The following is a 109,246-nucleotide window of genomic DNA, read 5'->3' on the forward strand; positions in this document are numbered from 1 at the left end:
AAACAATGTCTTATAAATGATAAAGACCCTATTAGTAAAATAAGCGGTAACAGTAACCCACAATATTACCGAATAATACTCTCTAATACATTACTCAGCAAGCAGGTATACTTTAAATGTGAGCAAATTTCAGTAGTCGATTTTCCACCCTGCATGTCAGCTATTGCAATCATACGGTAACACGCAGGACATTTAATTATTCTACTATGCGAGACAGGGATTTCTCCGTGCGTTGACTAGAGTATCATGAAGAAGTATTAAGCTAATCAAATACTAGAAAGGGCAAAGGGCTTCATGGTCCAAATGTCCGAGGCACAGTTCCATTGGATGGAAATGACCTTTTCGAATCCAATGCGGACATAAAACCTTTAGAAAATAAAGGTTCCCTGAGAAGAACCCCCTGAAAGAAAATGAAATCCTGAAGAAAAAAACGCCTTGAAAAAGAGAAATCCTGAAGAAAATGAAATCTCTTTAAGTATTACGTGACATCCCACGTATACATCGCCAATATGTAGCGACCACGTGTGCGCTGCCATTTCAGGATATCTCACGCGTGCGCTGTCATTACGTAACATCAACGTATGCCTGCCATGATGTGACACTCTAGATATGCTCTGCCATTACTTAACATCCGATGAGTGCGCTTTCATTATATAAAACCCACGTGCACACCGTCATTACGTAACTTCTACTTGCGTGCCCTCCTCAGTTACTAGCAGGGACTTTTCCTGGCCCTGAGGTCTAGCAAGTCACGCAAGATTGCGTCATTCCCAATAAATTATCTAAGTCACGTAAGATTAAACCACCCCTAATAAACAACCGGGGCTTCCCAACAGGGCCCTGAAGAAACAAGTCGCGTTTGAATACGTCATCCTTAACACTGTTAAACATTACCTATTACATAAGAACTAAAGAAATCACGAAGAAAAACGTCTTGAAGAAAAATGTCTTAAAAAAGTCTTGAAATTTCTTGAAACGTCTTGAAAAACATATTGAAGAAAATTATCTTAAAAAACTTCCTGAAATGTCTTGAAACGACATGAAAAACTTTTGAAGAAAAATTTATTTACAAATATCTTGAAACGTCTTGAAACCTTTTGAAAAACGTCTTGAGGAAAAATGTCTTAAAAACATATTGGGATGCCTTGAAACATATTAGAAAACCTCTTGAAGACCCAAGCCTCTTGAAGACCAAGAACACCCAAACCCTACCCGATTATGTATCCCACAAGGAAATCTTGATTTAGTGGGCCCCCTGAAAGTCTTTTAAGGCGTCTCTATTACGTAGTATTCTTAGAAATCCTGATTTGAAAGGGGGTTTCGTAGGTTTTTTAAACACTCCCTATTATGTAATAGGGAATGTTTAACCAGTTTTAAGAATGACACATTCTAACGTTTCTTGTCTCTTCAGGGCCCCATGAATGCGGGTGTTACATAATAACGGTACTTGCGTGCCTTGCTAGGATTATTGGGGGTGATGTAATCTTACTTAACTTAGTAGATTTATTGGGAATGACGTAATCTCGCGTTAAATGCTAGATTTCAGGGCCCCATGGGGAAATCCCCGCTTGTAACTGAGGAGGGCATACAACTGGGTGTTAGGTAATGACGGTGCACTTGTGGGTGTTACGTAATGACAGTGCACACGTTGCAGTTACGAAATGGAAGCACACACGTGGGGTGTTACGTAATGGTGGCGCACACGTGAGATTTCGCGTAATGGCAGCGCACACGTGGGTAATACGTAATAACGATGTACACGTGGGAAGTTACATAATACTTGAATAGATTTCATTTTCTTCTGGATTTCTTTTTTCAAAAGTGTTTTATGCGTATGGATTTCATTGTCTTTGAAGGAGCTTTTCTCAGGGAACCTTTATATGCTAAACATTTTGTGTCCTTATTGGGATTCGAAAGGGCCATTTCCATCCAATGGAACTGAGCCTTGGACATCTGGACCATGAATTTTTTTTTATATTTTGATTCGGTTAATACCTTTTTTATGATAGCCTATTCAACGCCCAGAGAAATTCCTGTCTTGCATTATAAAATAATTAAATATATTGCGTGTTCCGATATGATTGCAATAACTGAGATACAGGATGGAAAATCGATTACTAGCATTTCCTCACATATGAAGTACACCTGCATGTTGAGTAATGCTTTAGAGGGTATTATCCGACAATACTGCGGATTGCTCTAAGCGCATTATTTACTAATAGAGTTTTTTTTTTATACATGACATTTTTCGGGCATTATTGCGCAAAAACATTTGTTTAGACAAGAATCGATTGTTTAAACTTAATGAAAAAATACCCATTAGCATATCGTTTGATGTCTCCTAGCAATTGAGGGCAGTGTGGCACAATGTACCATTCCTGATGACACCCTTTTACCCTCAAAATAAATTTATAAGCTAAAATATGACCATTGTTTTTCTTTGAACAGCCGAAACTTGAGTTTATTAGAATAATTAATGTTGTTATTTTTTGTTATGTTTTTGTCATTGGGAGGAACAAGATTGTCATATTGTTGTTATGTTTTATTTTGAGATTGTGACGAAGTGTTTGTTTTGCTTTTCAAGTGTGTATTTTAGTAGCAGTTGTATCTGGAGATTTCATACGTGGGATCGTTACAGGCAATGTTCGTGTGGCCTATTCATTTTTTTGTGTGTTTTTCTTTCCGATATGGAAAATATCATTGTAAATTTCTTTGTTCTGTCATGCTTTCTTCTTTTTTCATATTTTTTTTTTTCATTTTTGCTTCTTTTTTTTGTGGAGATGAGGCCGTATACCGATTCGCTAAAACTGACTGATTATGGTTAGTTGGATCGTGAAAACCCAGGCAACAGCCGTCTTAAGAATTTGGAAGCGGCTACTATTGCTTTTGGTAGTAGGCTATGTTTACAGAGCGGCTCCATCGGAATTATAATACCAGGATTGCTGATCAATCTGTTTCTTGTAATTTGAAGTTCCTATTTAAAGATGATATGAAGCCCGAGTATAATGTTGGTGATTCTGAAGACCTCAAAGTTTTTCACCTTAATTGTCAGGGGTTGAGTTCATCTTTCAATTTTATTAGTGAGATACGTGAACTTTCTATTTTTGAGGTTATTGGTCTCACGGAAACGTTGCTTAATGAGCAGAATTCGGCTCTCTTACAGATTCTAGGCTATACAATCTATAATAAGAGTCGTCAGATTAGACAACACGGAGGAATTGGAGCATATATACGGAGCAATATGGGGGTTTTGGTAAGAAGTGATCTACTGTTATATCAAGAGATGTTATATGAGCCACTTATACTTCAGCTTAGGCTTAATCCAGATGATGTTTATGTTGTATTACTATATATACCACCGTCTGGGGCCCTGCCTGCTTTCATAGATCTTTTGGAGAAACAATTGGAGAAATTACCTACCGGTTCACACCCTTTTTTCAGGCTCTGGGACTTTAACATTGACCTGCATGACATGAATTCGAATACTCCTATGGATCTTCTTCAGCTATGCATATAATAAGGTTTGTTCTTTACTATTAATGTTTGTACGGGCGTTACCGCATTAACGTCAAAACTCCTTGATAATATTTTTTCTAATTAAAATTTGTCAGATCCAGGAGTTGTTACAGATGTATCTAACCATTTTGGGATTTCGGCCAGTTTGAAACTTTGTGTCCCGCCAAAGGAAGGTTCCATATTTAAAATTAATCAATTTTAAATAAGATTATTCAACCAGAATTATCTCTAAAAGTTTAAACAAGAGATTCCAGATATTGATTAGAATAATTTTGTTAAAAACCCAAATGATATAAATATAAGCTTTCAAAGATTTTATGATAAACTGATTTCGGTTTTGATTAAAAATTGTATTGAGGATTGGACATGGTAAAGAAAAAAGGTACCCAAAAAGCCGTGATTGTCACCTAGTTTTCTCCGGTGTATCAATACGAAAGATAAGTTATATAAAAATTCAGTAAAGAATGAAAATGAGTCAGTTTATAAAGGAATTTATAAAACCTACAGAAAGGCTCTTAATGAACTCCTGAGAAGTGCTAAGAAAACATATTTTGAAAGTAAGTTTAAAGAAAATCGTGGTAACCCAGCTAAAAGACGGAAAATTATTAAAAATTTTACTTCTTCAAAAGATTCTGTTTTGCCCGATGAGGTCATTGCTGGCGATAGGTTAGTTTCGAGTGAGCCAGATGAAGTCTGTAATGCTATGTTGGAGCATTTTACAACTGTTGGGGCTCAACTTTCTCGCACTACAGCAGCTTCTGACGTTGATGTTCCCCTTGAGACTTTAATGGGGACTCCTATTGATGTATCAATGTATCTAAGACCTGTTAGACAAGATGAAATTCGTAAGATAATCTTCGAGATGAAAAGTACTTCGGCTGGTAGTGATTACATTAAGCTTCTTGTTTAAAAATAGCATTTCCAATAATTTCAACTATATTTACCTCCCTTATTAATGCTTGCCTGAAACAGGGTAAAGTTCCTAATTGTCTTAAAATTGCAAGAATAACCCCTGTTTTATATGTAGTAATAAGAGTGATTTGGGGAATTATCGACCAATTTGTTATTACCTGTTTTTTCAGTGTTCTAGAAAAATGTCTTAATTATAGGTAGGTATGCGTTTATTTCATCAAATAAAAATTACTAAAATTGCACTTACAATCAATAATATGCTGCTCAAAAATATGAGCATCTGAAATGACACAAACTTTTACATCTAAATCAATTTGGTTTCAGGAAAGGTAGAACCACAAAAATGGTGATTTCCTTTATTACTTCGGTAATTAATGAGGCTCTTGATAAGAAACTTAGGGTAGCTGGTGTGTTCTTCGATTTGGTTAGGGCCTTTGACATTGTTGACCATCGCATATTATTAAAAAGTGTGAATTTTACGGACTAAGGGATGCAACGCTAAGTTTGCTTCGTAATTATCTTCAAAATAGACAGCAGTATGTTCACTTACAAGGAATATCGTCTAATAAAAATAGTGTTAATTGTGGAGTTTCCCAAGGATCCGTATTGGGTCCTACTCTATTTTCAACTTTCATTAATTATTTTGTTCATGCCCTACCCAGAAGTACAGATCTAGTTGATAATGGTCCGAGTAAAACAAAGGTCACTGCACCCTTTTTTGTGGATGACACAACGCTGATAGTTGTTGCCCCTATGGAACAATTGCTTATGTCAGCATTAAATGCAGCAATGAGCAAGATATGCACATGACCAAAAATCAATTACCTTGACCTGAATATAGCTAAGTCAAATTGTGTTATTTTTTCACTATCTCCCAATTCTTATCCTCGGATCACTAAATGGATATCAGAGCGGGGAATTATCAAACGTACACGGTTCACCAAGAACCTCGGAATTAATGTTGACGAAACCCTATCATTTAAGGACCATGTGAATTTGATTTCTGAAATACTTTCACGTTACCTAGGCATGATGCGTGAATTAAAACATATTTTCCCCCAAATATTTCATGGTTGTTATTTTTTTTTCCCTCATTCACTCTTACATTTTGTATTGTTCATCGATTTGGCTTGGTACTTTCCCCTCGTTACTTCGTCCAATCCGTGTAATCCAGAATAACGCTGTCCGAGTTCTTTGTGGTGTGGGAAACCAGGAGTTCATGAGGTCAGTCTAGAGTGAAAGAAATATAATACCTGCACCCGAATTGCGTGATTTTTATACTTTGATTTTTATATATAAATATCATAATGAGGGCCTTCCAGATTGTTTTGCAGGTATATATTGTGAGAGGTTAGATGTTCACCAACACGAAACTCGGATGCGAGGAAATATTGAGGTTCCTCGATCTACTACTAGTAATTCTTCTTTTTCTCTTGTTATAGAGCTTCCAAGCTTTGGAACAAACTTAGTAAAGATATTAAGGATAACAGTAATTTCAACCAGTTTTAATCTGATTTACGTGTGGAGTTGCTCGGTAGGTATGGTTTTGAAACAGATTAAGTATATTTTCGATGGGTTATTTTTCTGTATTATTTGTGTGTTGTTTGGGGTTTATAACGTTGTGTTTTGTTGTTTATTTTTTATGATGGTCTCCGTAGATGGTCTCAGGCCCTATACTCTTTCTTTTTTTTCTTTTTTTATATTAGCACATCCTCGCATGCTCCGCTTTTGTTGTGCTATTATATAAAACATTATTATTTTCAATAAAGTTACTCTACTACTACTACATATGTAGCTGTCTATGAGATCGCACTGGGTGAGTTTTTCAAGGACAACCTGTAATAGAAAGAAGTTCATTTGAGGGCAGCAAAGGGAATTGAAGATGTCTGTTTAAATGAGAAGAAGTGTACAAAGACTAAGTTTTTGAAACAGGCAAATGTCATCCTAGCAGAGGCAATAACTGTATTAAGTGTCATAAAGGTTTTAAAGAACACAAAATAAAAAGATCCATTAATTTGATATTCAAGGCCGTGGTGAACTATTTACATGGGGTAGACGCATTTTTTTTCTTGTTACTGCTACTTGGAATGTTTCATGGAGAAAAATTACTTTACAGATTTCCAAAGAGAAAAATCAACAAGGAACAAGTTTAACGAACAAAAATCAGCACACAGTAAGTTCCATTGATAAATTCAGCACATATCAAATTCCATGAAAAACATCCGTGTCACGATGAAAAATTTAAAATTTTCACGAAGAGAAAAATGAATATGCAACAATATTCAATAAGAAAAAAAATCAGCTCGCAATAAGTTCTATGAATAAAAACAAGCACACAACAAGTTCAAATAAAAACAATGGCTAGCTTTAGTTTCTAAATTTATTTTTTATGGAAAGAGCTTGAAAAATGCTTGGGTGTGATACTATGCACCAGAAGGGTATCATCGGGGAGGAAGAAGAGCTGGTATATTGTGCCAAGCTGGCCTGAAATGCTAGGAGTCATCGAAAGAAACACTAATGCAGATTTAATTGCATTATGTTTAAATGATCGATTCTAGAACACTTTAAAAAAAAGAAATCCCGAAGAAAATTAAATCATTTCAAGTAAATGACGACGAAGATCACACTGCCTTTCCATCACAAACACCAAAAACAAGAAGAACAATAGGGAACTTCTCAAGACAGTGGGAAACAAATTAGAATGAATATTTCGGCTCTATGTCCAAAGGCCGTAATGACATATAATGACTACATGACGGCCTTGGACATAGGGCCGAAAAATTCATTCTAATTTGTTTCCCACTGTCTTAAATGTTCTTTTTGTTTTCCTATTGTTCTTGTTTTTGGTGTTTTTGATGGAAAGGCAGTGTGGTCTTTGTCATTATTTATGTCTCGCTTGTGGGGAGAATTTGACCAATGATATATTTTACTTCATTAGTTTAGGCAAAAAACACACTAATACTATTAACCAACAAAAATTCAAAATATTCTTGGAATCTTGCAAATTTGAAAATTTTATTCCCAAGTCTTTAAGATTCAGATTAAACTTAAATACCCGAAAAGAAGAGTGATTTGCTCATACACTACAATTAAAAACATTAACACACATTATTAAAGATAAAAAACGAAAAAGATGCATTTTATTTCTTCTGAGAGGAAATCTCTAGAAAAGTTTTTATTCGAAAACTTGTCTTCTGCTGATTTTAACCAAGTTGCAGGATTGGAAGGAAATTTATTTAGTCATGATTTCCGCTTATCAAGGGAACGACTTATTAAAATATTGGAAAACATACGAAATGAATCAATAAATAACCCTATTTATGCTCCAAGATTCACTCCTGGACCGGCTGTGGTTAATTTGTCCTCGTTGTGGTTAATTTGACATTTGACATTGTGGTTAATTTGAATCATTGGAAATTCAAACTCTCGAAAAAGGTCCTAAATTCTCTTTTCTTCCAAAACGAGTTCCTGTGGCGGATTTGATTTCCTCTCTAGAGTCTTCTCTGTACAAATTTTATTCATCTATTTCCAACCCAGCCGAAGTTAGGGCTTGTCTTATTGATACACTTTACAATAATAAAAAAAAAAGGCTAATCCTCCCGCCAATATAAAACCAGATAATTTGCGTGACTTAAGAATCCTATCCAACCTCCGTAAAGATCCGTCCATTATTATAACCAAAGCAGATAAAAGCAATTCTTTCGTTGTCATGGACACGAAAGAGACTCAAAAATTTATGCACATCTAAATGACAAAACTGCATATAAAACTATAACCCACGATCATACTGATCAGTTTGCTAACAAAATTATAGAAGAATTAAAAGATCTAAAACAAAATGGTAAAATTAATCTACAATTATATAATAAATTTTTCCCCCGATGCAGCTTCTGTCCAAAATTTTATGGTCTACCAAAATTACATAAGCAAGGCATTCCATTAAGGCCAATTGTAGCTTGCACGAAAGCCCCCGCTTCCAACATTGGAAAATGGTTATGTACAGCCTTCAAACCTTAGCTTTTTTCTCAAAAATCTTATATATATAATTCGGTTGATTTATTTGAAAAACTCAAAGACGTAAATATTTCAGAAAATATAATTATCAGTAGCTTTGACATTGTGTCTATGTATACAAATATTAATGTAGCAGAATCCGAGAAATTATTAGAAAATAAAATAAATGAAAATTATGACTTAATATATGTTTCAGCAACAGGATTAGATTGCGACGTTTTAATGACCTTGGTTAAACTTTGTAACAAGTATTCAATGTATTTCCAATTCTATAATTCTTTCTACCAACAAATAAAGGGCTTACCCATGGGTGCACCTCCCTCCGGGTTACTGGCGAATATTTATGGAGAGCATATTGAAAATTGGGCATTAAATTCGTATTTTTTTAAACATATCTTTCGGGGACGTTAAATAGATGACGTAATCTCATTTTGGAACTATGGGGAAAATGAACTTAGGGTTTTTTTAGATCACCTTAATACATATGATAGGAATTTACAGTTTACCTTAGAGATTGAAATTGCAAATAAATCATTCCTAGATGTTCTAATTATTCGTAACTTAGATGAACTCAATTTTACTATTTACAGAAAACCAACACAAAACAATAGATATTTACATTTTGAATCAACCCCCCCCCCACAAGTTAAAAGAGGTGGCATAATATCTCTCGTCGATCGTGCTATAAATATTTGTTCTGATTCCTACATCACAGCTGAACAAGACTTTATCAGGGACCTTTTTGGAAATGGGTACATTCTTTTATTTATTAATAATACAATTAACCGTAGAGTAAAAAGACACTCCCATAAAATCAACGACAATTTACCATGTGAGAATCCCCATAAGCTCCAAAACATAATTTACCTCCCATATATCCCAAAAATCACTAGAAATCTTAAAAAAGTATGTACATAAAATAATCTGTATGTTGTATTTACCAATAATTTGAAAATCATAAATCTCCTAAATTCTGGTAAAGATTAGACTCCAGTTACTCGCCAAAGAGGTGTCTATCAAATACCATGCGACTGTGGCAAATTCTATGTAGGGAGAACCCACCAGAATTTCTAGGAACGCCTACAATAACATAAAGATGATATCACCAAAGCTCTGAATTCTAATATTACTTCTGTTTCTTTTGATTCTGCTTTAAGCAGCCATGTTTTCAAAAATCCGAGCCACAAAACACTTTTTGAAGAATCCGCCATTATTAACTATGATCTAGGCATAAAGCAAGTAGATCGAGAAGCAATTTAAATCAGATTTAAGATTAATAATAATATTTCCTTAAATAGGGATTTAGGAGAATATTCACTGAATGCTCTATACACAAATTTTAATTAAACATGACCTTACGAAATATTATAAAAAACCAAGAGATATTAACACAGAACTTGTCACAAATACACCTATGAGATTAGCAGGGAAAAAGCTAGGCTGGCCCTAAAAACGTGTTTTTAAATCATTTTCTTTCATTTCAATGAATTGCCTTGTTTCATCATAATTTATTTATCAGTCCTGATTGAAATTCGCTGAGGCAAGGATGCTGGGACTGTTCTGAAAAACTGTTCATTTTAGTTTTATTGATTTTATCCTCTTGTAAGTTGTTTTTTCTTATTTGTTTTGCTGAGGAAGGTCCTTGGACATAGGGCCAAAATATTCATTCTAATTTGTTTCCCACTGTCTTGAGAAATTCCCTATTGTTCTTCTTGTTTTTGGTGTTTGTAATCTCTTCAAGTATTATGTAACTTCCCACCTTTACATCGTTATTACGTATAACCCACCTGTGCGCTGCCAGTGCGCGACATCTCACGTGTTCGCTACCATTGCGTAACACCCCACGTGTGTACAGCCATTACGTAACATCTAGCGTGTGCACTGTCATTACGTAACACCCACATGTGCACCGTCATAGTAATACCCAGTTGTGTACCCTCCTCAGTTACAAGCGGGGATTTCCCCATGGGGCCCTGAAGTCTAGCATTTAACCCGAGATTCCGTCATTCCCAATAAATCTACTAAGTTCAGTAAGATTATATCACCCCCAATAAGTCTAGCAAGGCACACAAGTACCGTTATTATGTAACACCCACATGTGTGCCTCTCTCAGTTACAACCGGGACTTCCTCATGGGGCCTTGAAGAAACATTTCACGTTAGAATGTGTCATTCTTAACACTGGTTAAACATTCCCTATTACAGAAGAGCTAAAGAAATCATGAAGAATAACGTCTTGAAGGAAAGTGTCTTTAGAAGATCTTGAAATGTTCTGAAATGTCTTGAAAAACTTCTTGAAGAAAAATGTCCTAAAAATGTCTTGAAATGTCTTGTGACCTCTTGAAAACCCTTTTGAAGAAATGTATCTTTGAAAAGGACTTGGAATGTCTTGAAACATCTTGACAACCATTTTGAAGAAAGATTTCCAAGTTAAACTCACCTGCTTGACTACTAGACTCCTCCAGTAGTCACATCCTATTATGTAGCATCTAAACCCTATTACAAAACATTCAAAGAAATCCTGGGGTATAGAGGCCCCTGAACGTTTTTCCTAAACCCTTAGATGTTTTAAGCATAACCGCCAAGGAAATCCTGATTTGGCATAGAATTTTTTAAAAAGAAACTATTAAGTAACATTTGAATCCTGAAGAAAACACTCTCTATTAGGTAACACCTAAACCCTATGGTGTATCACCCAAAGAAATCTTGATTTGACGGGCTCCCTGAAATTTTGCCACTGCACCCTTAGCTTGAGGGGTCGCTGTATCATTAAATGAAGAAAGGAGTAGTGGATGCGGGTGCGTTTAAAACAGTCCCAAGTTGGTAAAACCATTCCTTTCGCACGAAGTGGGGGAGGAGAAGTAAAAATCATGTCACTTTTCTATTCCCTTGTCTCTTCTCACCTAGGGGAGGAGGCTGACAATGCTTGCTATTTTCCTTCTAGAGTGGGTTCTCCTTAGCCCAAGGATTTATGGATCAGCAAAAAAGTTTTTTATGCCATGTTAGGGTGGGATCGCACTGATTCGAAGATCCAAACTGATCAGTAACAAAAGTTTTTGGCTTGTTCTTGGGCCTTCTAGCCCTTATCCCCTACCACAACGAAAGGTTTGATCCCTTTTAGAAAGATAACAGCCCTGAAACTTCCGGGCCAATCTTAAACCCAAAACCGGATAATCTATTTTTTTAATTGTGCAGCTTATGACAAAACAATTGGCATTTAGTATCATTTACGGCCCTATCCCCAAGGGCTGTGGGATCATGTGACCCTAAGAGGCCAATTAATTGTACCTTTTCTATTATTTGGAGCAAAACGACTATCTTAGAATTCGACTATCTCAAAATAACTTACAAAAAGTTGAATTTACCTATCCTCACTTGGTCCTCACCAATATATACTCAGCTCAGATTTTGAATTAACAAACTAACATAACAGCTATAAAGTATAGGCACAGAGAAACAAAGGATCTCCTTGCCAGGAAGCTTGCGGTAAAAAAAGAAAAAAACGTTGCATGCTTTTTACTAGGTTAGAATTTCACAGAGCAGAACCAATCAGGTAGAAAGCATCTTTTTTTTTAACATTTTACACAGTAGTTTCCAAAGTCGACTTACTTTAAAAAGATTATTTGTCTATCCAGAAATAAGAGACAATGTTACTGCTTACAAAAATATGCCAAAGGTGTGAAACAATGGAATTAAAATACGCTTTTTATCACAGAATTAAATGAAAAAAACAAATTTTTTAACCGAAATCGACATTAAAACTTAAAACGAACAGAAATCAATCCGTATATTAAAGGGGCTTTTCCCTCCTCGATGCCCCACTCTTTACGCTAAAGTTTGACCCTTTCTCTCAACTTTAATTTTAAAACAGTAAAAAACCTTAGCGCAAAGAGCGGGGCATTGAGGAGGGAAAAGCCCCTTTAATATACGGAGTAATTTCTGTTCGTTTAAGTTTTAACGTCGCTCCTTACTTTTAGTTAAAAAAACTCGTTTTTTCATTTAATTTCTGAACGTTTTTTAATCATTACATTTTTTGATTTAGGCTGTCCGCACATGAATAATTAAAACGAAATTTGCATATTAATTTTTTTGGCTAAATGGCTTTCTTATAGTTTTAATCGGAAGATTTTGAGAAAAAAGGGGTGGGGAGGAGGCCTAGTTGCCCTCAAATCTTTTGGTTACTTAAAAGGCAACTACAACTTTTAACATTATACGAACGTCTTCATTAATAGAAAATATACGCAACTTACGAAATAACTTACGTAACAAACTTCTATATTTGTATATTTGTATTACGTATATGAGGTGTTTTGCCCCTCGTTAATGCCTCACTCTTTGCATTAAAGCTTAAATTTTGTCCCAATTCTTTAAGAATGACCCCTGAATCACAATGGCCGTAGAATAAATGGTTGAAATTACTAAAAGTACTTTAGCGTAAAGAGCAAGGCATTTAGGAAGAGATGAATCCCACATATGATTAATAACTTCTGTTCGTTTTAAGTTTTGATGCTACTCCTTACTTTCAGTTGAAAAATCTTTTCCATATTTAGAATTTAATTGTTTTGCTTTTGTTTAAATAGTGGTAGGATATCCTGCGCCCCTTCATGGAAATTATATTCTCCCATGACAAATTCCTCCGTGGAAAGATCCTCCCGCGTAACCCCCTGTCCTCAACCCCCACCCGCGTCCCAAACAAAAAAGTTCCCCTGAAAACGTCTGTACACTTCCCAATAACCATTACTATACCTAAGCACTGGTCAAATTTTGTAACTTGGAGTCCCTCCCCTTGAAATGTGAGGGAGTAAGTGGTCCCTAAACGCATTGTTATTAGGTCTTTTTACTATATTGAACAAAATGGCTATCTAAAAATTTTGATCTGTTGACTTTGGGAAAAAAATGAGCGTGGGAGGTGGCCTAGGTGCCCTCCAATTTGTTCGGTCACTCAAAAAGGGCACTAGAACTTTTAATTTCCGTTAAAATGAGCCCTCTCGCAACATTCTAGCACCGCTGGGTCGACACGATCACCCCTGGGGAAAAAAAGAAAGCAAATAAACACGCACCAGTGATTGGTCTTCTGGCAAAAAATGCGAAATTCCACATTTTTGTAGATAGACGCTTGAAACTTCTACAATAGGGTCCTCTGATACGCTGAATGTAATGGTGTAATTTTCGTTAAGATTCTATGACTTTTAGGGGGTGTTTCCCCCTGTTCTCCAAAATATGGCAAATTTTCTCAGGCTCTTAACTTTTGATGGGTAAGACTGAATTTGATGAAACTTAAATATTTAAAATCATCATAAAAATATGATTCTTTTGATGTATCTATTAGTATCAAAATTCTGTTTTTCAGAGTTTCGTTTACTATTGAGCCGGGTTAATCCTTACTAAAGTTCGTTACCACGAACTGTTTGATTATAAATAGGTGTGTCTCTTTCTCTTTTTCGTGTTGCAAGATAAAAAAAAATTCCTAGCACCTGCTATTCAAATTTTTCGTTCCCATACTTATTTATCTAATGATGGCTCTCTGTGGGAACGTTGACAGTATAATTGCGTGCCTTTGATAAGTCGCCCTCAACAAGACTTTCCATTGGTCTATGTTACTTTATAAAAACCATGTGATGAAAAGGTCCAAGAACAAAATTGGATAGTCAAATTGACACAGTTATTAAGCAAAGAATGAACAATAAGAATAATTTGTCTTTGAAAGGTTGGAAAAGAGTTAAATGTAAAGTCGATGTTGTTCGAGAAGCAAAAAATGGAGTTAAAAAGGAGCCAGAGTTTTATTTCTGTAAGTTTATCTTCATAGAAGGGTTTATGGGTGGTACGAAAGCCTCACATTAAAGGTCAAACTAAGCAGCTATCCCTCCACCTGTAAAGCTAAAAGTAAATGAAAAGTACCAGCCTTTGCACTATTTTGATAGAACATGATATTTGGTATCAACCTAATCGCCTCGTCCTGGAAACAGTTAGTAGCCTTATCTGGCTCTAGAAAAAAAATCCAAGAAATGTAAAAAGGACTATAATTTTTCAATGTGGAACCATGGTTATTCATTATAGTTTCACTTAATCAGGCCTGTGTCTACTAAAAATAAAAAAAAAGCAAATGTTTTATTCTGTCTAAAGGAAAATTGTCATAAACAAAATTCTGACGTCTTTAATAGAAACCTCAAAATGTTTACAAGATTTTTTTAACTTACCCCCCGCTCTCGCTTATAAAAAGAAGTTTGTCGAAGAAAAGTAAAGAGAAATATTAGAACCTAAGAGGAGCAGAAAAGAAGTTCTATAATAATTCACACCAAAAATGAATAGAAATTGCTTTGCATAAATAAAGAGAAACCCAAAATGAACAAAAACTGAAATAGATAACCACACCAACCTAATCATAGCAAAGACTGCTATAGATGCATAAACGAATCCTAAAACAAATAGAAATTCGCATGAATAATCCAGTCAAAGTTGAAATGAAAATTACTGCAAACAGGAGTTTGGCTGCCGTCTCCTAAATGTTCTAAGAACCCAAACCTTTTAAACCTCCCTGAAAGTTTCCACTTGATATTCAAGTTCGTTTCCAAGACGTTATATTGTAAATACATCGTCTTGATTACCTGGAACGACATAGTGTCTTTGATATACCTTGTTAGTTGACTGTACAGAAATTACAAGTCTCGTCTGAGCTTGTGGTTCCAAAAATATTCTTTGAATCAGTGAAACAAATTGTCAACTCTCTTCTCTTCTTACAACGCAAAATTTCTTGCCCATCTTCACCCTTTCCTTCCTAAAGGTTTCAATTTCAGGCCGCAAGCTACTTTCAAAATATTGCAGATATGCATTTTGACTATCTGGATGCACACATTGTCTTTACATTTACCTCTGTCCGTACCCCGAGTCGAAATTTGATTTCTACTTAACCCTATCTTAAGAGTCCCTGAAAGATTCAATTTGATCCCCAACCGCTGATTAATACGTTTTGCACAAAGTGTCTTTTGATTAAGTGTAGAATAATCCCAAAAATTCCTTTGAATTTTAGACTTGATACTATTGCCTACTCTTGAGATACAGATACAACCTTTTGACAGCCCACGTCTTAGCCTTTTGATTTATTAAGTTTCAACTTAATATACATAGTTGTTCCTGGGATATGGTTGGTACACCATTTTGACAACCATAATGCACTTAGTGTCTTTGGATCTTAGTCAACATCCTTCTCATAATTCCCTGAACAATTAAGCATAGTACACTTGAAGTTTTTTTTTAATCTATCCGCAAATAATGTGTTTTGATTTACTTCTGTTCCTATTCCGTTCCTTAGATTTCGCATATGCACTCTTTTGATACCGTTTACACACAAACTGTGTTTAATTTAGTTCAGTTACTCTCTCAATGGGTCCTAACAATTTTAACATAATGTCCTTAACCGTTTCTGAGCTATTGTACCTCCCCGCCTTTCCATTAAAAAACATATGGGTAAATAGTTGCCAATTTACATAGTACACGGAGCTTGTCCCAGGCCAGAAAGGTGTTACAATCCATAGAGGCATGTCTGTTAAACCTTTCAACTATTTTGAAAAAAATTCTATCTCACATTTTTCACCGAATATCTTTGGAGTTTAGCAGAAAAGTGGAAGGATGGTGGACTGGTGCCCTAAATAAGGCGTTAGAACTTTTTATATCACAATCCCTTCCATATTAAGCGGCTTTTGGAGGGGGACTACAGTGAAGGCTAATTGCTCTATATAATAGGCAACGCTAGAGCGTTACCTTTGGTTGATACCTTTGAATAAGTCTTGAGGTTAACCATTGGAATCGTAATTTTTCTCTTCAGACTCGAAGTGTATTAGTTATAAATGATTAGTGATTATATTATTACGAATAATTATTTTAAAATTTTTTATTTAAGTTTAGAAAATCGTTACCAAAATGTTGGCTAATCCTTCAGTGTTATAGGCCTATCCTTAAAAAGTGCCAAGATTTAGGTTTTGGAACTCTAAGGGCCTTAAAAGTATAAAACAAATGCTTTAAAAATATAATTTCTTCTCTGTATAGATCATGGTAAAACAGTCTAAACATTTCATAAATATTGTTTACACATGGTTGCTTTTATCTTTTTTATTTTTCATAGCGCTTCCTGGCAGTGCATGCATATTTAGCAGTGATGTGAACCAATGGAGAAAACTTTTGTGGATCGCGTTAATCTTGTGTGCTGGTTTTTTGTCGACAGCTCAGGTATGTAATATGTCCCACTAAATCATGGCTTAATAGTTTTTTTTTTTTTTAATGCGGGATATTTCTCTCAGGAAATACCGTCTTCTCTGTCCTCAATGGGGGGGGTGATCAAGTCTCCATGAGGACAAGATCTTGGGTAGCGTGGTAGGTGGAGTTTGTATCTTTCCAGGATGCTACTAAAACTACTTTAATGAACAAATAAACAATATACAATACTAGTACACATTCGTGAACAGTCTTCTTGACGCTCCGAAGAAAATCCGAGCTATAGTCAATGTGCACCGGCTGGCCCAGTTGATTTGGAGGTGGCTGCTACACGCTCCAAGCTCGCTTTCTATAGTTGATTAGTGGGATTACTGGAACGCTCCGACGGCAGTTGATGTGGAGGTTGTTGTTAAGCCTTCTCAACTCACCGTATATGATAGAAAGGTGGATGTTACTCAAACTGTCCATAAGTTGTGTCTTTTGCCGCCTTTCTCTTACAGGTCCCAAGTATAGGCATTCCGGTTCCATGAACCACAAAGTAGCCTCTCATTGGCAGGCAGGTTTTGGTCATGGTCAATTTATACCTTGAAGAGAAAGGATGGTAGAAATAGGCACAAGAACGTTACATTTAATAAAGTAATAAAGCACTAAATACGAAAAATAGACTGATATCTAACTTGTATACACCTAGTAACAACCTTTACATTTGCAAATATCTTTATAGTTTCAATACAAATAGCAAAAACTTGCAATTAAAAATTAAAAATGGTAATTTCGTCAAAGTAGTGACCAAACTTAAGAAAGGCTACATCGTATTGGTCAATGCAAACGCTTGCATCCCTCTTGATGTTTTTGAGTTTTTTTCTACATTACGTAAATATCAAAGAATCCATTATCGTTTTTCTGAATGGAGAAATCATACATCCTAAGGAAATGGTTCAAAATTACCAGCTAGCTAAAACTGCATCTCAAGTCTTTATTGTATTTTATTCAGTAAAGTGGGGGATCCAGTATATTAAAAAAGAAACCTTTGTGCATTTGTGTCCCATTTAAGCTTCCGTTTAAATGTTTTTTTAATGTAAAACAAAGATATATCTGACTCTGCAGTCTAAAAATATCCAGTTTCTGGTGCAGGAGCCCTTTTTTGTGGGCATACATCTTTCAAGTACATTATTTTTAGCATGGTTTTCATAGACTAACTTGGCCGTTCCGGTCTAGACTTATTGTCCAGCCCCTGGGGAGGAGAGTTGTCTCCCTGTTCATTGTTTGCTAAATTCGTTACTGCTTTTATATTCCCCATTTCCTCCAGCTATATTAAGGTTTATTTTCTATAAATTCTCTCTCCCAGTCTTATTTTCTCTTTTTCTTTCCCACTCTCTACTCTCCTCTACCTCTCTTCCGTCTCTCTATTTCTTACTTTCTCCTTTCCACCTCATCTCTCTCTCTCTCTTCTCTCTCTCTCTCTCTCTCTCTCTCTCTCTCTCTCTCTCTCTCTCTCTCTCTCTCTCTCTCTCTCTCTTCTCTTCTCTCTCTCTCTCTCTCTCTCTCTCTCTCTCTCTCTCTCTCTCTCTCTCTCTCTCTCTCTCTCTCTCTCTCTCTCTCTCTCTCTCTCTCTCTCTCTCTCTCTCTCTCTCTCTCTCTCTCTCTCTCTCTCTCTCTCTCTCTCTCTCTCTCTCTCTCTCTCTGTCTTTCTCTATCTCTCTCTGTCTCTGTCTCTCTCCCACTACATACCTCAATCTATGTCTTTTTTTATTCTTAACATCTAGTTGTATTTTTCTGATCTAGTTTCAGTCTTCTTTTACCAACAAAACACCAAAAGGGCTGAAAAGACATTAGACCACAGACACCTCCTTATAGTCCTCATAGATCTGACCACCTCACAGTTATGTCTTGTCCAATATCATAATTTTAATTAGTCTTATAATTGCTTCTTTGATGTCTCAAGAAAACGTGTGGGACAAAGACACATGCAGATTGTATTTCTAGGGTGGGGGGACTGCATTTTGGGGAAGAGAAATTCATCAAAACAATAAGAAATAATCATATTTGTAAATATCTCTACTAATATATGTCATCACAGCTCCAAGCCAACTAAGCTAGACCCACTTGTCAACTACCCAAATCTGTTCAAAGCTTTGTTTTTATTTCCCCTCGCAAGGGTTTAGTTTGCTTTAATTCCTTTGTTATAATTCATCCTAATGCATTTGAAGACGATAGAGAGAGAGAGAGATTGTTTAACGCTAGATAGGTTGCCAAAAAGTATAATTCATCTGGAAAATCCATGAAACGAAATCATCCGTGAAACATGGTTTAACTAATTTAACCGTTCTGTTAGTAGTATCGTATCTAAAAATGTGACAAAAGCCCTATCTCGCCATTCCAACAAAAGCCTTATCCTGCCACTTTGACAATAGCCATATCCTGCCATTCTGACAACGGCCCTACCCTTGGATTCAAGCAGTGCAGGTCGTTGCAACGACAGCCAGCAGGTGCATGTTAAGTGTTAGGAAATGTTTACTTTTGCATATTACGGAATTGTAGTTGAGGGCGACATAATCTTGCGTGGCTTTGCTTCAGTATTATATTTGCACTAGAATGAAAGACATCTACATATTATTTTAAAAAAATGGAGATGAAATATTCCAAGAAGGTGTGTGTTCATAATAAAGTTGTAGTAGCAGTAGATGCTGAGAAAAAGTGCTAATGGTAACACTATTGGATATGAATGCGTGCATTGTTATGACAGTAAGTAGTTGAATTTCTTTGAAGTACTGAGAAAATTCAAGTAATATAGAGGTGGATATTTGAGAGTATAAACCTTTAGTATAAACGCTAAAACCTTTAGCTGATGAAGAAGATCAACTTCTTGCTGATGGTAAAACGTTACCCGTTGATAAATCTTATCACCATCTTCCTATTATTGCCATTCAAAGAAAGGTAAAAAGAAGGCAAACGTACCCGTGCAACGTCTTGCAACATATTCTGTCTAGATGCCGAACGTGTTATCTATGGTAAAAATAACGTGGTTATAGACAGAGAAATAAGTAAAACAAAAATAGCACTACCAGACATTATCTGCATGGAGATTAAAAGTGAATTGATAAAAAACAACCCCCATGCAAGCACCAATGATAGTATACCCATGGACACATTCGGTCAATGCTGGTATTACTGGAACAATTTTCTTGGGTCATTAAACTATTGTTGATAGATGCATTTTGACTTTTTGAACATTTTTTCTCTCTTGCAAAACCACCACAAAATCACCGTTATGCAGTTATTCCCGCCCAAATATTATTGTATTTATGCATATAGAATTGCAATCATTTCCGTTTTCGTTGATCGGAAATTTGAAATCGCTAGCGTTTTAAGACCGAAAATGCTCTGTGGCTTTTAGAGACAATTTTTTGTTAGGTTAGGTTGAGTTTGCGGTAATTTTGCAAAAAAAAAACTCAAAATGCATCTATTAGCAATAGTTTCATGACCCAAAAAAATTGTTCTGGTAATACCAACATTGACCACACATTCATTGAACCATGTTTCAATCTATACAAAAGGAGTATACATTGTTAGGCTATAATTGGTGGTGAGAGTGTTAGGATTGAAAATGAGTGGATTTGAGGAACAAGAAATCATACAGAGTCTAGTAAATTTGAAAAATGTTTGATTCTAAATGATGATTTCTAGAATATCTCTTTAAAGGGAAATATTTTCTCAAAAAAGGCTTAACGATTTAATGAGAAATGAGTCTCCAGCTTTGCGCTATTGCATTACGTCGCGGCCAAGATGCACTTACTCAATTTATTGATACATTAATTGAAATAATACAAAATAATATTGTGGTTTTGCACTTAACCACTAACTAGACGGCTATTTTTCAAAACAACAAGATATGACTCGAAAAATCCTGTCTAAGCATATTTCGTGACGTCACTCTTTTTCCTCCTAGAAGACTTTCATTTTCCCCATTCAGTCAGTTTCTTTTTGGAAGTAAGAGGGTCAACATCAAAAATTTCTTATACATGTTCATTTTGATAGGCAGCTGGTCATCCTGTGAAAATTGTAGCTTTGTTGATGACTATAATGAAAAGTGTAGATTATGCAATCCAAGTAAATTGCATAGAGGATACGCAGTGCAAATTAAAGAATGTAATTCCTGTCTTGAAGAGATTTGTGACTCTAAGATTATAGGTTTACTATGCTCCAATTGTCACTATTATAAACTTGATCAATGAGAAAATACTTGCCCTGGTATGATTGCATAAAAACCTCAAAGTATGAGAAGCCGGATGCTTAGTCTGGATAGATAACATTATCCTTGCCACTTAAATTTCTTGCTTTAATAATACGATCTTTAAAACTGAGAACCTCACGTGAATCCTCATTGGGGACAATAATTTCATTCTCAAATGGATTGGTAATGTAAATTCTCTTCTTTTCTCTTGAATAGCTGAAAGTGAAGCCATCCTTTTTTCCACTCACAATTTTCTGTTTTAAAACTCGACATAGCTCATATATATTGTCGTATTCCTCGTAGGGTATAGTAGCAAATGTGTAATCATCGGAGTCCAAATTTGCTACCAAACCATCGTCAGAGAGGTCAAAGGGTCTAACTTTAATTTTATATGTATGATCTTTTCTCAGGATATCAAATGCATTTGTAAGAATTCAATCAACAAGAGTAACTTCATACCTTCCCTCGAATTTAATGGTTGGGGAGAGTTTTGTCCAAAAATCACTTGTTTTAACCAAACCGTCATAGAGAGGGTCAGAGACATCGGTCATGAATGTCACATGAAATCCTTAGACATTGTGAATGTCTTCAGTGGTAATTCAAGAATCAAAATCAAAGTTTTAGCCTAGCAAACTAACAAGTAACTTACCCTTGCAAGTTCCGCTCTTTAATATCTTTTCAATTTGATACATTCCATTATTTTGAGTTTTTTGTAATTCGAAATCATAAAAACCTCCAAGAATTTCATCATTTTTCATGTCGCGTAGACGATACGTTATAGGTTTACTGTCAAAACTTATGTCACTTTAAAAATTCAGTGGACCATAAGTAATTCCCCTTTTCAAAATATTATTGGTTCGATTGATTCGCACTGTGTTACCAATATGAAATATTTTTTTTCTCAACCTTTTCACTGGAATATTGTTTAAGTAAACTAACAAGTGTATTGTTACTGTGATGAAGTTCCATAGGGTAGGAGTTGGACAAAGAGCTTTAGTTTTTCGATAATTATTACCACGAGTTCTATGTTTTCGATGAAGATTGTAGTTAGGTTAATTCTATACATACTCTTTGGCTAGTTTTGTTTTAACTCCAGCAAATTTAGAAAGAGTGGTGGGGAGACTAAACTTCCCCCAATTCACTAGAAAAATGGTTTCAAAACTTGAGCTATTTTGAATGCAAACGCGGTTTGAAGCGTCTGCTACTCTTTTGCATACTAAGTGTGGTGGAAAGACATTTTCTTTTAATACCTTTCAAAATATCACGCCAAGTCGGTGTGCTCTCCTAAAACGATATATCTTTTGATATTTCTCCAAATTCCATTAATCGTTCCAAAACATGTTTATTCCCCATAAGACGTATTGGAAAATGACTGTCGAATGATTCAAGTCCCCGACGATTTGCAGTCAAATCTGATGCCAAATCGGTAAAATGTAGGGCTTGCCGTGGATTATAACTTCCTTTTTTTGTCGTCAATTTTTGCATGTTCATTTTTACCGAGACAAGTTAAGAGTCTTTTACTTTGTTCACGATAAAAATAAGGCATTCAGTCTACAACACTTGATGTAAAATTAGACAAATCTTCTTCTTATTTTGGCGTTTTCAAAGCTTCAGAGCTTTCAGTAGTTTAATCTTGATCAATGAAATTTACTTTGAGCGGTCTTTCACGATAGGGTTTATACTTATCGACATGTCGAAGGCCATTTTGAGGCAAAATTAATTTTTCATCGACGGCAATTGTTTCATAAATTTATCAAGATTATATTCAAAATGCTCTTTTGGTGAAAGAGCCGGTTCAATAGGTTGTATCAATTTATAGGGTTTATCCACTTCAAGAGAATATTATAGAAATGTCTTGTGATCATCAGCAGTAACAATGAGAAGAAACTACCGTCAGCTTGAGAAAGCCATTTTCTTTTAAGAGATTTTCTTTTCTTTTTCCAAGCTAGAGAGCGTACAAGTGAACGACGTTGCTTTGTCTGTTGCCTAACAGCAGTAATATAGTTATTGTTGAGTGTGCCTCACCTTGACCATCCCATCAATTTACATCATTTTTTTAGACTTGTTTCAATTTACATTAATTTACATCAATTTACCACAAATTGCATATTTTAAACGTTTTCCATCCCTATATTCAAAATGAAAACAAGTCTTTGGAAATCCAATTTGGTTTCACTTTTATACTTTTCACAATTTGAAGACGGGTTCTAGAGCCCACCTAGATCTTCCCATCAATTTACGCCATTTTTAGTTGAGTTCACACCATTTTAAAGGAAAATTTTTAACATTTTTACAATTTCCCATTCTGAGCTTTCAGATAAAAACAATTACTGTGAAATAAGAGTTTATTTATATTTAATTTTTTTCTATACTCCGGATAAAGTGTAATAATTTAATATGATTTAATATTTAGTGGATAGTTTGATATCAATGTCAAAATATTTCATATTACCTTAATTTTTTCTTTCAGTAACCTATAAACAATAATAATAATAATAATTTATTTATAATCCCCTGCACAAAAAAAATGTGAGAACAGTGGAGTAAAAAGAGAGAAAACACAATAAACATCAAAAAAAGGAAATAACACAAGAAAAGAAAGCAACACATAAGTACAACAAAATCAACAAGGAAAAAGATAAACAGAACAAACGGATGAGCCCGTGATATGAGGTAAGCCGTCGATATGCTTTTGTCGATAACTTATCATGAAGCTCCTGTAGTTTTGCAGTTATTTCGGGAAGTTTTATTTTCTGATTTTCTCCAATTTCTATATGATAGAGGTAGATAAAGCAGGTTTTTACAGTATTTATAGTAACATCTATGTAGTTTACATAAGTCACTCTTTTTCAGTAGAATAAAGGTCCCAGAAAGATAAAGTACAGAGTGATCACAAAAAACTGGAAACAAAGAAACCAGATCCTTTCAATTATACTTAGACCGGTTTGACACAATCTTAGAGTATCAAATCTTACTTTTTTACAAGCTTCAGACATTGCAGAATGGCGGAAGGACAAAATATTTATAAAACCATACCATTATCTATTTTTTTTTAATTTCTTTTCCAGGTCAGCTGCTTTGGAATCAAAACGCTTAGGTGCAAATAAATCAACTATTTAACCTTTAAAACAGTAATGATAAAGATCTATATTCAGTTTTAGGCTATTTCATTCATGTAATCGTGTATTCAATTCAAATGTCTAAATCTTCTTAACTAATAGTTCGATTATATTTATTTTCCTTTTCAATTTCGCTTAAAAGCTTCTTCTTTTATTAGTAAATAATTTCATTAAACAAATTAGTTCCACTGTGAATTGACGATATGGGTTTTATTTTCATACCAAAACATATTAGTAGGAGCACTTCGACTATAGTCATCTGAAAATTCTAATAAATTTTTAACAGTAGTCGTTATACCTACATAATCAATTCTTTCAATATGTTTTCCATTGATAATATAGTTCATTATTTCTAAACAAATTACATCTATTATTTGTTAAAGTAGCTCCATCATTATTTCGCATAATTCTTCCATCCAATCATGTTATTCTCACTTTTGCATAAAGGTAAATATCACTTGGAAGAATCCAAGATTCCACATCTTTCAAAATAAAATTATGATTTAGTTTTTTCATTCACATTGTTTTTTCATTAATTTATGTATATTCATATTTGGTTGTAGAATGATCGAAAATTTTTCAAATATCTTTTCAAATATCTACCAATAAGGAGGAACAATTTGATTCACTGCAATTTATATACAGAAAAAATTGTTTTAATTCTTTTAAATACACTTTAAAAGATTTTCAAACAGTAGAGATGAAGCTTCGATTGTCACTGAGCGTGTCAGCAAGAGCAACACTGGTGATGTAGTTTAAGTCCCTTCACCAAAACCGTTGCATCTAATAAGCCTTTCTTCTGTTCATCAAGATGTTTTTTGAAATATCTCTTGTTATTTGAAACTATATTTTTTAGAAATCTCACATATTTTAATTCTCTTTGATTGTAATCTATCGAATCTTTTCCAGATTTAGACGCTCTATTTTTGAAATAATTTCAGCCGAGGTTGAATCATATGTTTATACATTGAACGAAATTCGACTTCTATGTTTTTTTTATGGACGTCTTGAATAATTGAGAATTGACGATATTTTTAATGAAAATACCAATCCCGCTACCATACTGTCTTGTATACAATAAATATTTCTTATTGATCAACATTTATTATAGACAAATTTTATTAAATAACCTAATTAAACTTTTTCAAATCGAAAACATATTCAATGTTCTCTCCATTCAGATCAATTAATCCACACAATTGATCAGTTATAGTAATTTTGAATGTGTTGATATATTCGTTTCGATTTATTGGAAGATATAAATAAATATATTCGCAAATTTGATGGCAGGCCGTTAAGCCTCTACAAAAAAAAATCTTAATTTGCATTTCTTCTAAATTTGCACAAGGAGAAAATGTCACTTGAATAACATTCATCAACTTCCTTCTTGAATGTCAGTAGGTTTGTGGAGCAGATTACTCTTTCTGGTAAGTTGTTCCAATGCTGAACCACTCGGTTGCCGAAAGTCCATCGGCCCATGTCCTTGTAAAAGCGTTCCGTACTCACTTTGTACTGATGTCCTCGGAGATGATTTTTATTGGACTGCACGATTCTCTGGACTGGTACATTATCATAGGCTCCATTGCAGAGCTTGTACATTTCAATAAGATCACCACGATGGAATCTATAGGCGAGGGTTGGGATTTCAAACTGTCTAAGCCGCTCTTCGTAGGGAAGGAAGCGTAACCTGGGAGAGAATTTAGTTATCCTCCTCTGAACATTTTCGAGAGCATCTATGTCCTTGTTGTAGTATGGTCTTCTAGAACAATGTCCATACTACTCAAGAATCGGGCGGACAAGGGACTTATAGAGTGTAGCAAGCATTTTGTCGTCCTCGCACGAGAAGTTTCTTCTGATCATACCAGCAATTTTGGAAGCCTTCTTGACCACAGCTTCATAGTGGCTACTGAAGTTCAGGTCAGAATCCACTAAGATGCCTAAGTCTCTTTCTTCTTTACTAAGAGTGAGCGCAGCAGAAACAAGAGAGTATGAGGACGAAAAGTTTGTGAACCCAGAGTGAGGATATGACTTTTCTGGGTATTGATTTCCATGATCCACTTCTTCATCCAGTCTTCGATTCGTTGAAGATCCACCTGCAGATAGTGAATGTCTTCACATGACGAGATGACACGATAGAGCTTTGTGTCGTCCGCGTAGAGAAGGATGTCAGATTCGATGCCCTCAACTAGGTCGTTGATCTAGAGATTAAACAGAAGGGGGCCGAGGATTGACCCCTGGGGTACTCCGCTAAGAACTTCCTCTTTGGTATTGCTCAGACGACCTTCTACGCACACAACTTGCTTTCTGCCAGTTAAGAAGTCCCTAATCCATTGAAGAAGACTGGATGAGGACCCGGATGAGGAGAGATCGTATTTCCTGAGCTTCTGGACGAGACGCTTATGGGGAACTTTGTCAAAGGCTTTCTTGAGATCCAAGTATATGAGATCAATCTGGAACCCCTTGTCGATGTTTTTCTTCCAATCATCTGTGGCACAAAGCAGTTGGATTTCTGCAGATCGTTCCTTAAGAAAACCAAACTGCTTTTCGGAAAGCATTTTTTCTCGTTTTAAGTGTTCTAGGGTGTGGTCTGCAATAAGAGACTCAAGTACTTTACACGTGATACAAGTGAAGCTTATCGGTCTGTAGTTTGATGGGTCTTCTCGTTTCCCACCTTTGGATATTGGGACGACAATAGATTTTTTCCAAATAGCAGGAAGCTTACCGAGTTCAAGAGACTTTCTGTAAATGTAGACTAGTGGTTCTGTTATTACCGTTGCAAGTTCTTTGAGTAGTTTTGGATGTAGATTGTCTGGGCCTGTGGACTTGCTTGGGTTGAGTTCTCTGAGTCTCTTTAGAACATCGCTATGGTTGATCTCTATCGGTCTTATCGAGTCGCTTAGACCCTAATTTGGGTCCTCGCGGCTAAAGTGGTCTTCGTTCTCGGGTTCCTGAGTAAAAACAGAAGAGAACTGGCTGTTGAGAGTATTTCCCTGGTCTGTGGGGTCGTGTACCAGCTTTTGTTTCACGGGATCGTAAAGAGATGAGACTCCACTTTTGTTTTTCCTTTTGCTGTTCATGTGTTTCCAGAAACTTTTTGGGTTTTCTTTCAAGGAGAAAGCTAATTTACGTTCTCTAAGCTTTCCTTCTCTTCTTGTTGTTTTCCGAAGCCTGTTGCGGAGCCTCTTGAATGTTTTCTCTCGGTCGTTACTTTGTCGATTGCTTTTGTATTCTCTCTATGCTTTTTGTTTTGCTTTAATCAGTACAATATGGGCCTTAGGTAATGCAACACGGATGTATTTCTTGTGCATAGGAATAAATTGTTCTTCCATTGAGGCTACAATCGTAGTGAACCTTGTGTAAATGGTGTCTAACGACTCCAACCCACTGAATTCTTCAATCCAGTTGACATCCAAAAGCTCTCTTCTCATAGCAAAGTAATCTCCCTTGTAGTAGTTACGTTTCGGTGCCACACGTGTCCTCAAAACCTCCGTTTCCAGGCAAAACACAATTACCGAGTGATCCGACTTACCGATTGGTGACAACGGCTTAATATCTGATACCAGGTCTCCATCGCTTACCAGTTGCAAATCAAGGATAGTTGGTGTATCAGATCCCCGCATCCTTGTTGGCTCAGATATCAGCTGCTCTAGAAAGTGTTCGTTAATAACGTCCAGGAATTTACTCGTCAAGCTTGCGGTAGATTCTGTGGTGTATTGCCTATTCCGGTCTATCTCAGGAGATTGAAATCTCCTATTATAGCAAGCTTTTGATTAGTATTCTTAGCGAATGCTGCTATTTGCGAGAACAGAGCTTCGTCGGATGTGTTAGTGTTGTTGGGGCTACGATAACAGATCCCAAGAACAGTGTCGCTGGTCATTTTAGACTTAATGAAGATCCACAGACTTTCTTTGGGCTCAATCGTGTCGGTTAACATCGATATTGGAATTCACGTTGATGCCTTTTCGACAATAGCAGACTATCCCTCCACCTTTATTCTCTTCCAGATTTCGTTCATACAGATAATAATCTTCGATACTGAGCTCTGCGACGGTAGGTAAGTGTCTGTAGTTTTTTGGTCTAACTTCTAATATTGTCACCATATCCGGATTTTCCAGTTTGATAGCCTGCTTTGCTTCCTCCATTTTGTTTAAGAGAGAGTCAGCGTTGAAAAAGAGGCATTTTATATTTTTTCAGATTCATTTGTATGGCTTGGGTCTTTTCCTCGTCATTTTGGGGCTGTCGTTGGCTGGGACCATTTGATGGTCTCGCTTGTCGTCTCATTCTCTGGTTCCCGTTGGATCTGGTACTGGTGCTTCCAGTAACGTTAGAGTGTTGCTGTGATTGATGATCTTGGCTCGACTTTGCTCGACGCTGTTGTGCCAATTGTGCCCTTTGCATTGTTGTTCGATCAGGGTTTATGTAGACCTGGTTTCTTACAAGTTCGTTGGTCGATTTTCTTAGATTTGGGGCTGCGCTGAGAATCTTCTGTCGCTTCTTGATTGTGTCGATTGAGTCCTTCAGTTTGACTACTAAGACGCGTGGCTTACTGCCAATTCTATAGGAATTGGAATTATAATTCTATAGGAGTTTTAAAGGAATATATTGCCTTTCTATAGGAATATCACAGAGTACCATGTCAGGTTTTGTTCTTGGAGCAAAACTTTAGGTCACATTAGAGGTTGTATTCCCATTAATAATTTAACTATCCACTAATGAGCAGTGAGTATGTATTTAGCAGCATTTTTTGCAATACTGGGAACTTCAGTGCCTTCATTTTATTTACTTCTTAGTTCAGACTCATTTTCAAATCCTAAAATAAAACATAAATCACCATTAAACCAAAATTTATAACTCTCTTTCAAAATAATAACAGATCTTTTTGTTGCTAGATTGGATGATATACTGATTGGGCATCGAGCTAGAGATGAATTAAAATAAAGAGTTAAGAAATAATTTAAACGCTCTTCATTATGCAATCCATTGGGTATAACAAAGTTAACCCATTCATCCTTGTTTTTTTTTTCTGCATTCAAAAGTTGTTTTTTTTAATTCATCACTAATATTAAACCCTGAATATCATAGTGTGCGTTGAGTTAAAGCTATTTCATAATCAGCGTTTCTATCTAACTCGATCGGATTACTTGTATAAGACTATTCGATTTCAATTTTGTTACCACTAATAAAAGTCAAAACCATTTACGAGAAAAGTAGTTTTCTTCATAAAAATTGAAATTCTGAAATAGTTGTTGTAAATAGTATTATAGTCATTTTCTTAATAATTTTATTCTTGAGTAATGAATCGAGCAGGTCAATAACTTCATTTCTCATTTCATCAGATGTATTTTCATCAGCTCTACTACCTAGCAAACCATATATTTTTTCAATCATATCATTTGCATTCATGTAAATGCCAGTTCCTTGCTGAGGTTGTGTAACATCAAAATTATCTTTAATAACATTATAATCAAAATATAAAATATATGTAATTATTATAATTAAGATAATTAAGATAATAAATAATTATAATAATTAGCATTATAATTAAGATAATAAAAATTATCTTTAATAATTTTTTAACTTCTTCTCTAGAGTTTTACGAACTGATATATTTTTCTAATTCACTAGATCCCACACCTTTCATCTTTCCCCCATATCTTTGATTAAGTGTTCCTGATCCATTTATTGCGTCTTTTAAATATTGGTAATTGTCTAATTAAAAACAAGCGATTTTAAAATAGAGCCCCTTACGATTATAGTCCTTATTGAGTTCTCTCAAAAATTCGTCATCTATCCTAAAATCGGGGAATGACAGGCAAACAAGTGTCTAAAGTCAAAATTGGGCCATTCTGCAATGAGTGTTAGGCAAGGCGATTAATTCAGTTGGTAAACTTAGACAATTGCACTAAATAAAAGTTAATTTATTGTTGGTTGACCAACATGTCGACTGGAATTGCAAGGGGAATAAGTGTCCAAAGCCAAATGAGTACTACAGCTTAATCTCGAGGCTACGTGAGAAAAAAGTCCCATCCATCAAGGAATTTTAGGATTCACTTCACGATCGTCAATGCACCACTGCCGATTATGAGTTTACTAAAAAATTTGGACTAAGGGAGGGTGTACAAATGGGGAAGACTATTGTAAAATGTACCTGGCAAGCGAAGCGTTGACGTTAAAACACGGATAAAGTTTGCGTGGAATTTTGGTTGCATTTGGCTTATTATTTTTCAACTCCTCTACAGGGGATGAAGTTAATTCTTAAAATCAGTGATGCAATATAGGTCTTATAACCGACGTGTGTCAGCACTCATTTGTAGAGAGATCCATTCAGGGAGGGTACGTTTTTCACAGGGATCGTATCCTGGAAAACAATGGGAATGGACATCGTACCCGTGAAAATTCGAATACAATTTTCTTGGATATGAATCCCTTCATCCATTGGCAATGTCTCACTTCTATTTGCAGTGTTGCAATTACAAATGGCTGGATAATCCTTTTGCTTCAAATTTAACCAATATTACAACTGTTGAGGAGAATGCACCAAAAGAATGGTTTTTCCAAATTAATGGTGAAATGCCATGGGAGCTTCATGTCGGTAAAGGTCTTTGTTTTCCAATATATTAGACCTGTGCCGAGGTATTCATTGAGTCCCTATAGCTTATCTTTGGTAGAGGATGGAGGTATGCACTGGAAACCTTTAAAGCAAAAGCGAATTGCCGACCTTCATCCGAAACAGAATATTGCTGTACATCACTTTCTTTTGCGGGGGATGCTGGCCACCGGGTTTCGATGTCACAAACATTCATTAGCCCTTCAATTGAATCAGAAGCATTCAATTGAATACTGAAACATTTTTCAGTAAACGATCTGAGGCAAAAACAAAGGACGAAAAAGAGATCTTTCAGCTTATTTTAAATTTAGCCTTTGTTAAAATGTGTGAGAGTATGCGCAATAGGAGCCGTTGTGGCGTTGTGATCGACTAATAAGAATGTGCCTTAATAATTGCAAATCTGAATTTCAAATGATTCACGATCATAGATTCCAAAATAGTCCTTCTAAATAGAAAAAAAAGGATATAATTAAGTAAAAGTAGTACCGCTGGCAGTGGTATTATATACTTTAAAAAAAAATCTCATGTTGTAATTTTATTAAAATGTGTGTAAGCTCTATCGGCCGAAAGAGGGACAGGTTCAAAGTATATTATGGGGACATCGATTCATTTCTTATAAAACAGATCATTTATTTCATGATTTGGAAAATGGTATGCAATTTAGCTCTCGAATGGACTACACCAACAGGGATGAGTCCATCCCTGATTGAAAAGGAAATCTCGGGGTAAAAAAGCCCTGGTCCATGCAGGTTTTTTAAACATTTAACATAATAGATGTAGAAATCTTGAAGAAAACAAGCCCTTTGAGGATTTTTTAAAGGAAATCCAGGGGCTAAAGAAGTTATGACCCTCGTAGGTTTTCAAACAATACACCCAAGGAAATTTAATTTAGCATAGTTTTTTTTAAGAAACTATTAGGCAAAACCCAAGGAAATCTTTAACAGCGGGCTCCTTTTTCCTACACCTTTAGTTTTTTTTAAGCATAACAATATGGAAAAATTGAAGTAAAGTCACGCAAGATTATGTCACCCTCAACTCCAATTACGTAACATGCAAAAGTACACATTCTCTATTACGCAATATTCACCTGCTGGCTGTCGTCAGAATGACGGGCACTGCTTGAATCCAGGGGTTGGATTGTTGTCTAAATTACGGGACAGGACTGTTGTTGGAATAGCGGTTAGGGCCATTTTCGGAATGGCGGAATAGGGTTTTTGTCAGATTTGTTGATAGGATACTACTTTTGTTATTATCAATATTCCAATAGAGTGAATTGAGAACACATAATTCCTGGAGGTGATTGTTTTCCTACATCTAGAGCTCCACGAAAAAAGAGAAATAAAAGGTAATATTGTAGGTGCATAGCCTTTATGGATCTGTACTAAGCATTGTGTTTAATATAGCTTTTAGGTATCCAATGGATATAGACTTAGTTAGTTTGACAGCATCATTAATATTTTCTAGATTATTGAAAGAATTTCATATTTCATTTCAACACCTCTGGCACGATCAGCTACAGTTCATCTCGCGGAAAAAATTGAATTTCCTATTCTTACCCTTTGCAGCAAAAGAAGCTGGAAGTAAGTTTTTTTGCCACTCCTATCAGACGACTATTCACTTCTAGATGTCTTCTAAACGCAGACAACTTGAGGTTTTTCTTGATGTCATGATGTTCAAATAGACCTTACATTAGAAGCAGTGCCTTTGTAAAATTGCGTTTTTTATTGTACCTTTATCTTTTGCCTCAGCTTGTCTTTTGTCATTATTAAATATAAAAAAAAACAAGTTTTTTAACGGAAAGTAAGGAGCGACATTAAAATTGAAAACGAACAGAAATTACTTAGTATGTGAAAGGGGCTGCTTCCTCATCAACGCTCCGCTCTTTACGTTAAAGTTTGACTCTTTCTCTTAGCTCTACTTTTTAAACAGTAAAAAGCATTAGCTTAACTTAAGAATTAACTTAAGTAACAAACTTTTATGTTCTTATATTTTTATTGTGTATATGAGGGGGTTTGTCCCCTCGTTAATACCTCGCTCTTTACGCTAAATCTTAAGTTTTGTCCCAATTCTTTAAGAATGACCCCTGAATCAGAAAGGCCGTAAAATAAATAGCTGAAAATACTAAAAATACTTTAGCATAAAGAGCGAGGTATTTATCCCCTCCTAAATACCTCGCTCTTTATGCTAAAGAATTTTTAGAACCCCTCATATGCGTAATAATCTCTGTTCGTTTTAAGTTTTAATGCTACTCCTTACTTTCAATTGAAAAAACTTGTCATGTTTATTTTTTCATTTTTTTTATATAGTAATGCTAGAAAATCCCGCGCCCTTTTAATTGAATTTCTCTTCCCCTATGACATATTTCTCAAAGGTAAGATCCTCCCACATAGCCTCCTCCCCTCAACCCCACCCCCAAACCAAAAAAATCACCCTGAAAACGTCTGTACACTTCCCAATAATCATTACTGTATGTAAACACTGATCAAAGTTTGTAACCTGCAGCCCCTCCCCCAGGAACTGTGGGGGAGTAAGTCATCCACAAAGATATAGTTATTATGGTTTTCGACTGTGCGGGACAAAATGGCTATCTCAAAATTTTGATCCGTTGACTTTAGGAAAAATTAGCGTGGGAGGGGGCCTAGGTACCCTCCAATTTTTTCGGTCACTTAAAAAGGGCACTAGAACTTTTCATTTCCGTTAGAATGAGCCCTCTTCCAACAATCTAGGACCACTTGGTCGATACGATGACCCCTGGGGAAAAAAATAAACACGCACTCGTGGTCTGTCTTCTAGCAAAAAATACGAAATTCCACATTTTGTAGATAGGAGCTTGAAATTTTTGCTGTAGGGTTCTCTGTTACACTGAATGCGATGGTGTGATTTTCGTTAAGATTCTATGACTTTTATGGGGTGTTTCCCCCTATTTTCCAAAATAAGGCAAATTTTCTCAGGCTCGTAACTTTTGATGACAAAGACTAAATTTGATAAAACTTATATATTAAAATCAGCATAAAAATCCGATTCTTTTGATGTATCTTTTAGCATCAAATTTCGTTTTTTAGAGCTTCGTTTACTATTGAGCAGGGTCGCTCCTTACTACAGTTGGTTACCACGAACTGTTTGATGAAAGACACATTCCCTTCGTTTCTTTTAATTGTTCAGGTGGTTGGACAAAAGTTCTTCTTATGCCTCGGCTTATCTTTTGTCATTAATGCTTTTAAAAAAAAATTAAGAAAAAGAAGTTTTTCAAAGAAAAGTATATGCCATTTTAAACTTAAGATAAGCAGATACAAATACCAGTTAAAATTCAAACTCAAATTCACCAAAGATTACTATTAAAGAATAGATGAAACCCAAACGAACAGAAATTAAATAAACAATTATGGCAAAAAACATTCAATAAGTAATGCAATAAATGATTAATAAATCTAAAAACGAGGAATACTTCAATTGAATATGGTGATCAAGCATAAAACGAAAAAGATATTTTGCCCTTGAAGTATACTTAAAACCCAAAACGAACAGAAATAAAATAAACCATCAAAGCAAAAAAAAACATACATCAAGTAATAATATAAATGATTGAATAAACCTTGAAGCGAATAATTCTTAAATTGAATATGCAAATTAAGATTTAAACGAAGAAGAAAATTGCTATTGAAGCATAAACGAAACCCAAAACGAACAGAAATTAAATAAACAATCACTGCAAACAAACATACAATAGACAATAATGTAAATGAATAAATAAATCCTTAAACGAGTGAAACTTAAATTGAATATGCGATTCAAGCTTAAAACGGACAAAGATCACTACAAACAAGAATTTGGGTATCGCTTCCTCCTCACACTGTAAATTCTAAACCTTCTGCGTTATTGGCGGAAAACTGAAAACTAAATATTTTAATCTTTTATAGTGAGAGAAATAGGCGAAGCCCAAGCTCTTCTTTGCAGTGATTTTTGTTCGTTTCAAGCTTGATCTGCATATTCAATTTAAGTGTAACTCCTCTTAAAATTTATTTATTCATTTATGTTAGTATCTGTTGTATGTTTGCTTGCATTGATTACCTATTTAATTTTTGCTCGTTTAGGGTTTTGTTTATACTTCAGTAGCAAAGTATTTTTTTTTTCGTTTTAAGCTTGATTTGCACATCAAGAGCCATATACACCCCAGGGCACAACTTACTACGCCTGCCCCTGAGTCCTGGGGGTTGTGTGGACACCAGGATTTTGCCATCTAACCTTTTTGCAATTTTTGTGTAGGGGGAGGGGCTAGTTGCCCTCCGATATGTTTTGACTCAAAAAAGTGAACTAGAACTTTTAATTTCCAATCAAATGAACACTCTCTAAAGTTTTTACGTGCATCTCTTCTATAAGAACCATATTTACCCCCAGGGCATAACCTACAACGCCTGCCTCCGGTCCCTGGGGGGGGGGGTGTTGACACCGGATTTTTGCTATCTGACCTTTGAGCTATGTTTGACAAAACGACTATCTCAAAAATTTTATCTGGTAAATTTGGGGGAAAAGGACGTGGTGGGAGAAAGCTAAATGCCCTCTGATCACTTTTGACTCTTAAAAAGTGAACTAGAACTTTCATTTTCCAATCAAATGAGCCCATTCTGAAGTTTATAGAGCATCTCTTCCATAAGAACCATATAGGCTGCCTGGGCATAACTTACAACGCATGTCCCCGGGCCCTGGGGGCTGCGTTGACACCGGAGTTTTTTATCTGATGTTTGAGCAATTTTTAAAAAAATATGCATCTCCAAATTTTTATCTGATGCAATTGGGGAAAAGGGCTGGAGGGGGCTAGTTGCTCTCCAATCTCTCTAGACACTTAAAATGTAAACTATAACTTTCAATTTCCAACTGAATGAGCCCTCAATGAAGTATATACGAGCATCCCTTCCATAAGAACCATATATGCCCCAGGGCATAAGTTATAAGGCCTGCCTCCGGGCCCTGGGAGGGGGGGGTGTTGACACTGGATTTTATGTTATCTGACCTTTGAACTATGTTTGACAGAACGGTTATCTCAAAAATTTTATCTGGTAAATTTTGAAAAAAGGACGTGGTGAGAAAAGGCTAACTGCCCTCTGATCACTTTTGACTCTTAGAAAGTGAACTAGAAATTTTATTTTCCAATCAAATGAGCCCACTCTGAAGTTTATAGAGCATCCCTTCCATAAGAACTATATATGCTGCCTGGGCATAACTTACAACGCCATCAGTTTTCTCCTAAAATAAAGGCTCTTAGCTAGTTTTTTATACTTCTAACCTATCTAAATCGTTTTTTAGGCTAGAATATCCCAATTTTTCTATATATATATATATATATATATATATATATATATATATATATATATAAAGCTATAGGCAAGTGTGTATTCTCCTGATGAGCCCTTGTGTTGGGTTGTCGCCATTGTATTATTTGTCTTTTTTATTGTTTTTAACATTTGGTATATGACGACTTATACTTACTTACGGCGCGACTGCCTGTCAATAGGTTACTCTCTGCGGTTGATTGTGTATGGTTATGCTGTTAGAAGTATGTAATTGAATGGATGAGTAGGCTTAAGGCCTCGTTGAAGTATTGATCTATATTAATTACTAAAGTAGGAAAACAGTCGTCCTTTCTCCTTCTGTCTTTCTTTTTTGTTGATATAGTTTAAATTTTTTTTTTTTGATTTGGGTTTATTTCTGTCTTTGTGCTGTTGCATTGGTGATTTCTTTTTTCATTATATATATATATATATATATATATATATATATATATATATATATATATATATATATATATATATATATATATATATATATATATATATATATCATAAATAAAACCTATAATTATATTACCAGTATCTTTATAAATCTGCAAAAATTAGTTTTTTTTTAATGGTTCAAGAGCCTAGTGAGTGAAATCTTTGTCATTGGAAATGGCTGTTGCCTTCTTTAAGTTGATATATTATGTTTTAATAGTAAATATGTGTGTCTTGAACGCCCTTGGAAAATACAAATGAAATCAAACTGAATATTTGATACATAACGGTATTAATTGTTGAAAGATCATCAATTGAAGATTTTATTTCACTGTAATTTTTATTTTCATTTTCAATGCTGTAATAACTGAAAAAAAAAATATTTGTAATATAATTTGTTTTCAGTGAAGCACCAAAGACGCACTGGGCTTTAAACTTTTAAAGTTAGGGAAGGGGGCAGCATCCAAACTCTTGCTTTTAGTGAAACTATATTTGCCTTGGATATAAGTAATAAAATTAAACTGAAGATTTGATAGATAACTAGACCTCCGTTGCCTGTGCGACGGGAAGTGTTGCAGCAACTGTGCCCTACGGGACACAGTTGCGGAGCAACAGTCTCCATTATGTCCTTCAGAGGACATTTTTCTAATGCGGCTTCGATTGTTATCTTGAAGCATCTTTGATATGGTTTTATTTCGAGCTCCTACTAAACTGAGTTTGGTAAAATGTTTAGCTGGTCCAGAAATAAACGAGAAAAACTTCGGAAATTATTTCTAAGAGAACGAAGCAACTTGGTATAAAGAACACTTCACTTCTTCTTGCATAACTTTCATAGCACTACTCGATAAAAATAAAATAGACATCAAAATCGAAAATTTAAGAAAATTTCAAAAAATCGGAACGAGATTGACTTTTCCGGAATTATTTCCGGGAAATCTGTAAGAGCTACAGAATTTCATGCTTCAGTTCTCGAAAACATCAATAAAAGTTCTATATGAGTTCATAATTATTTTATCTCTAAAATGTTTACTTCCGAAACTAGGGCCGTCTTAACTTGACGCCAATTCGAAGTATTATGTTTCGAGACGCACATTTCGGGAATTATTTCCGGGAAATCTAAAAGAGATACGGAAATAACGTCTTATAGTTTTCTGCTTAACTTTTGATGGTCTAAGCTAGGAAAATATAAAACAAACCAAATTCACCAAAAAATTTAAATTGCCCCGAGGGCATGACAAAACTTCCAAATAGAAAAACCCAAAGAAGGAATTTTATTTCGGAGAAACTATTGTAAGCTCCAGTTGTTAGGAGATCGAGACCTGTCGAAACGCGTTGGAAAAAAAATTCTAGCTGGTCCAGAACAGAAGTTACCTCTAGAACGTCGAAACTTCGGAAATTATTTCTTAGAGAACGAAGCAACTTGGTATATAGAACACTTCACTTCTTCTTGCATACTTTTCATAGCACTACTCGATAAAAATATAAGAAACATCAAAATCGAAAATTTGAGAAAATTCCAAAAAAAATCGGAACGAGATGGACTTTTCCGGAATTATTTCCGGGAAATCTGTAAGAGCTACGGAATTTTGTGCTCCGGTTCTCGAAGAGACAAATGAAAGTTCTACATGAGTTCAGCATAACTGTATTTCTAACAAGTTTATTTCCGAAGCTAGGGTCGTCTTAACTTGACGCCAAACATCGAACGCAGAGTTTCTAAGAAAAAAACGGTTTTATTTTTTTTATGGAAAACTGTTAGAAATTTTAGGAACTTCTCTGGAACTTTTTTACTCTGTTTCACGTTTCCCTTCCCTCTGAAAAATCTCAAATTTTTAACTCTTACCACTTCGGAGCTACAGGTCGCTGATCACGGTGAAAAAAAAAACAAACAAAAAACAAAAACTACGAAAGCAGTAGTGTTGCTCCGCAACACAATGATATTAATTGTTGGAAGCTCATCAGTTCAAAATTTAATTTTACTGCAATTTTTATGTTTATTTTCGATTTTGTAATAAGCACAAAAGAAAATATTGGTAATATAATTTGTTTTCAGTAAAGTGCCAATGACACAGTAGGTTTTGAACTTTTACAGTGTGAGAAGGGGGCAAACCCCAAACTCTTGTTTGTAGTGATTTTTGTTCGTTTCAAGCTTGATTTGCATATTCAATTTAAGTTTCACTTGTTTTAAGATTTATTTATCCATTTATATTAGTAACCTACCTATTGCATGTTTGTTTGCAAATATTATTTATTTAATTTCTGTTTGTTTTGGTTTCATTTATTCTTCAATAATAATTGAATAATTACTTAATAATAATTACTTAATAATAATTAATAATAATTACTTCAATAGTAATCTGGTCGTTTTGAGTTTGAGTTATTGCAGGTTTCTATTTCTTCTGATCTTAAGTTTAAAATGGCCTTTACTTTTCTTTTAAAAAACTTCTATTTTGGATTGATTTTTTTTTTAAATTCATTGTGTTGCGAGAGCAACACTTTGGTTTCGTCCCGGTTTTTTTTTTTTTTTCCTATGCCGCCGATGTCGGCTTATTCCTGGAAACTGGTAAGGGCCTAACCTGTGCGGTTTTTACGGAAAGTGTGGACCTCAGGCCGGATTGATGAATATGGCATTACATTTTGGAAAGCTCCACAGAACTCTTGCCCGGAGCCAAAAAGGATGGTTTTTGCTTGTCCACGAGCCAGAGCCTATGGTGTGAGAAGTGGAATTACGTAGCCTATGTCAGAGAGGAGTATCTGAAGTTGTGTAGCCAAGCTATTGTTTCATGAAACCATGTTTCTGCTTTCGAGTGGAAAGCTCCGTTCTAGCAGGCAAGCAGGCAGGCACCACTTTCAAATTGAAGATGGACTAAAATCTATAAGTGTTAAATATATACGGTAGTTACCCGGCCCCACAGCCAATATATCTTCTTTGAGTGACAAATAGAAAAATTTACAGAAGCAAAAACGCAGCATTTTCCCACGGGTCCGAAAGTGCTGCTGTGATTTTCGCTGGGTTTATCATTTGTTTTTTCGGACTTGGGATTGAGGTAGAGAAATGTTATCAGATGTACCTCTTAAACTTTAAAAGTTCTGTCATTGCTAAAGAAATTGGTGCTCATCCTTTGCCCCTTTTTAAGTGGTGACGTTAGAAAGTTGACCTACGGCAAAAAAATCCACTTTTGAACTAAGACAGATGGAATTTTTTTTCGACGGCAATCGATAGCTCTTGATGAGTTGATCAAGTCTATGTCATTCATTTTTTTAGACAAAAATTCCTTCATGAGATATACTAGTTTGAAAGTTTCAAGGGGTTGCCAACTTCAGTAGTAGGGTACACACTGAAACCAAAAATAAGCCGGTACCAATTGTGAGACATGTAGGAGACTTGTAAGGAAAGGTCAGCTGTTAGCTGATAATCATCTTCGGCAGTGAGGGGTTTGCAAATTTTGCTATTTGGTGTAACTATTATTTGTTTCCAGTGTATTTGATGATAAGACCGAGTTGGTTCCAGTGGTAAGACATGTAGGGGACTTGTAAGTAATAATCGTCTGTTAGGCTAAAATCATCTTTAGTGAAGAGGGGTTTGTAACTTTTGCTAGTTGATGTAGCCTACCCATACTCACTGCAACGTAGAATTAAGTGTTTGCGCAACGGGTACAAACGATAACGTAAAACAACGAGGCAGTTTTGTAATAATTAATAGAGTGTCATCTATGGTATTTTGATCCTGAAAAGTTACGGATAGCTTTATATTACCAACTAGATTATATAAGATAGTGTTCGAAGTCTTGACCGTCACGATGTCTGCGATTGAAAAGGATAAAGTTCAACTGGCTGCAAAGCCAATTTAGTCCCTTCTTTCGATATTCTTTTGTCATTGTTGAATTTTCAACGCTGAGGAATAGCCTTTGATCATGTGATTACTGATCACGTTCTTCTTTGAACATAACGTTTTAAAAGCTTCGATAGGCTGACAACTTCAGCGTTTAATCGATAGCAAAGAAATAAAACCAATGTGTTGCTCTCGCAACACTTTATTCGGCGAAGCCTGACAAAGGTGCTCAGGCAACGTAGGTCTAGTTTTTGTTCGTTTTTGATTGCCGGTGTTCCATTTTTTTTCAAAATTTCATATTTCACAATGATTTGTTTCAAAATAAATTAACAGTCTTGGTAGGAACTAATTACATTAAACTGGATATTTGACATATACTGAAGATAATTGCTGAATGCTCACCAGCTCGAGATTTTGTTTTACTAATGGCTGGATTTAAAGCTTTGATGCTCCTAGGCTCAAGCATTTGTGTCACTCCGTTTTTGCACGATTTTCGGGGAAATCTCCAAAACTTCGGGGATGGCAAAAGCCTAGTGGGCGGTAACTCTTCGCTTGGTTTCACTACAATTTTTATTTTATTTTCAACATTGTAGTAAGTATAAAAGAAAATATTTGTAACATAATTCGTTTTAGTAAAGTGCCAAATTCGAAGTAGGTCTTATGCTTTTAGCGTCAGAGAAACAGGCAGTAGCTAAACTCCTGTTTGTAGTGAAAAATATATGTGTTTTGGACAGTTTTGGAAAGAGCTAATAAAATTAAATTGAATTCCCAAGATTTTTGCAAATAAAATGTCGTTAATAATTTTTTTTTAGGGAGGGGAATTTACGAATGGTGAGTGGATCAGCTCCCATGATTTTTGAAATTATGTGTTGTTAATAAGGTTTTGCGGGGTGAGGGGGTTGGGCCATGGAGGGAGTGCGAGGGGATAGCTCCCATGATTTAGCATTGATTTTTTTCAGAGGGGAGAGGGGTATTAGGCAATGGAGAACCAGGAGTCAACTCTCATAAGTTTTATAATAAAATATCGCTTATAATTTATTTTTTTGGGGGGGGGATCATGAACATGAAAGGAGGTCTAGGGACCATTTTCCTTAAGTTTTACAGCAAAATATCGTTAATAAGCTTTTAAATGGTGCTGGGGGAGGGATTATCTGATCTTTGAGCTACTTTAATCACCCTCGCATAAAAACCATATATATTCTCAGGGCATAAAATATAACACTTGCCCCGGGCCCTGTGGAGTTGTGTTGACACCGGAGTTTTTGTCATCTGATCTTTTGACTTATCTTAACAAAATGACAATCTCAAAAAATTTATCGAATGGATTTGGGGTACATTGTCCAGGGGGGCTAATTGCCCTCTGGTTCCTTTTGACTCTTAAAAATGAAACTAGAGCTTTCAATTTCCAATAGAATAAACCCGGTCCGAAATTTATGCGACAATTCCTCCCATAAGACCTTATAGGCCCCCGGGCATAATTTAAAATACTCTCCCCCGGGTTGTAGGGGACTGCATAAACCCCGAGGTTTTTAATATATGATCTTTGGTCTATTTTGGACAATTTGAACTTCTTGAAAATGCGATTTGACGAATTTTAAGAAAAGAGGGTAGGTGGGGAGGGACTAGATGCCATTAAATCATATTCGACTCTCAAAAAGGGAACAAGAATTTTCAATATCTAGTCATTTGAGTCCCCTCCGAAGTTTATTACTTCCATGAAAATCTTATTTGCCCCTGAGGTATAAATTACAACCCTTCTCCCTTGCTATGGGGGGGGGAAGAGTTTGTTGAACCTAAAGTTTTGCTATCTGATTGATGGACTATTTCAATCAAAATTGCTTTCTGAAAATTTGGATTGAATGCATTTGGGGAAAAGAGGGTGTGTGTGAAGGGGGAGGGGTAGATGCCCTCTCATCATTTTGACTCTTAAAAGATGATTAGAATGTTCGATTTACAATCAAATGAGAAAGCTCTTAAGTTTATGCAACCAACCCTTACATAAAAACTTTATATGCCCGTGATGTATACCTTACAATACTTGCCCCGGGCTCGGAAGGGTTTCTTGGGCCTCGGAGTTTTGTTATCTGATCTTTAAACTATTTTGAACAAAATGGCTATCTCAAACTTCTCATCAGATGCATTTATGATAATAAGCGCCTTGAGGGGAGGGGGTATTTGCCTTCCAATAACTTTTGGCTCTTATTGAAAGACACTAGAAATTCTGATTCACAATTGAATGAGCCCCCTCCTAAGTTTATATGACCATCCTGTCCTTAAACCTTATTTGCCCATTGCTCCTGGGTTCTGGGGCCTGTGTTATCCATGGAGCTTTTGTTATACGATCTTTTGTCCATTTTGAACAAACTGGCAATATAAAAAGTTCGATCGGACACATTTGGGGATAAGAGGGATTGGAGGTAAAGATAGCTGCTATCGAATCACTTGGGCTCTTAAAAAGGGAGCTAAAACTTTGAATTTATAATAATTTAAGTCTTCTCTAAAGTTTATATGACCATTTCTTCCATCAAAACCTTATATACTCCCGTCACATAGGGCTTGGGTGGTGGTAAGTTGACGCCGAAGATTTTGTTATTTGATCGTTGGACTATCTCAAAGAAAATGACTTCCTTAAATTGATCGGATGTATTTAAGGAAAAGAAGGTGTCCAGAGGGGGGTGGTCAGATGTCCTCTGATCACTTTGAAAAAGCTCCTAACTTACAATTGGGTACAATTCCATTTTGAAAGATTATTAAAAGCTCATTAACTTGTTAAAGATTATTAAATTCCCATTAAAAAGCTCATAACTTACAATTTCCAATCAAATGAGCTCCTTCTGAAGTTCTTACGACCACCCTTTACATAAAAGTTTATTTGCCCCAGGGACATAACTTAAAACACACACCCCTGGGCCCTGGGGTGGTAACGTTGACTACAAAGTCTTTGTTAAAACTTGTAATTTTTATTGGGTGGATTTGGGGAAGAAGGAACGTTTGGGGGGATCTAGTTATCCTATCGTCTTTTTACTCTTAAAAAGTTAACTAAAACTTTCATTCTCTAATCAAACTAACCACCTCTGAAGTTTATACGAGCACCCCTTCCGTAGGAGTAATATATACCCCCAGTAAATAACCTACAACGCCTGCCCCTGGGCCCTGGGGGTTGTTTTGACCCTGGAGTTTTTCTCATCTGGTGTTTAAACTATTTTATTATTATTATCGGATTTATTTAGGGAGAATAGCGTTAGATTGGGGGTTAATTGCCCACCGATCACTTTTGAATCTTAAAATGGACGCTATAACTTCTGAGTTCCAATCGATGAGCCCCTCCGACGTTTGCATGACCATCCCTTCCATAAGAAGTACCTCTGGTAAAACAAAAATAATAAATAATAGATCATTGGAGCCTTATGGCCTTTATTATAGGCAAGGCTGTAGTGTTACCTCTGAAAGGTGTAATGTTTGTTCTTGTTTGTTCTTGTTTGTTAAAAAAAAATTTCACCATGGCCAAAGTTGGTAATTCTGTCACAATCCACTGGTAAACTAACCAGAGAGCTGGGAATATCGATTTGGTGTCATGACCAGTTCTTGTTTGCTGATAATTCTTTTCACCATGGCCAAAGCTGGTAATTTTGTCACTGTCAACTGCTAAACTAAACCAGAATGCTGGGAATATCAATTTAACTGCATACATTTCACGGAATCGGGTCTCGATCAATGACTTTATTGATCGCCTTTATTGATTTATTGATTTATCACCTTTTTCTGTCGCTGCTTTTAATGCATCGATTTCTTTCTATCTTATCAGTCACAGACGAGAGCATATAAGATGTGTCATCCAGAATTCTGTGTTTACTATCACCAGATCAAACCATTCAGTCTGAAGTCTTGCTGCAAGAACCTTCCTCTTAAATAGGACTTGGAATATGAACAAAAGCATCAGAATAACATTGAAACAGGTAATATGGCAATGCAGAAGTTGAGCTTTTCCCTCTGTTTAATTGCCATTGATCTGTTCTATTAGCTCTTTGAGATCTTCAATAGTAATTTCAAAGTCTATCCACAACACTTTCAAACTCTTTGACCTTGACGTCCATCTTCTCACTGACAGATTACTAAGCTTCAGTGTCAATTTAGCACCCTCGACTGCTCGTTTGTAAGCAATAACTCATTTCATTCGACCCGTAAAGAAGAAATACCTTTCATGTAAGATTTTCAGCTATTTTCGGACTATAGAGAAGTTGCTGTTGTTGTGCTCCACCACGTTATTCTCTCTGTGAGGCATGGGTTGAATATAGCTTACTTGTCTTTCCCGTTCAGCTCATATGCGTTCCTGAAAACCATATTGAATACCTAACAGATTATTTGCATAACCATAGCTTTAAAACATAAGGATCTTTCTCCTTGTCCCTACCTTTGCCAAGTCATCTAGGTTTTCTTTGGCAGTATTGCACGGCCAATTTGATTCTTTTGACTGCTTATTTGTCAGACAGGTTACAAACCACCTGCACAGGAGGTAAAATCCATCTAGGTTTGTTGTTTTGTGAAAAATGGCATTGATCCATTTGCAATAGTCTTTATTAAATATATTCATACACCCTAGCGCTTTATTTTTACTCGATTGGTTCTTAAATGCGACATATCTAATTCCTTACTTTTGTCTGTCCCTTTGCACTTGAGATTGATCATCCGACTTACGTAATTTACGATGTATGAAACTGACATGTGGGTTCCTTGGATGGACATCATTCTCTTTGGCACCCAGAGCTCCTAATCTACTAACCACTTATCAGTTATAAAACGTAACTGTGACCTTGCCGCCTTGCAAATAACTGGTACTAGTTGTTACTGAATGGGGTTTTCACCCATTCTTTTCAGTCAGTAAAACTGCTGCATTTGCCGACTTAGATCAGTATTTCCATGCTCTTCATTTAACCGAAGGGAAAAATTTTGTCGCCACCAATAAAATCAGGGTATGCATTGGCAAAACCGATGTATTTAACGACCAAAGATTTTGATAGATGTTATGTCATTATTTTCCTGTTCTTTATTTAGTGGAATGGAAAATTGTGTCGTTAATCGTAAGATCACTGAACGATTCGGTACTACTATTGCTTTAACCGACCGAGATCAAAATTACGGTACACGTCATGTCCATATTTTCACAGATGGAATAGACTGCTATATGGTTAGATATTATGTACCGTTTTGCGTTTCTACTTTATCGGTGCTAGCGAATTCCTTCGGGTCCGAAAAAAGAGGTAGTATGGACCATGGGTTCTAACAGTCTGTAAGTTCCTGCTCCTAAGAAATATATTTACAAGAAAATAAAGTTACATAATTTTAATTAACAATATAAATTTTTTAATTGATCCAACAAGGGCAATTAACAACGATGTTTATAATCCCGTTAAAATGTGGTTATAAATTTCAATTCTGTGCTTTCAGCTAGTGCGTATTAACATCAACCAGTGAATCATTGCAAATAACAGTTACCGGAAAATCATTCGGCCATTAACTAATACATTTTCAATTTGATTAATACTGATCTCTAAAATAGATCTCAGTTTCAATGAAAGTGGTTTCATATTAGTTCCTTTTTTATCGCTGTTATTCCGCAATCTAAGGATTCTGAAGGATCTTCATTGAAATGCCATGTTCTAGAAAAAGTAATATTAAATGTTGGAGAATGTTTCATAAAAAAAAATTAAAAGATTTGAAGATGTCTCTTTCAGCTACACGAGATTCCTTTTGGAAATGCCCATATTGCTGAAAAAGTTGAACAAGACAACGACAGATATTCAGTTACCTTACGATTTCCTTGCTCTGACTAACTTGGAAGATCTCTGGAGCGGTTATGGCATTAATTTGAAAAGCGATTTGATTGAGGTGAGTTCTAAAAGCATATATTCTAACTTCTTATGCCAATTTTATGTCTGTGGGGGGGGGGGTGCTCCTGAGGTTGCTACCTTTCAAAATTTAAAACACATATCAAAAGTGGAAAAAATCCAAAAACAGGGTGATATGCTTATGTTTGTTCATAGTTTTATTCACCGACTGTGAATTCGTGTCTCCCCTTCCCCTACATTTGTGTTTTGGCAGTATTTAGTTCATTTTATTTGACCATTTTCCCTCACAAAGTAAACTATTGGGAAAAATATACACGAAACTTTCAAACTACCCAATGACTGTGCATCATCTTAGTGCTTCCCGGGCCTTGTGGCTTTTTAGGAAGATGTAGCAAAAACAAAACTGCAGGAGAAGTAAAAAACCTGTCACTTCATCCTTGTGTATGGTGAAAAACAAAAACATTGATTTAAATTGCATTTTAGGTTTCTTGAAAGTATTTATGCTAATCCAATTTCCTATTATCGTGTGTTATTACAATTTTCTATTGTTGTGTATATATGTGTGTTATCGCTATTTATTTTGAATCATTCACTTACATTTTTTACCATCATTTTAGTGCTACATGGGTCGAAATCGGTCTTGTGAAGATTCAGGCTCATGGGCGAGAGTATATACTGTCTTTGGATCATGTTTCAGTTATGAGACAGGTATCACTTTCCTTTATTTAATACAAAGAAGAAAAAAGACAGTTTGTCAGGTGATATCAAAAACAAACAGAAATTAATGCCTACAGGAAGATCAAAGACGCACCAATACACAAAGTGTTGAAATAATTTGAATGAAAACTCAAAAGCCCAAGAAATTGGGAAAAGTCAGCTTTGATCACAATCAAACAGTATTTATGAAGCATGGAACTGGGGCTCAATTGTAGTTTACCTTAAATTATTTCTTTCATATTTGCAATCAACAACCATTGATATCCCTACATACCATTCTTTTTGACGTCATTTACTTTTCTTTAACCAGATTTAATCTACACACAAAATTTCTTTAACCATGCTGGCTTTCTATTTACAATTAAGATAAAATTAAAATCATACCTGTTTTACTAAATTTTTTTTCTTCGTTTCTGTAGTCATTAAATGTGTATTAAGAAAGTATTTTTTAAAGGGATGGATATTGAAGGATGGAAGTGGCATTCCTCGCATAACTTTTTTCTATTATTGCTCTTTTTTAAAATATCTGTTGAGTTTTACAATAGTCTATAAGCCGTAAAATGTTATCATTATCATTCTCTCCCGTCTTATGTTTGAGTCGTATCTTTACAGTAGGTTAACTTTCGAATCAAATGAAAGTAAAAGCTTTTTTAACGGGGGTGAGGGAGGGTGTTGTAAACTAGGTTTTGGGTGTACCCCACCTTTTTTCGTCGATGATCATATTAATCTGAGCAAGCTCGCAGAAAAGTTTCAAAATTGGGTACTAGAATTCTAGTTTTTTAAGCTTCAAATATCCCCTCCTATTAGTTTTGTTTTACCTCCCCTTTGAAAGAATGTATAAAACTATGCACTCTCCGCCAAAATGTCACATAACACTATAAAGTGAAACATGCGAGACAAAAATAAAAACCACATGACTCAGGACTCAGGTTTTTCTTTGCAGAAAGTTTTCGATGTGCTGGCAAGCACATCGAAAGCTTTTAATGAGAGTCTAGTATGTTTCAAAGGTGTATGCTATAGAATAAACGAATGATAGTCGCATACACAAAAATCATGCTATTTGTCAAGGGGCTATCATCTTAGCATCTCTCCTTACGGCAAAACGATTCTCTACTATCTAGAGATATCACGCATTTTCAAACTAACCTTTCATTAGGGACTAGAATAAGGATTAAAGGGTTGAGAGTTGCAAACTTATTCAAAATCAAGCAATTTCAGTGCGTCTTAATCTGAAGATCTCGTAGTCTGCCGAATTGAAGAGTGGAGGAAAGAATGGTAGCATTTCTCGGATTTCTTGAATTTAACTTTGTTTTGTAAACTACAGTTTTGAAAGATTGTATTGTTCAATTGAGGGCCTTTTACTTTTTGCAATCTTTACCAACAGGAGCCGGAGTCTTATACAGGTTTAGTCAAAAATAAGTACAAAAAATTCTACTTTAATTGAGGAGCAACGTTAAAACTTAAAACGAAAAGAATTTATTCCGTATATTAGGGAGGCTATCCCTTCTGAACCCATCACTCTTTATGCTAAAGTCTTAAAGTTCTTTAAAAATAGTCCTCTCTACGTGGTGTCCCAATCCCAGTTCCAGATGTTGGTTCCAGTGGTGCAATTTTTGTTTTAATCTGATACCATTTTTAAGGGTGGCAAGCTATTTTTTGAAATTCCCCTAAGTTTGCTTTTAAAATAACATTTTACACTTTAAACCCTTCGGGATGATAGTTATCATCACTGAATCAGCTACAGATTGCATTTTTTTTCATTCTCTCTAGGCGATTAAGAGTGGTTGCTAAGTTAAATTTTTCAATTAGATTAACATGTCTTTTGTCAACGCTGTTAGGTAAAGCCTTTACAAACGAATAAGTAAAACGACTGTGGACAAAATGATTTGCCTGCTATCAGGTCGATCGCAAGCAATCCACGCCTTTGATCGAAACCTGGCTTGAGATCAAACATTTACACGCTACTACTACTGCTGCAACTATCAGTGCTACTACTGCTACGTGCAGCCACTATTACTACTACTACTACTGAAACTACTGGTCCATTAGTGAGTTCTATCAAGGCTGAGGATATCTGAAGAAATCTTGTGGGGATGGTTGAACTTAATCAAAATATACTGTAGGCATACAGATTGCCGAAAGGGCACATTAGCAATACTTTTAGAAGGGCTTACCGCATCAAGATAAAACTTTTGTGGCATCATGAGGGGGATGTTCAACTTATTAAATAGTAACATGTACATGCTACCACTGCCAATACTACTGCTGCTTCTGTTGTTACCACTATTACTAATACAACACTTTTACTGATACTACTGCTCCTACCTCTACTACAAAGACTATGATTTTATGATGCTATGATGCACTATTAAGAGTAAGCGTATGAAGGTAATTTGAACTAAATAAAAACATACTACGTGTATGGCAATTGTCAGAAGAGCTTGTCTCAAGAAAGACAAGAATGGATTTGAGTATTAAGTAGGATACTTAAGGGGGTACTTCAATTAACCAAAAGGATATATGTTCACGCTACTACTAATACTATTACCAATGATACTTTTAATACAACAACAACAACTACTACTACTACTGCTACAATTGCTGTTGCTGCTGAAATATTAAGACTACTACTTCAATTGCAACTACTTATAAGGTTAAAAGTATTAAGATAAAAAGGGTGCCAGAGTTAAACCTACTACTGTTGCTACTATTACTAATACAACACTAGTACTGATACTACTGCTCCTACCTCTACCACAAAGACTATGATGAAATGATGCTGTGACGCACTATTAAGAATAAGCGTATGAAGGTGAAAATTTGACAGAATATTGAAAGAAAAATAGAACTAAATAAACGTACTCCATGTGTATGCCGATTGTCAGAAGGGCGTTTCTCAAGAAAGACAAGAATGGATTTGAGTATTAAGTTGAAACTTTCAGAGAATGCTTAAGGGAGGAGATCAATTGAACAAAAGGATAGATGTTCACGCTACTACTAATACTATTACCACTGCTACTACTTTACGACTTATTACGACTACTACTACTGCTATAACTACTGCTGCTCCTAAAATACTCAAACTATGACTTCAATTGTAACTACTTGTAAAGGTAAAAGGATTAAGATAAACAGAGTGTCAGAGTTAATCCTACTGCTGCTAGTACTACTAGGATGTTCTTCGTTTCTGTAGTCATTAAATGTGTATTAAGAAAGTATTTTTTAAAGGGATGGATATTGAAGGATGGAAGTGGCATTCCTCGCATAACTTTTTTCTATTATTGCTCTTTTTTAAAATATCTGTTGAGTTTTACAATAGTCTATAAGCCGTAAAATGTTATCATTATCATTCTCTCCCGTCTTATGTTTGAGTCGTGTCTTTACAGTAGGTTAACTTTCGAATCAAATGAAAGTAAAAGCTTTTTTAACGGGGGTGAGGGAGGGTGTTGTAAACTAGGTTTTGGGTGTACCCCACCTTTTTTCGTCGATGATCATATTAATCTGAGCAAGCTCGCAGAAAAGTTTCAAAATTGGGTACTAGAATTCTAGTTTTTTAAGCTTCAAATATCCCCTCCTATTAGTTTTGTTTTACCTCCCCTTTGTTTTACCTCCCCAAAATGTCACATAACACTATAAAGTGAAACATGCGAGACAAAAATAAAAACCACATGACTCAGGACTCAGGTTTTTCTTTGCAGAAAGTTTTCGATGTGCTGGCAAGCACATCGAAAGCTTTTAATGAGAGTCTAGTATGTTTCAAAGGTGTATGCTATGGAATAAACGAATGATAGTTGCATACACAAAAATCATGCTATTTGTCAAGGGGCTATCATCTTAGCATCTCTCCTTACGGCAAAACGATTCTCTACTATCTAGAGATATCACGCATTTTCAAACTAACCTTTCATTAGGGACTAGAATAAGGATTAAAGGGTTGAGAGTTGCAAACTTCTTCAAAATCAAGCAATTTCAGTGCGTCTTAATCTGAAGATCTCGTAGTCTGCCGAATTGAAGAGTGGAGGAAAGAATGTTTGTAAACTACAGTTTTGAAAGATTGTATTGTTCAATTGAGGGCCTTTTACTTTTTGCAATCTTTACCAACAGGAGCCGGAGTCTTATACAGATTTAGTCAAAAATAAGTACAAAAAATTCTACTTTAATTGAGGAGCAACGTTAAAACTTAAAACGAAAAGAATTTATTCCGTATATTAGGGAGGCTATCCCTTCTGAACCCATCACTCTTTATGCTAAAGTCTTAAAGTTCTTTAAAAATAGTCCTCTCTACGTGGTGTCCCAATCCCAGTTCCAGATGTTGGTTCCAGTGGTGCAATTTTTGTTTTAATCTGATACCATTTTTAAGGGTGGCAAGCTATTTTTTGAAATTCCCCTAAGTTTGCTTTTAAAATAACATTTTACACTTTAAACCCTTCGGGATGATAGTTATCATCACTGAATCAGCTACAGATTGCATTTTTTTTTTCATTCTCTCTAGGCGATTAAGAGAGGTTGCTAAGTTAAATTTTTCAATTAGATTAACATGTCTTTTGTCAACGCTGTTAGGTAAAGCCTTTACAAACGAATAAGTAAAACGACTGTGGACAAAATGATTTGCCTGCTATCAGGTCGATCGCAAGCAATCCACGCCTTTGATCGAAACCTGGCTTGAGATCAAACATTTACACGCTACTACTACTGCTGCAACTATCAGTGCTACTACTGCTACGTGCAGCCACTATTACTACTACTACTACTGAAACTACTGGTCCATTAGTGAGTTCTATCAAGGCTGAGGATATCTGAAGAAATCTTGTGGGGAAGGTTGAACTTAATCAAAATATACTGTAGGCATACAGATTGCCGAAAGGGCACATTAGCAATACTTTTAGAAGGGCTTACCGCATCAAGATAAAACTTTTGTGGCATCATGAGGGGGATGTTCAACTTATTAAATAGTAACATGTACATGCTACCACTGCCAATACTACTGCTGCTTCTGTTGTTACCACTATTACTAATACAACACTTTTACTGATACTACTGCTCCTACCTCTACTACAAAGACTATGATTTTATGATGCTATGATGCACTATTAAGAGTAAGCGTATGAAGGTAATTTGAACTAAATAAAAACATACTACGTGTATGGCAATTGTCAGAAGAGCTTGTCTCAAGAAAGACAAGAATGGATTTGAGTATTAAGTAGGATACTTAAGGGGGTACTTCAATTAACCAAAAGGATATATGTTCACGCTACTACTAATACTATTACCAATGATACTTTTAATACAACAACAACAACTACTACTACTACTGCTACAACTGCTGTTGCTGCTGAAATATTAAGACTACTACTTCAATTGCAACTACTTATAAGGTTAAAAGTATTAAGATAAAAAGGGTGCCAGAGTTAAACCTACTACTGTTGCTACTATTACTAATACAACACTAGTGCTGATACTACTGCTCCTACCTCTACCACAAAGACTATGATGAAATGATGCTGTGACGCACTATTAAGAATAAGCGTATGAAGGTGAAAATTTGACAGAATATTGAAAGAAAAATAGAACTAAATAAACGTACTCCATGTGTATGCCGATTGTCAGAAGGGCGTTTCTCAAGAAAGACAAGAATGGATTTGAGTATTAAGTTGAAACTTTCAGAGAATGCTTAAGGGAGGAGATCAATTGAACAAAAGGATAGATGTTCACGCTACTACTAATACTATTACCACTGCTACTACTTTACGACTTATTACGACTACTACTACTGCTATAACTACTGCTGCTCCTAAAATACTCAAACTATGACTTCAATTGTAACTACTTGTAAAGGTAAAAGGATTAAGATAAACAGAGTGTCAGAGTTAATCCTACTGCTGCTAGTACTACTAGTGCTATTATTGTTAATACTACTACTAGTACTAATACTACTACTTTGTCTACTATTACAACTATACTTAAGGGTAAGAAGGTGAAATTTTCAGGGAGGGAGATGAATTGAATTGCAGCATTCCATCTGTTTGCTGGTTGTCAAAAGGGTGTATCAGCAATATCTTAGCTATAGTTTGGTGTGTGAAGTTGAAAATTTTCAAGCTTTTTTTTGGGGGGGGGATGTCGAGCTAGCCACAAGACAATGTCTGTACCCCAATGCTACTGCTTCTACTCATACTACTACTACTGCTGCTGTAGCTGCTACTATTAGCACTACTACTATTGCAAATAAAGCTAGCACCTCTGCTACTGCTACTACCACTACTGGTACGACTACTCCTGCTACTAACGGTATGGGTAATTAGATGAAAAATTTGGGGAATATTGATCCATTGTTTTACTAAGTCGAAACACAATATGTGCATACAGGCCGTCAAGAGGACATATCAACAATGCTACAGGAACGGTTTATGGTATTAAGTTGAAACTTTCAGCGTGTGCTGAAGGGGGTTTTGAAGAAAACAATAGATATTATGCGGCTACTAATGCTACTGCGGCTACTAAGGGCTATAAGGTGAAGCTTTCGAGGAATATTTAGGCAGATGTTGAACTAAATCAAAACAAACTAGGAGCATGTAGAGTGTCAGAATGGTGACGCAGCAATATCTCAAGCGGCTTGCAGTATTAAGCTAAGGTCATATGATGTATTCTCTTATTAAGGAATTCATGCTAGGGAAACTGGATACAGAGGTCCAGATAGGGTTTTAAGTGTGGAGGAGGAATTAAAAGTGTGTTGACCAAATTGTCCAGTATACCAACGAATGCGGTCACATAAGCTTAATTTCTAAGCTGCGACCTGACTGGATATCATGGTTCTCATCGACTGAATCTTTCACTCAAGCAAGTGAATATTCATTACACAAAAGTGTATGGTTTATTGTATTCTTCGGTTGTTTTGGTAGAAGTTGTACGTTCTTGACATCATCATACATTTTGATCATTGGTGCATCAAGTGTGTATTGACAAGTATTGACAACAAATACACTTTGACTTCAGTTGACTCACCTCTGCTGCTCTCCACCACGTTCAGACCTAGCTGGTTCCTCCGCTTCCAAGGAATGGATAAGAAAAATTACATGAGGTGTTTTGTCATCTTCTTGATAAGCTGCGTATAAGAAGAAGAGCTAATAGCTCATATGGCACTTGTGACGAGGTCAGAAGAGCCAATAGCAAAGAACTCATATGGTATGAGCTATAGCGAAATTCAAAAGAATAAATAGATTATTTTAAAAAGAAAATCGGAGGCTTAATGCCGGTCGGGATTTAAAATAAGAGCTCTGAGACACAAGGTCTTTCTAAATATCAAAATTCATTAAGATCCAATCACCCACTCGTAAGTTAAAAATAACTATTTTTTTCTAATTTTTCCTCTCTCCCCCCCCCGATGGTTGAGTCGGGGAAAACAACTTCACCAAGTCAATTTGTACAGGTCCCTGAAACGCCTACAAATTTTCATCTTCCTAGCACATCCAGAAGCACCAAACTCGCCAAAGAACTGGAACCCCCCAACTCCCCCAAAGAGAGTGGATCCAGTCCGGTTACGTAAATTCCGTATCTACGACATTTACTTATTCTAACCACCAAGTTTCATCCTGAGGTCTCCACTCTAAGTTTTTTCCAAGATTTCGGGTTTCCCCCTCCAACTCCCCCCAATGTCATCAGATCTGGTCGAGATTTAAAATAAGAGCTCTGAGACATGAGTTCCTTCTTAATAACAATTTTCACTCAGATCTGGTCAACCCGTTCTTAAGTTAAAAATACCTCAGTTTTTCTAATTTTTCTGAATTAACACCCCCCCCCCCCCCCGACTCCCCCAAAGAGAGCGGTTCCGTTTCAATTATGTCAATCACGTATCTAGAACTTGTGCTTATTCTTCCCATCAATTTTCATCCCGATCTCTCTACTCCAAGCGTTTTCCAAGATTTCCGGTTTCCAAGATTTCTGTTTCCCCCTCCCTCCCCTTATGTTTCTGGATCCGATTCGAATTGAAAATGGAGCATCTGAGACATAAGATCTTTCAATGTATCAAGTTTCATTAAGATCCGATTACCCATTCGTAAGATAAAGGTACGTCAATTTTCACATTTCCCCCCTCAAACTACCCCCCCCCCAATGTCACTGGATCTGGTCGGGATTTAAAATGAGAGCTCTAAAGTACAAGGTCCTTCTAAATTATAGATTACAGTAAGATCTGATTACCCGTTCGTAAGTTATAAATACCTCATTTTTTCTAATTTTTCCGAATCCCCCCCCAACTCCCCCAAAGAAAGCAGGTCCGATCCTATTTTGTCAGTCACGTATCTTGGACCTGTGCTTATTCTTCCCACCAAGTTTCATCCTGATCTTTCCACTCTAAGCCTTTTCTAAGATTTTCGGCCCCCTCCCCCAACTCCTCCCAATGACACTGGATCCGGTCGAGATTTAAAATAAGAGATCTGAGTTACGAGTCCTACTAAATATGAAATTTCATTTAGATCCGATCACTTTATCGTAAGTTAAAAATACCTCATTTTTTCCAATTTTTCAGCATTAACCCTCCACCCAACTCCCCCAAAGAGAGCTGATTCTTTCCGCTTACATCAAAAATATATCTAAGACTTGTGCTTTCCACCAAGTGTGTTCCCAATTCCTCCACTCTAAGTGTTTTCCAAGATTTTAGGTTCCCCCTCAAACTCCCCCCTAATGTCGCCAGATCCGGTCGGGATTTAAAAAAAGAGCTGTGAGACACAATATCCTTCTCAATATGAAATTTCATTAAGGTCCGATCACTCGTTCGTAAGTTAAAATACCTCATTGTTTCTAATTGTTCCAAATTAACCGTCCCGCCACTCCCCCCCAGAAGGGCGAACCGGAGAAACGACTATTTTTAATTTGATTTGGTCTGGTCTCTGATATGCCTGCCAAATTTCATCATCCAAGCTTATCTGGAAGTGCCTAAACTAACAAATCCGGGACAGACAGACAGACCGACAGACAGACCGACCGACAGACCGACATAATTTGCGATCGCTATATGTCACTTGGTTAATACAAAGTGCCATAAAAAAAAACAGTCAATATCCGACAATGACACTGACACCCATGACGAATCGATTATATCGACCGGCCAATATATCAGTCAGGCCTTAGTAAATATGATCAAAAAATGCTGTATAGCAATATACAAGCCATAAGGCTTTTCGACAAATTTTTCTTTTTTTAAACGAAGTACAAAAAAATTGTACTTCATTTAATAAACCATAAGATCATTAGAATCCAAAATCCCTATTCGATGAAGTGCCCTCTCGATATTTTATGGTCAATAGTTCAATGTATACATTCTTGGAGAAAAAACATCCTTGGCTTTCTTTACTGGGAGGAATACATGATTCCGCAATTTTGTAGCTAGGGCTCTTAGAAATTGAATTTGATGGTGCTGTTTGGTCAAAATTATATCCCTGTTTTAAGTTGTTTTCTGCCATCCTGTTTTCTTATATTAGACCAATTTTCTCGCACTTATCAGTTTTAACTGTTAAGCTTAAAATTAATGAGCTTCACATATCTAGAATCAGAAGAAAAAATTATCTATTTTGCTGAGAGGCCAATTATATGCATGAATTAGAGAGCTGTACTTTATTATTCCTTTTATGATATTATAGACGAGCCTCTTCTTGAAACTGGACCTTTTAATAATTTTTATGGCAAATTCAGAATAAAGAAAAAGGATTTAGAAGCCGAAATTCCAAATGGATTGAAAAACCCTTTGGCTACTGCCTCAGTGGGATGGACATACTTGCTGCATAATGAGCATTTTACACCTGCATTAAAAGCTCGATTTGGACAAGACCTTAGCCCTGGACTCAACCAAGATAGTGAAGCATCAAAAATAGTAGTAAGCCACAAACTGTTTCAGTTAAATTTTACTTACCTACGTATATAGGTACGATCAGGGAGATGAACAATCGCCCCCTCGAATCAAAACAAATACTCTCTTTTGTTTTTTTTTATTGAAAAATGATTTTTGGGCATTTTTAATAGTAAAATGATTGGGTACTTGTGCATTATTCAGAACACACTCAACAAGTGAAGTTAGGTTCTTTCGTAAAACAAACTACGATGCAGGTACATTTTAATTAAATATTTGTTGGATTATTTTTGGAATATGAAAAACAAATGTAATTTCACATTGTTGAGTATTAATTGACAGGAGGATGATGATGAGAGTAAAGCGAAAATAAGACCTGAAAATAATCCAGTAGTAATAGCAGGGGGAAGCAGACTAACTTTCAAATGGGATGAGAAGTTTAGCAGATAGGTAATATCCCTGAGTAAATTCAAGATCGACGAGGAATCATATTTTGAAGCCAAAGTAAAAATAATGAATATATAATCCCTACAAGTTGGAAAGAATGCAATTCTCTATGTAATGCTCTAGTTGGTCTTTTTTATTTTATTTATTATTCATAAAAAAAATCATCTACTGAAAAAGCAATTAGACTTTCCATATATACTCTTTTTTGAATAGAACGTTTCAATATTGTACAAGTTTTCCTGGATAGATTTCTTAACTAGTTAACACTCGTTTACTCCTTTCCAACCTCTTTAGGGAGCCAATAGGTGGCTGTCTTAATTACTGCGGGTAATTAAAGAATATTTTTATAAGGTACTAGTTAGTTTGTAAACAGCATCGTGAGAGTCAATAGTAACAAAAAATGTTCTGGACATATTTTCTATGTTTATGTATATTGGCCCACCGGTATCGCGAGAGCTGTGCTATTGCAGTAGGACATGATGACAAATATAGACTGTATAATCCGTGTGAATTACATGGAGAGTATGCATATTAGGTTAAAGACCGTTTGACCTGTGATAAATATAATTTGTACTTTGCATTTTAGAGTGTATTGCCTTTAGAAATGTCATTATGATAAACGTGAACATTGGAAGATTGTCTACCCAATTATTGCAAAAAAGAGGGGAATATAGTGTAAGCACTAGAGATTTGTATCGATGTGGATTATAACTGTTCTGGGAAATGGAGCCCAGATCACGTTTCGATTGTTTAAGTAATAAGAAGTTGTAGTCTGTGCCATCATTGTGAAGATAATAGCTACGATGATTGTAAACCAAAGGATTTTTAGGCACCAAGTACAGGAAGTGATAACAATTCATTGTTGATCCCAAAGATCGCAAAAAATATGCAAATTAAAACACATGAATGTCAGTACATGAACTAAAGAAGTCTTATTGACTATATCAAGAAACATAAGTATGAAAAAATCATTATTGTAGGAAATGTAATAAGACTTTTCACATCAAGATGAATATAGTGTAAAGTTGAAGAATCTACCTCTGCTAGTCGTTGAAGATGATGATCATGTATATGTAGAAAAAAAATCTAAGAAAACTGTTCAAAAGGCTGGTAAAGGATTTGTATATAAACAAATTTACAAATTTTATGAGTAGACCCTATCTCGGGGTAATAAAATCAATATTGTACAAATTGATGATTTCCAGCATAAAATTAATCATGAGAGGCATGTCTATAAGCCTTCAGAAATTTTTCTTAGCTGTATCCTCGACTTCGGAGTGTAAATACAATAGGGAATGAAAACCACGACTTATGGTCGAATAATTTTGAACTTCCGTCCCATTTTTAACTACATTTACATGATACATTCCCCAATTTTTTCTTTATAGGTTTTGATGTGGGGTGTGTAGAATGGGACCAAGGGGGACAAACAAATCGATACTTTTCTTAGTTTGAAAAATGCATTGCCAGTAGCCAATCTTTATATCACACGTACTGCTATTAAGAATAATAGTAACATCAATCACTTTGTGTTTGTGTGATACAGTCGTATTTTATGAAATAGGATTCATACTTTTTCATATATAAATCATTTTTGTAAGCTTCAATTATTTTATTGGTATTCAAGGTGCAAAGTTGGGTAGAATACTGCCTTCGTGGGCTATCTCCCAGTAAGTTTCAAGTTGACTTAGTGAAATTAGCGCAATACTTTCTACCAAAGCGTCAGTAAATGTGCATTCTAAGTGCAAGTTTCAAGTTCTGACAACACTTAAAACTCAGAAAATGCCAAGTCATGAACTCCGGGCATGTTAAACCAGAAAATGCCAAAAATTCACTTAGTGAACCATCTGCCAACAGATTTTTGAATCTTTCCTAAGGAGCTTTTGGATCTGCAGCATTAGCAAAACAAGGGTCTATGCGTATTTGCAGTATTCACATTGCAGAAGGCATTTTGGACAGTGCTGATTCTTCTAGGGCGTCAAGCCACTATTTATAGTTGAATTCAAGACCATGAACCAGGCATGTTTTTTTTCTGTGGAATAAACAATGTTATCAACTGCTGTCAGATCTTCAAAACTTGTTGCATTTTTAACATGATACAAAAGTGCTCACAAATAAAGCACTCAGGATGAGCCACAAAATTTACGTTGTGAATTTGTCTAATGACGCACAATTCATGGATTCCTTGCTCCCATATGTTGGTTTTTCCATTTCATTTATTTTGTTCAGCAATTTCCCAATAATAGAGAAATTTCTGGTTTTTTGTTTGTTTTAATGCCTTGTCGTGTCGGAAATACGCTTCCAACTTTGAGCCTTGTTGTCAAATATCTACAAAATCTTTCTGGGCTTGGCTGATATTTTGCATTAGGTAGTGTCCTTGCAAATGAACATTTAAACGTTGAATGAAATGATTCTTTTTTTTGATGTCGTAACTTTCTACATAGGTAGAAGGTAATATGGCTCATAGTAACATAGGTAACATATATAATCAACATTTATATGACATTAAAATTTTTTAAGCATATGAGGACTATATGTGGTGACATGACGATTATCATGAGTAATTTGACGATTGTTAGAATCTTTTCGATAAATAGCACAGTCTTGTGAGAATTCTTCTCCATTGATTAGGCCTAAGGTGGGATCATAACGACGCCAGTATTTTGGTTCTTCATCACCCACTATAGAATTGACTGAATTGTATTGCTTTGGAAAACCAAAGCTGCACTAGAATTTTCCATTTTTACTGACGATACAACTCGTATTTGAATTTAAATCCCCACACGGATTATGAATCACTTACTTTAAGACTAATTCTCTTCATAATGCATCGTCGGAATTTAGAATTTCAGCTGGAATAAGATTACCAATTTTAATTGAATTATGGACTGGATCAAGAGGACTCATTAACAATAGAAAATGCATATGTGGTAGTCCAGGTTTTGGAATTCAGGCGTATACACGTATGCTGCCACCTTGATCATTTTAAACATAGATCTTTTTTTAACCCAGAATATTCCAGGACACGTATTTCCCCAAAAAATATGGAACTGTTAAAAAAAAAATACATACATACATGCATGTGCAATTTTTTGTTCACTCATAAATATAGTATATCCATATCAGTTTTGGTTACCTTCATGGTTCATGTGATTATTTATTTGAATGTCGTTTTGGTTGTTATTTGACGGCAATGTCTTGTCGCTGAGAGTTAGACTATAAAAAGTCTTTGATTCTTCCCGTTTTAGTTTTAAATTTGGCTCTTGATTTTCTTTGTAAAACTTCCAGTTCGAATAGCTTATTTTAACTAATTAATGTTTATTTTTTCCTGCCAAAGTGTTATTATTGATTAAATTACTGAATATTATTCTATTTTCTTTCAGGTTTTCGGCTTAAGAATTAATTCGTCGTTTTCTAAATCATAAATAGAAAAAACAAGTTTTTTTAAATGAAAATAAGGAGCAACATTAAAACTTAAAACGAACAGAAATTACTCCGTATATGAAAGGGACTTTTCCTCCTCAACGCCCCGCTCTTTACGCTAAAGTTTCTTACTGTTTTAAAAAGTAAAGTTAAGAGAAAGAGTCAAATATATACATATATATTCATATATATACATATATATATATATATATATATATATATATATATATATATATATATATATATATATATATATATATATATATATAAACGTAGGCAACTTCCGTAACTTCCATCCCTTGCCCCAGGAGCTATGGACGGGGACAATATCCCTGTAGGCAACTTTATTAGACCTTCGGACTTTTTGACGAAATGACTTTCTCAAAACTTTGATTAGATGTGTTTGGGTAAGGTCAGCTAAACATACCTCTTCGATATGCCCTGTAAGTTTCAACCTGTTACATATGTGTAATAAATCCTATATGTAAGCAATGAGCAAAATACATAATTTACAAACCCTTACCCCTAGGGTCATGTTATCTCCCGATGCATAGCTACTGGACCTATTGACTGTTTTCAGAGAAAACGATTATCTTTAAATTTTGATCAGTTTAGAGAAAGTGGATGACAAAAAGTTGAGGGGGGCAGGTTACTTTTCCAATTAATTTTCAGCATGCAATAATCATCCACAACATCACGTCATTTTTTTGTCACTTCTGAAGCTGATATTCTTGCTCGTTTCTGAGATATTACTGCTGCAACTCTTTGACAATCAGCATGCACTTAGTGTGTCTCAATTTTGTTCAACATGCCCCTCAAAAATTTCTGAAAGTTTCACCTTAAAACCTTATTGCTTCTTAGAGTACCAGGATCAAACATGCCCCTGTTCTAAAATACCAACCCCATTAAAAATAGACAGCCATGCAAAATGTACAATAAAGTTATTTTTTATTTTTCTTGTTTCAGGTGATCTCCTTCCTCCTTTGAAAGCTTAAAATATCGACACTCTGCTATCTAAAACAGATTTACACATTTTACCACCGAAGATGTGTTATTTGTTTAGAAATAATTGTGACTTACTAAGTAAGTTGATCAGATCAATGGTAGCAATCATGAGAAGAGTCGGGGGGGGGGGCAATTGCCCTCTCAGATTTTGAAAAACACCCTTTGTTTTGCTATTCCATTAAAAAAAGAATATTCTCTCCTTAGATTTTTTTTGCATCTTCACATAAAAGTAAAAAAAAACCTTGTCCCTCTAATTTTTGTGAATCGGCAACCCCAGGAAAAGTAAAAAAGGCAGTATTGGCCAACAAACTCTAAGTTTCTCTCTGTTTGTTTTTTGGCTAGGTTACTTGGATAGGAGGATTAGAGTCAAAGCTAGCGATGAGTCTTCTTTTTTATTTTTCCTCACTAAATATTTTACGGATCTTCTGAAACTAGCCTTTTAGTATTTTAAATATTATAGGTCACAGGGACCAATGTTTGGCATAAGCCCTGTGTTGAACCTGCAACAGACCCAAAGTATTCTGTATCAAAGTGTGAACTAGGCTGTTTTACCGAGCATCACTTCAGATTATCAAATGTAGGAACTGAGAAATGGTGTCGCTTACCTTTTATGACAGAGGTAAAGTACTACATCTCCCCTATTTCTACGGGTTTTCGCTCTCTCTCTCTCTCTCTCTCTCTCTCTCTCTCTCTCTTTCTCTCTCTCCCTCTTCTCTCTCTCTCTCTCTCTCCTCTCTCTCTCTCTCTCTCTCTCTCTCTCTCTCTCTCTCTCTCTCTCTCTCTCTCTCCCTCTCTCTCTCTCTCTCTCTCTCTCTCTCTCTCTCTCTCTCTCTATGTATCTATCTATTTATCTATCTATCTCTATCTTATCAATTATGCCTATATGTATGGTATAAATCTTGTATGGTCTGTCAGTAAGTATTGTTAAAATCTTGTATGGTATTATCAAAATCTTGCAAGGTAGTAACAACATTTGCGTCCTATCATCAAAATCTTGCCAAGTATTACCACAATCTTTCGTGGTATTATCAAAGTCTTGGCTGATATTATCCAAATCTGGCATGGTGCTATGAAAATCGTATGTGGTATTTACAAAATTTTTGCCATGTATTACCATAATCTTGCATGGTATTATCAAAATCTCGTCAGATATTATGAGAATCCTCTTTGATACTTCCAAAATCATGCCAAATATTACCAAAATCCTGTGTTTAATAAAATATTCTAGATCTAGTAGTAATAAAATATGTTCTTGCACTATCAAAATTTGTCTCATATCATTTAAATCTAGCATGGTGATATCAAAATCGTATGTGGTATCATCAAAAGCTTTCCAAGTATTACCGAGATCTTTAGTGATAATGTACAAATTCTGTCATATATTTTGAGAATCCCCTTTGATATTGCTCAAATCTTGCAAGATATTTCGTGGTATTATCAAAAAAATTTCTTATATTATCGAACATCTTGAAATGCATTATCAAAATCTAGCAAGGTATTACCAAATCTTGTTTAGTATTACCAAAATCTTGTCAGATATTAAGAGAATTCTCTCTAGAATTATCAAAATCTCATATGGTATTATCAAAATCTTAGGAGTCATTAACAAAATCTTACATGGAAATATCAAATATTACCTTACATTAAAACAAATCTAGAACATTGACAGAATAAAGCGTGGCACTATCAAAATCTCGTTTGTTTATTATAAAAAAATTTCTAAGATTTACCAAAGTCAGGCGTGATAATATCAAATTTTTTCAGATATTATGAAAATCCTCTTTGGTGTTATCAAAATCTTGAAAGGTAATAAAAAATTTTGTCTGGTATTATAAAATATTGTGTGATATTACCAAATATCATGCATTGCATTAGCAAAATATTGCCTGGTATTATCCAATCTTGTCTAGTATTACCAAAATCTTGTCAGATATTATGAGAATCCTAAGGAAATAAAAAATCTTAATGTTTTATAACCAAAATCTTCCCTCCAATTAAAAAAAAACATTTTTGAGTTCTATTAATACTTGTCTTATATTATCTAAATCTAGCATGGTGCTATCAAAATAGTATCTGGTATTACCCAAATCTTGCGTGATAATATCAAAATCTTGTCAGACATTACGAGAATTCTCCTTGGTATTATCAAAATCTTGCAAGGTAATAACAAAATTTTGATAGTATAAAAACCTTACCTAAAATTAACAAGACATCTTCTAGTACTTTCAAAACTTGCCCGATATTATTCAAATCTAGCATGGTGGTATCAATATCGTGTATAGTATTAACAAATTCCTGCCAAGTATTAGCATAATTTTGCGTTGTGTTATTAAAACCTTGTCAGATATTATGAGAGTTCTTTTTGATATTGCCAAAATCTTGCCAAGTTTTACCAAAATCTTGAGAAATATTATCAAATCTTATCATATATTATGAAAAACCTCTTTGCTATTATCAAAATCCTGCAAGGCACTGTCAAAATTTTGTATCAAAATTTCACCTCATATTAACAAAGTATTTTCTTCTACTATCAAAACTTGTCAGACATTATGCAAATCTAGTATGGTGTTATTAAAATAATATCCGGTATTCAGAAGCGCAATTTGGGCCAAATCTTGGGCATGGGGCATTTGACAGAACTTGAGACTTTTATTATGAATCTAATCTACTTTCAAAGTTTACAATGATTAATAGCAAATAGCGTAATTACCCCAAGGGTCGTCAGGTAATTACGCTCTTTGGCTAATAGGCGTGCCGTTAGTTCGAATCATTTGGACAGAATGGATAATTATGGCCGGAAAGGGCCCTTTGTGGTGGAAGCTTGGGCCCCCTGGAAAATCTGGGGTGGGCATTTGCTCACCCTTGACCCCCCAAATGGCGCCTCTGCCGTTATTATCAAAATCTTGCCAAGTATTACCAAAATATTGCAGGTTATTATCAAAATCTTGTTAAATTTTATGAGAATCCTCTTGGGTATTACCCAAATTTTGCAAGATAATAATAAGATTTCACGTAGTATAATCAAAATCTTACCTCAAAGTATTTTCTAGTACTATCAAAACTTGAATGTTATTATTCAAATATAGCATGGTGCTATAGAAATCATATGTGATATTATCAAAACTTTGCCAAGTATTACCAAAGTCTTTTAAGGTATTACCAAAATCCAGTCTGAAACTAACAAACTTGCTTTGCATTGTCAAAATCCTGTCTGGTATTACCAAATCTTGTCCAGTTTTATCAAAATCGTGTCAGATATTATGAGAATCCTCTTTGGTATAATCAAAATCGTATATTGGTAATGTTAAAATCTTGCGATTTGTTAACGAAATCTAATATGAACCTCTCAAAAATCCCTATGATAAAACCAAAATGCAAAGGAAAATTTTTAGTGCAACAATGTAACATACAATATTACTCATTAAACAACTTTAGACATTTTGAATTGGCTCCATAATATGATTGATCATGTTCTATCTTGATAGTGCAGCAATTTTCCTCTCTTACTTTGCACCAGAAAAATAATCATTAATCCACTTTGAGTTAAAATTGTTTTTACTGTGGTGTCACCTACAGGCTAAAAACATGTTTTGACCTTGGTAATATTGGGTTCGTTGACTGTATCTATTGGCATACGATCAATGGTGAAAATAACGCTTGCAGGTGCTTTGCCATTCATCGATTCATCTTTATTAGAATCTTTATGTCATCTTTCATCGATTCATCATTATTGGTATATTATATATCAATGCCCTTTTTGCTTTCAATTTCACTGTCAATTACCACTTTATTTTTACGTAGAGTTACATACAATTCCGGCACGTAGACAAGATATGGTTATGATATTGCTAGAGGAATACGCCTGTCTTCTTTTGACCTTCCGTTGAATGCCAATACCCGAAATTTTGTGATGGGTTTCGTCAAGAAGTAAATTATTACCCGCACAATGAAAAAAAAGTGTCCCTCTTCGTCAACCAATAGTTTCAGGCTTGCATTCTCTTTGGGTTTTATCATCTCTGGATATCTCACTCTTGCATATCCATCATTAGTAGTGTAGAATTTTTTCTATGCTCCAAAGAAATCTTATCTCTCACTGTCATAACAATGCGAACATACATTCTTAGTGTTACCACTAGGGCTTTTTTTCGTAGTTCAAATATTTGTCCTTGTCATCATTCATTTCTCTGACAACTCTATCATGTGCACACACTATGACAACTTTTTTTATGTGCACACAACTAAAGACAGCCGCATAATAAAATCGCAATGAAGAATTGATACTTTCAGTGAGTTTTATGTTTAAATGTCTAGATGGCAAGTCTGCAAAGAATTAAATGCTTTTAAGTTTGGTTCGTTTGGGTTCACTTAGTGTTCCAGCATGCTAAGTGAGCCTATACGAACCTAAATTGAAAGCAGTTAACTCAATGTAACCTAGCTTAAAATTCAATCTAAAACTAAATTCTGCCATCTAAAACTTAATGCTGCCATCAAAATCTAAACTCGAAAAGATGGCAGCATTTAAGGCAGTGAAAACGTGCTAGACTTTCAAATATAAAACTCGCTGAAAATATAAAGTTTTCATTTGAATTTTTTTATGCTGTTGTTTGCCGTGATACTCTATGGCTGGTCATCAACACTACCAAGATTATTGTATACTAGCTGGGTCCCGGTGGCTTCGCCGCTGGGCCCAAGCAAAGCACGTGGCAGGCTTCTATATATGGATTCTCATTGTCCGTTGTGTTCTAACCGCAGACAGCATACATAGCTGGGTCCCGCCGGACCCCAGCACGGCACGTGGCAGGCTTCTATATATGGATTCTCATTGTCCCTTGTGTTCTATTGCAGTTTTTCAAAGATATTGGATTATTAAAGCAAGTCGAATTTCTAACAATGATATCTACTAAGCTTCAAAGTTTTGGTTTTCTTTTTAAAGGTTTTTGAATTCTTGTAAGCCATTGTTTTTCTAATTTTAGTTTTAATATTTTTTTTTCTTTTTAAGTTTTTTTCTTCTTTTTTTGTTTTTTAGTTTTTTTCATTTTTTCTTTTTAGTTTTTTGCCTTTTTTAATTTTTTTAGTTTTTTCTTCTTTCTTTATTTTTTTCTTCTTTACTTTTTTTCAGGAACGTGCCCCAGCAACACGTGTGCAAGGTACTAATTTTTAACTGCATAAAACTTGCGGATATGCAACTGGTAATTCCTCTGATATACTCTGGTAATTCCTCAACACGCATTCTTTTTTTACTTTCTCTTTCAGCCGCAAGCCAGGTTTCGCGTTGCTCTTGTAATACATCGACCAGCTTTCTTTTAGTAATTTCTTTCTGAGTCGCCAGCCTAAGCCCCCCCCCTCCTAAAGCAACACGTATGCAAGGTGCTAATTTTTAACTAGGCAAAAATTGTGGATATAAAACATTCTTCGCAGTCCAATTGTCTGTGCATATAAACGGATCGTCCGGTTTACTGACTCTAAAACATGCAACATATAATTTTCCATGGGAAAAACAATTCGTATTAAGATCTATACCGCATTTTTCTAATGATTGCCCTTAATCTTTGTTGATGGTGGTTGCAAATGCTAATCAAATTGGGAATTGCGATCTTTTAAATTGAAAAGGCAAGGAATAAGAATAGCCTCACCCTCAAAAGGCCCTGTCAAGATTGTTGCCTTTATTACGTTTTCCATCGTTTTGTTTTTACGGCAAGTCACGTGCCGTTACAAAGCTTTGGTGGGTTAATATTTCGCAACAGTATCATTGGTATGCCTAGAGATCCCCTTGAGATCCAGAGAATTTAAAAATTCTGATGGATAGTTAACCACTTCATTTGATTCCAGAACTGTGTCGACTGACTTGTAAATGACTGCCATGTCTCGAATCTTGGTCAGAAATATTGTTGATTTTTTGGGCGTCTCTGTTCTTGGCTGCCAGAATCGCTCATTCACTTAGCCATTTTACCTTTTCAACCAAATCATGTTTTGACGTCACTAAATTACAGAATTCAAGAGGCAGTTGCATACGTCCTGACATTGGGTCAACTGGGAGCTTTCCGTTTCCAATGGCCAGCAATTGATCTGAAAATATGTCAGCAGAGTGATCGTTTTGCAATAGGACACGCATATTTAAATTTAATTTTAGTATCTTTACGTGTACCCATAAATTAGAATTTTTAAGGCAAGCATTCATTTCGTCTGCATTGTCGATCTTGGAATATGCTGCCAATATTAGTATGCTGCCAAAGGGTTAGGAATTTCATCGCACATCTTGCAATGATCGGTCAAGAGCCTCGAGCGATTTTTTGTGTGCCATTATGCAGTCGTCCCAAACAGTAAGTTTGCATTGCTGCAATACTTTATCCATCCCAGATGATTTGGAAATGTTGCACGTGGGAGTTTCTGTAGACTGCATACTCAGAAGCAATTTCAAAGCGGAATGAGCAGTTCTTTCACCAAGCAGCACCGTTGCGGCTTTTCAGGACGACGTAAGGTCCAACGCTATGTCATTTTTGGATCGAATTGAGGACTTAAATTGGACATTCCTAATCTGGCCCTTTCTCTTTGAGCCGCAAGCCTGGTTTTTTGTTGTTCTGGTGTTTCCTCCTGGTTTTTCCTTTTTGGTGAAATTGTATGATTATTATACAAGCATTTCTTTTGTAATACTGTGACACGCCTTCTTTTTTTACTATCTCTATCAGCCGCAAGCCTAGTTTCGCGTTGCGAAAAAAAAACATAGGCAGGATAAATGCTTACATCATATTTTAAAAGTGAACATGAAATATTCCAAGAAAGTGTGTCCATATGATTTAGTTGTCGTAGCAATGAATGCTGACAAGGACAAAATTTGAACTCGTGGTAACTAGTTGTAGCATATAATTTGAACTAGTGGTAACCTTGCTGGGAATGTATTTGTGCATTGTCATAACAGTCAGATTTCTTTGGAGTATCGAAAAAATTCAACAGTACTGATAGTAGATATGTGACAGTGAGATATCCAGAGAGGATGCATCTCAAAGTGAATGCAAGCCAGAAACTATTAGATTATGGAGAGGAGCCACCTCTTGCTCATTGCCCGGGTAATGCTTTACCTCTTGATAAAACCAATCGCCATCTTTCGGGTATTAGCATTCAACAGAAGGTCAAAAAAGACAGGTGCACTCCTTTAGCAATATCATAAAATATTTCTTGTCAATTTGCTAAAACTGCAAACTATATAAAAATGATGTGATAATAGACAATGAAATTGAAAGCAAAATAAAAAGTGCACTGGTATATAATATCATTAATATAAAGACGAATCGATGAATGACAAACGGCATTTGAACATTATTAGTGCCATTAATCGTATACTAATATACACAGTCAACGAGCCCCATTATTACTATGTCAAAACGCGTGTTGAGCCTGTAGATGACACCACAGTACAAATTTTGTATGACTCAACATGGATTAATGATTATTCCAATGATTGCAAACTAAGAGAAGAGAATGACTATACTATCAAGAGAGAACAGGATCCAATATTTTATGAAACCGTTCAAAATGTTCAAAGTTGCTCAATGATATTGGTAATATGTAATATATAATGCAACATTGTTTCACTAAAAATGCTCCTTTGCATTTTGGTGTTAGGATGGGGATTGTTAACTTCTTCATATTAAATTTTTTTAATATCTCGCAAGATTTTGATAATCCCAGTGTTAGATTTTGATAGTACCAGAGAGGATTCTCATAATATCTGACAAGGCTCTTATATTACCAGACAATATTTGGTAATGCCGGACAAGATTTTGATAGAGCAAAACGAGATGTTGAATGGAGATTTTGATAATACTATGCAAGATTGTGGTAGTACTTGGTTAGCTTTTGATTTTAAAACATATGATATCTCGAGCACCATGCTAGATTAGGATAATATCATTCAAGTTTTAATAGTAATACAAAAATATTTTATTAATATGAGGTAAGACTGTGACAATAGCAAACAAAATCTTGTTATTACCTTGCAAGATACTGGTCATACCAAAGAGGATTCTCATAATATCTAACAAGATTTTGATAATACCATGCAAGATTTTGGCAAATTTAAATGATACTAGACACGATTTTGATATCATAATGTTTGATTTTGATAATATCAGACCACTTTTGGTAGTTTTAGAAAATATTTTTTTCCATATCAATTAAGATTGAAATGTTTCCACGAAAGATTTTGTTGATAGCCTTATACGATGTTCATAATACCAGAAAGAGCTCCCATACTATCTGAAAAGATTTTGATAATACTAGACAAGCTTCAGATTCAGATTCATTTATTAAGAAATTCATATTCATCAAAATCTTCGACTTGCCAAAATGGAGAGACAAGCTCGACTACTGGGCAAAACAAATAAATAAAAACTAACAATCCTCATTGATGCAGAACCAACAAAAAATGAACCACTAATTCATCAAAAAATATTATCCTTAATGAGGGTATTTCAGGTGGAGTAAGTGGAGTGGGGCCAAAATAAAATATAAAATAAAAATTTTTACCAACCGTTCTTGCAAGCAGATTCCATTATATAGCTTTTTAATCGTCTCTTGAAAGATCCTTTTGGTAACTCAACAAATTCATTTAATGAATATTTGTTGGCTATTGATGGGATCATATACTGTAGGTTGAAACGGGATCTTTCATTTTTCACAGGAAGTAGTTTATACGGGTTGACACATCTAGTTATCAGTGAATTTTGATGTTTGGACAATAAATTCTGGTCAAAAAAGAAATTATGTACATGCTGAATCTTAAAAAACCAACTAGATAATAGCAGATGAGATTTCTGTGCAAGAGTCATTATGTCTAGAAACAGGTGATAAGTACGTGTTTCAGAGTGGAGATCTGTACTCGTCGGGTGTTGTAAAAACTTATCTAGAATTCAAATAGCTTTGTTTTGTAGGTTTTGTAGTGGTTTAATATGTGATATAAAAGTCAGCGAAAATATAGCTGAGCAATATTGGAGGTGTGCGTCAATTAGGCAAAAATATAGGATTTGTAAAACCTTATATGAGAATAGAAAATTTAGTCGGTGGAGCATACCTATATTTCTTGATAATTTTAGTCTCAACAACGAAATATGTGTTTTAAAATTCATGGTAGGGTTAACAATGATACTTAAATAATTTTCTGTGCATACTCTTTTGATTTCATGATTATTATCAATGGTAATTTTATTCAGAGAAAGTTTTTTCAACTTTTGATTTGATCTTCCATAAATAATAAATTCTCTTGTATCAAAATTAGGGACAGGTTTGTTAATTTGGAACCAATTTGGGATGGATTCTGCAACTTTCACCAGCTTTTCTTTCAGTGCATCTAATGTTGGTGCTTTTAAACTTACTGCAGTATCATATGCAAACATAATTGTTAATGCATTTTCAGGAGTAGATTTAGGGAGATCATTTATATAAATTAAAAATAATAGAGGTCCAAAAATTGAACCTTTCGGTACACCGATATTATTATTCGATTTCTCAGACGAATATTCACCATCAATATCCACCTCGAATCTACGATTGTGTAAATAGGATTTGATTAACTTTAAAGGTACTCCTCTTATTCCCGTATTTTCAAGTTTTTTAAATAGAATTTCATGATTTAAAGTGTCGAAAGCTTTCTTAATATAAAAAACAGTTTAGCTGCTAAACAGTCATCATCTAAAGCATCATTAATGAAAATTTGTGTTGCGGCGACGGCATCTTCTGTCGATCTATCTTTTAAAAAACCAAACTGGAACTTCGAAAAAAAAATTATCTTTTCCAGAAATTATGTAAGCCTCTACTTCATTATTTTTTTAAGAAACTTTAGACAGTGGCGAAAAGAGTTCAATGGGACGGTAATTATTGGGATCTTGAGCCTCACCTTTTTTAAACATAGGGATTATCTTAGCCTTTTTTAGAAGGTCAGGGAAGACACCATTTTTTATGCTCGTATTTATAACATGTGCAAGAAGTTCATGTATTACTCCTGATATTTTCTTTAAAAGATTTGTCGATATATCATCTACTGAAACCGAATTTCCTTTCTTTAAATCACTAATAGCTTTTTGGTATTCATCAAATGATACTGGTAGCATTTACAATGATTTATCTTCGTTTTGGGGCAAAAATCGTGTGTAATCTGATGACTCATCCAAAAGATCTCTAGCCAATTCTTCACCAATTTTACTGAAATACTTAGCAAATAATTTTGCGATATCCTTTTTTTCAGTTGATTCATTAGCGTCATTTCCATTATTAAGAAAAGTCGGTGTCGCTCTTGGTTTATTTTTATTTAATTTCTCACGCAAGATTTCCCACATTTTCTGCTGGGACGCAGCTGAAGATATTTCCTTCTCATAATAATTTCTTTCACTTTCTCTTAAAGTTCAAATCAGAGTATTTTTATACAATTTGAATTTCTGGACGTTTTCATCAGACGGATAATTGCATTTAATTTTGTATAGTCTATTTTTTCTTTAATACATTTTAACAGTCTCGGGGATATCTATGGTTTTGTGGCATTGGTGTGGGTGTTTCCCTTTTAACTTTCAGACATATATCATTATAAACATTATTAAATGATTTATAAAACATTTCCAATGCCTTGTTTGCATCCTCCGTATTGACTAATTACTTCCAGTCTATATCTCCTAGCTTAATAATTAAACGCGCAATTGATTCATCATTTATTATACGACCTGTTCTTTCATTATGTTTATTTTTTTAGATCTGGCCAAATTAAATTCAGAAATTATCACACCGTGATCAGAAATATCATTTCATATGACAAAAATTAAAAAACAAATACTATTAGAAAAAATATTATCAATTAATGTTGCTCCATCATCATCTATGACGAAAGTAAAACAGTTCAAAATAGGGATGATACCTTTTTATTGACAGTGAATTGATATAAAATTATTTAACTGGATATTTCGAACAGATATACAGTGTTCATCATCAGCAGTAACACTGTATATGTGTTCGAAATATCCAGTTAAATAATTTTATATCTATTCACTGTCAATAAAAAGGTATCATCCCTTTTTGAACAGTTTTACTTTCGTCATGGAAAGGCAGTGTGGTCTTCGAAATTATCTATCATCATCTATTCGAGTCGGAATCAGACATGATGGGAATAGTCCTTGACAAAGTATTAGTTCTAAAAATTCTCTTATCTTCGAATCATTTTGATTCGCTTGGATTTTCATTAGGTCTAGGTTGAAATCACCAAAAATAAATATTTAATAGAATTTTAAATTGAAGAATTTTAAGTGTATTCCAGAATACACGTTTCAAAAATAATTTCTACATTCCATATCATTAGGTCTCGTCTTATTTTCGATTTTAACTCTTTTCTTATGATAAATCCTAATCCACCGTGCTGATGGTGTTTTCTACTCTCATGAACAAAATCATAACCAAGAAACATTACATCATTAACATTCCTATCATTTAAGAAAGTTTCGTTTACCACTAAAGCTTCAATTTTATTTTTATTAATTATATCATTTATAAACTCAATGCTACTAAGTAAACCTCTGCAGCTAAAATTAGAAAAACATACATTACGGCATGTGGGGATAGAATCATCCATAAATGAAAGTTTGTTTTTTGGGCTCTCTTCCAAAATTACTGCTTCATCATCCTTCACATCCCTCATACATTCCAGTATATCAAAGGGATTTTCCTCTAATAGTTTAGTTCTGCTTGCAAAATCATGTAAATTATGTAAACTCAATATCATCAATCAAAAAGGCCTCACTCCAGTTAATCAACAATTCAACAAAAGACCACTCAAAAAAGAAAACTAAGCTAAACACATATAACAACCGCACACGTCGGTGAAATCCATTGTGTTTCGGTGGAAGTATGTTCATTCTTTCTCAGTCAACAGAGAACACGCACATTTTGGCAACAATGTGCGCACACCAACACATATTTACGCATTTACATGATGACTATTATGAACAAATCCTAACAAGTCACTAATAATAACAAAAAAACACAATTTATTCGACTGGTGGAGCGTTATGCCACTTTCTTTGTTTCACTCCGTCTTGGTCTATGTAGCATAATGTGGGTGGTACCGTGGGTGGGATCCATGCAACAAAACCTTTATCCTTCATTTTTTTTCTTTTTTTGATTCAGCGTAGCGCGAATCCTCCTGCAGGTTTTACTAACATCATCACTGAAGAAAACTCAATTGTAATCAAATTTTGTCGCTTTATCAAGGTCGTTTACATGATTACTATTATGAACAAATCCTAACAAGTCACTAATAATAACAAAAAAACACAATTTATTCGACTGGTGGAACGTTATGCCACTTTTTTTTTGTTTCACTCCGTCTTGGTCTATGTAGCATAATGTGGATGGTACCGTGGGTGGGATCTCCATGCAACAAAACCTTTATCCCTCATTTTTTTTTTTTGATTCAGCGTAGCGCGAATCCTCCTGCAGGTTTTACTAACATCATCACTGAAGAAAACTCAATTGTAATCAAATTTTGTCGGTTTATCAAGGTCGTTTTTCCAGGGCTGGTCACGTAATTGTTTATTCGCTTGAAGTACCGAGAATTTGTCATCCGAGTTCATGAGTCGTATTTTCACAAATTTCTCATGTACTTCTCTAACTTCAAAATTAATTTTTAGTAGTAAGAATTTTACCAGCAAATCTTCCATTTTCGTCGAGGCCTCCGGCAGTGAGGCAGGCTTTAACTTCCAATCAATAATGTTGTCTTTCGTTCCAAATTCTCCAAGATTTGGTAAAACTAGGGTAAGTTTTGATAATACAGAGTAGAATGTTTGGTTACATCAGACAAGATATTGCTAATGTCACGCAAGATTTGGTATACTCGGCAAAATTTTTGATAATATCACATAAGATTTTGATAGCACCAAGCTAATTTGAATAATATCGGACAATTTTTGAATGTAATAATATTTCGTCAATATGAGGTAAGATTTTCATAATAGCACATAATTTTCTTTATTACCTTGCAAGATTTTGGAAACAGCAAAAATGATTTTCATAATATCTGGGAAGATTTTGATAGTATCATGCAATATTATGGTAATACGTAGCTAGTTTTTAATAATACTACATAAGATTATGATAGCATTATGCTATATTTTGATAATATGAGACAAGTTTTGATAGTATTAGATAATAGTTTGGTAATGTGAGATAAGATTTTGATTATACAATACACAATTTTTGTTATTACCATGGATTTTCATAATGTCTGACAAGATTTTGATGTTACTTGACAAGAGTGTCTCAGGCCAGAGCAATTATTTTAATAACATTTTTTGTGCTCTCTTTTCCTTTTGTCTTAAGCTTTTAGTCCTTTTTATGGAACTGAACGATGGTTTTATTAGGAAAAATCTACAAAATACACATTTATATAGTTAAGAGTCTTGAAAGAAGCAATGAAACGTATCTCTACCATGTTACAGTATCCTTCTAGATCTACTAGGGAGCAGACAATCTATGAGACTTATTTAGGAAGCTAGGAGGGACAGCACACAAGTGAGGGAATATTGAACCTTAAATTTAGTGGTTTGACAATAAAGGTTCATTAATACTTATCAGTCTTTCCACTCTTGAACTGACACCAAAACGTGTTAATTTTGGTGCTTTATGGCAGTAGTGAGGGTTAACACCTACTACCATCGCCCTCAAGATCTCAACAGTACAACCTCACTCCTTGGGTCTCAACAACTCACATATAACCTCACACATACTACCGCAACCCCTCCCCCCTCCCCCATGCTTACGCAGATACTGCCGTAACCCTCATGGCTTCACAGATACTACCATACTTATCCTCCAGATCCCTCAATAAATGAATGTGCCCACCACTCCCCAAATGCTGGCATTGTTTAGGGCTATGAACCTTTAATCGGATATTTACCTATATACCTGTTTTTCATCAAAGTGCGCACCATATCTATTGGCATTGTTCACCTTTCCCCGCCAAATATTGGTTTTTGAAGCGATTCTAAAAAATGTATTAAATATAGGGGAATAGCTAGAAAATGTACAGTATACTTTCAACATGAGCATGCAACATAGCAATTTTAAGATAGATTCAGCAAAGAGATATGAATAAACAAGAATCTTGGTTTTATTAATTAAACTCATGTGGGGGGGAGGAGCCTGTACAATTTTTTTTAATTGTTCTAGTTCATTTTAAAAGCAATATTCCTCCAACACTCGCCTATCCCCATCCTTTCTCAGCATATTCCTTCTATACAGAATATATTCCTTTGATTCCATTTTCTTTCCATAGTAGTATTTATTCGAAAAAGTGTGAATAATAGTGCTTTTTGTATTAGGTTAGAATATCAGGTAAATTAAAATAGGTGAAAGTTCATAGTTTAAGAATTGCGGAGTTGGTAGAGTTCGTCATACCGTATAATTTTTAAATATGAGAGGTGTAGAATTATGAAATTTGCTAAGTTTCTATAAAAGGTGAAGGTGAAACCCTTCGAATCGTGGATTTTAAAATCTTACAAAATAAAGCTGTGAAAATGTTGACTTTCTTGGAGAACTCAGGGCTTTGTGTTGTCAAATTTCAAAAAACTACAGTCTTAGAATTGTATGAATTGAATTTAATGAGTTTCTTGAAAAAGAGAACTTTTTGAGTTGTCGTATTGTAGAAGCATGAAAAATGTTTAGTCGTGAAATTTGCTGGCTTTCTTTAAAAGATGAAGACTGCAGAATTTTAAAGTCTGAGAAATATTGTATTTTGAAAAATAATTAGATTAGTGAAAATGCAAAGTCTTTGAATTGTTCATTCGTAAAATCTTTAAGTCTGAGACTTCTTGACTTTTGGAAAATGTTGTATATCTTGGTAACACCGGTCATGATAAAACAGCAATGCTCCAACAGTAATAGCTCATGGGACTCCCAATACTAATGAGCTGTATTTTGGGCTTCTTGTCTTGATTTGCAATTATATAGTCTGTGTTGAGTCATTTATTTTTAATTTACGGGGCTGAGTCTCCTGAGTATTATTGTTTAAGCAGGTTAATAGAATAAAATATGTTTATTCGCTAGAGTAGCTTTAAGGTAATATGAGCGCGTTAAAGTTGAAAAACAAAATTGAATAATGCGACTATTTAATGCAACAGTAATCTCTGACTGCTGCCACAAACCACATGAAGCCAACATAGTTAAGATGCTGCTTCATCATCTCAATTGATCCAAAGCATCCCTCTTTACACCCTCCCACAAAGTTCCCGTTTCCTTAGAGTCTTTCTTTGCTATATCCTCCTATCTAGTTCCGAGAGGGCATAGTTTTTTTTGATCTAAATGGTTGGGCGATAAGTAAAATCTTTGGCAATCTGTCATTCTTTATCTGCAGAACGTTTTTCTAACCATCTTAATATTTTTCTCATTATTGCCCTAGAAAGTTTGCTTGAACTATATTTTCAGCAAAGCTTATTGATTGAGATGCGGTCAGTAGTCAGAAGCCCGAAATAATCCATAGGAACTTTCTGTGGCAAATATCTAGCAAATGCCCTTCGTCTTTCAGAGCACCCACGCTTCTGGACCACACTTGACCACTTATATCACTTTAGTCACCAATATTCCTGTCCTGGTTCGTAGACTTATATTCCTATTCTTGCAAACTTTTTTCAAATTTTAAAAATGACCCTGGGCCTTGGATATTCTGCTCTTAGCACTTTCCCTGCACTCACCATCTTTACTAATAATACTACTGAGCTGTTTATTCGTTTGATCTTCTCGTTACCAAACTCCCCTCTTCACCTTCCTTTCTTCCTTGTCTTAGGAACTTGGTCTCCTTAATATTAATTTTAAAACCTATTCTTACACCCCGAACTCTGAAAATCTTCAAAAATTATACGATTTTTCTAACATTTTTATCTGGGATCCTTAAAGAACCAGCCTATTCTACTACTAGGAGGTTTTTAATATTCTAACTGATTTTGTCTTTTACCATTACCTTTGCTGTGTTTCTATTGAAGAAGTCCACTAAAATTATCCACAAGAATGGAAATAGAGTGCAACCCTTATCAACCCTGATTAGATGCCAAACGAGCTACTAACCTCATTCCCTACCTTAACCGCATCTGTGTTATTTTCGTATATAGCATTAATAACTCTCATATACCATACAAGGATAGAGAGACTCAACTAAAGTTTTCCTAAAATTACAAGATATTTCCCCTTTTCAGAAATCATAATCCTAATCTTCAGTAATTTACCTCTAGCTTCACAACCACCTTATTTAAAACACAAATTTTGTACCACACTATTAGCACCTAGGGTCTCATAATTTTTAGATACTTTGGCACTTTTACTAGCTGTACCTAACAAAAAGATTTCCGTTCAAAATGCTAGAAACCTTTTCATTCTTTTTTATATCTTTCTCTGTGACTCTTATCACGTTTAAGCACATTCTAAAATGTTTTGCCCATTTCCATTAGCTCTATCATCTAGCCTTTCTAAATTCTAGAACGTCATTTGCGCTTTACTCAAAATAAGATCAATTTTAAAGATTACAGTTTAGTTAAAACATTAGTTAACAACATAATGCCATAACTGAAAACTATTATTTCTTATTATAGGGTAAACACAAATCTGCAAGACTTTGCTCTACCTCTGAGGAATATCGGCAGACGGAATCTTTAGTGTTCAAAATGCTTGAAGACGGTTTGTGGGTAAGCGGTGAAACTGTTCGATAATAGGAATTCTCGTGTACCTGCGAAAAAAATCCTGTTAATGTGCCTAGATTCCTCCTCCCTTATAGACAGAACCTGTTATGTTTTCAGGGAAAGTTTAGAACTTGCAACTTTGCAGCTTTATATTATTTTGGGCTGAGACTAATCTACTCCAAATTTATAAAGCTAGAACTGACAGGTGTCAAAGATTCCGATGACTTTTTGCCTGACAAATTAAATCGTACCTTCTCCACTTGTCTGTCCCAATTTTCTTTCCACCTCACTTAGTATTCTTATGGTACCGGAACAGAACTTCGATATAGTCACTTTACTAACTCAAACAGTTCGTAGTAACGAACGTAAGGACTTTAGATGTCAATAGATGCACCAAGAGAATTGAATTCTTACATTCAATCCATCAATATAAAATTCATTCAGTGCAATGTTACCCATCAAAAGCTGCGAGTCCAAGGAATTATCACTGATATTCGAAAAAAGGAGGGGGAAAACTTAAAAGTCTAGCGATCCTAATGAAAATCACAATATTAGATTCTGCATATCAGTAAAGCCTATTGTAGAGGCTTCTAGCTCCTGTATACAAAAGAGTGAGCTTTCATGCTTTTTTCCAGAAGAAAACTCAAAGACACGTATGTTTCTTTCCCGGGGTAAGCGTATCAAACCAGTTTTCCTAAAACAGCAGGAGAGGGGCTACACTAGTGCCTTGCTTATGTGCCCAAAAACAATTAAGTGCAACTAGCTCCCTTCCCACGCCACTTTTTCCCCAAAGACATCCACTAAAAATTTTGAGATGGTTAGTTTGTTTAGCGCCGTTAAAGTCCATTAACAGTGCCTCTGGGGATGACTTGAAACCCCATAACCTGTGGACTGTATGTTATGAAATTTACCCATTGTTTACCTATAGTGTTTTATTGGAAAATGTGCAGAATTTCCAAGGGGGGATTTTCTGTGGCAGGATTTTCCACGGCAAGATTTATCCATGGGGAGGAAACTTTCTGGGGGAGTTTTCCAAGCTAAATTTTAAACGACGTAAAATAAATCCTGACATGGTTGAAAAATAGCTAGACATCAAATTGAAAAAAAAACTTAAAGTAAGAAGCAACCTTAAAAATTAAAACGAACAAAATTTTTCGTACATAAAAGGGTTCTCCCTTCCTCAACAACTGTTGGTTAAGCTAAAATGTGATTTTTTTTTCAAAATTCTTCAAGAAAGACTGTTCAAACACAAGGACCACTGAATTTGAAAGACTATTATTTTTGAAGAGCTTTAGGACTTTAGAATAAAGGGCTGAGGATTAGGCAGTCTCCCTCATATACCGAATAACTCCTTTTCATTTTAAGTTTTAATTTTGCTCCTTACTTTCAGCTGAGAAAACTTGTTGTTTTTCTTAACATGATTCAAAGATTGTTTTAATTGACAGCAAAATAATCTCAAGGTCAGTAAGAGGAAGCCTTCCTCATACACTAAACATTTTTTTTTTAAGTTTTAATGTTCCTTCTTACATATAGTTGAAAAAATTGCTGTTTTTCATATGATTCAAAGATTGAATAAGATGACAGGAAAACCATCTCAAGACAAGAAACCAGCCCGCGATTCCCATATACGTCTAAAAGGAAGCGCTCTAATGCTACCTAAGTAAACAGCTATGCGACTCTAATTTAGCTTCTTTTTTCATTTCCACTCGGAAGTAGTATAGGTCATACGTAACTTAAGGGAACCTATAGCGAAACGGAACGGAGCCGTGCACTAGGCCCATTGCAGGAGTATGAATTCAGCACCTGTGATTTTTTGTCCTGGAATTTCTAAGCCTTTTATTAAGATGGTTTATTATGATAACAATCCAAAGATAGCATTAATTACTGCCACTCAAAGCATGTTTTAACCTTAGGATTTCTAAGCCTGATATCTGGGTGGTCTTATAGCAACACAAAAATTCTTGTCCACATAATCTTTCGCGTCCTTTGTAATATAGGATTTCCGTCGAGTGAACTAAAAATACGGTTTATATGACCAAAGACTTCTTGATAGATTAGCCACAAATGGAGACCAGGTAAATATGTAACTTCTTGAAATTAGCAAGACAAATTCGAATAGAAAATTTCAGGAGATTTTGGAGTTGGAGTAGGGAGGATCTTAAAATAAATTTATGGCTTATATTGAGTAAAGATTTCCAAACAAAGTAAAGATCAATGTTAAAATCTAAAGCGAGAATAAGTAGGAGGTCTCTCGAAAGTCTTTGAGGGACCCACCCATAGATACTAGAAAAAAAATATTTTTTTAAATTATGTCATAGTTTGTTTATCTATCACTGATGTTTAAAAATGTGATATGAAATATGTAGCTATATATGAAAATTGGAAAAGTTAAATACTAAAACTAAACTTTGAAATATAAAATCTCTTTTTATTTTGGCACTATGAGCCGCTTTCACCCATTTCTTTCAGTGCGTGAGCTTCGTTTGTGCTCTATTGCAAACAAAGTATGTTCCAGACATTTTCTTTTTTAGAATTATCACATCAAAAAATCAAAATTAGGAAAGTTCCTGAAAATAAAATCATCCTTTAGGCTTTCGTGACACACCGAAAAAAGTTTCCAAAGTATAAAAAATATCTCCTCACTCATCAGGTTCTGCTAGACAACAGTGAAAGACATTAAAAGCTTCACCGTCATTAAGAACCAAAAGAAACAATGAGAGATAACTTTTGCATTAAAGAAGGTTTTTCTCATTAAAGATGGCCTCTCTTCCTCACTAGCAATCGCACCCTCCCTGCAATTTCTTTATAGTTGAACCACTTCAATGCTGAAAATATTGATATTAGCTTAAATCACGATTATTGTTAGCAATTTTGCCAGCAGCAGCCACTCTCCAAAAATTTACCTTTTCGAATTTCTTTCAACGGAGAATGTTTAATGTATTTGTCATTTACTTTTACAGATTCACTTATTGTGGTCAGGAAATCTCCTAGTGAAATCTTAACTCTGACGAGAGGCTTATGAACGAAATTAGTACCACGATAGCAACATAATATTAAATAGGACAAGTTGTGTACATTTTATACTGATGATGCCGAAGTCCTACAGAAAATTGAAAGGTTCGGCCATGAGATATGAATACAAAGGAGATGCAGATTCTAAAATAATACATAAAAGTACAGCAATAAATAATTGTATTCGACGGTTCAATTAAATTATGAATTACATGAAGCAGATATCCCAAAATATTCAGCCAATCTAATTTCATCGTTTGTAAGGCACTGAAGCACTTGACGTATCAGTAAGTCTCACTGCAGCAAAAGGTCACACCCAGAACAGCAGGATATGAGTTCCGTTCCCCAATCAATTGAAAAATTGTGTACTAGTGCAACCAATATCAAACTTTTATTCCTCATACTGTCACCAAACAATGACATATTGCCACTAGTTTTTGTGAATAAACTGTGTCTTCATTTATTAATGGTGAAATCTCTTGAAAGCTGGCAATGGACTTTGTTAAGAGTACAAACCCCGGAGGATTATTAACTGCCTCTCTAAGGAAGTCTGAACTTTTTAGATTTTCCACTCGTCTTGTAAAGTAAATAGAATCCCTCTTTTATAGGCTCTAGTTTGATAAAAACCTGTTGGACCCTATACAAAATAACTCGCATCTCAACTCTCTGCCGAAATAGGTAAACGACCATTTTTGATGAAGCCCTAATGAACTCTAATTCAAGAAAACATCATAAAATAAGGAAAACTGATTGAAAACCACCATTCTCCTTCGTCTCTGACATTACTTCATAAGTTCTCCCTTTGGGGTCCAAACTACAACATGATAAAGGATAGTATTATTTTGATCACTATTTAGAGTATTTACAAAACGAGGGGGGATCACCAATTCCCAATACCCTCGACAGTGTGTCAACATTGGTATTTGCAACTCCTGGACAACTACTAAAGGGGAGATTGAGCGCTTCTTGGGTGAGAATCCACTTAGCTAATTTTTTGCTCTGGTTCAACTTTCCATGAAGCTACTGTAATTGATCATAGTTATACTCGACAAAAAAAATGTCAAACCGTCAGGAAGTGATAGAACTTTGATATCATACGTTTTATTCCTTGTGCAATGGAAATATCGTTCCACGTTACCCTCTCTCCCGCCCCCCCCACCAGGGAAATCCCCCTGAAAACGGCTATATGCTTCCCAATAACCAATACTAGGTTAAATGTAAACAACTGGCAAATTTCGTAGCTTGCAGCCCCCCCAGGGACTCTGAGGGATTAAGTCGTCCTCAAACACATAGTAGCTAGACATTTCGACTATGCTGAACAAAAGGGTCATGTCAAAATTTTGATCCGGAGACTTTGGAAAAATGAACGTGGGAGTGGGTCTAGTTTCCCTCCAATTGTTTGGTCACTTAAAAAGGGAACTAGAACTTTGAATTTTTGTTCACATAAGCCACCCCTGAGGCTTGATACGATCACCCCTGAGAAAAAGAAATAAACACACATCATTACTTTTTCTTCTGGCAAAAAGTACAAAATTCTACATTTGTGCAGATAGGAACTTGAAACCTCTAAGTTGGGCTCCCTGATACGGTGAACCTATTGGTATGATTTTTGTTAAGATTCTATGCCTTTTACGGGGTGATTCACCCTTTTTTTTAAATCAGGTGCATTTTCTCAGGCTAGTAACTTTTGATAGGTTGGACTAAACTTGATGAAACTTATATATTTAAAATTAACTAAAAATTCTGATTCTTTTGATTTATCTATTGGTATTTAAATTCTGTTCTAACAGTTTTGGTTACTATCGAGCTTGATCGATCCTTACTTACAGTTCATTACCACGAACTTTTTCAAAAAGGAGTGAGTTTGTTACTAGCAAGAAAGAATCCTTGTTGGTCTTTTATTGGTCGTGAGAGTGCCAATATTGAAAATGCTTGGATTTGAGAAAAAAATTATACAGAATTTAATGACAGTAGAAAAATGTTTGGTTCTTTATGATCTCTTCAAAGGAAAATATTTTCTCTAAGGATACTTAACAATATTATTAAAAAGGAATCCCCATCTTTGAGCTATTGCATAAAACTATTATAAGCATTTACTCAATTTATTGATATATAAACTGAAACAACACATAATGACATTGTGGGTTTACTATTGAACACTGCCTTGAAACTCTTTAAGTTGACCATTTTGCAAAGCAGCAGGAAATAACACGAAGAATTTTGTCTAAGTGTGTTTTGTGACATTACTCGATTACTTCTCCTCCTAGAAGACATTCATTTGTAGATCGCGACTCAATAATGAAAAACGTTTTACACGTGTCCATTATGTTTGTATACATTGAGTATCTGATCATCCTGTGAGAATTATACTATTATTTGTGGTTATAACGAAAAGCAAAGATTATGCAATCAGTGTAAATTTTATAGAGAATACGTATCTCAAATTAAACACTGTAATTCCTTTCTTGAAGAGATTTGTGACTCTAGATTAGTCACACTAGAGGTTTCATATGCTCCAATTGTCATTATGATAAATGTAATCAATGGGGAAATTTTACCCCGGCATGATTGCAAGAAACCTAAACATGATTTCAATTTATTTTGAAGAGACTGGTATCATTGTGCTTTTAAAATGCTTTGGGGGGAAGAACTTGTTCTACGCTAATATTGCTGGAATAATAAGAGGAACTCGTTTTTACGACATCGCTGTGCAGATACCAGCTACTATGATTATAAACCTATTGATTTTAATTTGGCTGTTACAGCAAGTAATTCCTCATATAAGTATTGCGCATGCGACATTGCTTCAAATAATCAAATTGAAACACGTAAATTTTATAATATGAATTAGAATATTATTGTTGACTTTACGAAGAGATATAATAAAACTGAAGTTACATCATATTGTAGAAAAAGTGACCCTGACTTTGCATGCCGAGATAAAAACAAGTTGAATCCTGACAAGCTGCTGCCACTTATTGTTCCGATGCTTACCTATACGTGGAACAAGAAATCTAGGGAAAACACTGAGTTTTGTACATACAAGTTTTATTAATAAACAAATTCACAAACATTTTCAAATCATTTCACTATTAGGGCACTGAAGTTTATATTATACAGATAAGAAATAGTTATTTCAACTTGGAAATAGTTCAATTGAAGTTTTCAGCATAAATACTAAGAAATTCACTGTAAGTGTATCCGCGACATCAAAAAATACAATATAATAGTGCGTGGGAACCACAGCTTTTAGTTGAGAAATCTTGTACTCACTTCCAATTTTGAATAATAGATTTTCCACTTTGCTCAGGAAGATTCTTATTATTAGGTGTGTAGAAAGCATACAGTAGACCAAGAGCATTTAAAAATTCAATATTCTTTGCTGTTTGAAAGATACATAACTAATACCCCTTTTTACACTTGATGGACTACTATTAACAATGATAAGGTCATTATTATCACTTAGTATATTCTCGAGGGAATCCGAGAGTATAAAATAGGATTTACATTTGGACATGTAAGGATCCAAATTAAATAGATTTATTATTTGATTTGTCCTTACGGTGCCAAGTCTAAATGAACACTGCCACCAGTAGTAATTTCCCAATATGTTTCAAATTGATTTAGCGAGATAAATGCTATACTCTTCTTCAATGGTTCCGCAAAGTTACACTCTAAACGTACTGTGCCTGTTCGGACAATACTCATATCGTGAGTACCAGACAAATCCAATAGAATGATACCATGAATTTTTGTACAAGATTTCTTTGGTTATACCATTTTCAAACAGTTGTGAATCTCAATCTAGAGATTGCATTGTCAATCCATATAGGGTTTTGTAGTATTTATCAATGGATAATTGTAGAGTGGAATTCTATTTACTTTACATATAAGATATGTAAATCCGAACATCCCAACTTCATTAGAAGAATTTTTCCATGATCTTATGACATTAGTAATTTTTACAAAAGTCAACGCAAGCTTTAGAGGAATTTTGCCATTGATAATTGATGAATCGGGAATTTCTCAATTGCCAAAGCAACACAACTCATAACTTGTTGTTTTTATACATGAAGTATTGCCGAGGTGAAAGAGACTGTTACATCAGGTGTATGTGGAACGAATAGTTTAATATTATTTCCACTAACTCTAAATTTTTTAATTTTCAATGCAACAAAACTCACAAATTTTGTTTTCGTACATGTAGTATTGCCGAGGTGAGAGAGATTGTAAAATCAGATGCAATACCAATTACTCTTCGTAAAATAAAACTGGATGGGGGAAGTTGTAGCTTAATGTCAATCTTAATATTGGGAGGCAATCATTGAGGTATATTAAATATCTCATGATTTATTATCCCAGCTAAGTTTAAATCTGTAGTTTTCGCATCTCTAAGTGTACTGCTAGTGTCAGTGTCCGTTTTTATACACATGCAATAGCCGAACCTCTCAATAGCTTATGGGATATTGGAGTCACTAAAATGAACTGTATATAACCTTTAGAGTTTGAAAGATTATTGCTTTTGCCCACCTAAGTTCCATTTATGTTGACACTGATTTGTCTAAACAAATTGTGTAGTAAGCAGTTCTCGTAAGATAGCCCCTAGACTGAACTTGGTTTTTCTTTGTTGGATTTTTGACAATCAAATGTAAATCTATAAGTGTGGAAACCTTTTTTATTGCTGGAGGATCTCCCAATTTACATCATTTTGTTGACTGACAGAGTTTCAAATACAAAGAATGGACCGCAATATCTTGAAGGTACTATTATATTGTAGTGGTGATTGTGTTCATGAGTGGTCTTACGTCAAAGAACACACTGGGGGGAACATTGGTGTTACTGACTTTCGATGTCTTGACAAAAGAGTCATAGAGAAATATACAATTGTCAGGTTAGAAGCAGGGTAGATAGTCTGCGAAGATAAAACGATCATTCCCGCTGGCTCTTCCAGCATTTCTACAATTGATTATATTTTGTTTAAAACCAAAAATATATCTAAGATTATCATTGAGAATAATGTTTTCATTGTTCATGGGAGAACTAATGCAGATCTTGCCCTGTTCCATTGACTAGCTAAACTGGAATGTGCCATTTTTACGATAGAGATTCTTCTATTGATTGCACGACACAAATCATTCATACTTCCATATTACTTTATTGTAATATGACAAAGGGGTATTCAGCTGAGTTGATTTATTTTATCCATTACTTGATAACGTTTAGCCAATCATGTGGTCGAAATTCGGTATCATATGTACGATCCTTTCTCAGGATATTATATGCATTTTTATGGATACAATCGACAAGAACAACTTCATACCTTCCATCGAACTTTATACCGGGGGATTGTTTTGTCCAAAAATCGCTTTTTTATTCAAATCATCATAGAAGGGGTCAGAGACATTGGATTTGAATGTCATATAAAAATCATTAGGTATTGTAAACATTTTCAGTGGCAATCCAAGAATCATAGTCGGAATTTTATCCTAGCTAAAAAACAAACAGCTGTCTCTTATCCTTGTGACTTCGACTCTTTAATATCTTTTCAATGTGATACATCCCACTGATTTTAACTTTCTGTATTTCCTACTCGTAAAAACCACCAAGAATCTTTTCATCTTTCTTATCACGTAAACGATGCCTTACAGTTTTAGTGTCTAATACTTTTGACACTTTAAAAAGTTGAGTGGACCACAAGTAGTTCTAGTTTTCAAAATATTAATTGTTCGATTGATTCGAGCTGTATCATAGACATTAAATTTCTTCTTTTTCACTTGGCACTCCTCATTCAAACATTATTCATTAAAAATGTCAAGTGTATTGTTACTGTGACAAACTTCAAGATGAGCATGATCGGAGAGGGATCGATGAGAACATCGATTATAAATGAAAACATTGAATTTATCTCAATCTTGAATAAAAGCTGCAGTATTTTTCAATGTACGATATCTTGAGAATAAAAGTCGAATTTTTCTTATCAATCGTTCTGTCAATGCTGCATTTATCGGACTATAACTGTGATAGTGTATTGTATTATCTATATATATATATATATAGAAATAAGTTGTTTGTGTACTGACGTCATGTTTGTCGACTGTCGACTGACGTCATATTTGTTTGTCGACTGACGTCATGTTTGTCGACTGTATAAGACGTCATTAAGAAGAAACAGCCGAGGAAGCTGCTCAAAGAGTTAATTCCAAAAGGCTTGCGGCTCATAGAGAAAGTAAGAAAAGAGAGCGTTCCGAGGAATCACAACAACAGCGTGAAAACAGGCTTGCGGCTAATAGAGAAAGTATGAAAAGAAAGAGTCTTCTCCGATGGTAGAGTGACATCGGGGAAAATTATCTTGTACAGACGTGACATTGACTTATTAGCAGTTTAATTAAGTGCGACCATAGCTGTGTCTAAACAGTCCTCCCCACCCAATTTCTGAAATAACTCTACCAACTGAATGGTATTACTCGGGTCTCTTTACGTGGGGGCTCAAGAGACTCCAATGGCTTCATCTTCCTTAAGACGACTTGAGTTTAATGTGTCGTACACATACATAAGTGTGGTCTTGATATCTAATGCTACCTTGTCAGTCTGCAGGAGCGAATTCTGGAAATTTTCGAAACGCAAGATAGTATTGTCACCCAAAACCGTCTCCACATATTGTTATCCATGACGCTCAAAAAGGCCTCAAGTGGTGTTTTAATTTTAACTCTGTACAGAATCTTGAAAGACCCATTGGATAATAGTAGTCCAAGTTTGCTTCATCCCCCAATTTAGATCCCAACTAATGGGGGAAATAGAAAAAAAATATGTAATTGGATCAGGGTCTTTGGCAGGCTCGTAAAGAAGCCATATCTAGTGTTTAATTGATTCAATGAATGGAGCCCTCACTGAACATATAGCCCCCATTATATCTTTACATTCACCCTACCATATTCTGTATCGTTCTGTAGCAATGAAACCCCAATCTTTAAATGTTCGTTGGCCTTTTCAAAAATATCTATCCCCTTAAGTGTTACAGAATTTTGCCTCCTTTAAACAGTTAAAATCTACTTTAAGAAACCCTGCCCCATCCCCGCCCCCCCTAATTGAAAAATCATCTAAATGTATCTCACTAGCATCATCTCTCCAGGGTTCATGTCCTGCGACGAGGACTGAATACCTGAAGCGTTGATGCACCGTGTCGAACGAGAAGTGTTTTACACCTGTACAACCCTGTAAATCCACATTATATTTCACACCTTTCTTCCCCCTCCCACCTCATAAAACAAATTCCTTTTCAAAGTTTGGAGTATTAAATTCTATATTTTCCATAAAATACTGGTCCACTCCCATTTTATTTTGATTTTCCACCCTATGAAAAACATTACCACCCAATCTAAAAAAACAGCCTCAGAATTATGTAAGACTGGGTGAAGCGTCTGCATTTCAGTTTGCAGGTAATATGAATGCACCTCACCGGACTTTTCATTTACAAAAAATATTTTTTGAGTGATGGATGCTTTAACATTGTCCCGCCCACCCACCTCCCAAATCTGTTTTTCAAGAAGAGCCCAAGTCTTGCTGACATAGGATTTTGCTATGTCTACTGGATCTATATGGATACTACCACTTGTAATAGTATTAAATGGATCTCTAAGCCCAGCTATGAAAAAATAAACATTGTGCAAAGTGAAGTTTGCTAAATAAATATTTGGCAATACAGGGGATTAGCCAGTACCAATTTGTCCTGGTTCCCCAATATCATTGTCACTGTGAGGGGTGGGTACTCGATCTTCCTGCACCCTCTCGACCTTGCTACATGATATTTGTTCTAACAGATTGTCTAGAAATTCCGAATAGAGGCTCATATCCTTCACAAAACTATCTTGATCAAAGATTGGGAAGGTCTCACCCCGCACTTACTCCCCCTCACGTTCACTTGTCTCTGGTGGCGGTCTTGAATAGCCTTGAAATTCTGATCGTTGCGTAGGTATGTGAACCTAAAATATAATAAGAGCTTATTAGCCCATTGAAAAACTTTTGGTTTCATCCTGAGAAAGAATTTTTATCAGGCTGAAAGAGAATATTAGTTTGAAACTTTTTTGAGGAGAGACGCTTGCCTATGCTTATGAGTGAGCGTTCAGAGCTTTAAGGACAAAACTACCACCTGAAGTTGTAATTACCAGAAAGTGTATCATATATGGACGCCCCAAGTGATTATACCCTCCACTACCAGTTAAGAATTGAAGAGTCATAATATGATCCTCACATGATCCCCCATAGTGACTCTTCACATCCTTAGACCCCCCACTACGAGCTAAGAATTTATGAGCCAGAAATTACTGCCTAAATGTGGGTAAAGTGTCCCTTTTTTAAACCTCAACTATTTTCCTTATGTATACACCTCAGCCTTATGTATAAAATACATAAGGACGGGGGTGTGGGTGTCCATTGTTTAGCTTCAAGGAGGTCACTGAGCAGATTCTCAATTAACTGGTTGAAACCATCATTGGTGGCCTGAAAAAGAGTGACAATTTTTATGCCTTGAAGTATTTATGATTTTAAGCTGTAAAAAACAGATTTATACAGCTAAAAAGGATTATTAATCTAAGGATTGGGGTTCTCAAATCCCTCTTTTAGAGGCAACAGCAAAGCGCCACTAAGATATTGTTTATAAAGTTAGGCGTCTTTGAAAAATAACAAGGGGTGAAAAGTTACCTGCTAGAAAACATAATATCTAAACATTTCCTTTGGTATCAGTAGGACCACCCAAAGCCCCCTCAAAAACTATTGTGAGGCCCGTGATATTTTCCCCCATTATTAAGCTGAAAAATAAAATCATTATTAATCTAAGAATTAGGATCTTCAAATCCCCTTCTCATAGGCATCAGTAAAATGACACTACAATATTGTTCACATAGTTTAGTTTTCTTGGGAAATAACAAGGAACAAAATTTCAAGATTCCGTTAGAAATCAGAAGGTTAAAGCTTCTTATAGTTAATTCCCAGAAGAATGCAGTTCCTTTAGGACTACTGGAGCCACTCAAATCTCCCTTAAAAATATCGTGAGAGCCCCCTTTATTAATTTAAGGGTTAGAATCCTCAAATCTCCTTCCTAGAAGCAACAGTAAAATGCCAAGTTTTAAACATTAGAAAGCAAAATCTAAAACCCCTTATTTTCATTGTGAAATGGTTATATTAGCCTGAAAAGAATATACAAAAACGATAAGTTCTTACCAGCCAAAGAATTTTACTCAAGTTAGGTATAGAAGAGCTCGCAACTTCATTGCCACGGGACTGGGATGCTCAAAAGAGGCAGCAGCTGCATCATCGCCCTGCACAGGCGGCAAATGTCTTGACAGCCCCGCAATTTCACTGCAACGGGAGTTGAAAGCCAAAGGAGTAGCATTATTTCTCTCTAATGGGCCTACATCTTGGGCACTGTCCAAACTTGGGGCAGCTTACGTCCTCATCCTCTTACTGAGGGTAAAGTCAGAATTAACCTAAAATAGAAATTAAATGTTTGTTTTTTCATGATTTAAAAAATATATCTTATTTGAAATAACCCCATTGCCCCCCACCTACCTTGAGAAGGCCCAAAAAATGCCATAATGATACAGAATTATGGGGGAGGGGACAAACATTATTAAATGATGTGTAACTCTGGCTTTTTGCTCCATTATTTAACGGTGTGCCTCAACGTTAATCATACACAGGAAACTAATCCCGCATCTGGCAGAGTGCTATAACTATGGTTTATTCTCAACACACCTGCTTATACAAATGTTTTAAGCCCAGTTACATCGTACTATTCAAGGTCATTAATAGTTAGTGTAGAGAGGGGGACAGATGCTGACTATTGATTAACCCAAGCAGCTGTTTATGGAATTTTAACCCTTCCCCTAGAATAGTGAAAGGCATATTGAAATAAGAGACGAGAAAAGCATATATTTTGACATGAGAGAATAAGGTTATTATAACACTGATACAGTTTTTTGGGGGAGGGGGTGGTTTTTTAGTTTTTTATCCATTTATAGAGTTATAGTAGGTTTAATTTGACTATAATGACCCCCAATTGTTTTGAGGGGGTGTATAAAGAAAAAGAGACTCATCAGCATACAAGTAGAGGTCTACTTCTTTTTTAAATTTCTGGTAGCACTGATTTTTTTTTTAATTCGAGTTGTATTACTCTCAAAATCTTATGTAAGATTGATGAGGAAGCTCGTCCGAGACCGGGTTTCCATACCTCCAGGATCAAAGGGATTTCTCGATTCCCGCTAGAAGAATGGGTAACCATTATTCCTAGAAAATCAATAGCAGACCACATGACGCTTATGTTTCCCGGGAAATAGTGGGATATGTTTTGTTTGTCATGCTACGAGAATAACATACCTTTGTTCCTAAAAAAATCAATAGACGTCAAGACTCTATAACGGTTCTAATATTAGAAATGGTGGAGAATCCTTCGTTTACTGACACGAACTGGCTCTGTGTGTGAAGCATGAAAATATTGGACCACGATCATTTTTTTTACTGTCGTGACGGTCGTGCTACGGTCGTGCTTGGCTAGCGAACTCTAATAACTCTTATTACGAAACAACCAAAGAAATTTTGATTTATTGGGACCCCTGGAGGTTTTTCTTGGCCTTAGTAGGTTTTTAAAGTAATCAAAGAAAAAATATGTATAGCTAAACAAACCCTATTACGTAACGACCAAAGAAACCCTGATTTAACGGGGTCCCTGAAGGTTTTCCCCTGGCCCTCACATGTTTTTTAAGTTATTAGCATATGTATCATTTAGAAAAAATTCCTCATTACTTAATTAACACTTGCATGTCTTAGCAAATATTCTCTATGACGTAACATGCGCCTACACTTTGCCCTGAGGAGGTTGTTGTTAAGTTTCTTCGTCATCTTAAATCATTAAGGGAAGTATGGTATAGTGTCTCTGGGCTCCGTTAAAACTATGGAGGGAATAGTACTGCTGTGTTTCTACTCAATTAAAGATTTTTCCTTGGCCCACACAGGGTTTTTAAGTAATTAACACAAGCATTGTTAAGAAAACATTCCCTATTATGTAATTAACACACACATCTTTTAGGAAACATTCCCTATTGCGTAACATGCACCTGCACTTTGCCCTGAGAAGGTAGCCGTTAAACTTCTTCGTCATCTTAAATCATTAAGGGAAGAAAGGTGTAGTGTCTATGGGCCCCGTTAAAACCATGGAGGGGATTCGACTAGTGTATTTCTACTCAATTTTGGCTTTAACATCGCTCTTTGCTTTCCTTAAAGAATTTTTTTTATTTTAATTTTTTAAATTAATATAGAAGAGAAAGAACAACACCTCAGCAGACAAGCAGCCACCTCATGTCTAACAGCAATGGTGAATAATGGTTCAGCTTAGATAATCAGACTTAAACGCAGTTTTTATCCGTCTCAAGCCTCAACTACTTCAGACTTCAGAAACCTATCAAGAAACCTTAGGGAGCTTCTGCTAGGATTATAGAAGAAAAAAGTCAAAGGAGCTGACGAGAACACGTGTTGTGTCTAGTCTATTGTAAATTAATACGCTTATGGTCTGCTAATGTGAGCATAATTTTGATAATAAGGCCTTCTGTTTTGTGTTAATAATTCCTCTCCTTCTTCTGTTATTTTTATAGGATGAAGGCCAGTGTAAGTGCATGCCCAGGTGTGAAGAAACGTTATACGGGAACAATGCTGAGACAGTTGTTGGAAAGCGAAATACCGAATCTCGACTACGCTTGTTTTATGCATCTAAGTCATATGAGTCTGTTCTAGAGAAGCTTGCATATAAGGGAGTTCCACTTTTCTGTGACATAGGTAAGAAAAAGTCTATCTACCCCATTTTCATGGACACAACGGTACCCATATGGGTTTTTAGTTGAGATCAGCATTCATACCTTAAATGTTAATACATTGCCTGTGTCAAATAAACAAGATAGCAATAGAGGTCCTTAAAAATGATTACTTTTTAAAATAAAAATCCCAAATTATTTTTTAGATCGTGATTTAAATGCGTGTAAGGCTTTTATTTCATGAAAAAAACAATAACAATAAAATTACGGTAGGCTATATTAAGCCATTCAGTACAATCAGAACTTGTATATGCAATACAAAATATATTCATCTAAACAAAAATTTCCCATTTTGGATCAAAGAATCACATTGTATGAACAAAAATAAAATCATCCTGTAGCTATTTCAAGGGACTAGGAGGTAGTTGTAGCAATCTTCGTTAACTAACTGTATATGATTTACATCTGATGACATTTATAAGTCTAAAAAATGAATCTCAACACGTTTTGTGCAGTTCCATCGTATATGAAATCCACAGGTTTTTTCAATCCAATTAAAACTTGTGTATGCAATGCAAAATATATTCGCCTAAACGGGATATCCCATTTTGGATCAAAGAATCACATTGTACGAACAACAATAAAATAATTCTGTAGCTATTTCAAGGGATTAAGAGATAGTTTTAGTAGTCTTTGTTACCTCACCGTATATGATTTGCATTTGATCACATTTTCTAGTCTAAAATATGAATCTCAACATCTTTTGTGCAGTTCCTTCGTTTATGAAATCCACAAGGTGTTTGAATCTTTACTGTCTGATCTGTGTACGAAATTAGAGGAATCTAGTTCTAGCCACAAGGCCAGCTTGAGCCTGCATTTTGGAGCATTCTGTATCAAAGCTAGAGCCTTCTAGGAGGATCTTGTTATAATTCGTCGTTACTGACAAGATTTTGACAGGCAAGAAAACGCACCTGGAACGTTTTTTCAGCCAAATCATCTCAAATAATACAAGACCTAGCTTGCTATGGAAGAAAACTTTGTAATTTATTAAGATTCAAGAAATATTTATAAAGTATATAACATACAGAAAGATCAAAAAGGTTATAACCTATCAAATTAGAAAAATAATTTTCTATTGTTACAAAAGGGTCTCATTCTCGCTAATGGGAAAGCATAGTGTTCACAACGCTTCAGGGTTTTTTATGTTTTCTATGTTCTTTTGCATTCGGTGCCTTTGCAAATTCGTTTTTTACTTATAAATTGTGATTGACAACCTTATCCTCAGTCCTAAAAAAAACCTGCTGTATGGGGAGCACACTGGGATTCAGACTTACGAATTGTTGAGCAGCCAACAATTCCAAAATTAAGTGGGACCTATTACTCTTACGTGTAGAAATTTTGTACAGCGATATTAGTTCAAACTAATCCTCATTGTAGGAAATTCAATGGGCCTGTTAATTGGTGCCAGCACACTAACCTTGATCGAGATCATTGAATGGGCAGCTTGGAGCCTTTCAAACCTTGTGAAAAATATCAAGAGAAGAATCTATCACGGTAAAATTAGAGCAGACAATTGAACAGTCCATAGGTACACGTAAATTCTTTTTGTTTTCCCCATGTGTTCGTCAGTTGAGTTTAAGCACTTTTTTCTGAAGTAAAAATATCTTAGTTTTCCATTTTCTTTCTAATCATTCCACGTTTAGGAAATGCCGAGAGATTATGCAGCCGCCAGTACTTGACAATGTTTTGCAAATTTTCTCTGTTGAAAATCCACCTTTTTATGAGAAGTAAAACAAGATTTAGTATTTTTCTATCGCTAATGATTAATATATAATGCAAAGCATATAAGATTTGTTTTATCATGAATACATAATAAACTGCCAAAATTAAAGTCTAGCGAAAACATTCCATGATATACCTGAGTCAATCTGTGAGGTTTCTATCTGTTGGCTATATTGTTGGTTTATATCACCACTCGGCCCGTTAAATTCACTTTTGATGATACACAATTTGTGTAAATGATACAACACGAAAAATCTTGGATAAACTCATAGAATAGTATTAAAAAGAAAATCGAAAGACGATAAAACAAGCACAATAAAAACATGACATGAGTGTGTGCTGACTTGGATCAAAATTCAGACAGGAACAAGATGAAACATGAAAAATGAATAAAAATATAAACTAAAACATACATCAAAATTTTCGATAACAGCATTCTGATAATATCTCGAATCTAATCAAGATTTACCATTCTTCTTGTCTTAAAACAATGCTAAAACAATGCATATGAGGCGTTGAATTAAATTTCACAAAATAGATGAACACAATTGTGCTAAAGACGATTCAGTAGATTTAAACCGTGCTAATTTTTTTACTGTTCTAAAAAGTACAGTTAAGAGAAAGAGTCAAACTTTAGCGTAAAGAGCGGGGTGTTGAGGAAGAAAAGCCCCTTTCATATATGGAGTAATTCTGTTCGTTTTAAGTTTTAATGTCGCTTCTTACTTTCAATTTAATTTTTTTTTTTTTTAATATACAGAAAAAACAATTGCGACACATAACAAGCTAAGAAGGAAAGAAATGACTAATCAAGGAGGCACACTCGTGCCTCTATAAAGAGGCGACACACGACAATGTTAAGCGATCTTCGGTTCCAGTGGTCGCAGACGGATGGGGAGGGATGCATTTCGTAGCCCGAGCTCCAACTAAGAAACCTGCAAAATTTCATCCCCCTCCAACTTTTTCTTCATGGGGAAAATCTGGCCGAAAGTTTCGACCTGTCAACACAAGCCCCCCTTTAACGTTGTCCGACCGGGCTGAAATTCACAAGTTAAGGTCCCCTAGGGCCCAGGAGCTTATCCGCGAAATTTCAGCTTGATCCGATAACTCCTTCCCTGTTTTCCAGAAACCACCCATTAGCTATTTAATTAACGGATTTAAGAGCCCATGTTAATTTGAAATTTTTAAAATCTATTGAGAAGTTATATTTACACACATGCAAGTTATTAGCTCAGTTGGTGGAGCGTGAGACTTTTAACTCACGGGTCAAGGGTTGAAGTCCCTTACGGGCGGTTTTTTTTCACAACATCAAAAAAATTTTGATAACACCTGGACAGCTTATCATTTGAGAGATAACAGAATATTAGCTTCTTTTGAGCAAAAGAAACATTTCGGTCATTCTATCTATTTTTTTTCTATTTTATACAATGATTTAAAAGCGGGGGGGGGGTTCCTCTCCTAATTCCTGTACGAGGAGTACAGGAATTATTAAATTACATCCACCATGGATTGTAGAAAAACGTACAGAAATAATATGAAAAAAACTTCGTTTTCTTAAAGAGTTAAAGAGGCTGCGTCCCAAAGTCGAACCTTAAAACGTACAGGAATTAGAAGAGGCAGTTGGGGGGCTGCCGCCCCCCAAACCCCCAGCTTTTAAAGACTCTTTAGTACAGGTTTTTTTTTGGGGGGGGGGGGACTTCATTGTTACTAATTACTAGTTTCGGCGCAATGGTTCTCCTGTCCTCTTGTGTTTAACATTTTTCGAAGTTATTCCATTATTCATTCATTTCAATTTTTTGTTAATTAAAAGAGGGCCTTTCCGAAGCCAAGAGCTGGGGGTTAGCAAAAAAACAAAAAACCTGTACAAAAGAGTCTTTAAAAGCTGGGGGTTTGGGGGGCGGCAGCCCCCCAACTGCCTCTTCTAATTCCTGTACGTTTTAAGGTTCGACTTTGGGACGCAGCCTCTTTAACTCTTTAAGAAAACGAAGTTTGTTTCATATTATTTAACTAAAGACCGTGATTGGCTCAAATTCAGAGACAGGACGAGACAAAAACCAGTCTCTAACAAATGACAAGTAAGAGCTTAGTAGCGCTAAGCAAATAAAAAGATATGGTCTGGAAGGTAGAGTGGTTTTCTTGTCTTCATATCTAGCTAGGAAAAAAAGGAGTTTTTTGGTAAGTAACCATTCTTTAACTAAATTGGTAGCAACGACCTGTCTGTCTCAACTTCTCTGAATGTAGCATTGAAATAATATTCTAAAGCTTTTTTGTTGCTTTTTTTAAACCAGGAGAATCCTAATTTTGTTGAATTAAGTTGTCAACCGAAACTCTTGAATTTCGATTTGGGTTTCGGCCCTAACTTTAGTTAGAGCAGTATCTTCTCCTTGGAGGACTTACATCATTGGGTTATAGTTTCCACGGCTTAATTCCTTGGATTAAGACATTGTACTAAGATGTATTCAGACCACAGCAGAAGGATGTTGTTACTTTAACAGTCTAATATTCTCTTTGGATATTTTTTTTATTTGGTTTCGGGTTTTATGATTTCTTCCCTATCGCTCCTCTTAGTTAAGGCCGGGTCTATCTAAAACGAACATTATTGAAGGATAATTCAACCTAAGACTAATTTTCTTTAGATTTGTCTCTTTCTTAAAAACCAAGTAAGTTCCTTTCCAAAAGTATATAATTGTTGGTATGAACTTAAAATAACCAGGAGTTTATGGTGGAATAACTTACAGCAAGGGAGTTAGACCTTTAAGAGCTTTGTACCCCCCCCCCTTCCAGCCAAGTATCTCTTGGATATTAAGCACAGTATTTACACACAAAAAATTGGAATTCCCTAGACTTTAGTTCTGTTTTTCTCCTAAATTCGTTCTCTAAGGTCTATACGATAGAGTCTGAATCCTGAGGAGAAGTTTTTCCTTCCTCTAGCTTGTTCTTTAAACTCCCCAATCTTGTATCGGCCGTCAATACAGTATTTGAACCTCAGTAAATAACAGGATATAATTTAGTCTAATATTACTAGTTGAGAAATCAAACAGTTCGTGGTAACGAACTGTAGTAAGGAGCGACCCGGCTCAATAGTAAACGAAACTCTAAAAAACGGAATTTTGATGCTAAAAGATACATCAAAAGAATCAAATTTTTATGCTGATTCTAGATATATAAGTTTCATCAAATTTAATCTTTGTCATCAAAGGTTACGAGCCTGACAAAATTTGCCTTATTTTGGAAAATAGGGGGAAACACCCCCTAAAAGTCATAGAATCTTAACGAAAATCACACCATCGTGTTCAGTGTATAAGAGAACCCTATAGCGAAAATTTCAAGCTCCTATCTACAAAAATGTGGAATTTCGTATTTTTTGCCAGAAGACAGATCACGGGTGCGTGTTTATTTGTTTTTTGTTTTTTTTTTTCCCCAGGGGTCATCGTATCGACCAAATGGTCATAGAATCTCGCAAGAGGGCTCATTCTAACGGAAATGAAAAGTTCTAGTTCCCTTTTTAAGTGACCAAAAAAATTGGAGGGCACCTAGGCCCCCTCCCACGCTCATTTTTTTCCCAAATTCAACGGATCCAAATTTTGAGATAGCCATTTTGTTCCGCATAGTCGAAAACCATATTAACTATGTCTTTGGAATGACTCACTCCCCCACAGTCCGTGGGGGAGGGGCTGCAAGTTACAAACTTTGTCCAGTGTTTACATACAGTAATGGTTATTGGGAAGTGTACAGACGTTTTCAGGGGGATTTTTTTGGTTTGGGGTGGGGTTGAGGCGAGGAGGCTATGTGGGAGGATCTTCTCTCGGAGGAACATGTCATGGGGGAAGAGAAATTAAATGAAAAGGGCGCGGGATTTTCTAGCATTACTATAAAAAAAAAACAATGAAAATATACACACGAAAAAGTTCTTAACTGAAAGTAAAGAGTAGCATTAAAACTTAAAACTAACAGAGATTATTATGCATATGAGGGGTTCTAAAAATACTTTAGCATAAAGAGCGAGGTATTTAGGAGGATATAAATACCTTGCTCTTTATGCTAAGTGTTTTTAGTAATTTCAACTACTTATTCCACGGCCTTTCGAGGGGACAAACCCCCTCATATACATAATAAAAAATATAAGAGCATAAAAGTTTGTTACGCAAGTTAATTCTTAAGTTACGTATATTTTTCACTAATAAAAATTTCGTTAAAAATTAAAAGTTCTAGTTGCCTTTTAAGTAACCGAAAAATTTGAGGGCAACTAGGCCTCCTTCCCCACCCCTTATTTCTCAAAATCGTCTGATCAAAACTAAGAGAAAGCCGTTTAGCCAAAAAAATTAATATGCAGATTTCATTTTACTAATTAATGTGCGGAGAGCCAAAATCAAAAATGCATTAATTCAAAAACGTTCAGAAATTAAATAAAAAAACTAGTTTTTTAAACTGAAAGTAAGGAGCGATATTAAAACTTAAAACGGACAGAAATTACTCCGTATATGAAATGGGTTGTCCCCCCTGCAATCCCTTGCTCTTTACGCTAAAGTTTGATTCTTTGTCACAATTCTACTTTTTAAAACAATTAAAAACTTTAGCGTAAAGAGCAAGGGATTGCAGAGGGGACAACCCATTTCATATACGGAGTAATTTCTGTCCGTTTTAAGTTTTAATATCGCTCCTTACTTTCAGTTTAAAAAACTAGTTTTTTTTATTTAATATACAGAAAAAAAGAAATGGCGACACATAATGTGTTTTACGAACGAGCTAAGAGGGAAAGAAACGAATAACTTAACTGAAGACCGTGATTGTCTCAAATTCAGAGAGAGGACGAGACAAAATTCAGTCTTTCACAAATGACAAGTAATACTATGCTAAGAGGCTAGGAGGAGGGGACTGTTATTAGTCAAGCTAAAAACTTAAAAATGTTTCCAGTCTAGGGAAATTCAGTAAAGGATAATCCCTGTTAAGATTAAGGTTTACCTGAGGTCCAAGGAATACTTATTCTTGTTAAGAGAAATAAATAGTAAATACCTTGTTTTGAGTTGAACTGATAAATGTGGGTCTAAACAATCAAGATTATTCCAAGCTCTAAGTCCACCTTAGAACCATTTAATTTACTCTCGCGTTCTATCTGAAAGGCATGAACTGATTAAATAAAACTGTAAAAGTAGTACAATTAACGAAATTTACCTTATTTGATAACCTAGACTAAGTATAATAATACTACAGATCTGAGCCTTAACTAGTTATCCAAGCGTACTCTATTAGAAATATTCAGTAGCCCTAAGCTTACAACAAATCTTTTTTCTCGGTATGAACGTTTAGACAGTTGAAACAACCTTTTCTCCTCTCTTTTTTTACCAATTTTAACAATGAAACAAGTTTTCACCGAATTTTGATTACGAAGGAAGTAAATTACCTCAGCCTAACACGGTAGAAAATAAATAGATTGTTCCCTTAAGATTTTTGTGTAAATAATTTTATAGATTCAAATCGATATGCTAAAGAAGAGAATTAAGTTCTGCAAGCTACCCAAATTCTGCTTAAGGGAACAACCAGACTCAGTTTCTAGTCTTCGAAAGAGGGCAATCTTACAAAGTATGCACTGCTGTTTCAGGTGATCCTTGTTCGTGGTGTAGTCCCATTGCAATTTTGTATCGGACAAATCCTTAAAATGGGTCCCATCCTTAAAATGGGGGGGAAAGGCGCTTCTCTGTGCAGTTTTTGTCACCCCAAACCATCTCCTGTAGTACTTTTAAGCTCTTTGAGCCATTTTGATAAGAGGCATTGAAGAAAATTGTTTCACCTCTTTTCTTCAGTTAGGGTACCAGCAAGGCTTATGTAGAGAGCATGCTCTCTTTCTGCTTATAAATATGCTGAAGAATATTGAAGAAAGAGTTGATTTCTTGGTCTTGTGTGCACTAGATGTTGCCAGAGCTTTGGACTCGTGCACATTTTTGCAGGTTTTGCTTGAGGTCCATTTGAAAGGTACTTATGCTGTGGTAATTACTTGTTTACGATACATATACGGAAATCTAAATGCTGGAATTAAAGATGGTAGTCAGCTATTTCTGATTCTGAAACGTGTAAGCCAAAGAGCTCTGACTTATCCAGTTTTGTTTAATATTTGTGTTACCGATGCCTAGGATAAGTTAAACTGTACATTGTCTTCAAAGGATTTGATATTTCGTTAGTTTCGTTTGCGGATGACTTACTGAACCTTTCCTGCACTTTCCAAGGATGCTCTTTAACTTCTAAGCTTCTCCAAGAAGAGTATAAACACATTGGTTTGAGCTTTAATACTGATAAAAAAGTTTTTCTACCATTCAACTATGAAGGGAATAGAAATTCAATAAGTCTGTCCGGCTCTGAGGTTCCTTTAGTTTGCGGCCTCACTTACCTAAGGAGCCTATTAGAGCAAACCTGAAAGAAACTGTAAACCTGGCAATAAAAAATTACGCTAGTAGGATCTGGATTGCGTATGCCTCTCTGGCCTCAAACGTTTCGTATCTAAGTGGAGTTCATCGTTCTTACTTATATAATAGCCTAACAGTTCCTCACTTACTTGCCCTTGCTCCCGTTTGGTTGTTTCTTAATTGTAGTAAGAGAAAGCAAGTTCATCACCTTTATTTTAAATTTCCAAGGTATTTAATGGAACTTCCAACTTGGACAAGTAACTCATTTCTAAAATCAAAAGTATCAATTGGTAAACCCAGATGGGGTCATTGAGAAGGGTGCTTGTGATTTCTCCAGAATTCTTCCCATCTTTGGTCATTTCTGCTTGACCCTCGTTTGTAGTTGTCAAAATGTGTTTTTATTTCTGTTGTTTCATTTTTGTTTTTCTTGATTTTTACTCTGTCTTTTTGTGGGCTCTACTCATTTGATATGGGTTATAAATAAAATAATGATGATGATGATCAAGAAGAAGAAAAAACCTAAATTCATGCGTTGTACAACAGGAAAATTTCAGTAGGAGAATTATAAATTAATTTTCTCAAAATTTAAGTACTGTTCCTTATGATCTGTAAATTGGCTAATTGACTACTATTGTTACTACTTGCAAGATTTCAAGATTTTCAGATTTTTTCATTATTGGGCTGATTCCCTTTTAGCTAGCGAAAGGCAAACAAAAAGTTTTAGTAATTTAAATTTTTACAGTTTATACCAAAATCCCATAATTAGCCTCTATCAGAATTAGAAATTCAAAACATCTTAACATGGGCGTGACAAATTTTTGCAAAGGCATGAAAAATAAGTTGCTATGCAGCCCCAAAGCTAAGAACATGTTTCCATCCCCCCATCCCAAATGGAATATTTTTTACTCTTATATTATTTTCCCAAAAGAAAGTACTTTAAAACGGCGTGTCTTGTCCTACCAAACTTATAATACGTAGTGTAAAATGGCATCACCAAATCAATCCTAATGAAGTTAGGAAACTGTGTGAAGAAGGCACTAACAAAAGTTGCGTGAAAGCGTATTAGTGAAATGTTAGAAATGGCACAAGTAAGTGCCATTACTTAGGAATTACCCTAATTAGGTGAATTAGGAATTACCCTAAATTACACGCAATGCTCGCAAACACATCTGATTTAGCTGTAAATACAAGAAATAGAAAAAAATCGACCAAAAAAACCAAAAAAATGGAAATATTGGTTCCAATTGCATATTAATAACTAGCCTACTTTCCAACTACAGTTAAAAATATTGAACCTATACAAGCTTAGATAAACCTTTCGGGTTTTATTATTTCTTCTTTGGTCTGTTTTAATCTCTTTGTTACCAGATATACTGTTGTTAAGGAAAAAACTGTCTATTTTGATCATGCTGGGATTTTTTGCGGTTATAAGGATTGCATTGACGACTGTAATTTATGTGGATTAAAATCACCTACAACCACAAACTACCCTACTGGATATTTTATTGGGAATGTCTTATGATAGTATAGTCAATTGAAACACAAAAACTACAGGGCTATGGCCACAAAAAAAAAAACAGAAAAAACGAAGCCGACTTACACAAACAATTAAAAGAATCAATTGAGCAATTAAAAAATAGTAACAAAACAAGAAAAACACCGTACAAAAACACTAAATCATACCCACGAGAAAAAATGACGTACACAAACACTAAATCACGCAGACGTAATCATCATACAATATCCTCCTAGTGGGTCATGCCCGGACAATTAAACCCCGCCAGATTTTTAATTCTATTAAAACACTTATCTTTTAACATTTTTCCACCCCGAGCTCTTGTCCCTCATCCTCTCCAAAATTATCAATTAACCATTCACACTTCCCAAAAATGCGGTAGATTTTCCTCACGTCCCAACAGACCACATAAACAACTCTGAGGACCACCGCCTGTTTTAACTTTTCCAAAATACTTTGTCTATTCTCGAAGCGGCATGAAGTTATCCCATTAATATTATCCTTAGATAACCAAACTATAAAATAAACCTCATCCCAACATTTTTCTTTTATCCTAGAATACAAACCAAGAGACCCAGGCACTTCTAAATTTTCTTATCAATTAAAAGAGAATTTACCTGTTTTGAAACTCTCCTACTTCCTTACCCCTACCATAGCCACCATTTCATTTATCCGTCATTCCACACGAATCAAAATTTACCTAAATCTGCCCTATCTTTCCCAATACCTTATCATTTTCACTAGCGTCCTACTTCTAAAAGGCAAGGTTCCCATTTAGTATTTCATAATCAAACAGTTCGTGGTAACGAACTGTAGTAAGGAGCGACCCGGCTCAATAGTAACCAAAACTCTAAAAAATTGAATTTTATATCAATAGCTACATCAAAAGAATCGCATTTTAATGTTGATTTTAAATATATAAGTTTCATCAAGTTCAGTCTTACCCATCAAAAGTTACGAGCCAGAGAAAATTTGCCTTATTTAAGAAAATAGGAGAAAACACCTCCTAAAAGTCACAGGATCTTAACGAAAATGACACCATCAGATTCAGCGTATCAGAGAACCTTACTGTAGAAGTTTCAAGCTCCTATCTACAAAAATGTGGAATTTTGTATTTTTTTTTTCCAGAAGACAAATCACGGGTGCGTGTTTTTTTTTTTTTTTTTTTTTTTTTTTTTTTTTTTTTTTTTTTTTTTTTTTTTTTCCAGGGAACATCGTATCGACCAATTGGTCCAAGAATGTCGTAAGAGGGCTCATTCTAACGGGAATAGAAAGTTCTAGTCCCCTTTTTAAGTGACCAAAAAAATTGGAGGGCATCTAGGCCTCCTCCTATGCTCATTTTTTTCCCAAAGTCAACGGATCAAAATTTTGAGATAGCCATTTTGTTCAGCATAGTTGAAAACCATAATAACTATGTCTTTGGGGATGACTTACTCCCCCACAATCCCTGGGGGAGGGGCTGCAAGTTACAAACTTTGACCAGTGTTTACACATAGTACTGGTTATTGGGAAGTGTACAGACGTTTTCAGGGGGATTTTATTTTGTTTGGGGGTGGGGCTGAGGAGAGGGGGCTATGTAGGAGGATCTTTCCTTGGAGGAATCTGTCATGGGGGAAGAAAAATTCAATGAAAAGGGTGCAGGATTTTCTAGCATTACTATAAGAAAACAATGAAAAATAAACATGAAAACTTTTTTCAAATAAAAGGAAGGAGTAGCATTGAAACTTAAAACGAACAGATATTATTACGAATATGAGGGGTTCTAATAATACTTTAGCATAAAGAGCGAGGTATTTAGGAGGAGATAAATACCTCGCTCTTTATGCTAAAGTATTTTTAGTAATTTCAACTATTTATTCTACGGCCTTTCTGATTCAGGGGTCATTCTTAAAGAATTGGGACAAAACTTACGATTTAGTGTAAAGAGCGAGGTATTAACGAGGGTACAAACCCCTTCGTATACATAATAAAAATATAAGGTTATGAAAGTTTGTTACGTAAGTTAATTCTTAAGTTACGTATATTTTTTACTAATAAAAATTTTCGTTAAAAATTAAAAGTTCTAGTTGCCTTTTTAAGTAACTGAAAAATTGGAGGGCAACTAGGCCTCCTTCTCCACCCCTTATTTCTCAAAATCGTCTGATCAAAACTAAGACAAAGCCATTTAGCCAAAAAAGAATTAATATACAAATTTCATTTTAATAATTTATGTGCGGAGAGCCAAAACCAAACATGCATTAATTCAAAAACGTTCAGAAATTAAATAAAAAAAAACTAATTTTTTTAGTTGAAAGTAAGGAGCGACATTAAAACTTAAAACGAACAGAAATTACTCCGTATATGAAATGGGTAGTCCCCTCCGCAATCCCTTGGTCTTTACGCTAAAGTTTGACTCTTTGCCACAATTCTACTTTTTAAAACAATTAAAAGCTTTAGCGTAAAGAGCGAGGGATTGCGAAGGGGACAACCCATTTCATATACGGAGTAATTTCTGTTCGTTTTAAGTTTTAATGTCGCTCCTTACTTTCAGCTACAAAAATTAGTTTTTTTTATTTAATTCTCCTGTTAAAAACAAAACGAAAAAAAAAGAAAATTCCAAGGCATCCCTCTTGGATTTTGCGACTACATATTTGAAGTTTATCTTGCAATCATTAAGTTTTAAAAGGTTTTTTACTGTATCTGCTCTATAGAATTTTCTCTTGGCGCTATTAATTTTTTTTCTCCCGAAACGCATAAACATCCTACGTTGAACAAAAATTGGAATATTCTGCCAAATTATTAGCTCACAAGAGTTAGAGGGAATTAGAATATTACTATTATTAGCCGCGTTTGTTTCCGCTATCCATCGTTTTCAGTTCAACCAAGATATTCTTGGTTTTACTCTTATATTGTGTTTTTTTTCGCTGTTCTACATACGTCATTCTACACTGAAACAACGTCTTATAAGCATTCCTCAGTCAGGTAGAATTTCGACAACAATAATTCTAGATGCGGAAAGATAAGAATTAGAGTGGCTAGAGCAAAATGTGAATCTTCAATAAACTTCAGCTAGAAGCAAAGGCAGACAATGTCACTTCCGGAGCCCCATAGTTATGTTTGGCCCTTGCTACTGGTGGCAAAGAAAATTTTCTATTTTAGCATAAAGAGTTATCTATTTCACTTGCAATTTTCTTCTTTCATACTCTTGTGTAAGTACAACTTACGAATGTAAGGATGGCGTAGAAGTGAGCCAAGGTCTGTGAGGGTATATCACGGCCTTGACCCATGGTAATTGAAACCCCTGCTTAAACAGTATTGAATTTCAGTGGAATCAATGTCAAAATTTATTTCATTATTAAACTAGTCTTTTCCGTGCCTGGAACAAATATGACGGAGTGCACCTCCCATAAAACTTGTCATATCATACATAGCACTGAGAAATGAATTTTACTCCAATAATTTAGCCTCATATTTGAAAAAAGACAAATAGAGCCATGATCAGCGGCATTTCATGCCTGTTTTTACTGGAAGAGTAGGAGTAACCCTATAAAATGTATAAAATTTGTGCCTGATTACAATTGAAAAACAAGTGAGTTTCCTTCAAATAGGCTTTTTAGCAAAGTCTGTACAAAATCAAGATCAAAGTGAAATTTGACACATTTTAATGATTTTTCAACTCTAACCTATCAGAAATAAAGGCATTATTGCTATATTTTTACTGAGGGGAAGAAAATATGGTGATCATGTACGGTTAAAATCCAAATTATGCCGACTGTTTATTAAAAATGATGTGAAGCAATGACAGTTTCTATTTTTTGGCAAAAAAACGCTTTGAAAATAATAAGCAAAGTAGCAAATAAATTTGAAAAACAATTTACTGAAAAGCTTATCGAAGCTGGCTTGAAAGGTGAAATTTCCAATCAAACCAAGTTACTTTTTACCGAGCTAAGTTAGAAATGCGTTATTTCAGAATTCTTTTTTCTCGAGATTAGTGAATATCTTAAAAATTAAAATTTCGATAGTTTATATTTTTTCATTTGGTCTTCACTAGTGGGCATGCAAACAAATTGACTCATTAAAAAACATAAAAAACCATGGAATTGCAGAGAAGTATATTTTTGGAGTGATACAGCTTAGATAAGGTCCCATAAAGCTTTTTAGCTGCTAAAAAGCCTTTTAGAGCTGCTTTAGACCAGGTCTGAAAAGTAAACTTTTTTTTATATGTGTTTCTACTGGTTTGCTCTTTACAGAGCCAAATTAAAAATATGATGTTTCTAGGATTCGTTTTTCTCTAGATTAGCCATCTCCAAATACACTATGTTTGCACATGGGGATCCAATGGCATTGCCTTAAAAATTTAAAAAGTAAAATTGTGCAATGTTAGTACTGAAACTAAAACAGAAGGCAAAAGGATAGTAGGAGCAATTCACTCCCTTATGGTAAGTTCATAATACTAGAAGAGTTCCTTTCTTTTTAGTAAATAATAATGATTTTGGGACATGGCCTTCTAAACTTGATGGCTCAAATAAGAAAAACAAAATTGTGGTGCAGTGACAATTTAAATTTGGCTTATCTCAAAATAAGAGAAAAGAGAAAATCACAAAGAATTGCAGTTTGCGAAGTAGTAGCTCTTGCATATGTGTCCCAGATAGCTTTTCAGCAACCTATTAGGATCACTTCAAGGGCTATATTTACTTTGTACACACATTTTGCAGAAGTAAATAACCTAAACAGCGTCGAGCCTTGAAGAGTTTAAGCTTTTAAGACATCAATAATAAAAACTGTCGTAGATGCAGCCCAGTAAAAGTAGAATACGAAAAATTATTTTCTTACCGTATGTCATGGAACAATTGAGCTCTACCTTTATACCTTATACTGCAGGTACCTTCAACTCATTTTGTTGATTTGCTAATAAATAAACTAGGTGAAAGATGTAAATAGCATTTTTTAGAATTTACACTTCGTTTGTGTTTCTTTCTTTATATTTTCTCCCAAGAAACTTCTTTATAGGAAATCTAATAACTATAAAAAAAGCAATGCTTTGCTAAAAAACAACCAGAATTTTTAAATAACGTTCGAAACAGTCAATCCAAAGATGAAATAGGAATTTTGATAGAATAGAGTAGAATTCTTAATTTAGTATTTGAGGGCTGACGCAATTTTCCTCGTATTTTCTCTCAAAATGCGGGTATAGATATCAAAACTACTTGCAGAAATTTAAAAACTTGACGATCAAAAGCGAAACTAAAGTAGTCAAATGACATATAAATCTCAGTTTGTCATGCTAAGAACGACAGTTCAAGGATGGTTGGATGGCATTTCAAAGAAAGGCTTATAAGAACAATGTGAAACTGACGTTTTATAAACGAACGGCTTATTAGGAAAACTTAGGATTGGATGTTGATCGAAAGGTGAAAACGAACGCATTAATTATTAAAAGGAAGGAAAAATGACAATGTGTTTTTCGGAAGAGGCTGAAGAATTTGGAATTACTAAAGCTTGGAAATAAACTTGGCGTTTCTCCTAATAGGAGTATAGGTAACCGATTAAAGAGAAAACTCAATTGATCTAATAAAACGGTAACAGCCTGCTTTGGTGTAAGTTTTAGTGGTTCCACTCTCAATAAGGAAACATGCTAATAAAAACATTAGTAAATATTGAGCAGTTCACATAAATGACCTAAAAAATAAAGTAAACACACCACTTAATGTCTTTTATATATTCTCTTCAAATTTGAAAATGTGGTAAAATTCTACTTAATTGACTTTTTGCTATCTCAGAAAGGGTTTAGGTTAGGAAAATGAAACTTCAGCAATGAATCTACAGACTAAAGTAGGCTATGCCCTGGGGAGATATTTTGAAGCAACTACCTCCACTCCTTCTCCCTCTAGAGGGTCCTCACCTTTAAGAAATGTGTGTTATAAAAGTGAAACCTTGTAAAATAGATCTTCTGCTTAATTGAAGTACAACAAAATTGTTTTCAGCTTCAATCGCCATCATCAACTATGGTGCATCACAGTTCTTGCAACTAATTCGCTCCAAAGTGCAAATTAAGTTAATTAAGGTAATAACTTTGCTCAATTCCATTTTATAAGGTTATAAAGATATGTGGTAAAATTCTAGTTAATTGACTTCTTGCTATCTTGGAATGGGTCTAGGTTAGGAAAATGAAACTTTCAGGGATGAATCTACAGACTAAAGTATGTACTGGGAAGGTATTTTGAAGCAACTACCTCTGCTCCTTCTCCCTCTAGAGGGCCCTGACCTTTGATGACCTTTAAAAATATGTGTTATAAAAGTGAAACCTTGCAAAATAGATCTTCTGCTTAATTGAAGTTCAACAAAATTGTTTTCAGCTTCTTAGCTTTGCTCAGTTCCATTTTATAAGGTTTTAAAGACATGCAAACACATTTCCTAAATTTTGAAAAATAACATTGATATGGCTCAAAATTCTACTCAAATAAAAGGAATTGTATTTTCAGAACTAAAGGCAGAGAGAAAGCAACTAGTAACTGAAAATTAAGGTACAATGTTTTTTGTCAAAATTTCAATAGGTATAGACCTGTCATATAGGCAAATTTCAGGTCC

The 109,246-nt window shown here is 35.2% G+C and overlaps 1 protein-coding gene across 7 annotated transcripts; it reads left to right on the forward strand.

Annotated features, from left to right (window-relative positions):
- The first annotated feature begins 14,081 nt into the window (after window positions 1-14,081).
- Window positions 14,082-94,658, forward strand: LOC136029776 (acid-sensing ion channel 2-like). 7 transcript variants are annotated; one of them, XM_065708261.1, is made up of 11 exons: window positions 14,083-14,229; window positions 16,561-16,664; window positions 32,074-32,189; window positions 45,936-46,089; window positions 46,667-46,757; window positions 56,399-56,631; window positions 61,940-62,098; window positions 77,033-77,098; window positions 78,090-78,182; window positions 92,831-93,011; window positions 94,424-94,658. In XM_065708261.1, the coding sequence occupies exons 1-11, from the start codon at window positions 14,118-14,120 to the stop codon at window positions 94,561-94,563; spliced, it is 1,449 nt and encodes a 482-aa protein (XP_065564333.1). In that variant the 5' UTR covers window positions 14,083-14,117; the 3' UTR covers window positions 94,564-94,658. The 7 variants fall into 7 exon arrangements, with proteins under 7 accessions (XP_065564348.1, XP_065564333.1, XP_065564334.1 ...); XM_065708276.1 differs by lacking the exons at window positions 92,831-93,011; window positions 94,424-94,658 and adding an exon at window positions 81,137-84,254 and having other exon boundaries at window positions 14,082-14,229; XM_065708262.1 differs by lacking the exon at window positions 77,033-77,098.
- Window positions 94,659-109,246: the final 14,588 nt, after the last annotated feature.

The sequence above is a fragment of the Artemia franciscana genome, chromosome 1, assembly GCF_032884065.1.
Source record: "Artemia franciscana chromosome 1, ASM3288406v1, whole genome shotgun sequence".
Lineage (NCBI taxonomy): Eukaryota > Metazoa > Arthropoda > Branchiopoda > Anostraca > Artemiidae > Artemia > Artemia franciscana.

Excerpts from the sequence above, each read along its gene's own strand:
- LOC136029776 (XM_065708261.1), top strand. The coding sequence starts at position 14,118 with ATGAACAATAAGAATAATTTGTCTTTGAAAGGTTGGAAAAGAGTTAAA. Across the intron at positions 14,230-16,560 it reads GGAGCCAGAGTTTTATTTCT|CGCTTCCTGGCAGTGCATGC; the intron begins GTAAGTTTATCT and ends TATTTTTCATAG. Across the intron at positions 32,190-45,935 it reads TGCAGCAAAAGAAGCTGGAA|CTACACGAGATTCCTTTTGG; the intron begins GTAAGTTTTTTT and ends TGTCTCTTTCAG.